Below are 144,179 nucleotides of genomic sequence, written 5' to 3' on the forward strand. Positions count from 1 at the left end.
CCCAAAACTGTGCTGAGGACACTAGCATTATCAATGATGTTTATGACAAAGAAAACAAAGTCAGTGAAGGAAAATCCATTGTTCCATGCCCTCTGAGAAAAAAAGGAAAAAAAAAAAATCAATTATTTGCCAGAGAGAAAAAAGGAGGAGAGATGCAGGAACCAGAGCATCTTTCTTTAAGAGACCAACCAAAAAAAACCCCGAACAATTTTACACTGTGAGATTGAGATTTATTTTTATAGCAGTAGGATGTTAAACAGTCTTGAGTACATTTTTTTTTTCATTAACTCTGCACCAGATTTGCTGAGGTTCTCCTATGTGAAATGAGTGAAATCACGACTCTAGTGAAGTCAACAGGACTTTCTTTAGTGACTGCAATTGAACTCAGGTTTCACTTGCACTCTTAACCCCCATTGAAGAGCTTGCACAAGAGCCAAAAAAGGGATGTAGCTGGCTAACGTGATTTTCAGACAAAATAAAGCTCTTGGATTAAAAACAATACCCCCAAAAATCAGATGTATTTTTGAGATTTGGAAATAGCAACCCCTTAGTTTTGCTGTGCTATGCATAGGAAAGCCTAAATTTCCATTAAAGACACGAAATTCTGACTTGTAGGTGGAAGGGCTCACTGCTGAAATACCTCTGGTATTCTCTATCTACACATATTACATCCTTGCCCATTTTAGAATTTGCCCGAATTCAGCCACCGATGACCACTGTCTGGTGCTTTTAAATGCAAAGCAGGACAGGCGTGTCTGTAATGCATCAGTTCCTAGGATAAGAGAAGCTGTGATCAGCATGATTTGCCTTTTATCAGCAGTTCACATTTGCATCAGCACTGTTAAATATTTCTGTGGACTGACAGCTGTATCCCAAGCACAAGCAAACCTTTAGTCCCTGTCCCTTGTGGTACGAAGAAGAATCTTTTCCGAACGGTAGAATAAACTAACGCAGTGATGCTCCGAGAGCAAGAAAATTTGAAGTAAGAATTGCAGTCACTTTCAAGTTCCTGACTACAATCTAATTTTTAATACTTTGCAGTATTTTGCCGACAATTTGCGCTTGCTCAAAGCACGGAAGGAAAAAGAGGGGCTGCTCACGCCACTCCCGTGGAAAGAGGGTGGCTGGTTTCGAAGCATAAAACTGGCTCTAGGCTGAGCACCCCTTTCTGCCTCTTCTCTCGCCAGGGCTGCCTACCATCCAAGGCACTTGTTGCACGGCCCAGAGTGCCTTCCCTCCAGACGCTGGAAAGCACTGCGCCTGCAAGGCTGCACACGGAGCACGCTGGCTGCCTTGGGCCGTAGGAGACAGCACGGTGAAGATGAATCACTTCCCCCGCCCCAAGACAGACGAGATCATAAGATGTCCTCTCCCACTCGGGCTGCAAAGCCCTGCAATACGCATTTACCTTGAAGCGACGCGAGCGCCGGTTCCAAAATTCCCATTTTCCCCCCCCCTCTCCAGAGAGGACACTCGGTCTCACCGTCCTGACCAGCGCGCTCGGCCTTTCCCTGCAGGAACGACTGGAAGGAAACAAGGAGACACGCTAAGGAGGAAGCTAACCGACCGGTGATAACCCCCACGCCTCAGGCAGCCGGCGCCCACGGCCCCCTTTCCGCCTCATTTAGCGCCATTTCCCCGCCTGAGGTACGGCGGCGGACCCGCGCGGCGCTCCCCTGCGGTGGTGCAGCCCGGCTGGCAGGCCCCCGCCTCAGGGACAAGGGACGGCCGTGAGGGCCACCGCCTGCCCCGGGAGCCGTTAGCGCAGGGCACGGGCAGCCGCCACCGCCCCCGGCACGGCTCGGCTCGGCTCCGCCAGGGGAGGGGCGCGGAGGGCGGCGCGTCCCATCCCGTCCCCCCGCCGCCGCCGCCTGCTACTCCACCTGCTTGCCGCTGCGCCAGTGGCCGGCTGGGGGGAGCCGCCCGCCTCATCCCCGCGGGGCCCCTTTGTGCTGCTGCTCCAGAGCTGCCCTCAGCCAGGCGGCGGCTGTCTCACGGCCCAGGCGCTCCGGCAGCCCACAGCTACCCCGCGGAGGGAGAGCCGCCGCCTCGCCCCCCGCTCCGCCATTGCTGCGCGGGCCGCGGCGGAACGACGTCTCGCCGCCCCCCCGAGGAAGGGCCGGGAGCCGCGGCGGTGAGTGGCGGGGCAGCTGCCTCACACCTCGCCGTCCCTTGCGGAAGGGCCGGGAGCCGCGGCGGTGAGTGGTGGCGGCCGCCCGCCGCGGGGGGCGATTGCCCCGGCCGCTGTGAGGGGAGGCGGGGGAGCGCCATGGCGGGGCGCGGCGGGAGAGGGGCGCGGGGCTGCGGGGGGCAGGCAGCGAGGGCAGCCGGGGCTGGGCGGGCGGGGAGGTGCGGCGCCGGGGCGGGGGCCAGCGCCGGAGCCCGCCCGATCCGCGGGCTGAGGGGCGATGTCGCACCGGGGCCGTGCGGGAAGGCATCGCTTGGAGCGGGCTAACGTGTCGGGGGTTTTGGGGTGCTTCGGGGTTTGTGTTTTTGTGTTTTTTTTCTTTGGCATTAAAAGCGCTGGCCATCGTTCGGACTTCCCAAAACGACAAAATGTAACCGAGTCACAGCGACCAACGCGTAGTTTGGGGTTTTTGGGTTTTTTTTGGTGTGTTTTGTTTTTCCGTAAGATATTTCGGGTTCTCCGGGGGCTGGGGAAGGGTCCGGTGCATCCCGAGTTTCTGACATTTTGCATTTCTCTGCGTGTGTGTCTGTGTGTGCCAGCAGAAAATCCCTCTATCCTGGAAGAATGGTGAAACTGGGGAATAATTTCAGCGAGAAGAGCACAAAGCAGCCCCTTTTGGAGGATGGATTTGACACCATCCCCCTGATCACACCCCTGGATGTCAATCAGCTCCAGTTCCCACCTCCTGATAAGGTACAGTAGGCTTTAGTTTCCACCCTGGAGAATCACACCCAAATCTCAGGCAAACAACAAAAGAATAGGTTATGTGTAACGAGCAGCTTAGAAATGCGAAGAAAAACAGAGTGTTTTAAGGCATGCTTGTTCCCTCTGGGGAAAAAAACCTAACAGTTAAGCTAATGAAAATCTAGTAGTAATGATTTGCATTAAAAAGCAATGGGAATTGTTAGCAATAAGCATATATAGATTTCAGTGCTGCTGTATGAAATATATAAGCATACCAATGCAAGCTTCTCTATGCTGTATTGTCTTAGCCCTTCCAATTCTCTATCTTTTTTGTATCTGGAAGGTACTGTGTATTCTTTGTGAATGACATGAATTTTCTCTGTCCAGAAAAAGCTCCCCTAATGAGGGGATAATGCACAGCTCTATGTCTCTGCAAAATGTACATGGGCAGACTGGCCACAGAGAGAAAGAACTTCCATGGTTCCTTCTGTGCTTCTGTAGAAAATTAATGCTAGCCCCAGACAAGCTGAAATAACAAGTTGAGAACCGACAACTGAGTTTCCTCCTTGGCAACTTACTTGGTTCAAAACCCTTCAAATAAGCGATTCAGATGCTCCATAGATGGAAGGGAACAGTCCAACCTGCTGCTCACCAGTTGGAAAGGAAGCGTGTGTGCTGCATTCCTCATTATGTGGCCTGATTAATAAGGATTTAATTTTAAGGATTTAGGAAAGTGATGTGATAGCCTGTAAATACATTTATTCTTCTCACAATAAAGAATTCAGTGTTACTGTAGATGAGGCATACAGTAGTAAGATACTTTTTCAGATATTTCATTGTCCTGTTTTTCAGTATTCTGTTTTAGTAGTATACTTTCACATTTCTTACGTAAGTATCTGGCAAAAAAGCTTTATGGTCTTTGAAAAATACAAAATTTAACCGGGAAATGGTCAGTAATATGTTCATGCTGATTTTTATTTTTGGCATTGTGTCTTCCATGAGCTCAATTCTACTTCTAGATAAACTGATAGCTATATGTTCCTCATAGCTCAAAAAAATTGACATCCTCTCATCTTGGGGTAAAGAACTTTACCTTGTGAAATTTGCCTCTGTAGAGTGTTCCTTGTAGGCAATACAAATAAATTTGTGACCTCCATTTTAATTACTATCAACATCATTCTCTGTTGTGTATGGTGACCAGTTGGCAGGCATAAATGCAATAAGCCCTAACAGCTGTTAGAGAGCCTGAGGGTCCATTTTCTGCCCTCAGTTACATGGGTGTAAATCTTGTAACTGAGGACAAAATTGCACCCTAAGGCTTTAAAACAAGTTAAGTCTTACTGTGTCTGATACGCCTGCCAACTGGTGACTGGATATAACTGATTACTAAGGACCAACGTCCAAGTGAATTTCTTATATTACCACACTGCTAAGCAAAAGTCTGAACTAGGGACCTGTATGGTAATAGGTTTAACCTGAGTGCAGCCTCTGTAATGAACCCAGGAGGTTCTGTGCCAGCCTGATTGCTCCTTCTAGAACGGTGTGGAACTGCTCCCACCTTCACAGCGTTTGCCTTGAACAGAAGCGAACATAAAACTAAGCTAGAAGCTTAAATAAAGGAATATTTGATTGGCTCTTTTGCTCTTTCCACTGTCTATTTTTGTATTAGCTTTCCTTTCCTTTTGCAAGCCTTTTGCAAGGGGGAAGAAATGAAAACATGTATTTATTGGTCCTACTGGCTTCTTTCTGTAGCTGCCTGGTGAGTCATGTCATGTGTCTTTACTGGTTCCTACAGACTAAAAGGCGGTAGTAGAGCAACTGATGTGAAAAAAAACCCACAGTATTAAGTCAAGATTGATGCACAGATCAAATTCTGAAGTATGAAGACACTCATGTATAATGAATAGGTAGTACACACTTCATATATCTATGCTTATTATTCACTTATAAAGCTCCAGTATGGCAGTGAAGCATAACTTCTTGAACAGAAGTGACTACAGTGCTAAGAATTTGATGATTTTGACAGCTTCTAAATGAAAGGGATGAACTGATTTAAATTCATATTTAGGTATGTTAAACAAAAGAAGACATTACATAACCAAGCAAATAGAACTGTACGTTCAGTGTCAGCTGAATGTGACTTGAGTTGCCTGGGATTGTGCAATATAAAGGGGGAGGAAGGGAAGTAAAATGTTAAAAAACATTCCAAAAATCTTGAGGTGGTTTACTTCATGATGCTGTGAGCAATCGTAAAGTTATATAGTTATAATATATAACTATATAGTTATAGTTATATATATAACTATATATAATAATTTATAGTTATATAACTATATATAAAATGTATATAGTACAATTATTAATATATTTATTATATATTTTATATATAATTATATAATAATTAATAATCTTATTAATTATAGCTGAAATAGGTTTAAAGCCACCTATGTCCTGCACATATATGTATAATGCTGTAGAACTGTCTAATAAGCTTTGTGGTACTGAGTCTAGGTACAGTTATGCATTCTAGATACCATTTCAGGGAAGTGAGGAGAGGGGAACCCAAAGCTGACATCTCAGTGCCTGGCTACCTGTAAGTGTCACAGTCTTAATTTCAGGATAATGTAGCTGCTATTGATACTACGGGGGGCTGCTCTAAAGATAGAATCTGGTTCTAAAAATCTAAAGAGTCTAGTTAGTTATTCTTTGGAACAACAGAGAAAATTGAACAAATCTTAGTATCACTGTCATTATGATAAACTGCACCCTATCTTGAGAGTGATACTTTGAAAAAGATTGAGAAAAATTGAAGAATACAAAAATGAGGCAAATAGGTTAGGTATGTGAAAATTCTGTACAATTAAAATGCCTAGGAGAGCACTAGAGATATGACTGATGTAATGAATGTTTTAGGAATGTACGTAAAGTGCTAAACTGTAGCTTAGGGCAACAGCTCATAGCAAGGAATAAACTGAACTTAAAGAGCCTTGGGTGTTTCAAGAAATCTCATTAATGCAAGGGTTTGTGTGCATCTTGCTGCATGCAGCTGATAATTCAAAAGTCAGATGTTAAAAATAAGAGTGTGAAGAGCTGTAGTCTAGCACATAGTGAATAGCAACAAGATGGGTCATCTCACTTCTTTTAAACTCAACATCTTGCCTTCAGAGAACATGGCTACTGGCGGCATCGTAGTCTGCTAGATTTCTATGGGCGCTCTTCAATAATCGTGTCATCCTACTTTTCTCCATTTTGAAATGCCATTAATGAGATCTCCTGAAGCAAATGGAGGTGGCTGTTTTCAAACTATACAAAGTGGCAAGTTCATGATTTGGATTTGTACTAAGTAGATGCTTGCCTGGTGTAGCAGCACAGTACCACTGCAGCTGAAAAAAAATGGAACACTTTGTGAAGCTATTGCATAACAAGTCTTTGTGTAGGTCCATCAAAACCACTGAGAGAGATAATTCTGTTGATGATTGCTATGACAGGAAAAATAACTAACAGCATAGAGCTTCCAAAGAAGAATTACACAAAGTATGTGTGGGGAAGCTCTGCTAGATGCACTTGTTAGCAGGTAAAACATGAGTTAATGAATAAATAAGATTCCTGTGGCTAGTTGCAGCTGACAGCTTTTTGATTTTTTTTTTTTTTTTAAAGGTTGTGGTCAAAACGAAAACAGAATATGAACCTGACCGCAAGAAGGGAAAATTCCGTACTCCTAAAATAGCTGAATTCACAATCAGCATCACTGAAGGGGTTTCAGAAAGATTTAAGGTAAGCAGTGGTATCTGAAGATGTTGATGACTCAGTTGTGCTCACGGAAGTGCTTAAAATCAATTGCTGATCAAAACTGGCTATAACTAACAGAGTGGCTGTTGTAGGTATAGCTGGACATGAGAAAAATAAATTCCATGTTGTAATAGTTCAGTATTTAGCAATTGGAAGCAAAAAAATCTTGCAGCATTATTGCTTGTAATCCCTCTCTAGCAGATGAATTCAGAAGGCGCTTCTGTCAGCATGTGGGTTTCAGAACGTGACTGGCCAAGGTGTATGTGGGCTGCATGCAGGTAGCTCTCGTGGCATGGATAAAGCTCCTGTTAGTGTTGAAGGACAAGAACCACAAGAATATTTGTTTTCCTTTTGGCTTATTATTTTTCACTGTGGCCAAACCATTCTCTTAAAAGCACTGTCATAGTTCATTATGCATTTTTTTTTTATAGCTAAATGTATGACTTGGCAGCTCAGGGATGTATACCAGAGCTCTTTGCTATCGGTTTTCCTAGTCCAATTGTATCTTACAGCTTGGTGACGGCTGTTTCTGGCAGATGTCAGTTCAGCAAGAGTCTGACCCTGATTTACTCTTTAGTGTCCACACCCCTTGTACTCCCTTTAGTACTCCCAGAGGAAAGCTGAGAGCTTAACTGGTGCAAGGATTGAATTAACTTTCCCCCTTCTCACTGTGAGATAGGTTTGCTTGCTCTGTGTAAGTAAAGAATAGCAGGGAAGTTGGCACTTGAGCTCATGCTTTCCTACCTGTTCTCTTAACGAATAAGGATTACAGCTTTTCAGTGCTGTTAATTTGGCATCTTACCCAAGGATGCCAAAGCATTTTTAAACAGTAGGCAACCACACTGTTCAGTGCACAAATACAAACACATTTGGAAAGCCTAACATTTTAGTATGAGGGAAAAATACAGAGTTTCAGTGAAGATGTGAATTCTCTGTATATTGCACGCTTCTAGCCTCTGTTTGCATGATAGGAGTTTTAGGGTGCACCCAAAGATTTTAGTTTGGTAATTTGAAGAATAAAACACAGGAGCTGTGCCTGACCAGTGGTTCTATAAGCTGCCCAGGCCCAAGCCTGCCTTCAGAAGTGTATACAGAGTGCTCTCTGGAATTGGTGCATGCTGAACAAAGTGAAGGCTCAAGGAGAGGTGGGATGCTTTAGGCTACATTTGCAAAGGAACATTGCAGAGTGTTGCCAGGAGAAATGTTTAAGTGCAGATCACCTGGTGGAGTCTTCAGCCGTACAGGGAAGCATGTAGGTTCCCAGTAAACTGTGTGGGGAACCACCCCAGATAGCTAACGAGATGTTACAGGGTGTGGCAGGGATTTACTAAGGAGATAAGAAACCTAGTTCCAGTTTTTCTAATCCCTGATTTGGATCAAGGACATCCCATCCCTCAGGGAAAATGCGACATTCTGACTAATGTTCTCTCTTTATCCTCCTGGCATCATAGTGGCACCAGTAATCCCCTTCCTCTCAGGTGAGGGTTGTGCACACTATATTGTTGGGTAAAATACAGTTGGATGGCTTGGAACAAGGAGGATGTATGACTGTCTGTCTTGTGTGTGTATGTCCTGGTCATACTAAGGTGATCTGAAAATGCTTACTACATTGTAGAAAAGAAAGGGAAGAAAGTATTTAGTTTGAGTATCCTGCTAGGACTTCGGTTCCAAGCAACTGAGCAGAACCTATACCTGAGGAGTTTTGCACTTATCCACTAGCTGTAGGGACTAAAGGATTTCATCCCTTGAACGTTAAATTGTAGATAAGGAAGGGGTTTGAATATCTTAAGTCGCATCTAAATGTTTTGTGCATGTCTCTGTAGATCTGGGTTCTTTCTGTCTTTGTTGGGAGAGCTGAGCAAATGAGACCTCGCTGAACAACAAATAAATAGCTTGTCTTGCTGTTGAGTACTCTTTTCTAATTTGTGTAGCTGAACAGTTAGAAGCCTGAGCATTTTTGCATTGCATTTTTATATACCTTTGGATGGCGTACTTAAATAAAATGTCTTTTAGATATTACTTTATGATGATCACTCTGGGATTAATCTCATACTACAGGGTTGCTAGGTTTTGCTGCTAGGTAACTACTGCATCAGAGAGAGGTTTCAGTAAGATTTGGTATCTTGGGAATTGCAGAGTGATTCACACTGTGGCTGTAAGTCTGGGCTTCTAAAGAAGAGTGCGGGGGTTGATCAATTAGGAAAATTGTGGTTCAGTTAATTGAAAACAATAGTTTCATGCAGAACATTCAGGTTCTAAAAATGTCCCTTAATCTCTATGTAGCAGTTTTAGAATTGAATTATGCTGCTTGCAACATTTTAAAGAGAACTGACTGGTTCTCCAGCAGGAATGATTGTCGTATTCACCACTCCCAGTAGTAAATATTACATGAATAATTGAAATTTCTCAAATATGTAGATGAAAAGTACCAATTGTGTGAGGTTTTCTCCTGAGTCCTTATTAATTGTGAACCATCATGTTAACTGCTGCTGTTGATTCTGAGAGAGCAAAAGGATATTTGTTTGAAAATTAAATATTTGCTATAATTATTAAATGCATTATTTAACTGGTAGGATATTGACTTTGGCTTGTGTTCATGAAAAAAGCTTCAGATGCTGTTTTAATGACTTTAATATTGTACATCACTGATGCATAAGCTTGCCACAAGACACAGCCCAAATTTTGTGCTAAAAATAAAAGTCAGTCAGTCATATTTACAAATAATTCACATGTGTGTTCTAAGATGTACTTCTTAAATAAGGATGGAGCAGATTGCATTTTTGGGATTCAGCAGTGCAGATCATCTAAAGCTGTTCTTCTTGAGAAATTATACATTACAACAAATGAAGCAACTCCAGCATGTGGATATGTCATGTAGATCATTTGGTGTTTTAGCAGCTGGGTGAATAAGAAATTACAAAACACATTTTCTGCATTCAATCCACATTACCACAGTTATTACAACAGAGCTGAGAATGTTTACAAAGAAAACTGCAAGTATAATTTTCCTGTATGAAGCCACATTCTGAATTCAAATCAGAACCTGTCAGAAGAATGTGAAGACTTCCTGATTCTGAGAACCCTTTTGTCTTAATTTAGTTCTATGGCACTAGCCACACCAAGGATGATGCGATTTTTCACTGAAGATTATTTTTCATTGAGAAATAGAAGACTTCCTTTTGTTCTTTGAACAGTGTAGGCTGATGTGGGGAGTTGGTCCTTCACATCTGGAAAGCTACTTTGAATGAGGCAGATTTTTCTCCCCTGTAAGTTGTCCACTGTACAAAATAACACAACATGTCTGGAAATGTCATTTCAAAGGAGTCTTATGAGTCGGGACATAGGAGGAACCTACTGCAGGAGAAGATTGATGGTACCAGTTACCCAAGGTCAAACCTTTGCCTCCACCATTGACAGAGCAGCGTTTTATAAACTCCGATTGGATTTTGTAGTAGGCTGTCTTTCTGGTACCCACTGAATTGGGCTACAATTGTCAGTTGTGCAGAAACACACCAATTTTTAAAAAAATGTTTGTTGTATCAAAGCGTGAGATTTTTTTTCTGTCTTTGGGGAAACCTGAATAAAGAACATTCAGAAGTATTTTGAAAGCAAACACTTATGTTTCCCAATAAATTTCAAGCCCTTAAATAAACCCAAGCTGTGGTATGCCTTAAACCATTTGGTTCTATTCAAAGGCAATACTATTCTTCAGACTTATCCTTGACATCTCTACATACATCTAACTGCAGAGCCAAAGCCTCAAGCTTTTTTCTGTGGTAAGACCATATGGTGCAAGCCATGTACTATCAAGTAGCAAGCAGTTGCTGAAATGTCTGCATGAGGTTGTGGAAGAGGAACTGAGACTTCCTTTCAAAATCAGTTCCTGCAGTTTTGCCTGGTGACTGAAAAATGTATGTAACATATTTAAATATTCCACTTTTGATCTGTCTTAAGGGGGCGTCCTTTAAAACATGTTCCTCAAGATGACTTTACCTGTTATTCTTAGTAATACCGATGATGATTATTGCTGCAAAAATAATCACAGACAGGAGAAATATTTCTCTGTTGATTTCTGTGTGATTACTCTTGTGTGTTGAGTAGCTCTTTGTTCGCACTTAAAAGGTCTGTTTAGGTGCATGAAATGGCAGCTGATTCCTGTACAGCATATCACTTCCTTTAAGTATATTCTGTGTCTGTTACTTAGTGCTAGGAGAGTGACGGGTACTTGCTGCCATGAGTAGTTCTGTTTTCTTCAGTACATTTACTCACAGGATTGAAGTTGCTCACAAGTATAAGCGTTTGGCAGGCTTTGCATTTTTCCTTTATTACTTCAAGCAAGAAAAATAAAGGAGATTCTTCCTTCAGTGTAACTGCTATTTTAAAACCATTTATATAAGTAAAGGCACTACATGGCAACCGTAACTTTTCCATTTTTTTAAATGTTTGATAATTCCCTGATATGACATTGACAATCCTTCTGCTAAATTTTTGGCTAAGAGGAATTTTTTTATAGTCAGAGCTGGAAGATTTAAGTAAAGTGGATGACTAACAGCAGCTCCCCTGCTCTAAGTCAGGTGTCTTCTGCTATTGTATCCATTAGAAATTCTTTTCTTGGAGCAGAGCCAGAGGCATTGGTGACACAGAAGATGTTTGGGGTCTCTTCAGATGTAACACATTGCCTTTTCTGTAGTAACCTTTTCTAGCCTTTCTCCTGGCCTCAGCAATATCTTCTGGGTTTGTATGGGAAGGTAACAAGGTTCTTATCTCAGGGCCACAGGGTTTCTTGAACTGCTTCCTCAGGTGTCTGTAACTAATACACGGTGCCCTGTGATGGAAGATAATGAGAACACTGTCATGAACAGCTGTGTTAAGCCAGAGTGCTAGACTTTCAAGGCCACTGCCTTGTTCACCTGTTTTTGTCTAACAGTATCTCCCTCAGGTTTCATTAATCGACTCCCTTGCAGACTGGTTCTGTTGTCTTGCGCTGTTGCTGTTAATAAGCACGGGGTCTGTAGGTTCTTTTCAGTTACTGTCCTTCATGAATCTGTCTGCCTTTCTTGCTTGCTGCTCCCAGTCATCCCCAGGTAAGCGTCCAAGCCAATTCTCTCTTCCTCTTTGCCATCCCTGTTTGAGAAGGGCGGTCTTTTGATTTCTCCTGCTTTTTCTGTACAGTCTACCGCAAGACTATCATCCTGTTTGAGCACAAAGGTTTGATGGGAATGTTCTGGTGAAGAAGTTGAGTTTAATAGATAGATACCAGTCATATAGGTAAACATGACACATGATGTTAGAAATACTCTGCTGCTTGTCTTTTGAGTCACTGGTCATCTTGTATATATGTATGTATATTCCCACAGCAAGTATGGGAAATTGTACCATGTTGTTTGTATAATTTGGATTGCTCTCTAAATGAATATGAGTCAAATGTTGCATGTGTAGATGTGAATGTTCCTTTTTTTTTTCTTTCATGTTGCCATTTACTTCAAATTGAACATTTCTTATTCCTTAAGTGCATCGTTTCAGATGCATCTTTCATGTAAACTTCTAGGGACAGGCCCAGGTAATAGCAAACAAGAAAATAATTTTGGAAAAGCAGGAATGTTAGGGGAAGTGGAGAGATGATTTCAGTGTTCTTTAACATGCTGGTAGAGGGCATTGTGCAGCCGGAGGAGCAGGATTTTAGTGGAGAGAGGTGAAATGGAGGTCACGGCCATTTGCAGGGAAGTCAATGTGATGTTTTATGAATTCAAGTCTGTGGGATGCAGCCAGATGCAATCTATTGTAATTACAGTCTGCCTGCCTAAAATTCTCTTGTAGTTTAAATTGGATAGCAATAATCTTAATTTCCTGCCCTAAATGGTTGTGCAGAGTTGCTGTATTTCATCCCAGAAGGGCTTTGCATTTCCCTGGTGAGCAAAGCATAAATTGGTTGTAAATCACCTCAGATGAAAGGTGCTTTATAAATGTATGTCTTCGCTCTTTGTTTGGTGCTAGCACCAAGTCTCTGCCTAGCACTTTGCAGACAAATGAAAGTTGTGGTCCCAAGAGGCTGCAATTGAAATAGGTAATGCATAGATGTAGAGCAGAGATGAGATGTGACCAAGTGCCAGTGATTGAGCAGTGAAAATTACTGCATGTTCCGGTAGTTCCACTTCAGTTGCTCTTCTCGTAATAACAGGAATGCTTCTAGGTGGGTTTGCATGCGGCAAGGTGCATGACAGAAGGAAAAGGATGAGGAAGGCAATGCAAACCAGCACAGTAAGAGCAGGTTAATGAAAGAGCTTCAGGCAGGAGGAGGAGGCATGACGAGAAAGGTGGAGGTAAAGACAGAGGGAAAACAAATGGCACACAGGCTTTAAAGGGACTGTGGGATACAGGCAAAATAGAAGGAGATTTTGGGGAAGATTATGGAGAGGTTCATCTTGAGGGTGCTCACAGGGCATATGCAGGACAACCAAGGGATCAGGCCCAGCTAGCACGGGTTCATGAAAGGCAGGTCCTGCTTGACCAACCTGATCTCCTTCTATGATCAAGTGACCTGTCTAGTGGATGAGGGAAAGACTGTGGATGTTGTCTACCTGGGCTTGAGTAAAGCCTTTGACACTGCCTCCCACAGCATTCTCCTGGAGAAACTGCTGGCTCATGGCTTAGACAGGTGTACTCTTCACTGAGTAAAGAACTGGCTGGATGGCTGAGCTGAGAGAGCAGTGGTGAACAGAGCTAAGTCCAGTTGGTGGCAAGTTACAAGCGGTGTTCCGCAGGGTTCAGTTTTGGGGCTGATCTTGTTTAATACCTTTATTGATGATCTGGATGAGGGGATTGAGTGCTCCCTCAGTAAGTTTGCAGATGACACCACGTTGGGCGGGAATGTCGATCTGCTCGAGGGCAGGAAGGTTCTGCAGAGGGATCTGGACAGGCTGGATTGATGGGCTGAGGTCAATTGGATGAGGTTTAATAAGGCCAAGTGCAGGGTCCTGCACTTGGGTCACAACAACCCCATGCAACCCTACAGGCTTGGGGAGGAGTGGCTGGAGAGCTGCCCAGCAGAAAAGGAGCTGGGGGTGCTGGTTGACAGGCGGGTGAACATGAGCTGGCAGTGTGCCCAGGTGGCCAAGAAGGCCAACAGCGTCCTGGCCTGTATCAGCAATAGTGTGGCCAGCAGGAGTAGGGAAGTGATTGTACCGCTGTACTCGGCACTGGTGAGGCCACATCTTGACTACTGTGTTCAGTTTTGGGCCCCTCACTACAAGAAGGACATTGAGTTGCTAGAGCTTGTCCAAAGAAGGGAAATGAAGCTGGTGAGGGATCTGGAGCCCAAGTCTTACGAGGAGCAGCTGAGGGAGCTGGGGTTGTTCAGTCTGGAGGAGGCTGAGGGGAGACCTCATCAGTCTCTACAACTACCTGAAAGGGGGTTGTGGTGAGGTGGGTGTTGGTCTCTTCTCCCAAGTAACTAGTGATAGGACGAGAGGAAATGGCCTCAAGTTGCACCAGGGGAGGTGTAGACTGGGTATCATGAAAAATTTCTTTACGGAGAGAGTGGTCAAGCATTGGAACAGGCTGCCCTGTGGAGTCACCATCACTGGAAGTGTTCAAAAAACATGTGGATGTGGCACTTCGGGACATGGTTTAGTGGGCATGGTAGTTGTTGGGTTGATGGTTGGACTTGATGATCTTAAAGGTCTTTTCCAACCTTAATGATTCTGTGAGAGAGAGCTAAGAGGAGCAAAAGGGGCAGACTTGTGCATGCCTTGAAACATGGCTTGTAATTTCTTCAGAAAGGGACAGGAGCCAGGAAGGGGTATGAAGAGAAGCAGGCACAGTTGGTGCAATTGATGAATTTTGCTGTAATATTCTGGCTTGATTAAAATGGAGTGCAATATATGTTAGCAAAAGGAGGAGACTCCAGTAGGCAGGCAAAGAAATACAGCTTGCAGTGTTGTGCAGCTGTAGCAAAGTAGGATGGACTGATGGGAAGATCTAGCAGATCTTGATGGTAAAGCCTTACCGTGAGCTGTTTACATGTTAGTGTAGTCGTCAGATGTGGTGAGTTTCATTTGTTCATCTCAATGCTCACAGAGATGGAAGACAGGTTTTTTTGCTGTGGGTACACTTAGTTCATTCATTAGTCATCCCTCATTTCTGTTACTATAATGGCTTTTGGCTAGACATTGTCCTTCTGCTCTTCACTTACAGTCTATTCGAAGATCTGCCACATGCATACCTTGTCATCTTTTCTGTTCATTTAGTTTTGCTGACAGATCACCTTAAAACCAACTTTAAAGGGCGCTCTCAAGATGAAGAGAGAGCTTTGAGTTCCTAGTTAAAAGAAATGGTTGTTTGTGCTATCTTGTAGTTATTTCATAAAAAGTATTTTAAAAGCCCATCACTTGTGAGGTGCGACAGGCACCTTGGAGTTCTGCAGGATGTACATGGCAGTGAATGATTATAGTAATTCAACAGACTTCTGCTCCCACTGTGTGGGGTCCTGTGCTCAGGCAGCTGGGTACCACAAGGAGAAGAGGTTCAAGATTCTAGAAGAGAGGGGGGTGGTGCTTGCGCATGCATTGCATCCTCTCCTACTAGGAGGGCAAGTTGCTGCTAGTGCCCCGGTAGGAAGAAGAGAATAACTTTCCTTTCGTTTATAGCAAGTGTGCAAAGTTGCTGCAGAAGAAAGCAATAAAATGACAGCTTTGGTAGCGCTTGTGGAAGGAAGAGAAGGATTTTCAGTTTATAAGGGAGAAGTGGATTGGATTAACAGGTGATTGGGATTGCCTTGGAATCTAGTGATGGATTTCTTTCCATCTGTGGTGGTTGCATGTGCAACTGTCCTCTACTTACATGGAAGTTACTCTTGCCCTGAAGGATGGCAAAAGAAGGGAGCATCTCTCCTGATAGGAAGGAGACAAGAGCTTACTTGATTAGGGATTTGCAAATGGCATGTGATTGCAAATTATTGGAGACAATGAGAGTAAAAATTTACGTGTTAATACCAAAATTAATAAGATTAGGAGATACAGTAAGTGCGAGAGAAAGATTTGCCAAGAATTATGAACCAAGAGCCCTGAGAGCTCTTCCCGGTGGCTTACTGTGTGGCGATGGAAGAACCATGCTGGGCCTGACTTGTACAAGTGGTGAGAACTCACAGATCCACGTAGGTCAGTGAAACAGGTAGATGCTCCATGTCTCAGCAAATCAGCCCTGAGGCGGTGGCTCTACAACCTGCCACGCTCCACCAATCCAACACAACACTGAGCTTTTAACCTCTTTCAAAAACCGTAAGTACTTTCCAAAACAGTTTCAGAGCCTTGGAGAAAGATTCTGTGGTAATTGTAGAACTACAAATATTTTTCCATTGTCCAGTATTTGGTCTCAACTACAAAATAGCCCGTTTAGCTTTCCTGAGGCCTCATCTGTATATCGAAATGGTTAAGACTGGGAAATAATGTTACAATTCTACTCTTCCTGGCCAGTAGGGTAGCCAGGGAATATTGTTAAAATGCTTTGAGATTTGAGAATATTTTTCAAAGCATTTTAACCTGTTTACACCTGTCTGTGGAGGAGACAAATGTGAGTGGATTTGATCCGTACCATAGCAGTTGTTCTGCTTGGTGTCCGTGTCCCATGTCACAGGCCTGTACTCCTAGAGAGAGCAGCCGTTTGTGAAGGCTGTGTGGAACATATCTTGTAGGGCATGGGAAGCCTCAGCAATAATCCCAACTGGATTTTCTGTCCCCACTTTCTAGTCTCTCTTTTCTGTTTCTTCTCTAAGGGAAAGATCAGGGACTGTCAGAGCAAAAGGAATGGGTCAGTGGGAAGTGAATGACCCAAAACCTGCAACTTGGACCAGGCCAGGTGTGTGTTGCAGAGCTGCTGGGCTGGGTGAGGAGTGCTCCCTCCTTTCTGGTTCCTCATCTTCCCATGCTGCCCAGCAGCAGCTGGAGCTCAGCGGGGACAGAAGGCCTTGGGCCCATGGCCTTGCAGGCGCACAGGGCTGCAGACATGCTTTGGGGCCCAGGCATGGTTAGGGCTCCGTGGCCTGGCAGGGCTGGTGGACCCTGGGCATCTGCAGATGGGTATAGCATGACACAAGTAGTTTGTGGGACTTAGAGATACCAGCAAGGCGTTGGGGAGGTGGGACAAGGGAGTCCCAAGTGGGAACTGCAAGCTTAGGGGAGAAAGGTCATTTTTTTTTCTGGAGTGCAAGGAGGATTTGGGGGGAAGAATAGAGAATATGGCTTGTTACAGTTGTGGGGAGGGGAAAACACTGGAAGATGGGATGCAAGGTTTGGGCCAAACCAGAAGGTGAAGGGTCTTGTACATGTGTGTGGGTGGGATGGCTCAGGAAACACAGGAAGAGGCCCCAAACAACTGTAGAAGAAGAAAGGGAGAGGCCTGATTAAAAACACATGAGAGGGCTGAGCTAGAGCATGGCTTGGCCAGGAATGGAGAGGGGGCGGGGGTTTGTTGTTTGTTGTTAAACTGGGCCACAGAGAATGACCAGAAAGGAAAATGTGCTTTGTCTCTTGGATTCATGCAGGACATACAGAGACGTGGGACATGTAAGCAGAAAATAGGAGGTCGGCAAGATAGTGATCTATCCATGTTAACTTTTGTGTATGCAAACGAGTAATAAACTTGGGGAAGGACTAACTGGATTTGAAAATCGATGTCAGTGTGAGGCTTTTGGAGAGTGATTTAAGAATATGGTTTTTTTGTTTTTTGGTTTTTTTTTTTTTTTTGTAATCCAGTGACTGTTCTGAGAAACTGAAGATGTTGCTGTTAACCAGAAAGGTCCTTTGCTCCATGTGTCATTTTGATTGGCATTGTTACATTAATATCTACATTTGTTCTGCTAAATTGCTTTCTGATCTGCAGTTTTCCCTGTCTCTCCTCCAGCCTTCCTTTTTTTTTGCTTATTTTCTATCAAAATTCCTTATAAAGTCCTTGGCTTGAGCAGCACACGATACTCCCCAACCTCTTCTCAGCCAGGAAATTTAACACTCATTGTTGTCTGCCCATGGTGAAGTTTGCTTCCCTAGCATGAGAAGTCCCTAAAGGTAATCTCAGACCTTCAGTGTACCAGTCTCACTTCCACATGCAGTTTGCAGTGTTGCAAATCCTGTTAGTTCTGGGGTTTATCATAAAGGGAGTGTGTGGTGGCTTTTTTTACCAAGAGGCAAAGCTACAATTTTTTTGGTTGCTTTCTCAAATACCACATTATTCTTGTTTGTATAATTGACCCTGATGTGCCTAAGTTCTCTTTTTAGGGAGTGTATGTAGCTGGCTTATTTGTCTTCCTTTAAAATTTAGATCATATTATACTTCGTTTTATATAATCTTGTTTCTTTTTATTACTGTTTTTTATGCTGTAGCACATGCTGGCTTCTTTCTAACTTGCCAAAAAAACCAAGCTCAACCACTCTTATTCTGTAATCTCCTCGAGCCACTCATCTGTCTATCAGTAGAGGCTTCAGAATAATAAACACACACACACCTGGGACACTCTCCCAGGTAATGAAGGCTATTTGCTCAGCTCATACCTTCCACAAAAACAGGTCTGAATCAGGGACCTTTGTGGTGTAACTGCTAGGCCAAAGTCTTGTGCTTTATCTTGTCAGTGGGTGAGGTAATTGTAGAGGTAGTTCTGTCTCCCAGCTCACCTGAAAGGCTGCTGGTCTTGAGCTGCTCAGAGTTTATTCCTGGGAAAGGTTAGCTTGATACTGACACTGATTTCAGACTCAACTTAAGGTGTGTCTTGGATTTTCCTCTAGCTCAAATTCAGGACCGGAAAGGTACTTAAGGACCTGGTGAAAAGTCAGTGCCATGTAATGCAGTCTGTAATGGCTTCTCTGTGAGCACTGTGGAGAGGTGCAACGGAATGTCTCAAGGCTAGCCCTGTGTTGAACGTGGTGTGTTCTCTTATGTATCTGGCAGTGAGCTACTCCTGTACGGTCTCTGTGTGATGAAGTACTGTTTCAACCTATAAATTAAGGAGCAGAGTAACCAAGCATGCAGGCTACTGGTGTAACTACCCACACATTCCTAGCAGGTGCAACAAACTCTCATCCTAAGAAGAGGGGGCAGATGTTACTTTCTCCTTGCCCTGCTAGAGTCAAATTTGTATTATCTGGATGACACCTATGCTAACTTACTGTCACCTGACTCCATTCTTGGACAGGCACAGGGAAAACAAACGTGCTTATCAGCTGACATAAACTAGACTTACACTTGCATCATCCAAACACTGAAAAAGCAGCAGACGGAAGCTACCTCAGTTGTCCTTCTGGCCTCATCTGTGCACTGAACAGAAATGCAACCAAAAAAGCCTTGCAGTACAGGGACAATGGGCCACTGACCAGATCATCCACTTTCTTCTCCGAAAATGGGGAGGTAGAAGCACTTACATGCTGTTTCCCTGTTCTCCCTCAATAATTCAGTAGCTGTTTTTATCCTTTGATTTTACTGTAAAGTGCATTCACAGCTGGCTTCTCTTGTCTGTAGTAACAAACAGCAACATAATAAGCAGTGCATTACTAACATGAGCATGTTTTATTTTTCTTTACAGGTAACTGTGCTGGTCCTTTTTGCCCTTGCGTTCTTAACGTGTGTTGTATTTCTGGTAGTCTACAAGGTTTACAAGTATGATCATACCTGTCCAGAAGGATTTGTTTTCAAGGTAAATGGTGTACACGTTCTAGAAGAATAGGAGAGCATGTAATATTCTTTGTACTGTTTTCTGCATAACCTTGATTAAGTCATGCTGTATTGCATTGAAAATTGTGTTTGTTTTCATAGGTTAGTGTGTTTCCTGCTATGTCTCTTTCTGCTTAATTTATAATTAAGGTTGAACTATTGCACAATTTTCATAATGTTGTTGTTTTGCTAATGCTTTAAACACTGAAACTATAGCAAAAGTCCCAACACCAGTGCCCTTCAAACCTACTTCATCTGCAGTTGCCTAGACAAAGCCCTCATTCATTGGGTCATACGGTTTAATGTTGCGTGTTCCTCCAAATTAATGTGTCTTGGGACAGAAGAGCATGATAAAACCTGGAGGAAAAAAAATACCCTGGAATATGTGTCAAAGAAACAGTAGAGTGATGTTCTCATTAAGAGTAGCAGAGTTACCTTAGGGTTATTTTTGTAGAAAGAACTTACTGTTCTAGAACAGTGACCTCTGAGCCCTACTGCCACAGGCCAAAAGTGATGCCAAAAAAGGGAAAACACATTTATTGGAAAAAATACTGGTGCTAGCTGAAAGGGAGGCTGGGGCTCACTTCATTCTTGTGAGATGGTACTGCTGGCCCCTCAGCTATGACCTGGGCTGAAAGTCATAAAGGTAACATTGATTTCCTGGTTGTAAATTTAGCAGGGTTGAACTTGGCTGTAATTAGATTAGAAAAGTAGCAGTGGCAATGGCATTCTTCCCTGTAATTTTTTTAAGACTATTTAGTCATGTAATGAATCAAATGGGTACCTAGTATGATCTTCAAAAGAATTTAAGAAGGAATGGCTGCCTCAGTGCTCCTCGATGATCCTGTTCAGACTTTTGATTCTGTCACTTGAGGCACATAAGTATCTTACAAGAATCTGTTCCAAAGTTACAATCAGTCATGCCCTGCTGGATTAACTTGGCTCCAAGCTTTGAGTTTTAGGTTACTGCTTTGCTTTGGTTCAAGAGCAGAGGATACTGTGGCTAGAATATTTGGTGGTAACTCAAGAGATCTAGCTTTTGGTTCTGCTGATGGTTTTGTGTTGTCTCAGACAAGCACTGAAACCCCTCTGCACTTATGCCTCATGGGATGATAGCCTTTTTTTCCTAAGTTTTCTTGTGGCTTTGAGCAATTTGGAGTAGGGATCGTATGTTCCTACGGAGCCTATCTTGATGTGATCCTGACTTGACAGGAATGGCCAGTTACGTGCTCCTGTCATAAGTCTAGTAACAGTCTGTTGCTTCTGCTTCCTTTCATACCATGTTGTCCCTTTGAGTTGCAGCCTTCTGTCTTCTTTCGTCTTTTCTTCCTAGTGTCGCAAACATTTAAGGAGAGGACAGTTTCTTAGCCATGTTTCAGTGGCACTGTGAACAGACTTTGGCTGGGTTTCTCTCCCTGGGGCCCTGTGTTTGAAACAGAAGCTACAACAGAATGTCCCATAGCTCATGCTTTGTTTTTAAGGTCCAGCACATACACAGGGCTGTGTTACTGTTACTCTTCCAGTGTTGGGTTTTGTGGAGGCTGTTTCCTAGCTGCTTGACGGCATAATGCCAGGAGACACAGCATCTTCGGTCACTTAACTCTTAAGAGTTTTACAGGATAAACATGTTAGCGAATGACACAAGGCCTGAGACTGGCAGTGTTGACATGAATTTGTATTATTTGTTGCCTTTGCATCTTTTTTCGGGCGAGTCCATAATACGTCACGGCATAGCTTGGCACAGGTGTCCTAAGAGAGATGAAATCGTCTGTCGCCTTGCGACCAGTGTCTCTGTGGACTTGCTTTGTACTTCAGGTGGACTCAACAACATTCTCTGGCCTGGATGTCCCCAGGCTTTGGATGCTGATGTGATTTTCTGGTTAAGGGCAAAGGTGTCCCCAGGAAGCCTGGTACTATAGGAATCTGTGTGTAAAGACTGAGCTACCACTGCTGCGAGTCAGACTGGCTCTTCTCTGCTTTGATGCTCTCGTGGGTGGAGCAGTTCCAAAGGTTTCAGTGTCTTCAGCTTTTCTGCTGTCCTACACATCCAGGGCTTTGAAGGTGTGCTTAGAAAGGTGCTTATTTTCCTTTGTATAGCAATCTTAAAGTGCTTGAGCCTTGCTTTTGTGCTTGCTCAAACTTTCTGCTGTTGTGTAGATTGCTGTCTGAAGCACTCTTTCCTGGCTGTTGGTGAGACTAGCTGGAGTTTTCCTCAAAGATCTGAGTGCACTTACATCCTCGAGGAATTCCTCCAGGGCTTCAGTATGCTCCACACTGCATCTCTTACCCTTCAGCTTTTCTTGCCAAGGCACCTGTGTTCTGTCAGACTCATGGACAGTACAACAATTTCAGTGCATTAAAGACAACATCATCATCTATTAAGTTTGGAGTTAATGTGACAGAAGATGCTCTTTGTAAGTGAATACCACTGGGGTCTTTATGCCAAAGGAACAAAAGGAGTCATCTTAATACAGCCAGATACAGACTGGCAACCAGAATTTCTCTGGCATCAAAGGCCTTAACCCATAACTGATTTCTGAACTAGAAGGGTTGTGAAAGAAGCAAGAGACTGGCAACTCACTCTGGACCATCCCAGTTTCTCCCCATGGCCTTCCTTATTACTTCTCTCACCTGGGAACCATGGAAACAAATAAAAAGGTGGAGAGGAATGTTCTCCATAAGCTGAAGGTCTCAGGCAAGCAGCAGGAGAATCGGCACCAGTATGGCTTGCCTCGACTAGGAGCTAAGCAAAGGGGGCTGTCCTTGGCCAGTACACAAGGAGCAGTGAGTAGAAGGGGAGGTTTTTCCTGTCTTTTCTGGAAGCTTGAAATCCCAGGAGCAAAACTGCAGTCAAGATGGAAACTCTGCTGGGTGTTTCTTTAGGCTCTTCTGTCAGATGTTATACATGTTTGTGACTACAAAAAATAACATTACTGAGCTATTTTTCCTGTTACAAAGCAATTTGCTTCTAAAAGCAATGGAAGATTCTGTGGCATTTGTTTTTAGACTGGCAGTCATCTTGGCTTGTCTTCAGCACTAATAATTATATTTGCTTGAATTTTCTTGGCAGATTTCATTAGATGAATGGATTGTATTCCTTCCCCCATTTTTAAATATTTAGAATTGTGACTATGTCCCATGATTGGGTGAAATAATCACTACAAAGATGGCTGTGTCTATGTACTTAGTCATTTTACCACATCAGTAGTAGTGACAATTATCCTGGATAAAGCATGGATAATACTTCTAGAAGATGGCATGGTTGATGGAGGTAAACATGCATATCAAACAGCTGTATTCCAGAGTTGTCCTGGATTTTTTAATTCTTTTTTTAAATCTTGGTCCCAGTCTTGCAGCTCGCACATGCAATGATTATCACCATGGGGAAACCTCTGTGGACTGAAGTGGTGCTGAATAGGCACAAGTGTCTGCTTAGCTGGGCTCAAATCCCACCTGCTTTGTAGTGCTGCTTCAAACAAAACTGTGAGGGAAGATCTGCCCTGGCTGCTACCTTAACAGGAGGTAACAAATAAACAGCCTGGGTGGATGTGGTAACTTGTGAGCGCTATTGTGAGTCTGACACACATGGACCTTCTGTCACACAAGCAGCTTAGTACCGATGAGGCGCTAACTCCGAGGGAGGGCTGCTAGTCTTGTGACAGTTGTCTTTCAGCCATCCAGTTTGCCACGAGACTATTCATCGGTGGCAGGGAGGTTCATAAGACTACCTCTGTAGGCCTGTTGTTTTGGCAAGTCTTGCTTTTTTCTTTCATACCTTTTGATGGTTTTTTTCACTCTTAACATTTTTAGGATGCAAAATTTATATTAAGCCAAGACTGCCTGCTGGATCTTTCCCCCAGTCATTTTGTGTTTTATGATTTAAACCATTATAAACTCTCTCTTTTGCCCGTGGGGGGGTGTGTGTGTGTCAACCAAAAAGTAAATGTGGACACATTTGAGATAGCATCTGGTCCTAAAAACCAGGACATTTTTGCGTGTGTTTTTGTGCTCAGAAATGTCTAGTATTGTTTCATTTGCCACGTTCTGTGAGAACAGAAGCTGTTCATTTCTGTGCTGTAGTATTACAAATCTTAGTCTTCTGGTGCTGGAAGCAGGAAGACCAAGCAGCCTATTTCTTTTTAAAACACTCAGAAATGATTAAACTTCTTTTTCCTCAAGCTGCAGCTACTCATAGCTTATATTTTAGAGGGTCAACTCAGTTGCCCAGATGACTGCCTGTGCCTGACAACAGTCTGAGGTATCAGGCAAGACTGCCTGGGCTGGCAGGTATGGCAGAGGAGCTGCAGAGAGACCCTTCTGGAGCAAAATCTGGGGGTTCACAGGATATGTCTAAGTCATTTTTCCTGCAGTGCAGCTAGCTGCTTCATAGGCTTGCACTGCATCATCACTGGAACGGGCACTAGGCAATACCTGCTGACTAATGCACTGCACGTGCACATTCGCTTTGGTGTTCAAGACAACAGCAAAGTTTGGATTCTACTCAGTATGTAACTCTAAATGGAGTATTTTGCTATCAATCAAGAGCTCTGAGCATCGAGCAGCTTCTGTGCAGTGCTCTTACACTCCTGGGAAGTTAAATAATGTAGTCCTACAGCTAAAGATGGCTTTTTAAAAGCCTGTTGGCTGCATCTCTCTGACAATCTCAAGAGTGACGTATTTTGTAGGTGTGTATACACTTGCACATAAGCTTGGCCACCCACAATGTTTTTCCTGTGTGTCTTATTTACTGGGCTATAAAACCCTTCATACGTTGGCACCAATATATCTGTATTAATTTCTTCTGTCCCTCAGACTGAAAACAACCGTATTAAAGTGCCTGAAGCTAATGGTAGGATGGAGACACCTGCAATTGTAGACCAAACAGCTGGCACTAGGTGGGGACAAAAAAACCCCAGGAAAATATGTCTGGAACAAGAGATTGAATACTTTTAAAAATGATTTGAGGCAAGCATGTTTCTTGTGTGTTAATTATTCTGGGATGTAAACCCAGATTGGGCTTCCTGGCAAATGCAGGAGTAGTTTAAGGATTGCAGGGAAGAACGTTTTGAACACAGCAGGACAACACTGTAGTTAATTAATTGCTCTATGTTGTGTCTTGCCTCACAGAAAGGGAATGTTGGTTTAGACTAAAAGGAAAAGAAATGAAACTACCCTACCTCTGGAGTGTTTGGGACTGTACCTGCAATCTAAGTGATGGATTTTTCTTTTCAGAATAATCAATGCATTCCAGCTGGGTTGGAAAACTACTACTCTGAACAAGACTCCAGTGCTCGAGGGAAATTTTACACAGTCATAAACCACTACAATCTGGCCAAACAAACCATCACGCGCTCAGTGTCCCCGTGGATGACAGTACTGTCGGAAGAGAAACTATCTGAACAGGAGACTGAAGCTGCTGAGAAATCAGCTTAGTATGATAAGCTCATTATTAACACTATGTCATTTGAAGGTAACTAAGGGACTTTAAGGAACTTTTCATTAAATATAATTACGGATAATTTAGAGGTTACTCATGTTTATGGTGCAATTGCTTCTGTTTGCTGATACTGCTTTGCAAAAAACAAAACAACCAAACAAAAAGTTGCTGCAGAACATTCATGGGCATAAACCAAGGTGCATATCAGCATTGCTTTAGAGCTTTGACACCATTTTCAATGTGTAAAAAACAAACATATTAGATATGTTCTTGCAGTTTATTGGATACTGGCAGATTTCTTCACTGGTTTTTCAGGGCTTAGACCTTAGATAAATCATGTGTTCTGTTGTCTGAACTGATACTTTATTTATTACTTTTTCTGTTTGTTCTTTGTCATTTTGCAAACTGAAACACCCCAGCCCATAACTAGAGTGATCTCTTGTTTAGCTGAAAGCTATATTTAATATTTTGTTTTGGCTCAAGCAAGAATGATAGCATTGAAGTCAAGGGCATAATGTAATGACTTGTATGGAGAAAGAAACTGTCAGGTAGCATTTTTCTTACACTTTCTTTACTGTTGATTATTTGTAAGTGATAATGAAGTTCTCTGCAACAAGGCATGCTCAATGTTTTATTATTGCTGTCAACAGGATTTAACTGCATTTCCACTGTGGCTTTAGCAGCTTGGTAAGGATGTGCACTGAACCACAACACTAGACAGACATTATGGAAAAGCAGAGTTTTAGTGATGGATGTTGAGGAGAGTGTGAAAGAGCTACAGTTCAGGATGTTCTAGTGAGAAACGACATCTCTTGATCATACATAAGAGGCAGAAAGCCTACTCGCAGTAGATGTAGTCCATGATGTAATTTGTTGGATGCAACTGAGGGAGTAATGTGTCTAAATTTTCTCTTATTACATCAACATTATCTGTTTTTATTAATTAGAAAGAGCTTCCAGTTTATGTACAGTTTGCAGTTTGCTACTTTTTAAAACACAGAGCATCACAAATGAAACCATAGCATATTAGATAACACAACTGGCTGTTTTGAAGCTACATGTGAAAAAAAGAGTGAAGAATAGAACTGTTTGTGTATGGCTTGGGAGGGGAAAAGATGTAGAAGAACATAGTATTGTGGATGCACGTTAAAAGTTCCATTGTAATTACAAACTTACCTATTCTTTGTGTGAAACCATGTTTTCATTTTTATTATCAATCTTAACTATATATTACAAAAGAGACATCTTAATGACAAAGTAAGCATGTGAAGCATCTGGGCAAGCAAGTCACAGTTTTGTTCATGTAACTTGAACAGGACAAGGTGCAGTGGGCATGTCAAAAGTTCCTTTTCTTTTTTTCGTAGAGACTCCACAAAAATGAAGGGAAAACATCATTGGTGGGCTGATCCATAGTAGAACAAACATGGTCAGCCCTACTTTTATTTCTCTCCAGTAGAATTGCTTTGTCAACAAGCTTTCTTACCAATACAGTAAAAATAACCATTACTACTTAATTGCCTAGGTTTGAGATGAAATATGCATTACACAGATATATACTGTAAGAAGCTTTTTATTAAGTCATAATGGTATGTGGAATGCATAAAAAGCAATAAATTACGTGCCAAATTTTTCTTTGCATTTAAAAATTTCAAGCTTATGTTAAGATACTCAAAACAACCATGTTTGCATTTTCTAGTAGGCCTATGCTTTATTGAATGCAATTACTTCACACATAACTTTTGACATTTTCACTCAGTGCAGAGTAAAGAATGAGGATGCTGCTGCTTGTTGCATACAATGTATAGAAATATACATTTCAGAAGAGAGATAGCTAAACCCACATTTCCATATTTACAGAGGACATGCAGATTTTACAAGATGGAAAGCTCTGTTCCCCAAAACTGTCCTACATAGAAATGATTCATGATACATCTCCTCCCCTTAAATTTAGGACAATAAAAAACTTTAATTAGTAAGTAAATACTGATGAGAAACAACTTATTTCCCTCTCACAAAAATAAACATTAAGAAAAATACTAAGCTTTAGGATCTAGGAGAAAAGAGATTGCTTATGCTTCTCAAAGTCAAAACCATTTTTTCCCCTGATTAACAAGAGTTTATTAATTCTTATCTACAGCTGTTTGAGACTTTCTTTTCAGTTAAACAAATTGCTCCCACTTTGAGTAGTTTGAAGAGTTTGGCTTTGATATTGTCTATCCTTTGGCTTTGTTCTGACATTGCAGAACATCTGTTTCACTGCACAATCTGTCTGTGTTGTATCCTCTCTTTTCACCCAGAAGTAAAGCTCTTTAGTTGACTTCTTTCTTATCATTATTATTACTATTAAATCACCCTGATCTCTGACTTGAGTAGTTTCAAAGGATTAGAAGTAGAGGTCATACATGTGCAAAATGATCACTATGTACCGAAGTGGCATGATGATTAAATAAAAGCCTGAGACAGTGTAGATGCTTTTGCACAGTAATAGTTTTCTCTTGGTCTGGTCTGCACACCGGGAGCTGGGCTTCAACTGTCACAGTATGTGGGTGACTGACAAAACTGTTATCGTTCTTCTTCTGCTGTTAGCTCTGCTCCAGCTCTTTCAAAGGTTTCTGTTCCTTGCAGGATGAAGGGTGATTTTATGTTCGACAAAGGGATTTAAAATGAATGCTAGCAGCTCCCTCTGCACTACTGGATATATACACGTGCTTATTTACTGGAAATTATTTCCACCGTAGCAGTATGAAAAAATGCATAAAATACATTGGTATGCCATATAACCTGCTCCACTGAAAAAAGTTTAAAGTTTTACAAACAAAGCATGTAGACAATATTAGATTTTTGATTAATTATCATACCAGTCCAGGAAAAGCAAGGAGAATGAACACATCACAAGGAAGAACAGGATCCATACTCTAAATCCAGCATTGTTTTTGATGGCCTGTGAGGAAAAGGTCACTCCATTACCATCACCAGTAAACATACTGCAGAATTTTAACAGTGCCACCCCAGGATGACTGTTAGTGGCTTCACTCTTCCCTCCCACAAGAGAAAGAACAAAACTTGCCATTAATTTCATGTGAGTAAGTCAGGTGGGCTATACCTCTTTAGTTGTATCACACTAAAGTTTCTCTCAAAATGCTAAAATGGGTTGGTCACTCACTTAAAAAAACCAAAACACCACAGTAAAAAAAAAAAAAAAAAATCCCGAGTTCCACACAAGGGAAATATACTCAAAACATTAAGAACTACATCAAAACATTCTTGCTTAACGGTTAGTTTTAATTTCCAAAAGTGAAGTTCTGTGATTAGAAGTAATCAGGCTTTTATCACTCTGAGTAAAAAAACCACCCCAAATCCTGACAACTGTTTCTGGAGGTTGATTTAACACTGTCAATCATATATTTCAGGCTCAGAGCAAGAAGAAAGAACAGCAAGGATTTTTTTTTTTTTGGATTCTCCTTCCCAAATTTGAGATCGGCATATAGCAGGAAACCTGTTTCTCATTTGTTAGATTTATGCATGGAATAGATTTTTTTTTTTTTTAATGTAATACAAACATTAACGTGAGTGACCAAGTTCTGTATTTATCACCTTTCTCTACCATTTCTCAGTGGTTTAGGAAACTTGGTTCTACCTACAAATGTGAAAAATAAAGCAAAAATAACTTCAGTTCATGCTGTGTTTGATGCACATCTCGGTAGAGCTGAGTGGTAGATAACTCATCCTTGAGTTACTCATTTTCTGTGCTTTCAGGAGGGAGGAAAAATAAGAACTGAGCCATTTAGTCAGTAGCCTAATTTAGGAACTCTGGTTTTATTGAAATCTCAGTTCCTGAAAGAAAACACCATTTCATTCTAATTAGCACGACGAAGGCAATGGGATAGAGGTTTTTTTACTAGGAGCATGCAAGATGGGTTCAGTGTGATAAAGAGACTCTTCCGCTAACACTCAGCATTTAACGCCAGTTTCAATTATTTCAGCACTGTCTTTTATTCACAGTCTGCAATTTCTCCCTCCCCTCCTTTTTTAAACAAGTTTCACAGGTGCTTAAATGCATGCCAAGTGACCTTCATGTTTAAAAAACAGGTGAAGCCAAGCAGCTTCCTGCAGACCCATATAACTATTCCAAGTCACAGTTAGCGAGACGAGCAACGCCAACGATTGAGAACCTCGGCTAACTTGTAAGATTTTTCCAAAATCATGTCCTGACAGCCCCAGACACGCTGCACCTGCACCGTGGGTGAGCTCACTCGCACTGTTTAAAGCAACACTTGGGCAAAACAAAGCGAAGAGAAACAAGTGAGTTTAAAACCCAACTTAAGGACATTACCTCTCTGATGTCTTCATTGCCTTCTTTGATATTCTCTGTTGCACCCACAACTAGTTGATGGATATTGTCAATATCTGTTTCCTGTCAAAAAAAAAACAACAACTGAGAAACAGTGATGAATGTTAGGGAAAAAAAGCCACTTCCAAGGACTTGGGGAACAAGCAGAACTTGAGAATAAAATAAAATAAAATCTAGTATTATTAACATTTTCATTTCAATGATGCAAAAGTATAGAGGCAATTAAATTATAATTTCTTTACCTGTGAATTTATGAGCCTGAATGGAGACCACCAAGATGAACAGGAAGTCTCCCATTTCTCTAGAATCAAATCTCACCTGTCTTAATTTTTGCCAGCTCTTTTGGAAGAGGTGCCACCATTTCCAGAAAAGATGCTATTAAACAAGACTTTTAAGAGGACACCAATTCTGAGGCAGAGGGATTGTTCTCATGCATATGTTGTGCTTTCCATTCCCAGCACATACTGATAAGTAACAACAGTAAATATCTTGATTTTGCATTTGGAAAACAAAAATCTTTTCCGTCACATTTGCATCAAAGATTCATTAACTGTATGTTTACATCTTGCGTGCAACCAAGACCAAAATATCCCAAATAAAATTTTCAAGCTGTGTTTGCTGCTGTAGTATTAAATTACACTAACCTGTTGCAAGACTTTTTCAGTGAATATCTCTTGTAATCTGGAGATTTCCACCACCTTTCCTTCAATTTGTCTTGGCAAAGAACAGAAATACTCCATTAGAAACCAGTGCAAACATTTCTTGCTCCTGCAGGTTCAGATCCTCCAACCCGGCAAGCAGGCTCTTCAGTCTTGTTGGCTGGCTGTTGCGCAGCAGCAGCCAGCGATGAGCGCTCAACAACCCGTGGCTGGAAGACCAGGGGCCCACAGCGAAGCTCTGGGGAAGGCCCCATCTCTCCCAGGTGGGGAGAGGGCACTGGCAGATAGCAGCCTTCCCTGCGAGAGCTTCACCCTACCGTCCTTCTTTCATCCAATATTAAAAAAAAAATAAAAATCCATGGCAGACCCTAAGCATTTAATTTTGACTTATCTTTTTTATATGCTACTATGAAGTGTGGAGGTCACCTTGCCTAGTACTAACCACCCAAAAGTAAAGCTCTAGCTTGAGTGCAGAACACGCCATTCAGGCGTTCTGCAGAGCAAGCGGAGCGCAAAGGGCCCCCCCGCTGCCCCAGAGGGAGGTCCCTGCACAAGGGTCAGCGACTGCACCTCCCCTGCTGCTGCGTGTACTACGTGCCACGGACAACGTGCTACGAATGGAAAACCTCATCTTTTAAAACTTACTTAAGTGTGCTAGAACGTAAACCTTCCAAGTTTAACCAGCACTGTTTTGGATAGGTTGTATACCACTCGGAACCATTCTTTAGGCTGTGGGACAACACAATGTGTGAACTCACACAGTTCCTTTCCTGGGCGCTGCCACTTCACCCCTCCTCCTACCACACGCTACCCTTCACGCAGCCGGGTGTCCTGCAGTGACGTGGCTGTCACCTGGCTCTGGGACCGGCGTGCACAGCAGTCTGTCAAGTAATGGAAAGTTGTACCTGACTTCATCGAAGAGATTATTCATTTCACCAACAAGTCTCTGGTTCTCCTGCTCAAACTGGAAGAAGGAAATGACAGTGAGTTCGAATGCTTGGACCCAGGGAACCTTCCTCAGCCCCCACACCCCCACCCCTCCTTGCAGTCTGTTTACAATGCGTCTCGACTATAAAGATCTTCAAGAATTACTAATACTGGCCTAAAGGAGCAAGATGAACCTGTTTATTTGTAACCAGTCACTGTAACACTTGTCATTCTCCTCCCATTAATGACAAACCCCAAAATAACTGGAAGATTTTGCTCAAGTTACTTTGCAGTAAGGAAAAATATAGTGGGTGAAATCTGTCCTTTTTTATTATTTTAGAAATTTGAATGGGGAAAGCTTTCATGCTTGTGAAAGCATGCGATTCTTGTCCTGACATCTTTGCACTATCATTCACATTATTCATGTACTGCCCATGGCATGAAGTTAAGAGCTTTTAAAATTTGTTACAATATGAAATATTATGACATCTAGTACTTCATACTTTACAAATGCATTGGCTTTAGTCATTCCAGCAGACCTCTTCCATTTAAAACTCACAAGTAATCAATGAAACATTTAAATACACCTTTAGCACTACGTTTTTCAAAATAAAAGCAAAAATAGAAGACTTCATACAGGAAAATAAGCTTTGACTTTTTAGATGTACTTGACCGTCGGATCGTTTGGATTCATTACAGAACACGTGATCATGCAGCGAGTACAACACCGCCATTTGCTGGAACAAAGTCCGCATAGCCAAAACACAGCTGGGAAAGGTAACCCCCATCGTAGCGGGGTTTGCTGGAAACCGCATTGTAATGGAAACCGCATTGTAAGGACTGTGCTTTACAGAGAAGCCGTCGGGACATGCTGAGCTGGGACTGGCAAGGTGCCGAAGGAGACCGATCCTGCGGTCTGGCACCCGGCTACAGCTGGACAAAAGCCCGAGGGGGGCCCGCAGCGTGCCGCTCCCCATCCCACCGCCGCTCGGATCCAGGCTACGCTCTCTGGGAGCCCTGTGGCCTGCCCCAGCCGAAAGGCTCCTGCCCTCAGGGGCAGGAGAGCACCTTGTATCGCAAGGGTCACAAGTCCCATTTTGGGGGAGGGAGGGGAAGCTTATTCAAGGTATTCCACCCACTAATCCTATGTGGCCAAAGCCTCATAACAGCTGGGCCTTGTGGTATGGACACAACTGCCTCTGTCTTTGCGCTTTTCTCACAAAGCTGGGAAAGACCCGGTCTACGCAGTTGTACAGAAATAACACGCAGGATATGCATTTCTACTGAAAACGTCACCTGCTATGCACCTCTGACAAACCCGAGCGATACGTGCAGCAGTGCAAACACCACAAAACAGGATTCAGAGTCCAAAGACTTTGACACGGGAGCTGTGCAAGACAGCGAGGCCTGTTCCAGTTCAGTTAATCTCCTCATTTTGAATGAGCCTGGGATTTTGGCATAACTCAATCACGTTACGACTGCGTTGGCAGTAAAAGCGCAGCAGTCCTCTCAGCCACCCTGCAAGGTCTCGTTATCCTTTAAGACAGAGCAGTGTGTTGTCAAAGATGAAAACGCCAACAGAGCAGCACTGCTTACAGGTCAGATGGCTTTCAGTCGGTGCAAGAGGAATCGCTCGCTATCTGAGCACATGCCCAACACTTAAGCTTGCAAGGAAAGGAGGTGTTGCGCAGAGGAGACTATAGTTGTTTTCAAATACTATCTTGTGCAAAAAGCAAAAGGAAGGAAGGAGGGGGCAAAAGTCTGAATCACAGAGAATTATGTAACAGTGAGGGTCGTGTTACATCAGTGAAAGGCAGATGGGCATTTTGCTTTTAGAGCAGCGCTACTGAAATGGCTGAAAAAAGAAGCACTTCATATTTCAAAGTAGTTTGAACACCACCACAGTTCTTGATTAAGAGACAACATGAAAATTGGGGGCTGTAATATGTCATACAGCTCATCTGACCCACAACTTCTTTCACAGAGCCAGTCTATAATAGTATGTAAATTTAACATTACTATACTGCTACATTTGGTGACTGATCTTCCACTCACCACTGTGAGCCCCACCCTGCCCCAGCCATGCCACCAGCATCTCTGTCCCAGGTCACAGAATCATAGAGTAGTTCAGATTGGAATGGACCTTTAAAGGCCATCTAGTCATACCCCCCTGCAGTGAGCAGGGACATCTTCAACTAGAGCAGGTTGCTCAGAGACCCATCCAACCTGAGCTGGAATGTTTCCAAGGATGGGGCATCTACCACCTCTCTGGGCAACCTGTGCCAGTGTTTCACCACCCTCGTTGTGAAAAATTCCTTTCTTATGTCTAGTCTAAATCTGCCCTCTTTTAGTTTAAAACCATTACCCCTTGTCCTATCCCAACAGGCCCCTGTCTGTCTGTCCCTACCTTTCTTATAAGCCCCCTTTAAGTACTGGAAGGCTGCAATAAGCTCTCTCCAGAGCCTTCTCTTCTCCAGGCTGAACAACCCCAACTCTCTCAGCCTGTCCTCACAGGAGAGGTGTTCCACCCCTCTGGTTGTTTTTGTAACCTACTCTGGACCCACTCCAACAGGTCCATGTCTTGCTTGTGCTGAGGTCTTTTAAGATCTTCTGTACACAGCTTGTGCAGCTCCTCGTGCGCATTGCTTCAGATGCTGATGTATGCATCCCTTGAAACGTTCCAGAATGTTCTGATTGAAACCTCTGCCACATCAAGTACTTTCATAATACTAACACAGAGAAGAATTAAAGTGTGTATAGTACCCAGGGTGAAATGAAAAAGACCTAGTGCAGCCACGAAGGAATTAGTCCTGCTCCCCTCTCTTCCCACATACAGAGTCCTAAGCAAGCAGTGCTGCTCGTCTGATTTCTCAGTGCGACATTCTCTCAGTAACCACCTTCAAAGTTTTCTGGTAGATTAGTAAACTGAATCCCACCACAGGACCAGATGATAGGGCTGGCTTAAGGGAGAGTGGATGGTAGGAGCTGAGCAAGACTTCTGCACTGACACCAACCAACACAGAAAAGCAAGAAAACAAGAAAATGGCAAGCTACCTTTCATACCCTTCACTCCCTCCTGCTCACACCCCACACCATTGCCACTGTCCCCCAGACTTTGTGCTGTAACATTTTTCATCTTGCCTTAGGCCCATCAGGACCTCAGAGAAGCAGCACCTGACACTCTGCCAACAGCAAATTAAATGTCAACCTGCATGACTTCAGGCAAAATGATTACTGTGTTAAAAATCAGAAATTTGTAGGTTTAATTTGGCAGGAGTGTGAAGTGACAGATATGTTTAAAGAAGGGTAACAGTGAATCTCATAGATAAAAGATTTAGTCTTCTAACATAGGCAATTTATGTCATGAAGAATAATGAAAAATTATTTTTTAATTTCTTTTAAAACACAAATTTCTTTTTGTATTAGAGGTTCACTATCTACCTGATTGGTAAAAAGAGCCTTCTCTCCTTGGTTAAAGGACTCCAGAGAGTCCAAGATCACAGAGGAGGAGGAGGGCCACTGGATACTGTCACCTTCATTGTGGGGTAGAGGCCTCACAGAAGGAACCCAGACCTGTGGGTTGAGGGGAAACAGAGAGGAACCTGAAGTCCCTGAAGTCCCACTGATTTCCACCCTCAAGATCCAATGGTTTTGTTAAATAAAAAAGTATCAGTGTTGCAATATATTCAAATGTCATTGTCACTGCTGTCTGTAGGGTCTCCTCCTACAGAGCAGAGCATTTGTTAAAACGTAATCAACTGATAGAGTGATATTTACTTCACAGCGGCGGATGGTTAAAGGTGTTTCATCACTGCACTCCTTTATGTTCACAACACTGTATGTCTCTGGTTTTAGTGGAGTCACCTCAGAACAAATCCAAGGAACAGAGCAATGAAACAGAGCCACAAGATTTACCACTGAGTCGACTGGTCCGTCCTTAATTGACTAAATGGGGCCAGCAAGCTGTAATTGTTTCTCTGACTTCTGTAAGGATAAGTATTTCTGCACAAAAATTCAACATCAAAAATTCCCTATTTTGCTGCCTTAGGAAAACTGAGATGACTAATTTAGAAGGCAAATTTTCAATAAAGAAACAGTGAATTATTTTAATCCCTTACAAATAATGCAAATCCACTTGAGAAAGTATTCTTTTAAAAGTCCCTTTGATATTTAAAACCCTCCACTGCCTCGGATTGCCTTTTACACCGCTAAATGATCTCTGCAACTTTAAATCATGGCTGATGGACCGTTTGGCACAGACAGCAGTAAGCTATGCTAAAACAGCCAACTGAACAAAAGGTTAGCGCGCAGAACGTATCGTACACCACTGTGTCAAAGGGATTTACATGATGGGAACATAAACCAAACGCTAGTCATCAGTTTAGCTTGGTGATTGATGGTGTATTAAAGTAGCCTCTTTTGTGACAGCAAAATATTCTGTCACCAAAGTATGGCGTAAAGTGACAAACTGCTTAAGATAAGTCTAAAAAATCTAATGCACAGAAGGAATAATCACAGTTCTTTTTTGTTATCCCATGAGATATGTCATTATCTGAATTGAAGACAAAAACAAACAAAAGATAAAGTCAGGAAAAATTAGATGTTTTCACAACTCAAACAGCAGAGCCAGATTTCTTCCCACTCAATGCAACCACAAGACATCTGCTCACAATAACTATAAAAACCATTAATATACCTGTACTCAGGTTATAAACTGAAATTTATTGTGCAAATCATACAATAGCCTGCAACCATTTTGAACAATGTAAGGCTCTCTCCTGTGGGTAAAATACTGATAGAAATTGCTCCTGTAGCAATATGATAGGGCTTTAATTCATTATTTTACCCACAAGAAGGATCATGGAACCATGATTGAGAATTGTTAAGTATGATTTGACACAACACATTCTAGTTTAAAACCAACACAGCAGTTTCTACACTGTAATGTACCCTCTTCTGAGAGCTGCTGGATTTTCTGAGTAACTTAAACACAGCTGGTCCACGCTTCACAAATCAAATGTTCAAAAAGTAGAAAGTAACTTCTCTGTAACAGCAAACATAGTGCAGAGAAGTAATTAACTGTCCTTTGAGTGAATAAATTAACTGAACCTGTGAGGGTTTGTTACGCGTTTGTAATGACCCTTTGATTCCTGCATTAAAAGCTCAATGAAGTCACTAAGTATTGCCAAGTTAGTATGAAGGATTTATGTGAGCAATGAAAAAAGCAATGCACATTCAAATACACAAGTTGTCTCCTAGTTATACCTATATTTACACCTTGGACCTATATTTACCTGAAAATCAGAATAATGGATCCAGTGACTTTAAAGTCTGTTAAAAGTGAAATTACACAGTACCCCACTTTTACTAATAAAGGCCAACTTTTTAGTTGTGAGTTTCCTTCAAAATGCACTGAAAGAGCACGTTTGCTGTGGAATAGTCCCCATGTACGTCCCTAGCCTTTGTAAGTTAGATAATTAGAGTGTTCATAAAACAACAAAAAAACCCCAAACCCTAAAAAAGATCACGTTGGGTCCACAGGACGGAGCGATGGCTTGCTCAGCTCTGAGCATCAACAATACTAGTGTCAAGGTTTACATTCGAAATCCTGCTGTGCACATATACATATCACACAAATATAAACTCTGTTTACAGTTTGACAACTTCAATAACATGCAACCCAATCCAACAGCAAAAAAGTTACCTGACAAGAAATGACCCTCATTGTGGGGCATTAACTCTAACTAGAAACAAATAAGCTCGCTTTCTACTTGGCAACTGGCGGAGAAAGAAAAAAACATCTCTATTAACACTGCCATGAATGCTGACTCACTTTTCTTTTAAATCATAATAAATGTAGACTCCTTCCAAGGCATAACGTGGAAGTAACTGATGCTTGCTAATTTTTAGGAGAGGTAGAAAGCAAGCCTGTATTTCTTCACAACAGTGCCAGAAGCACAGACTCATAGTCAGTGTGAGAAGAAGCTGAGATACCGACAGCCCTGACTACCGGCGGTCATATTGTCAGCCTGCAGTGAGGTACAACAGGAGAGAACAGCTCTGGGTGAGAGCAGAATCACAGCAAGATTCAACAGGAGATTCACACATCCAGCTCAGAACCAGCTTTCTGCAAAGCTTAGAATAAATTATACAGAGAGGAAGCTGTTCTCGTAGTAACTTCCCTTTGTATGCTTTTTTCAATTCTAGGTTGCTACTATCAGTACTAAAACACAGGTACTGAGACTACATTAAAAAAAAGTAAATTTACACACAGAAATTCAAGAATAAACTATGGCATAACAGCAGTAATAATATTTCAGTGTATTAAAATATATATAGGACTTCAAAGTATGTTATTTTTATTTTGGTAGCATTTTGATCTTCCGCTTCTCTAAACAGACTAGTAAATTTGCCTCTCTCTTCCCACTGAGCAGACTGATAAAGCTGACATCTGAAGTTTCCACACAAGTCATTTTTCATAGAATAGTTTGGGTTGGAAGGGACCTTTAAAGGCCATCTAGTCCAACCCCCCTGCAGTGAGCAGGGACATCTTCAACTACAGCAGGTTGCTCCGAGCCCTGTCCAACCTGACCTGGAATGTTTTGAGTTTTTCAAGCCTTAATCACAGCACTGACATCAAGGCTCTGTTATATACTATAAATTTTCTTGCAAACTATTGGCAGAACTGTGTAAGCTAAAAGTAAGGACGTATTATAGTCTGTCTGAGCTAAAAGCTTATTTAAATTGGAGCCTCAGTGTTATTTTTATACCCCTTTTCATAGGAAGTGCAACTCCTGAAAGCACAACAGAAGTAAATCAATGTAAAACAACCAGTAAAAGTTTAGAAAGTATATAATAATAAAAAAAGCATAGCACAGGAGAGCTCTGAATGGGTAAAGAATAAGAATGAATTAAAAAAAAAAAAAAGTCTGTTGGTTCTCCCCTAGGAAGAGCTGTGCAAATGCCTAATAAGAAGTAATTTAGGACTGGAGATTTAGGAGTCTAGCAATCCTTCAAAGCCTTGAACTATGAACATAGGATTTTTCTCTTATGTTGGCCTGGAGTCACTCCCCCTCACAAGTCAATAAAGAGAACTCATTCCAGGAAAAAATTGAGGTCCTCAGTGGGCAAAAATCAGCATTTTAAGATGTTTATCTCTCTTAACTCTTGATAACAGAAACAGAACAAAACTTACAGACTTCAGTAACTCAGATGAGTTGTGAAGTATCTGGGGCCTTACTCTAAAGTGTATAAAAGGATTTAATGAAAAAGAAATGTATTTATTCCCAAAGTACCATGGCAAGGGATGTAACATGTTTAAAACAATTACAGTGTGAGGCCTACAAAAAGCAATCCAACATTTAGTGGACAGTTATTAATAAGCCCTGTCAGAGCAATCACCTCTGATGCTTGTTTCCTCCTGCAAGCTTACAGCAAGGAGGCTGATAATATTGTGCCTAAACACAGAAGGATAAAAATATGCAAAGAATTCTCTTTAAAAAGAGAATAGAAAGCAGCAGTAAGCCTTTAGATTTCAGACTTGCACTCGAAAACATATGAGATCATCAAGAGCAGCCTCTGAAAAACCTTTTCTCTTTGACAAGCCATACCATAATAAAGTGCAACTTACTCATTGCTGATGGGAAAAGTGATGCACATTGTGTTTGGGAACATCTCTAATCACTGCCAAGGAAGCTTCACATCTTCATACTGCAGCAACCCTTTGCCTTAGTAAAGCTCACCAGTTTGAAAACGGCACATCTACTGGCTAGTTATAAATCTGTTTTTCTTTCTTTATATAAAACAAGGCAATATGTGCTAATGTAGAGAGGTTTTCTAAGAATTCTGAGCCAAAGAATTTTGATTCTAAGAATTTCCAAAATTCTGAAATATTTTATTCTTAAAATAAATTTTAGGAATATCAAAAAGTCTAACAGACAGCTTGTCAGCAGTCATGCCTATGTCAGAAATTTTGTAGTGTATCAGCTCAACTGTAAGGAGAACTGGATCAAACGATATATAAACAAGATGATAATGGGGAAATGCAGAAAAGGCAAAATTAATGAGATTCTGTTGTGATGGAAAGTGTGTAGCTATTCCTTCTAGTAAACCAATCTGAGTTTGATAATCAAAAAAAATAAGGAATAAAATGAAGTATAACTTCATAGTTATACTTCAATAGTATAACTAAGTCCAAGTAAAAAATGGCCAATGCTTTATTCTTTCAGAAGTTTCATAATGCTTTTTCTGATGTTGCCTTGAGTTCTATTGTTTCCTGACTAAAAAGCCATTCATAATTGTAATTTTAAAAGCAATTTTAATTTCAATTGTTGAAAAATAGTTGTTACTAATTTCATGGCTACATCTAGGTATTTTGTAGCAATTTTAAATATTAGCTGCTACCAGAAGAACCAGAAAGCCATGTGCAAAAGGTGTATCACATTATGGCATTATTCTGAGTAAAATGAAAGTTGGGTTAATCTGTACTTTCTTAACACATATGAATACAGCAGAAAATACAATAAAATGGACAATCAGACACAAAATATACTTACCATTTGTATTTCTTCAGGTGACAGTTCATCTTCACCTTTGCCATCCCCCCATAATCCAAGGTTACTTTGGGCATCAGGCAGATTCCTGTCTGTAAAAGAACCACCAAACACTTGAGACAATGCAGGACACCGAGTAGTGAAGTGAAAATAATTTTTCATCCAATTCAGAACCCTGATGAATGTTATATCTCATCGGTCACTAAACTGACACTCACCCTATAGTTACAGCACAACATTTAATTTCTAAACTGGGTCAAACATCTACACATATGTTTAATTTTGTGACTACAAGGAGTTGCACTAATATATTGACAGTGAAGGATGTAAAACTCTCAATGCCCTAAGACTTGTTAGGGCACAAAATACTGTAGCATTTCTCTTTTAACAGAAGAAAACACACAATTTTCAAAATGACAGTCTATATGCAAAGCTATTATCTTCCAATGAGACTTGACAGAACCACCAGCTCCTCAATCCAAAAGGTAAGAAAAGATCTCAAAGACATTTTAAGCAAAAGTTCACAGGACAAACTCTATTTCCTCATGCTGTTCAAACTGCGTATTATAATGCCAATCCTACAGCATGCTGTGCAAGGGGTCCTCCTGCGTGTAACGGGAATCAGATCTGATCCCACAAACTAACTCTTACACATTATAGCTGCTTCATTAATTTCAGTAGTACTTCCTCTTTGATTAAAGCTAATCATCTGCATAAATCTTAGGAGTTGAGCACAAAAGATCTTGAATGGCTATTTCTGGGATATTGCCTTCTGGAAGATTTATTTTTAGGCTTAATTATATAGCTCTGATTATAGATGAAGAAGTTAAAATGGGAGAGAAAAGAAAATATGCTACAGGAACCAACTGTTCTGAAGCTGTTGTAGCATCAGTGTTTAAAATCCTAACGAAAAGATTGCACTCTTGAGAAGGCCTCTCTTCTCCCCACTGGCTCAGACATTTTTGGCAAAACCTAAAAGAGAAATTTGCACCACAGCGTAATGGATCAAAGCTGAACCTACTTTGACTTATCAGATGCAGGTTGCAAATTATAACACAGAAAGATTTAGTTTTCACTTTTTCATAGATTTCAAACTTCCTGTTCATCCCAGGTAATTTTTTCAGGCATTTGTAAGTATTTTCATTTGTTTTGTAATAACCTTCTAAATCTAATTTTTCTCATTTGCTTAAGCAGCACTGATGCATCATCATCCAGATAGTGACTTCTCTTAGGAAGCCTCTGAAAGGAGTAATCTTATTTATAAACAAATATATGAAATAGATTCATAAGGAAAAAATTTCCCCTTTATCTTTCATTACAATATTTGTGAAAACTCTTGAAAAGTAAATATTATAAAAGAGTATTGTTGTGTATGTCTCTTTCATAAATGTATATTTTGCTTCCCAACAACCAAACCAGGATGTACAAACAATGACAACATTACAAATTACGGATGTGGATACGGAATATAGTAAATTTAATTAAAAAAAAACCCAACCAACCATACAAAAAATAGATCTGTTCTTTCTTACAAGTAATAAGAAATAAAAACAAGAATATCTTTAAACATTATTTAGAAAGGATTCAACACTCTTTTCCATGGGGTATCCTCAGTATTTCAAGTCTATTTCACAGAAACACAAAACTTATTTGTTTAGGTAATCAATGTATTTATATCAAAAACATGATGAATTATTTACTGGATTCAAAGAAAAGAAGATAATTAGCTTGTGGAGCCAAGAAAAAGAAAAGATATATTCCTATTTTATCCCAGAGGAACCAATTACTTTCAGGCATTGTCAGCACTGTTAAAAACACAGCACCTGTATCCATCGTGATTGCTAATAAGCAAATATACTTATGGTAAGAGGTAAGTGAGAAACACGTATCTCCCCAGGGTTCCTCCTGTCACTGCGGTACATTTCTGGCTACTGGGAAAGTTGTTCTGCAGCTTTTATGGAGCTGACACTAATGCTTTTCTGCAATTCATCTAGCAAAAGTCAAACTATATTTCTTTTGCAGAAAGAAGTAGTTAATGCATGACAGAAATACAAAATAATGATCAAATCCTCTGAACCCTTTTCCATGCTGAAAGGAGACAGCTGCTAAGCTTGTGGATGAGTTCAAAAGCTACTCATTATTTACATTTATTTCCATAAACTAAATGTCAAATTTGTAATATGCAAATAAATACTGTCAGCATATAAAAGCAATCTCCAGAGAGACTATTTTCCTACCATGAGGCATGTCCAGTATAATTCTAATGTAAACAGGTGCTTTGCCTCAAAACAAATAGAATCACATTTTGCTTTGGTTTCTGCCAAAAAACAGACAAAACCCAAGCTGGGCTTCAGCACATCAAGGAGGATGTTTAGCTGTTCATCATAATGTTCAAAGTAAGGACAGGACCACAAGCTGCTCTTCACAGTTGAGATGCTTATGCAAGGAACCCAGGCACGCTGGTGATGGCTAATTCATAAATACAAGTGATCACCATTTTCTAAACCACTCACACCCTGAGGATGAAATAGTTTATTTATAAACACAATAATTTCTCCAATTGCTTAAAGATTTGAAAAGTTACTTGTAAAAAAATTAAAAAAAAAAAATCAAAAGTTTGTAAGATTTAAACTGAGCTTCTGGTTTCCTAGTCACCTTGTCCATGCTATTTCCATGCTTCAACAACCACCTACCAGTGAAGTCACAAGGCTGATTTCTATAAGCAGCAGCAACCAACACTTACAGTTGTGTGAGGAATCACAGGCTGTGTGCATTTACAAACTGTTTCAGACAGATTTATTTTGATATACAAGTTTCACAGTTTTCTCAAAGACTAGTCAGCAATCCCTCATAAGTCCTGCATCAGCATCACTTACATGATGAGGCCCCTACTTTCTTATGGGAAATTAAAGCATATAACCAATAAAAGTGAAAACTGGCATAATCAAAATTAATGTGCAAGAAACAAAGTTTGATTTCTGTTTATTGCAGTGGTTTGCTGTGTCCAAGGCAACCAAAGAACAGTGTTTTCCGTGGTGTGGCACAGATTTTTGGACCTAAAAATTTTACGGACACTATGTGGTAGAAGAACACACTTCCAGAGATTGTGGAGACGTTCAGTAACAAGGAAAGAGCATAGGGCAATGCAGATGCTACTATGCTGATGTTTCTCTGCTGGCACTAGCTCACAGCTGCAAAACACTGATAACGTATTAAGGTGAAACTCATCTATGTGGCCTGTGTGCTGCACCACTTAAGACACACTATAAAAACGTAGTAAGCACTAGAAATGACACATAATCAAAACCTTTACTTCTTACAATAAATTCAGTGTCAGGGGGAGGGAGGTGAAAGCATACTGAGAGGACTGCAGAAGTACAGACTGGTTAGAAAGATAAGCAGTGCCGTATCAGAAAATGAAACTGTCAGCACACTGGGAGGTAATTCAGTATAAGGGTCTTCATCCAGAAATGGAGTACCCACTTCACATGAGTCTACCCTTTGTATGGCCCTAAAGTCACCAACCAGAGGAACTTTACTCTTTTAATAAAAATCACCAAAGAAACAATAACTTATGACAGGAACAATATGGCCACTGAGTGCATTTCATCTATCTTGATACAAGTATTATCCTAATGTAACATCACATTTCAGACAGTTTCTATTTCTCTTCAAAAATATTTTTCACACTGTAAATCACAGGGTACCTTGGACTCCTCTAAACAGCAAAAGCAGGACTACTCAAGCCAGGGAAGGCAACTCCAAGGATCACAGAAACAAGATTTCTCTTTAGGTATGAAACCCAAAATTATCTGCATAGTAGTGGTACTCAGAAAGGCACTCCACAATGAAGTTCTGCCAGTGTACACATCCCAGGGCAGACCAAAATGGCTAAGAGAAGGGACTCCTATCCCCTGGCCTCAGAAGCAGGACACCAAAGAATCAGAAGCAATGTTGACAAGTCCTGTCAAGAACAGCACCAGCTGAAATGACCCTGGGGTCAGAGATACTGCTTTGGTCTTCTGGCTATCTCCTGCCCACTAATCCTTCCAGCAGGGAAACTCAATTCTGTGGAAAAGAACATCCCCATGACTACTGGAACTGGCCAGCCAGTGACCTCCCCTCTACGAGCATATTCTGCCTTCGAGTTCTGACTGTAGAGTTGTCCAACTCAAGGTCTCTGTGCTTAAAAACTAGAAAATGTTCCCAGAAAGTCACTGAGCTACCTTCCAATTCCTTGCCATCAGTGAAAGGAATGGGGAAAAAAATCAGATCTCAGAAGATAATATAAGTAGATGGATATTGATAAAAAGAAATAAAAACAAAAGACTTCACACATATCTTGAGAGGATGAGGAATCCAACAAGGCATAAGTCTTTTTTAGCTGGTTGGAAAAAGCATGTAAAAAAGTTTAAGATTTTGCTTCCTCAGTCTCACAATGAGCTTCACAAAAGCCTGATGAACTCAGGGAAGATGAAAATAGAAAAGGTGCAAGTCACACGAACAGGCCCTTGTAATGGGAAGAAAGTAATACTGAACATACAAGCCTTGCCACAAAAAATGAAATACAACTACATTTTTTTCCTCACCTTTGCTTTCCTCAGCAGAAAGTTTTTCTTCAGAATCATCTAAAGGATTCTGTGAAGATTTTTCAGGGGAAAAAGGTGATTTGGACACGTTACTCTGCTCAGGTTCAAGTCTGGACCTAGAAGCACAAGAACCTATAATTTAACTGATATTACACAGTTGAATTTCCTTAAAACGAGAACAATCACAGGTTATTAAATTTGACACTTTAACTCTTGCAAACTTCACATTAAAGATTTCCCACTCAGGATACAAAATGTACTTAGCAACTTCCACTGAAATATTATTACAAAAGCAAAGAAAGCGCAGAAGTATTCCTGAACAAAACATATTACATGTTCAGAGTTGAGAAGAATTTTGAAGGCTATAGCATAAAAACACAGATGTTTTATTAAACTTCCTTTCAAAAAATCCAGTGTATTAAAATATATATTTCTTTTATAAAACAACCAAACAACATTTTGGTCATACTGAAAATTGGGTTAGTAGCAATAGCCAACACTAGTACTTTATTTTCTTTCAAGTAATAATTACAATTTGACTTAATATTGTAACTTATCATAAAAGATAAGTAAGAAAATACGACAGAATTAGCTTTTCCTGAAACAAGCACTTTTATTTAACTAGCTTTAAAGACTAGTTTATCCAGGATCAATAGTGATCCTTACCTTGTCTGCCAAAAGACACAACAGACCACTGAGAAGCAAGGCAAAGAAAAACCGTATGTAGTGGACAGATATATACTACACCTCAGTCCCTGCTATGTAATTTTAATACAAAGGCAATGCAAAAAATGAGAAGCATATTCAACGATTATATATTAAGTACTTGTCAAGTACATTTTACTGTGGCACCAAAAAGAAAGTTTAAAATTAGTGGCAAAATATTTTTCCCAGTAAACTTCTATGGTTTATTGTTGTCTACAACGAATTCTAACTGCTATGTAGTAGACAGTTAAATGCTTAGTAGTTATGCTGTTAGAGAAGCTACAGAACAAAAAACCAAAAAGCAATGGGCTGAACCACCTGCTGTGCCTCCTTCATCACTTCTTCCCCTTTCAAATATAACCTACAGTTAATCTCATTATGATCTGCAATCTTCCCCTGCTGCTTAACAGAAGGTGTTGCATTTTGTGTTCCTTTCTTTCTTTGTATTGTGTCTAAATTCTAACCCATAATTAGAAAATTCTGAGAAAAACAGAATATAATGCATTAGTCATCACTGAGTGACTACGTTATTTAAACAAGAAAAAAAAAACCACTAACAGGGAACCTTTCATAGTTCTAAAAACTCTGCAAGTACTGGGGTTTTGGTAATTTTACAAAAAAGAACTATTCTTCTTTCATCTCCTCCCTCTCAAGTCCCAAATTGCCCTAATACTAAGGAAAAAAAGGCTTATCTGGATGTCCCTGCAGTTCAAATACTAGTTCCGATACCAATAAAACACCAATTCCCCAGGTAATTAAAAAAAAAAAAAAATCTTGATTTGAATAACTGCATACATAATTCACAAGATATTCTATGGAAAAAGAGGTTTAAAATGGAAATTATATTTAATCTTGAATACCAATAAAAACTGAAAATCACAACCAAGCACCTTGACAGAAAAAGATGCTTGTGTTTCTATTTCTCAACTTTTAATTTTGGGGAACTAGTCCTATGTAATTGGCAGAACTTTCTAATCAAAAAATACGAGTTAACACATAAAGGCAACTTATGTAAGAAAATTGAAACATTCAGGCAATTTATTGAAGAGCTTACAATGGTTATCAATATAAAAGGAAATACGATGAAGTATATTTCTACTGGAAACCTTTCAGTATTGTCTGATATGCACATATTTTAAGTTGACTAAATTGCACGAAAGAAGATCTGTACTAGGATTAATTTACTTTTAGAGAAATGCATTCCTTTACTGTTTGTTGCCCTTACTTTGCACAGCATGCTAATGTACAAAGTTTTCAATTAAAACTGAACAAAATGCCTGGGATGCACTAAAGAATGCCTAGTTCTTTTAAGTGATGGAACATGTTCTTATCACATAAAATGTCTGCTGAAATCCTTGGGGAAATTACGAATCAGCTAGCTGAAGGCATATGAAAAAAAAGACAATTTTTTCTTCAAGTCATCAGAAAGATTGGTTTATGATCTGTGATTTATTTAAAATTAATTTTAATTGAAATCACAGTTTAGCCATCACATCTGCAATGCATACAGATTCCACCTGGTCAACATCTGTTTTCTAGTTTTTACATCTGTAAAAAGAGGCAAAGAGGTATCCTCCAATATTACACGTGCATCTTCTGTGCTATTTTTTAATGCCGTATTGCTCTTTACTTAAGAGGTATTCTAACTTCCAAAATAGCTCTTTCTTTGCTCTATGTTTAGCATACATCAAATTGAGTTGTTTTCTCTGTTTAGTTATCCAAGAAATATTGAACCTGGGATTTCACATGGAAACAATAATATATGAGTACAAACAACAGAAGAGCTGGTATTTGTCAGCCAGTTCTTTAACTGCAAAAACCATGCTATCTTGCTTTGAAATTCTTTAGTGTGAAGAATACCAATAAGGTTATGTATTTTTACACGCTAAAAATATCACACAGTTTGTTTCTGTGTGTTTTTTCTGAAAAGTTATGGGAATTGCAAAAATACCCGCCTTTTCTCACATTACTTCTTGCCAAATTTCAGAACTGGCTTGAGGTATTTTGTTTACTTGGTTTTGGCTTGTATTTATATTCGGTATTGTATTTATTGTATATTTATTTATATAGTACTACGAACATACTATTTATGTCTCAAGAGGATACATTTGAGTGAATTCAATTGTGCTTAATCATGCTGAATCACTCTGAATAAAATGTACTTATGGACTTTTGAAAATATCTCTCTAGTTTCAGTGTAAATAGCTGATCAACCCAAACATCAAGCTGATAAAGCAGCATTAAGACTTGGAAAAACACTCAAGAATTTATTTATTGATGTGTATGTTCTAGAATTTGTTATTTTTAAATTAAAATGTACATAAGGGAACTTAAGGTTAGGATTCAAATAATGCAGATTGAGAAGACATGGAAAGCCTTTCAGTTATTAAATAAATTGCAAACTTGCTCATTCTCCCTGTCATTCTTACATCTGGGAATGTGCAGAAAAAGAAACTGAAAAAGTATGGTTTTTTTCATACTTGACTGAAAAAAAAACCAAACAACCCAGACCAAAAAGCCAGCAAGCATATCATCTTTAACTTCTCCTAGACATTTTCACCTCTACAGCAGCCTGAACATATGCCACAATAGGAAGCAGAAACTGTTCTGTTTCGATTAAGAAGTTACATGCAAGTTTTTTATTTAAATCATGTTTCTACTTGCTATGAAGACCTGCCATCTCAAGTAGCATTTATTCACAACATAATCACTTGCCACTTGCTTTAGCAGAAAGCTACTGGCTTTAAAAAAAAAAAAAAAAGCAAAAATAAAGAGAACAGGAGAGAGAAGTAAACATCTCTTATAACTAAACAGACAGTATCCTAAATAGCATCTTTGAGACCTATTACCAACATGCAGGATTTCATTCTAAATTATTTTATGCAGAACATTACTTAATGGGACACACAAAAATATTTTGTTGCATTTGTAGAAGTCCAATAGGTTTACTAACCCACATTTTACTGATTTGGTGCTTTAATCATTTACATCAATGAAAAGTACAACACTATATTGGCACTCTGCCAGTTACAGCCTTAACTTCACAGGCCAGAAGTGTAAGAGCGCCCTGGAATGCATCTGCTAACCGCAGAAGTTGCTCATCCAACTACAGATATCCATTAAAACAATCTCTTTAGAATCTAAACAATAATTTTGTTGAATGTCCTACAAATGAAAGGCACAGTTAAACTACTCACAGTCTCTTCTTATCTATCACTCGCTTAACTCGGATGGCTCTTTGTTCAGAATACAGTTTACACACTCCTGTTCAAGAGAGGTGTAAACAAAACTTTAGGTTAGAAGAGCATGATTTCTTTCTTGGAAAACACAATCATTCATTTTTAACCATTCGACAGTATAAATACTAAGTACTTTTTAAGTAATCTTCAATGAAGTCCAAGACAGCTGTTCTGTGGTCCTTTACCTGAGCAGACTGGACACCCTTGTGTGCTGAAATAAAAAAGACAGACATAAAACAATCTTTTAACTTTTTACTGAATTCCACAAAAGCTTTCTTTTTCAGTTGATACGCAAGTTATATTCAAAAGCCTATTACCATTTTATATGTTATATATTTGTATTTATTTTAAACATACACATACTTATATTTAATATAGGTTCTATAAAACAGCAGATCATTACAACAAAGCAAAAGCTGAAAACATCTAGTGTCTTACAATATTTATGTTATTCATTTGTTACATATGCCACCAAGTCATATTATGTCAACTAAATTTCTAAACAAGAATAGACGTCACCAAGACAAGCATAGCAAAACAGATCTAGAGATTTAACTTGCTTAAAATATTGAACTTCTAACATTTTAAATTCTCTAGTGTATAGACTATGTGGAAACCTTTGGGATTTATTGTGTCAAGCATCCTTTTAATTCACATATATTAATATTTCTTCTTTTGATACTAAGTAATTCTCATGCATGACTGACTTTCAATGACTCTGAATAATGCTACAGCTATGTTTAGTTGGCATTTCAAAGCTGATGAAAATACTGATAAAACATACACATGCAGCAAGTCAACTTGAAAAACATAAGTTCTCTCCACAGCTTCCGTAAGATAGTGTTGTAAAGGTACAATCGCATACTCAAGTTGTCAAAAAGGCTGTTACTTTACCAGGACTCTGCTAAAGTTAATTAATTATCTCAAACTTGGGGAGATTATACTGGTAATGTCTTACAGGTGGACAAGCTAGAAAGAGACAACCATTGAATCTGGTGAGCTTTGGTTCACACCTAAACTACTATTTAAGTAGAAAATATTTAAGACTATCTTTTTTACATTTGCTAATTAGTGTATTTGAATCAAAGAAATAAAATTCTGTGACCTGGCTTCTCCTTCCACTAACATTAAAGAAAATTAAGTACAGTGCTCATCCGTCAATGGGATTACAGAGGTGCAAACAAAAGGCAATGAGACTTCACCAATCTCCTTCCAAAAGTATTTCAGATTCACCATCTAATATTCAGCATTATATTAGCCTTTATCAATAGCTAAGAAAAAATATTTAAGAGTTTCTCAGTTTACCTTCTGTTCTCAGCTGATGAATGGCGTCGGCACACGTCCTCATAAATATCTGAGCATCTTGATCTATCTGATCACGCTCTGTATCTGTCATCCTCACATACTCAGACATAATATGGCTGAGAAACAAGACAAATTGTCACTTAAGAAATCCCCAACATAAAATCTACAAGTACAGATTTCAGACCTTCTTGCCACTCACTGTCTCCACAGAAGCTTTTTGGCAACACTGATTTTCTCAGAAAAATAAGTAAAAAGTAATTCTATAAAGCCAAGAGGTTTTTTTATAAAAAAGCATTTTTTGACTAGTAGAAGATGTAGAAAAAACAATCTATCCTATCATCTCATACATAATGAAATACTGAGCAGATAAGGAGAAAATACAACTAGAAAATATATCACTGCCCTCAGTACTTATTCCAGTGAAGCATTTTTCAATTCTGAAAACATGAAAACAAGTAGGAAAAAGGAATCCCTCAAATGTCGAAAGTAGTACAAAAAATTGGAACTTACTTTACTTAAAAGTATGTTTTCATTATCCTAAATACTAAGCTTAATTTTTAAAGTTGCTGTACTATGAAATCTGTGAATTCAAACCAGTGTAAAGAATAATATTGGAAAATAATGCACATTTTAAATATGAAGTTCATAATAAGGTTTATTAAAACCTGCTCCCATTGTTTATTTCTATTTTAAATGACACATTAGGTATTTAATATTTTCTGATAGGATTTATGTATCTTTTTGTTACTAAATTAGAGACCCCACCTGGATTCCTGCGTCCAGCTCTGGAGCCCTCAGCACAGGAAAGACATGGACCTCTTGGAGCGGGTCCAGAGGAGGCCACAAAACTGATCAGAGGGATGGAACACCTCTCCTCTGAGGACAGGCTGAGAGAGTTGGGGTTGTTCAGCCTGGAGAAGAGAAGGCTCCAGGGAGATCTTATTGCAGCCTTCCAGTACTTAAAGGGGGCTTATGAGAAAGATGGGGACAGACTTTTTAGCAGGGCCTGAAGCAACAGGACAGGTTTTAAACTAAAAGAGGGCAGACTTAGACTGGATATAAGGAAGAATGTTTTCACACTGAGGGTGGTGAAACCCTGGCCCAGGTTGCCCAGAGAGGTGGTAGATGTCCCATCCCTGGAAACATTCAAGGTCAGGTTGGATGGGTCTCTGAGCAACCTGCTCTAGTTGAAAATGTCCCTGCTCCTTGCAGGGGGGTTGGACTAGATGGCCTTTAAAGGTCCCTTCCAACCCAAAGATTCTGTGACAATAAAAATGGAGGCCCATCAATAAAATATTAACATGCTGTAGATAACCACCAGAAAAGCATACTCTATAAAGGTAATTAACAGTGTTTCCACAGACATAGATGACAGGACTTTGCTACAGCAGCTTACCCTATGTCCATATTGTGTTTCCTGATGATACAGTCATCACAGGCTATTATATTTGCCTTTATAAACAGGAAAGAAAACCTTAACTCTTACCCTTATTTTAATTTATATTTTTATTTATGTGTGAAAATTTCCCCATTTGTTCAAGGTATGGATAATACAACTACATTAATGCAATAATACAAGTAAAAAGAAGGGATCTTCAATTTGCAAAGCTAGCCTGATATCCTTAGATATCTCTTACACACTTCGCTGCAATAATGCCAAATTTTCCCTGTGTCTGCTGCAATCCCTGCCATGGGAGTGCCTACAACCAATTCACATCACCCCGTCCCATCATCTCTCATCACATGCAAAACCACCAGCTCCTTCCTGCATCTTCAATGTACCATCAGTTTGAGTCTCCCAGATGTCCTCCACAAAGTTTTAAGCATACTCTAAATGTCCCTGAGTATTATATCAAAATGTCTTCATTCTCATCCCATGTGACTGGCTGCACATGAAAAAAGCAGCGCATGGTTCATCTGGCTTGAAAATTAGTTTCTGCTTACTGGCCAGCTATTATACAAGCACAGACTAGCCAGCAAACAGTAAGGCACACTAGTAACAAGTAATATTCTGTAATTCACTTGTTTGTTTACAACACGGTCATGTATTTGACATCTAAATATAAGTGCTTTTTTCCTCTCTTGTTCAAACTATTCTAAATATTATAAAATTAATTTTTACAACTTGCAGAAAAGCAGCCATATATAGTGTTTCCATTTACATTTTACAAGCTGAATTGCTCTCCTTTGGCCAGGACAGATGGGTTTCATAAATTTGTGGCAAAATCCCTATCGCAACTGTAATCTGTGGTCTTCTAAGCTGTAACTCGAATTTACACTCTCCGAGAAAGCAGTTTCTGAATGATGAAAGATTTGAAGTAGTCTGATTTTAGAGACATCTGATGGAAAAGCTTTCCACAGCTTGGTTAAGATGACATATTCATAGTTCCATATGCAATATAAGATAACTCATATTGTTAAATATATTAGGACAGACCTCTCCCTGACTCCCTTTGCACAGCTTATATAGATGGTGCTTTTTATTACTAGTCTGTGGCATAAGCAAGTTCTCAGCATACATAAAGCCAGAAAACCCATTCTTACATCCATCTCTGCACAGGCCCAGACAGAAGGGGACCCTTAAGATCATCTAACATGGGATAATGCATGATGTCGTTCAGTGACCCATGCCTAGAGAGTTACTTGAGCATGTTAGGGCACAGATTCAGATGGAAAATAAGGATGGAGTAATAATAGCTTCTTGATGGTCCCTTGTATTCATACGTTCAGATTCTTTTACCCTGCCCAGCTTTGTGGTATTTGCAGAGTTCTATGCTTTCCATGCACTTCTTAACATTACAGGGTAAAATAAAGATTACAAAATGCAAACCAGAATTTTCTTTTAAATCAGACTTAGAAATACATATGAAAAAACCTGTCTCAGGCATGCTTTATTTTTTACTAACAGTAAACTCGTAGTAGTATAGTGATACACCGAGGATAACTGTAACAATTTAACATTGGGAAACAGGTTGTTCAGTTACTTTTCATAGCTGCTAATACAAAAATATGGTAGATAAAATTCTCAGATAGGAGTTTCACAGCTTCAAAGGTAGCAAAATGCAGCTTAATCCAGTAAAAAAGAAATAGAATACTTTTCCTTTTATAACTACTTACAGTTTACAGTGTCTGGTACCAGCACTTTTGAACAAGAGATGAGGATACCTGAAACCCAACCTCCTTGGGAAGGCAAGAATGGAGTCATACAATCACATCCCATTATGTCAAAACACATATGGCACCCACTAGTACACTAACAGGGTAGCGAAGTCCCCACTGCACTCCCCAGTAAATCTGCACATGAAGAATATACTGAAAACCCATCTAATCACCATTATCCTTACTGTGAAAAGAACCATTCATTTAAAAAGAACAGGCCAAGGAAAAGCAAAAAAACACACACACAAAAAACCCCAATTGAACAACAACAACAAAAAATTTCCAGCTCTCCTGTACGTCAGAGATACAAATATTTACTCAAAAGTGCAGTGGCAGTATCACAGCAATGGGCTGATATCATATATCACTAAATCAAGAAAGGTCAAATGAACCAGGTTTTTCAGAAGCAATCAGAAGAATTAGCCAAGACAGACATTGGCTAATGCATGCAGATAAAGAAGGCAGAAAGAAGGCAAATAAATTCTTCTAGATTTTTATCCTAATCAATAGGAGAAAGATTCATGAGAAACTTGGGCTGGAAGGCAACTGGGGTTATTCGTGGTTTTTAAGAAGAGGGGCAAAGAGTAAGATAAGGACAGTGACCATCAAGTAGGCAGACTTCAATAGTCTCAAAAAATTAGTAGGTTAAATTGCATAGAAATGGGAAACCTGAAAATGAACAAAAATAATTCAGGTGAACTAGTAGTTTTCATACAGAAATTACATTATGATAATTTGCAGTTCTGCCCTTGATGAAAGGGAAGACTAGGCAATGCAGTAAAGAGATCACCTTAGCTACTTCATAAGCTCTTCATTGAGCTCAAACACAAAATGCAGAACACAGAAAGTACAAATTAGGTCTGATTGCTACTGGCAAGCCTAAAGGAACACAGCATGTAGGGACACAATCAGAAAAGGGTCAAGTGCAGGATGAGACACAACTGGCAAGGGATGCCACTGATAACAAGAGATTACTCTGCAAATATTACTAAGAGAAACACCTAAAATAGGAAATGCATCAAATGAAAGGATGCATCCTCATTGTCAAGAACTAGGGGAGAATAATTAGTGCTAGGTTGATAAAAAGATGGAAGTGTAGCAACTACCTTTAAAAAATAGGGTTAAGGAAAAAAACCCAAAAGCAGAAGACTTACAGACCACTCAGCCTAGGAAAATACAGGAACAAATAATCAATTTTTAAGTGCTTAAGAAAAGAACAAAAAAGATAACCAGTGCCCAAGATGTAACAAGAATAAGTAATACGCAGTATAATTTACTTCTGGGGTGCAGTAAGAGGTCTTACGGATGGATGAAAAGCAAGCATTGCTATATATCTTCTCTTTAGTGTGGCTTTTGTTACCATCTTACATGACATTCTCATAAGCTACCAGCAAATAAATGAGTTAGAAGAAACAAGCACCACAGGGATTTAAAACTGTTTGAAAAGCTGAACTTGGAGTAGTTACATACCAAAACAGAAGGACACACTGAGTTATGTTCCACAAGGGTTTGTCCTGAATCTGATGCTGTTTAATACTTTCATTAACAACTCAGGCAGTAGAATGGGGTATATGCTTATTAAATTTGCAGAGGCACACAGCTAAGTGAATTAAAACTGTATCAAGAGAACAAGACTTCAATTCAAAACAATACTGCCAAGTTGGAGAAATGACATGAAGAATTTGAATAAGGGATGGTCAGACGCTCTTTGTTGCTGCAGGAACAATTATCTGAACCCACAGAATATGGGGAACAACTGATAAGGGAACAGTTCCTCAGAGAGTCATCTGGGATCGGATCATATCATATCATAAACCGAACATAACAACATGCTGTTGCATAAAAAGTCATCATTACAATGGGATGCATAAATGCAGTATAATCCATTACAAATGAAAGGTAATCTTTGTGCTATCCTTGGCTTTGGGCAAGGTCTCAGCTGGAGTTCTGTTTCATTTCTGCAACACTAACTGGGATGGTGTCCAAAGGAGAGGAAAAAGTATGATCAAAGGTCAAAGAGAACACTTACAAGAAATCCAAATATACTGTAATTTTTGTTTCTAGAAGAGACTAAAGAGAAACCAAAGTAAGTTAGTGTAAAAAAAAAAAAAATCTAGTAGCATGGATAAGAAAACAGGAAAAAGCAGAGGGAGGATATGGAATCTCCACTGAAGGAAACATTTAAAAGCAAGCAAAACACAGTGGTAGAATTCTCTTTTTGCTCCTTTCAGCCTATCATTTCTATGCTCCTATTTTGCTGGCAAAGCATGAGGAACCAGAGCTGATGGAAGCACTACACCAGCGTTTGGAATTAGTAACTCTTTCTGCTGGTGCATAAAATATTTTCTGCTTACTGATTCAATAAAGATACCAAATCAAGCAGAAAAACTTAAGGGAAGCAATAAGCTGAAATAAAGCAGTTACAAAATACTGATATGTACTGTTTTAGCAGACATATGCCCAATTTACCACCTGCAGATATTGCCTTACAAATATATACATAAATATATAACATATGTAAAGGAGCTCTCTCTCTAAGTCTGTGGGGAAGCTTCAGCTACTAGAACAGGCAGTACAGGCATACCTCAATTAGTATTTTCAGTTTTGTAAAATATTGCTGAGAAATTCCAGAATGCTGCTACAAAGAATTACTATTTCTAAAATGTGATATATGAACTTAGTAAAATCAAAAAAGAAGATAAATAATTTGAAAATAATTCCCTGGACAACAGGAAAATACTATATATTCCTCCATGAAGAAAGTCCTTACAGATCATCTACATGTTTTACTATCTTAGTATAACAAACAAAGCCTCGCTTCTTGCAAAAATGCAATTAAGTCAAGACAAGAAAGCACTCTGGCATTGTACAGGAGCCAGTAAGGCACTATTTTTAGAGTCCTTTAATGGTTATTTTTCTTTTATTGGTTAAGGCAAGAGAACACACTCCACAAAACATAAGGTATGCATTCAACGATTTTCTATTAAGTGGCAAACATAACTGATTTACTGCTGCTTTCCCCCTCGCCCCACCCCAGCTTTACTAGGTAGATAAATGCTAGGGCAAGAGGCATATTTACTGGGCACCAACATTATTTTTTTAAGAAAGAAAGATAATTTGTTAATAATTTCTTCAAAGTATATTATTTGCAATAAACAACACATAAAATGTTCACTTAACTGTACAAAAGGACCACAGAAGCATGTAATGAAGACACATCAGAAGCCACCCATCCAGTCTTTCTCGTGGAAAAAGCATAATTTCTCCTCAGAACCAATCTAAGCTATACTAATGAACTACATAAGTATCCCCACAGTTGCAAAAGACAATAAATTAGATGTCTAGTAATCACAGATAGAAAGCTCTTCTCTCAAAAATTTTCCTTTTAAGTATGAGGTGTTCTGTGGTCAAAATTTAGAATTCTCTGAATTCCATTCCAATGTCTGATTAAAACAGTAGGAATAACTACTCATCTTTAAACTGTCCAAATCTTGAAAGATCCTTCAGAGAAAAACTGGAGGCTGTGGAGGAACCCCAAGAGGGCCACTTCAAATTTCCAAGTGTTAAAGCACTATCGCTAGTTCCTCAAAACTATTCTTAACCTAAACGTGCAAACTGTCTTGGTGGTTCAATGGTCAAAACCAGGAAGTAGCCGATGACAAAAAGCAAAGGTGTAATCTGTTCACAGATGAAACATTAGACAACTTACCAAAGACTGAAGATAGGGTCTCACACAGCACAGCGTAGAAAGCAATGTAGGAATGCATTACAGCAAATGGACTAAGAGGGAGAATATAAAGAATGTACAGCAGTCATACACTAAAAATGGGAAGGTAAGTGTCCTGGTTTCAGCCAGGGTAGAGTTAATTTTCTTCACAGAAGCTAGTGTGAGGCTGTGTTTTGGATTTGGGATGGGAAATGTTGATAATGTGCTGACGTTTTGAGTTGTTGCTAAGCAGTCAAGGACAGGGCAGCTTCTCATGCTGGCCTGCTAACAAGAAGGCTGAGGGTGCACAGGGAGCTGGGAGGGGACGCAGCCAGGACAGCTGACCCAGGTTGGCCAAGGAGATATTCCATGCCATATGATGTCATGCTCAGTATATAAAGCTGGGATGAAGAAGGAAGGGGTGGAGGGACGTTTGGAGTGATGGTGTCTGTCTTCCCAAGAGACCATTACACATGATGCAGCCCTGCTTCCCTGGAGATGGCTGAACACCCGCCTGCCCGTGGGGAGTGGGGAATGAATTCCTTGTTTTGCTTTGCTTGTGTGTACGGCTTTTGCTTCACCTATTAAACTGTCTATCTCAAACCATGAATCTCCTCACTTTTACTCTTCCGATTCTCTCCCCCGTCCCACCGGCTTGGTTGCCGGCTGGGTCTAAAGCACGACAGTAAGTAACAATCCTCATCTGAAAGGAATGAACACAGTTTGCTTAACAAACACAAATTTAAAAAAGCACCCACATCTTGTTAACATCTTCAGGAATGAAGAGTCCCTTCCTTCTCCTTTCCAGGAAGGATGATCGACTTGTTCTGCTGGAAACAGTTTATGACCAAAGGGAGACAAATAAATAGCCACCTACCCTTACAGCTAATTCTCTACAGAAATTAAAAAAGGAAATGTACTATTCATTTTTCTATTATAGTAGCATAAATGAGAAATTATTCCACTACAGTCAATAAAGTCTCATCAGCATATCACAGAAGCTGATATTCAGACTTTACAGAGTCAGGAAGGGACCTTTTTTTTTTTAAGGTACTATTCATCACTAACTCACTAAAGATACATATTAGCAAATCATTATCAAAATGCAACATTGCTGGGAAAGTCCTTAAAGATCACAATTTAGCAGGGATAATTTTTTAATATATTAATGTCTAGTGTTTACCATATTTACTCATCAATTGAAAATTACGTTTGTGATTATCAAATAAACTTAAAAAAAGAGTTAATCAGTTCTGTTTTAAGGAAAAGTCCTTGGTTATTTTTCTTACACATTTCCTCAAGGACTATACCCCATATGTGCTTTCTAAACACCACTTTAAGCTTAATAAGCCTATTTCAAAAAGCTGGTGAAGAAGTCCTTGAGACAAACCATAATCCAGATATGAACAAACAGCCAAATACTGTTTACCATTGCTGGTTTTAAGTATTGTCAGAGCATTTTCCAATAGAAACTAATTAATTTTCAAATACTCTGAGATGTCCTAAAGCATTTCTTGATTGTTGAGTTTCACTTCTTTCCCAAGATTCTTGGAGTGAGACTGCAGTTAACAACATCACAAGTGACAGCACAGAAACAGCTATTATTAGCAGGAACAGCAATGATGCAATATGATTTAGCTACATATTTCTTATAAAACACCCTGCCACTGACTGTGTTCACTGATCATGAGTATGATACCCGACCGGCTTCATTAGGTTTGAAATATGTAATGAAGCCAGCAAGAAAATAATTACAATTATTTAAGTTATTTTTATTTAAGACAAGGCTCTAATGTTATATAAAAGCAATGGTACATATAGTTATTGGTCCTTCCCTTAATAGGTGTAACCAATAACAACATGAGTCACTCATAGTCTTTGCTACTCAGTGTTTTCATTAATTACTTTTCCTTAAAATGAAAATCACCATTACTGCCACAGATTTTAGGATAAATACAACTCCCAATTTTTAAGCCAAATGACAGGAAATAACCACAAATTTGGAGAGAAGTTTGAAGCAGGAGCTTCTATATGTGCCCTTCTGTAAGTGAGAGTTTTCTAACAGGCCACTTTGAAGTTTCTTTTCATCGTAACTCATGCTGTCATGGAAGATGATCCACATCTCTGGTACAGCCAAAGCTCTCAGAAGTTCTGTCCAGAGGAGAGGAATCACAGTAGACAGGATAAAAAAGGCAAGAAGAAAAAACAAAAAAGTTCCTTATGACAGAAAGCCAAAAAACAAGGTCTAAGAGAAAGCAAATGAATCCTGATAAGCAGGAGAGGATAAAGGTGCAATGGCTTGTAAGTCAGTAAGCTTAGATCACTGCATCACTAGTTTCATGTGTTTTGCCATTCACATATTTTATAGCTAACGGTCAAACCAAGAAGGAAGGTGAATAAGCAATTACTAATTCTTGAGCTTTTTGGACTCAATTCAGGTATTTCAGTTAAATATTTAAAGTTTGATAAAATGGGTCAGGGCTTTAGATTCAATTAACCCTTCTTCCAGTTGTCTTTCACATTGCTAAAGATCTTCCTCTAAAGATGAATTAAAGACATCGCCTCTACAGGAGGATATTTGATGTATGCCAAAAATAAAAACTCTATTAATAAAGAATTTATAGTCCGCAAAAGCAAGGTCAAAGAAGCAATCAAGGACCTCAATGTAATACATTATGAAGAAGTTTTACACAGCACTCAATTTGGTAACTCAAAAGCAGAATTTCACCAACACACCATGCTACAGTTGAAAAACAAATAGCAGGATTGACAAAATACAGAGTAGTCAAATTTAATTAACAAAATTAAAACTTCCTACATAAATTCCAGCACGGTATTACAGTTTTTGAAAATTTTTCCCCATAGCTTAAGTACTGAAAAGTTGTTAAAACTGCCATCTAGAATGAGTGAGGCATTTGCTAAAACTGCAAGACTATCAGCATGGATGTTATGATCCATCTTCTTTGCATCCCACAGAGTAGAACAGCATAAGCAATGTAGTACAGAATTTGACAGTAGTATCTATTTTAAGTTTGACCATTAAGGACAGGATCAACTGCAATTACAGGTGAGATTTGGAGGAAATGACACTTCTTTCTTCCTCTCCTCAGTTAATACCTGAGGTGTGGGGGGGGTGAAAAATCACTGAAGGAGTTTACAAGAACAATAAAAAACTTTTAGGAAACCAAAATAGCTTATGACTTCAATTTTAGGCACGCTACTATTAATAAAACACAAATAGTACCCAAAAATTTAACCACTACTGACTGTTTGCTCTTACTGCAATTATTTGCAGTCTCTCACCTTATGCATTCAACATGAAGTTTTCACATAGTAAAAACAGTTATTTCAGTATTAAATTGGTAGCTCCACCTAGTGTTGTTCATGACCTATTCAAACAGGAATTGAACAGCAGAGAGGGAGTCATAACATGTAGCTGTATGCTACTCCTCCTTCCTGCTTGGGAAGGCAGTTCCTGCTACACCTTGCGCATCAGACTTGACACCCACACCCCTGAGCTTCATTTTCGCCAGCACTGATTACAAATAGGTCTCATGGCCTTACGCTTATAAAACATGCCAAAATAATTTTTTTTTTTTTTTGCTTTGCTTCATTTTTGAAACAAAAAATTACTGCTTTTAAAATCTCCAGGAAACAAAAAAAAAGGTGCCAGAAATCTTCTGGCAACTTACTTAGGGACACATTTTGATACCACTATAGATATATATGAGAGATATATATATACACACACCATTGTATAGTATTTCTATTTCAGGCCTAGAAGTTGTTTCTCAGAAAGACTGTTCCTCCAGTATGCACCAAGCCTAAGGAATAGCAGACAGCTCATCTGTTCTATTGTCTTGTCCCGGGGGATGGATGGCTGGATAATGCTCCTATTTGGTACCTGTGAAGCCTTTTGGAGAAAGGCATTAAATTGACTTGGGACTCAGTGTCTTCAACCCAAGATGACTTTAGACTGCATTTTTTCTACCTTCGTTGCAGCAAGAATTTAGTTTTAGTCAGGGTTGCGGCAGAATCAGAATGCAGACAGGGCTGACACCCCATGCAACACTGCAGTTATGTTGAGGGACTGGAGAAATACAACACAGGAAATTGTGAAATTTCAGAAGATCCTTTAAAAAGGAAAGCTTACCTACAGTGTTTCATTTGGATATATGTCCCACCCCCACCTCCCCCCCCCCGGCAAAACCCCAACCAAATGGGTTTTGTGCTGTGTGGGATGATGGGGGGGGGAAAGACAGACATTTAGTTGTCTTAAGTGATAACTACCAGAACTGAAGCCTACAGTTTTTGTCACAGAAAAGCAAATCCTGTGCTGCCCCTGACACTGTGTTCTCAATGGTGTCCCTCATCTGGAATTCGAGAGTCTGAAGCCTGAAGAGTTTGCATCATTCTCCTCCAGGACCGGCTGATGCTACTGACCATATACTTACTGATAACAGGTCGGGTTAGTGTCACAGCGTGAAAGGGAAAACCTGGATCATTGAACCCAGTATTCTGCTGTCTCGGGAATCACTTCAGAAACCTACTCTACAGGTCCTTTAAAGGTGTCGGACTTGGACTGCCAGGTTGTTTTGTTTCAGAACTCACTCCTAAGAGCCAGAAATCTTCTTCAAATCCTGAGTCTCATTTTATTTAGGACCACTTTCTTCTTGTGACAGCACTATTCTTCATCTTAAGTAGCTTGCAGTAAGCCAATTAATAAGCAATCTACACTTTGTTTTTAGTTATTAAGCCTAAAGATTTTTAAGACGTTCACTTTATAAATCTGAAAATAAATAATTCTATTTAAACACAATGCACACTTACCTGTAAGCATTAATGTAATCCTTTCTGTGTTGCAGAAGAAAATCTTTCAGCTTTCCAATGTGAGAAATCTAAATAGAAAATAATAATTAAAACTTCAGTCAGATAACTGATTACTTTTATGTTTAAAGGTCAGTATTTCACACTTCCAACATGAATTTGTAAAATCACTTATTCTGTAATTAAACAGAATCACAAAATGTACTCTCTTATAACAGAATTTTTACATTTTGCAAACAGTTAATATATCAAAACAATCTAAAAAAAGATCTGTTGTATGCAAGGACATCTCAGAGAAAAGTAGCAAAAATACATGTCTTCTATCCAAAAAGCATAAACTAAACACTAAGTACAAGAATAATATTAAACATTTAAAATATTAAACATGATAATAACAGCACAAAACATTATCTAAACTGGCAATCCAGAACCTAATTTATATTTGTGAAAATAAATTCATTTTAGAAGAGCACATAAGAAAGTTTTAAACATTTTACTGATGAGACATGATATAAATATTCAAGTCCAGTTATTAGAACTTGTAGATCAAGGTGCTATCCCTCTCCTTTCTATTTTTGCCATAATAGAGCGACAAGTTTGTGCCCAAACTAAAGCAGTTTCTCTATCATCTGATAATCATTAGTAAGTTTTGCCAGAGTATACATCCTTATCAAATTTCTATTTCTGGATTTCTACTTCACTCTGGATTTCTACTTCACTGTGAATTTTTCTATAAATCCTCTTGATGTTATTTATTAAAAGTCTTTAGAAAGATCCTTTGAAAAGATGAAAAAACTCCTAAAAATCTGAAAGAACTTTTGCAAACTGTAGTCTGATTTAAAAGATTTGCTGTAGCATAAGATGCTTCTTATCCTGGAGAATGGAGGAACTACAGAAATCTAATTAGCCACAGAATGAGATGACTACCAATATGACTTCCTTTGCAGGTCTTGAAGGAGACATGATGGGGGAGAGGAGGAGAGGGAAGAATTATATACATTAGTGGTACATATTTTTGAGGGTGAGGCAGGGGGAACGTTTTTAATCAAATAGCATTTTAACTATGAAATATTCATTAATAATTCAGTGTAAAAAAGCATGCAAGGAATTTTACAAAACAATAGTTGTTTTAGTTTACAAATACAATAAATACAGTTGACTCCATGTATCTGGGAAAACGCATCAGAAGCTGTTCAAGTCTTAAAATCCTATTTTCATGCAAATTCCTTGTAATTAAACAAACAAAAAACCCACAAAGAACACAGAATAGTTTGGATAAATAGAAGATTAATTCCCCCAATTATTTTTTTCAAAAGATCAGCAGCTCTTTGAAAAAAGTAAGAGAAAAAAATGTACTTAGTAAGACCATAGTGATTTGTACAACTAAAAATGTTTCCTTGTGGAAATAAATACGCATACATTTCCCTATTATTATTTGCTCTTTTTCATTTTTACTACAACTCATTGTATTAGATAAGAATTTTCCCAGTTTTCACATTTAAAGTTTTCCATGTGATTAACAGGACAGGAAATTTCATCCCATCCGTAGCAAAGTGAGTTCTATTAGTACCTCCAGTAGATCCAAAGTTGCCTTAAGTGTTAGCACTGTCATAAGCAGTAAGAAAAGAAATACTGAAAACACTACAAGATCAACGAGGCACAGAGAATAAGCTAAGTCATTCTACAGATGTTCCTTCTCATCATCACTGGAACTTATTTTTTGTATAGTAATCTCCTTCTCAGTTCAGACTTGGCATGTCATGAAATTTGCTGAATAGGTAAATTAAGCTTGACTTATGAAAGCAAAACATTTAAAACAGTTATAGTGTTTCAGTAGAACAATAATACTTAATAGGCAGAAAGTACTACAGACAACAAAGAGTAGAAATGTAAAATAAGAAACATATTTCAAAACATTTACATTAATATGTGAACAAACACTAAACTAGAAAAGAGATTAGCAAAACTTCATAAGTAATAAATCTTAATATTACTGCAATAGCTACAATTTAGGAGTGATTAACAAGCAGAAAGAATCAGAATGACAAGTAAGAACACTGTCTTACAGTAATTAATTCATCTAGCCACAAAGAGCATTCTATTTAGGCTAAAATTGTCATCGTGTGTTTGAATTGCACTGACCCCACTTTGCCTCTCCTTCATTTGTAAAGCTATTTTCATGAATTTAGAATGACACCATTATGCCCACGCTCACATCAAGCTCTTAGTTCCCAAGATTTGCATCAGAAGTGAGACTTCTTGTTCTACTTTCCCTCAAATTCTAACAGCATCTTCTGCAATCCTGCAACTGCTGCTGTTTCTCTTTTGCCTTTTCTTACCATGTACTAGGGGCACAGTTTGGAATTCAATTTGTCATTACCATATCAACAAAATTAAACAATTTTTAGAAAAAGAAGGTCTCACTAGCGTAACAGGGAATATAAATTTTATTTTATTTTTAATTTTGGTACAATGCTTCATGTTCTACAGACACGAAATACTCCTGATGATACAAATATATATCTTCAAGATATCTCCAGTGTCTTCAACCTGCCATTATTCTAGGGTTATCAGAGGCAGACCATACACTCTTTACAAAGTTATCAAGCTCCAGCCTAAAGGTAATGAAGGATATCCCTATTGCAACAGAATGGCTTTATTAGAATCCTACTGCTCTTATTATGAATAAGAACCATCAAATTTCCAGGCTTACGGATTTCGAACTTCTATCCATCTGTTCTTGCTTCAAAACAGTCCTTTACCTTAAAAGCTCTGTTTCCCTGCATGTGTTTAAGTTTACCATCAATAATCCTATCTCCCTCTAACTTCTGTAGCCCCAGACAAACAACCCCAAGCTTTTCGTTTCTTCTCACAAGATAGTTCAGAAGTTGCCGAACCTGTAACTTTCCTTTGCATTTGCCGCAGTTTGTATCCATCCTTTTCCAAAGCAGGTGGCTAGAAGGGCATTCACTGGTGTTAGTTACTTTGTAACTCAGCTGGAAATATAATTTTCATTGATTAGTTTTGAGCTTACTCTTTGTTTTGGTCTCTAAGTACATATTCTACTGCTGAATTTCTTCTCCCCACAACTCCAGGCCCCAGAGTCACGCAGCACTTGCTGTAACCTATCGTGCTCCTCCCTCTCCTTCCTCAGGATTCCCTCATCAGTGAATTTAACCGATCCATCTTAATCTGGGATTGATTTTAAAACTCATCTTGTTTAGTACTGCTCTTAAGTTTGGGGAATGCAAAAAGTAATTCCACTATTAACCTCTCTTCAGCCCAACACTTCTTTCAACACAGAAGCATTGCTTCTGCTTATTCATCTTATTCTGTTAATATTTTCTCTGCTAATCTCCTCTAGACTTTGTATTAGCACTTCATCAGTCACTTTACCATCAGATACCAGGTCATCTTAGCAAAGGAAAAGCAGATTTTCTTAAAGCATCAAATTGGTTGGGCACATCCTATTTTTAGTAAGATAGCAAATTACACTGCATTGCATCTTGTTTTCTATTTGTCTTTTTCCCTTAAAATCTTTTCTGAATCCTTGACCACTTCTGGGTCAGGCCCTGCTGATGCCATTATCAGTTTCCCTCTGCTGACTTAGTTATAGGCACAAAATTTGCCCCAGATCCTACCATCTTCAATTCAATGTATTTTCATTAAAAATAGCTGCCATCATAATTTGGGATTTCTCAAATCCACTACGTCTGAACTCAACACAGACATTATCTGACAACCACAATTTGACTGCATTAAAGTTCTGAAATTTTCTATTTCCAATTCCATGCTCTGGTTCCCAGTACATATCTAGGTTTTACCCTGCTGGTCCATGGCTTTTTCCTTATTAATTTGGTCTGGAGACCATGTCTAAATTATTCTTAGTCTGTACTCCAGCTGCATGACAAACCCACTTTTTTGCTAATTGTCTTTTTATTTACATAGCTAAAGAATTTTTAAGGGGCTTAATACCATTAGTTAACCCATTGTGAATTTTGCCAAACCTGACTTTATCTCTACAAAGTCTTCCCTTCTGCAACAGTTTTCTTGGCCAGCCAGTCTCTCTCTCCTCCCCTGCTTTTTACTGCCTCTGGGCTAATTTTTTTTGTATCTTCCATAATTAATTTTTCAAGTAGACCTAGAAGAATTTTAAATCCCCCTTGCATTTCAGCATATCCATTTTTTCCACTCCATTTACCCATTCATCATAACTGCAACTTCCTATTTGCTGTATATGCCTGTTTTCAAAACAATTATACCACCAGTTGATACAGCCATCAAAAGGATACATGAAAGTAAGTTGAAGACGAAGCACAAACACATCTGAATACTGGCCCCTTGTCAGTGTTCCCATTCTCTGCCCCTGGTAATTAGCTTTTTTCTTCTCCGAAAGTCTGGAGCAGAGAAATAAGCCTCTCCTTCAACCTTGAAATAATGAAATTATTTCCTTTTTTCCCTGAAGGGATAGAAGAGCTTAGAGGAATGCCCTTCATAGTTGTAGAGGAATGCCCTTCATAGTTGCAGCATTCTTGCACTATATTAAAACTAAACTTATCTTATGGGGAAGAACACTACTGAATTTCCAGATATAATTGACATTTTTATGAGAATCGTGGGAAAAAAATACCTTTCCTCACAATATTGCCAACATCAGTTATATCGTTATACTAACAGCATGTTCTCGAGCTTCTGTTCACTACCAGAATACGGAGCGTTATGTTCTTTCTGATGACAACAACAACCGCTTACGAGACTCCAGGCTCTCCCTCCTCCCATTCCCACTGGCACTCCCTTGAGGGTCAATACCACACACCAAAACACTGAAACAAATTGCTTTTTAAATTATTCCCCTGGAAATGTGAGTTACTAACACTTAAGACCAAATATAAAGAATCAGTTTTTTCATTTCAGCTCTACAAATACCTGTGTCAGCACAAGGGAGAGCAGAAGCTGGACAGCACCAGCAGGGAACTTCCTAAAAGATGCATCTGCCATGAAAGGATGTATATTTAGTAACAACTTAAGAAACTTATAACCTCCTAAGCTGACGTACTGGAGCTGGAGGCTCCAGGTGTTATTTAAAAACTCCCAACTGTAGCTCTGATCATGAAAAACCAATTGATTCTCTACAGTGAAGCAGCAGCAGTTTTCCACTGGGTGGCAACAAAAGCGTCAGCACCACGCAAGTAAGAAACACTAAGTTCACATTAAAGCCTGTAATGTAACTTTTTTTAAGTTACTTTAGGTTTCAGTTTGCACTTTAAATAGTTTATCATCATTGTAAGGTACCTTTTTAATGCATATATCCGTCTCATTCCACTGCAGATTTTTTAAACAACTCTTATTAAAACATAAAAGCAAATATTGCATATAATGCAGGTCCAACACAAAAGGAAGCTGTGAATGGCTGCCATCTGCTACCACAGGTGGCATGCACAGCTCTATTTACACTTGGGGCCTTCACTAGAAATGGTAGTCCTCTATTTAGAGATTTTTCTTATGATTTTAGAGCAGGCTTTATTTTTAAATAAGAGAAACAGCAAAGCATTCCCTCCAAAGCAGCATCTTCAAAAGATGCATGTGCTTTAGAACAAAGACGCTGACTATGCTTCCTACAGTATCTTAGCAATACATACAACATTTCTTTCCACTCCCAACAAAGAATTGATCACTCATGAAACAGTAGGTTCCAATTTGCATACGTTTAACCCACTGCAAGAAGCAGCAGCATTGTTTACGATTAAAATGATTGGAGTAGGTTCCCGTGACATATTGTAGAGAGAATTCGACAGCGCTGAATAGTCATTTTAATTGAACATGGCGTTTTATCGTTTACTCTTCCACCAGAATAATAAGTAACTATTTATTACCATATAAAATTGACTGTTACACTTGGCACTATATTGCTGCTCTGAATTTTTAAAAGACGTACTTTGTTAAAGGAAGCTTTAAAAATACTTAAAACCAAAACATAATAAAAAGGCTCTTGCAAAAGTCGTAAGAGACACAGCATTTACTGTCAATCCAGCAGCATTTACAAGCACTGCTGATGGAAGTGTCTTATTAACCATAAAAAAAAAAAAGTTTTACATTTGATTCCTCAGTATGTCCAAAAGCACCTGATCTTCAAATGTCTTACCCAAATAGATTCCATCTACAGATACATGAAAAGGTGACTACATTCTACAATCTCCTCTGCAAAGAGCAGAAAATTTAAGATTGTTATAATACTAATATCTAGACACCTATCATGTTTTCGATTCCAAATATACAGTCAACCCAAACATACCCACTGCCCATTTCAGAAGAAATGGAAGAATTTCAGTAAGACATTAGGTGATGTACAGGGACTGCACATCAGTTTCTGTCCAAAAAAAGTACAGTCTCAGTACTAGGAGAAGATACAGTCATTGGCGTAAGAACATAAACTTGTTTTTAGTACAGAAAAAACTGTTTCCAATGTCTAAACCATAGCAACCATAAAAAAAAAAAAAAGAGGACATTCTCCACGGTTAGTACATGTAATGAAGGCAAGCATTTTCAAAAATCTGTAATAAAACCCAAACTGAATAGATACTATAAGCAGAAACCAAATTCATATTAAATAAATTGTAAAATTATGAGCTTGGGCTCTTACCTGAACTATTAACTAGTGTTGGGAAACACTAATTAAAAAAATTTTGATGCAGAAATGACTCCTATGGAGAAGTTTTCCACTACAAACTACCTTTGAGTAGATAGGGTTACGAACTTTTTAAAAATACAGCTCATGAAAGAGCTTTGGCTCTGAATGTAATAGTGTGAAACCTGCTATATAAAGGGGTTTGGATGGTGACTTAGTAGGAGGCCATGAGGTGGTGCTGTCCTACCAGAATTCATTGCAGAGGAGCACTGGCTGCCTCCAAATGTCAACTGGCCAGTCTTCAGCTGATTTGTCTCTTGAGGGGATACATTTGGTTTAAGTTTCCCCAGCAAATGTGAAAGTTTCTAAAATAGGTCACGCAGATCAATTGCTCTCGTAATCTGAAACCCAAAAAAGCAAATAATATCTAAACTGTGGCATGGGGGTGGCCCAACGCTGGAAGCGGGTAGCAGCGGGCAAGGAGACAGCCAGCCTGGCTACTTCTAATCTCAGGAAAACTGTGACTTTGTTCAGTTTCTGCTTTACATCAGCATATATGTTACAGCAGCAGCAACGGGCAGGGAAACATTTTAGTAATCTGGCATTCAGAGCAAAGGAATTAACCTAACCAAGAATGAGGGTGTCGTATTAATAGATGTGTGGTACATGGGATAAGAACATTCAAAATTGAATTTAAAAGCCATGAAAATAAAAACTGAGGCATTTTGACTCACCAAGGTAAAGATGGTCCAAAACTTTAAAAAGATTTAAAAAATAAAATTCTTAATATTATCAATAATTTAAAAGAACACAGTATTTTTTTGAAAAACCAAAGTAAAATTTTAAGGAGTCGCTGCAAAAATTTGTATTAGCCATTGTGGGATACTGGAGGATAAAACCCGTTTGCAGAATACCACAGGCAGTATTCAGTGGTCATTAGCAAACCGATTAAGAAACCTCTAAACTGTAGTAAGAAGCAAAGCCAATTTCCTAACACCTGGTCTGGAGCGGAAAATGCTTCCTTTTGCTTAATATCAAACTAGCAAAAAGGAGAAAGTAAAAAAAGCACTGTCTTGCACAGTGAGGAAAAAAAACAGTTTGCTTTTAAAGGACATATTTTGGTTTTTAATTTCCGCTTTACTTAGCATATATTTATAAATATTGTCTATATTTAAAAAATTGTCTCTTATTGATTTTTGCTGCTGGCAGTTCACATTTGAACCACTCAGCCTCTAAAGTGCACTCTAGATCCACACTTGGTTATTTTTATTTTTTATTCACTGTTTGTTTGTGGAAAATTTGGTAGTAAATAACTCACTATCAGCCTAAAAACGTCACATTTCATCTTATCATGCTTTCCTTAAAAATAATCCAGAGCTGGTATAAGATTCGGTCAAGTGCATGATGAAGAAATTATTTTTGGAATTTTGTGACACAATTGCAAACCATTTGTGTGGTTCAAGACTCTTCTAATAGGAGTCAAGCAAAATTAAGAACTAAGAGTTCGAAAGCTCCAGTTCCCCACTGACCACAATGAAGACTGAAAGTACCCAGTATTATAACTGGATGAAGGTTTTACTGGGGTGTTATTTGGAGGTGGGTTGCAGCATGTTTTAAAAATGTGTATGGTACCTACAGCAAACTCGAACTGTAAAGAAAAGTTATTTTGAAGCCACTGTATTTTTTTTAAAGTACACGGTATATTCTTAAAACCATTTTAATGCTTTGTATTTCAGGCACTTATAAATACAGAAAAAAATAATCTTATTTTGTAGGATAACTACTTATAAACACTGAATTTCAATTCTGAACCAGAATACTGCAATACATCTAGAATTTTAGATAAAGAGGCTTGTGTTAATTGTCACTGTTTTTCTTAGGTCTTGCAGGAACACACTGGTTTGATATGTGCACATACAGAATCTAAATACACACCTAAATATTCCAAAAATGGTCTGTATAAAGTCAAGAGGAACATGAGGTGCCGTCAGAAAAAATTAACCATAGGCTTTCTACAATGTAATGTCACGCTAAATGTTTTCAGTAACCAGTCTTCATTTATTCTGTAGCAACAAATACTTCAATAAAAAAAGGCAACATCTGATTTTAATAAAACTTACTATTTCCCTTTTTCTTGTTTATTGTCCAACTCTAATCATAACTTTCTTTAACGTTTATACTTTTACACAATCATCCAAAACCTCATTGACTAAAATATAAACCCCACAACAATTGTGGGGAATGTTTTGGTTGAGAGATAAAAGTAAACTGGTCAAAACACATATTTGCAATAATTGGCCTTTACCATTGCTGTTCAAAACGCTCTATTTACAACCATTCAGTAACTGCATTCAGCTTTGCTTGTGTCTTTCTGTAAGAGATATTTTTCTTGTCCCTTTTTCTCACAGTCTGAACTCATTTAGTACTATGTTTTCATGACTCAAAGATGTTTTACGATATAAAGAGATTTCCAGTCTCATTTAACAGATACACAGTAATAAAAGGTTACTCTGTCTGACCATCACTATGAAATTCAGAATCCAAGTTTCTGCAGTACAATTCAGAGTTACGTGTGCTTTGCTTCGGGACGAAACTGAAGCTGCTTCAGCAGAAGCCATCACAGGGCACCAGGGTAGTTAAGCCTGTGGCATCAGCTGTGCCGACGTGCTCTCTACTGAAGCCGCAGCCGGACCGCAGCCTCCCTTGCGCACGCCACAGTCCCACGCTCCTCTGCCAGGCCCTTTTCATTCAGAGTTCAACATTTTTGAGGTATTTACACTAATACACCTATACACTGCTGCAGCACGAACTGACACAGCACTTACTCTGTCTCAAAATCCTACCACTTTGTCAAATACAATCCAGGGGGACAAGCATCATTGTTTCAGTGTTCAAGTATTTTTCTGGATTTTCATCAGCGGTACAATAGTGCTCTTAGTGCAAAAATCCTTTCATTATCTTCCAACACCTTCATTGGTGTTGCACAGATGAAACATAACTTTAATGGTTTCCCTAGCATTTATACTAAGTTTCTCCCCCACTAAAACAACGGGCTGGACCAAGAAAATGCCAAGTCAAAAATGAGAAGTTTACAATTCCTTATCTAAAGAACACATATAGATCAGGCACAAAAGCAAATAAATAAATATGCTGGAAAGAAGCTCATTCTGTACACATGAAGATTTTCATCCAAGTGCTTTAAGGTATTGGCAGAAAAATGAAGACAAAGGGCCCTTTCCCCCCTACCCCTCATGTAACAGGAAACCCCAAGACCTGGATCATCTGCCCTAAATCTTAGGAACTCACTGGGCCACCTGGTCACTGTAAGCCCTTATGTGGCTGATGCGGAGTGGCACACTGAGAGAGGCTATTCACATCTTCGGTAAATCTAGACAAAGTTTCTCAATCAGGCACACAGATCTCTTCAGTGCCGCCCCACTTCAAATGGACTGCTTTGCTGCACTTTCTGAGCAAGCTACTGTTCTTCTGTTATAGCATCTAGGAAGCGGAACCAGAGAAATCCTTCCTCCATCCCTGGGGAAAATAACTCTTTTCCACTAGTCCTTATAACAGTAAAAATTTTGGCTAAAACAAGGAGAGGAAAACAACAGTAGGAAAAAAAAAATAATAATCCTTTTAATAAATCTTGGACTAGACAGGGATACTAACAGAGTCAGTCTGAAATCCAGTCTGCTAATATTATCCCATTCCCTCCACCCTGCCCCTTTCTAAGCAATAGAAGTGTCTTATAAAATGATAATTAAGGCAAACCATGACAGGTTCTAAATTCTATAGCAAGGGCTAGAAGTTTACCAGAGCACAAGCTGGCCTAAAAGTATCACTGAGAACGAAGGCACCTTTGTGCACACTTCAAGAATCTTCTGACATGACCAGAGTCCAGCCATAATGCCTGAGAAAAATCCCGTCCTTTGGAGTACATCGCTCTGTCGTATTTCTATTAAGTTAACTGCCAAATGACCATTAGCTTCCCAAGGTAACATATGATGTAGCATGAAAAGGTGTCTCTGGACTTTGTTCACCACAAAATGCTATTCATGTTGGTTTCAATCTACCCAAGGGTATTTGCCAACTGGTTTGGCCTATGAAAAAAGTGCTCCCCTCAAATCATGGGGGAGAATAACTTCTACTTGAAAAAATTCCAGTAGACAGTCACGTAGAAATTTCTCCCAAGAAAGTGCTTGCAGAATTTCTAAGCAGTAAGCTTTAGCCGTAAATAAAAGGGAAATCAGTGGTATTCTTTTACATCTAAGTAATGCTGACAATTCAAAAGTATATTTTTAATCACTGAAAGCATAAACTTCTGACAAGAGTTTAAGTTGTGAAGTAAGGCACTTTTCCTTTCTCACTTTTTCTCAGCAATGAATCTCAGTAAGATTTTTTGAAATGTCCATTTCCTGTAATTTTGGTAATTTCAGAGTATAATTATTTTTACATTTTTATGATGCCTTTGAGGTATCATTACAAATATTTTTAAGCATTTAAACTTACAAAAATAAAATTAAATAATAGTTTCTCTTAAGGAGAGACTCAGCCCTCTCCTGAATAAACAATCCCTTTTAAAAGCAATCTAGAGATTTATATCCCCTGTAACCATAGAAATTAATCTTGTGTTTAAACAAAGTAGAATAAAACATAATTTATTTAATGAAAATCAGAACACTGCTATTACAAATGAAAGTTAGGTTTCTAGTTTTTTAATTCAAGAGAAAGCTTTGTATGCAGTCATAAGATTTTACTTGATGGGCTACTTCGTACAACTTAATCATACTCACTTAACCAATTTGAACAAAGCATTCAGATTTCTCAGTATTTTCATTTTACTCGAGATAGATATCAATCAGTAAGAAAAAAGCTAAAGACTTTTCAGATTAAAGAAGCTGAAGTTAAATGTAATGATATTTAATGATAAAAGCAATCATGAGAAACTGCTATGACATTGTGAGGCCAACAAGAAGACAGCACAACTTTTTTTAATGAGTTTTTCATAAAAAAGGTTTGGGAACAGCAGAGAAGAAAAAAAGTACAAACTGGGAAACATTTTTATACGTCAGCACAGCTTAAAAAGCAAATGACATTATGTTCAGATAAAAACCCTGTTTCCTATAGACTAAGAGTATTTACAAGGTTGCATGAAACATTCCAGCAAGCAGACCCTCAAAAACAATAATAATGCCTAAAGAACTTCAAGGTTAAAATAATTAAATATTTATAGTTCAGTTAAGTAAGAGCTAAAAGAGCATCAGCATTTGTTGTGTTTTCAAAAAGCAAGGAAAAGAACTTGAAGTTCACATGAGGAAACACTGATATGCTTCACAATATAACATCAAAACAAGAAATCATCGTCCAAAACCTACAAAATTTTTCACATCACAGTAAATTGAAATAGTTTCCTGCGGGAATACCCATAACAGCCACATAAATCTAACAGAAGTTGTGAAAAATATACAAGTATACAGTAGAAGGAATCTTTATCAAAAGAAATACAACCTAACAGATCATTTATTTAATTGCCGTATGTATTATAATAAACTATTATGTGCCACTTCTAGCTGTTACATTACCTGTATATAAGGCCTTCTTCTAAAGCCTCCATCAGTCATATCAATAGGAAATTATCAGACCATATCAAAAAAATAATAAAATTCTGCCTTATTTACAACTACAAACCTAACCTCTAAACTCTATACTCTAAATTATTATTATTATAACCCCAATTCTATCTATGATACCATGACAGATATATATATAACTGAAGAGAAAGAAAGAAAATTAAGCTGTTTAAGAGCCAGAAGTTTCTAGAATGACAGTAACTGTTCATAAACCACAAGTAACAACTCTGAAGCCCTCAGAAAGCCCGTCTACATGGGGTGACTCACTGTCTAGCTTTGCTATTTGAAAACCAGCAAGCTGCTATGATACTTGCAGCAGAAAAACATAGTATTTCCCATAATTTAGAACATTATTCCAACTTTACTTTTTTCTCACTGCCTGTGATAGAGATGAGTTTCCAGAATGGCATTGCCCTTACCTCCTTGACTGTCTTTTAAAGAGCGAAGTGAACAGATGAACGTGAAAGGGCAACCCTTACAAAAGCACTGATTTCAAAGAACAGTTTTTTGTTGTCAATAAATAAAATAATGACATTCTCTACCCCAGTGTATGAACAGTTCCAGAATGCCCCTATCAATCCAACCAGATGACAATCTGCAATGTTACTTTTTTACTCTAACTACTTTTGTCTGTAGATTCCTCTGTAAAACCTCATCCGAGCAAAACCTGAACCTGGCTCTTCATTCACAACCACAAGCCAAAGTGTTACTCACAACAGCTTTTAGCTTGTACCATCAAGAAAACAAAGGTAATGAAATGGCACACTGACAATGTTTTACATGAGTTCCCTCCAAAGTCAACTCTCTCAAACAGAATGTAGATGACTTTTCCCAGCAAAGTAACCTTTTCGTCTTGCAGAAAAGGTAAATCGTGTGGTCTCATTATCTTCCCCCCACTCCCAAACACACATGCACCCTCCTGGGAAAAATTTCTATTTCTTCCAGCTGCACCCAAAGCTCAATGACATTGAATGTACTATAGGTTCCTCTCACCAGCACCTCAAGGAGAGATCTACAAAAAACTCTGTATCTAGCAACGCTCCTTAGCAGCAATGGCAAAAATGTCAAAATCGCACACATTTAGGGCCTGAAGCATACTGGCCCAAATCGATGCTTGCTCTTGCAATGTCACTATTATTAGTCAGCAAAAAAGAAACTTGGATATGATTGGGGCAACCTAAGCAACTGTGCAATAACACACATGAATACGCATCATCTTAACCAAAGCTAATATAGAATGCATCATAGAATAATTTGGGTTGGAAGGGACCTTTAAAGGCCATCTAGTCCAACCCCTCTGCAAGAAGCATGGACATCTTCAACTATAGCAGGTTGCTCAGAGCCCCATCCAGCCTGACCTTGAATGTTTCCAGGGATACCACCTCTCTAACATGGGAGTTACAAGCTTCTGGTCTCCTTCTCTTACTCCAGTCCATAATGGAGAATGATCTAGGAGACTCGGACAAACTCAAGGCTCACATGGACATACAAACACTTGGACTGTAACACAAAGGGGAAAGAAGACAGAAGTGAACATTGCAAGGCCATGTAAGACACCTGATAATAAAAAAGTCCATTCCTGTCTCCTAGCTAACTCACCTGTTTACTCTAATAGGCTACCTCTCCCTGCAATGTATTACTCAAGTCTGAAAGCATTATGTCTATGTCTGCAAAGCCTCAAACTCATAGGAAGCCACAACTTAACACAGGAGGTAGCTTTTTGATGGTATGCATCCACAGAAAAGAAAATACACAATGTGCAAATAGGGAGAGAACACAGAAACAAGCTAAAAAACCTAAGTCAAAAACTTTGCAGAGACATACAAGAGGAAAAAAAAGGCTTGGCTGAAATAAAAGGAAACAGCATCTGCACTGAGACATACCACCACTGTCTACTGCTGTATCAAGTCTTAGGTTTCAGCCAGTAGTCAACTCCAAAGGGCCTCCAAGAAAGGGCTGTAAACTACAGTTATTTTCATGGGTGCTCAGGAAGGCAACACTGTCTCCATTCTGAAATTACTATGTGACTATAAATATAACTGATCACCCAGCCAGCTGTGAGACAATCTTAGGAAGCAAGATGGTGAAACACACACTGACACATCTTACGTTTATTGACAGATTTATGTTCACAAGCACTTTGCAGTGCACTTCAGTTATCCAGCACCTAAGTTCACTGAGATAAGTTCATGTTAACTAGCAGGGGACAAAAGAGATTGTGCTTATTCTGTAAACTGATGCACCAGAAGAGCTTCAGAAGACAAAATCTATTAAAACACTACTTTGAAAAATGAATTTGAGTTCTGATTTTACTTGAAACAATCTTCTAGAAAGAATAAAACAGGGATTGCTTCCCCCTAGCCCCGATTTTTAAAGATCTATTTTATAAGCAATAGTGCAGTTTTTCAACACCTTGTGGCCCATGAACATTTCAAAGATGTTACAGTTTCCGTAGAGGCCTTACTTTTCACAACTTTCTGCTAATCTACATATGGGCATCGCTGTAGCATGTAGAGCAAGAAGGAACAATCAAGTAACTAAAACACCACTATGTCAACAAGTAAACACTTACAAACTTGTCTATGCCTTTACAGATTAAGCCGTAAGAGTCACTAAGAAGCTCTGTATTAAGATTCAGTGTCCATCGAGCAGTTTCATTGTGTTTCGCCAACGTGTACACGGTGAAGAAATCAATGTTACCTCTCTGTCTTTTGCCATGACAACTAGATTGCCCAGGTTGGGCTGCAGTAGCTAAATGCTGCTACATTGCGGGGGAAATAAGAAAACAACTGAACAGAAAATGCTTGTGTTTCAGCAGGTGTGCATATGCAGAAAGAGGAGTATCTATTGTAAGATGGATACTGGTTTGTATACTATTTTCACTCAAGGTTAGAGTAAAATGCTACAGCAATTTGCCACACCAATGTTTCACAGCTCTTATATGAACTCTGTGAACAGTCCCTCATGTCAAGGACAGAGGTGATACCACATTTTCCAGGTTTTATTTGGGTTACAAACATCTGATTTACAGATGTCATACCACCGCTCCACAGTTCTGCTCTGCATTACAGATGAGTCCGCATTACTGAAATACATTTCATCAGTATTTCAGTACTCTGTCCATGCACTGGCATGATGTATTTAGGAAGAGAGACAGATAAATATGATTTACCTCCCCACTGAGGAACTATCTCACTAGTAACTTTCAGATGAAGATTTTAAGGCTATGAGTCACCATTAAAACATGAAAAATTAATACCAGGAAGAGAATTTACCACAAGGAGACTGGTCAAGATTACTTGGTAAATATCAAGCAGATATCTGACTGTATGAGTAGATAGAACAGGAGTTCGTAAAGGTCACTGCGGCATAGAGGTAAAAAAATAAGAGCAACACTGAAAAGTGAAAGAAGGGAAGTAGTGAAGGTGGAAGAGAGAATAAAAATGGCAGCAGAAGGGGATGGTCTGGTAGAGAATGAAGAAAACCAAAACACAAGATACATCCTGGCTAAAGCAATAATTATATTTTCAATGCAAATGTGAGACAGATACCAGAGACACAAGAGCTAGCATGTACTTGGAAGAATGGTATCCTTATTTAGAATAATAAAACGTAAAAATCCACTTAATAGGGGGAAGAAACAACCCCCCCCAATACATAATTAAATCTATTAGGATGTAAAATATTCTCCTTGAAAGTGTTTAAAATAGCCTGAACAAAACACTATATGCTATATATATGCTAGCAAAGAGAGGGTTTATGGGACCTCATGTTTTTAATAGCATGTTTTACTCCTTAGCACATCAGCATTAGAACCAGAGCATCCCAAAATCATAATTTTTCCCCACAGAAACACACAAATGCAAATGCCTGCAGCTCTAATATTATACGAAAGAAAAAGCGTATTATTGCATGTACTGTAGAGCTGTGTAACTGTATAGCAGCAGTGCAGATACTGAAAGACACGGTATCTAAACCAGTTTGAAGGTATTTTTTTCTTTTTTGACCTGAATGTTCTTCAGTCCCCTTCATAATGATTCAAACACTGTTTCTGCAATAAGCAACTCCAGTGTCTGTCTGACATGACTAGAGCATCAATAAACATGGAAGAGACAGACAAAAATGGCTAATGATAGAAAAGCAGAGAAGGAAAATAAAAACTGTTGTCTAAATAAAAAGTTTTACTAACACAGCTTTGTTTAGTTACATTTAGTTGCACTGTTTCAAATTAGCTGAACTGTAACTTTTTATCAAGTAACTCAACATTATTTTTCTTTTATTTAAACTGATTTCAGGAATTTGCTCTTTAGAAAAAAGCATAGCTTCAACGATTGCATGCATCTTTTTATTGCTTAAGTAGTAGCCATTATTAATACTAATTAATTATATGAATGGAGTCAAGAAAAGGAAAAAGTCCAAAAAGCAACAGCTGGACAAGAGAAGAAAAAAAGACAAAGGAAAAATTAATTATATAGATTAGAGTTTCACATGGACTGCCCTTTTCCTTTTAATTTCTTGGTCTTACATGACAAATTAGAGAGCAACAGAAAGAATAAGCCTGCCTTCTGCTGCAGAAAAAGTAAAACAACTAACTAGATATCTATGGGCAACCAATTTATCCTTCCTGCAGTTAAAGTTTTCTTACCATTTAAATAAACAAGCAACTATTAATCCTGCAATATGTGCTGGTAGAAAATGAGGAAACAAATACACTAACAAAGGAATCAAATGGAATGCAAATGAAGAAGAAAATACCAACAATAAGAAATCAATGACAAAAATTGTGAGAGAGATTTCAACAGAGCTGTGATGAAATACAACACTCAGAGCCAGAAATAAAAGTATAAAAAAAAAAAGAGTTGGAAGTAACAAATGAAGGCAAAAGCAAGCTACTCCTTTGAAATTAGTGAAACAGGAGAAAATGGGGTGACTCCTGAAGAACCACCATTTTTTACCAAAGTCAAGTCCAGGGATTATAATATAGTTAATATTGCCTTTAGATTTAAAAGTGATCCTACAAGGAAAATTAAATACATTTACTTGGACAGAGGCAGTTAAAAGATGCGTGCTCTCCTCCGCCTGGTTCGCAGCATGTGCTCCAAGGCAGAGAACGTATGATCAATCATAAGAGCTGATTTCACTAATCTGGTTTGAAAAATTAACACAAAAATATCCCCTGAAGCACAAAGGACAAATACTTTCACTTTTAAAATTTCCCTTTCCATTAAACTAAAAACACAGTAGTTTTTTTAAAAATAATAGTACTGACCGTTTTTCTCTTACATTACAAATATAAAGCATGTGCAACATACACGGCAGAAAATCTTTTAGGCAGTGTTAGTTGAATGCGACTTCCTAACTCAAGTTTAGTAGTTTCATGGAACAGACACAAACCAAAATCCTTTTGCTAATGAGCAAAGGGGTGGAACCATACCAACCAACCCTTACTTGGGACAAGCAGAGAGTTAACAGGTCATGAAAAATCTTGAGGGAGATATGAAACAGTAATTTTTCCATTTTTACTGTTAACACCATTTTTGTCTATTGTAGCAGGCATTACTCTTAACGATTACTGTTAGCAGCCTTAGCATTTGAGGTGAGAGGAGGAGTGCCACTACACCTCAGAAATAAATTTAGCCATATCAGACTAAACACCATGCAAAATCTAGACTTCTCATTTCAGGTAACCTACAGACTAAAGGCATTGCCTTAGTTTACTCACAGAACACACTCATTTTAGCTGTTGGTCTAAAATGCTTTCATTTCTGAAATTCTGTGCAACCCTGAAGCCCTAGAAAATGAAATGGAGCACAAGTAACAGATTCAGCATCCTGCATGTAGCAGCCTTCTCCTGCGAAGCTATAACAAAATTCTTTTACATAAATTAAAAATTCAGAAGTTTCTATCAACCGTCTTTACTTTCGATTACAAAGCCAGGTGGTATGTTGAATGGCAGCATAAACTTTACCAGAATTTCCAGGTGAATTGTTTCTTTCTACTGGCCATTATGGTAAAGAGGAGAAAAAATAAGTGCTAGGGGCCTTATTGGAAGCACTCAGTGTTTTTAGACAGAATATAGTCCTATCTTCTATGATAAATCTACTAATACAAATATGATTGTACAATAGATTATGACATTCACCATTAGCAACAGCTGAAAGGTCTTCTCAACTCCACATCAGGAGCCAAAGCAGAGAGGAAACAAGATGTTCTCAGTGCTTTTGTAAATAGGATTTTGATGAAGGACTGAAACTGAAGACTGGATTTCCTGACTTCTGAGTGCATGACAGTCCTTTTAAAAAAAGAAAAAAAAACCCAAAAAAACAGACTGATGTTATATACCAAAACCTACCACATTTCCTCATCATATACTATTACAAATTTTGCTTTAAAATTACAATTATGAAAATATGATATATTTCCATATTAACTTTTCAGAACACTGTCATCCATCCAGAAAACTACTATACACTACAAAAAAAAACCCCAGAAGACTAATATTGGAGAACTTGACCCATGCTTACAGAATATAGAGAAAAAATACATTCAGAATAATCAATGCAATCTCTTGGGCCTCTCGGCTTTACAGTTACGCAACGTTTTGTAAGATCAGTTTTTCTTCAAGCGCTACAAGAAACACCAATTAAACATCAAAAGATTCCTGCTTGTCACATCAAATTTACTACTTATTGGAACAGTATGCCTTATTTGCTAAATATGTGTTGACTTGGAAGTCATCATGAACCACATTCTTAACTAATTACACCAACTGCTAAAAAATACTGATTACTATTAAGAATCAGCAAGTTAAACTAAAACGCACCAATTATCATAGCCTTCACTTGCCAAGAAATGCCATTCCATCAAAAACACACCGCACAATTAAAAGTTAAAAATATAGTGTTTATTCTGTCCTTAATTACTGTTCCTCCACTGCTACCCAAGAGATAGGAAGTGTACTACTGTAACAACAGAATTCTTGCATGCTGCGGCTGGTTTCTGCAAACTACACACAACTTGTATTGCAAAAAACACCTTTCAAGTGAAGGTTGCACATAAACCATCGTATAAGGAATAAGAACATCATGTTGGCAATGTTATTATATCAGACATTGAATGCAGTGCAAGATACTTCTCAGCAAGATGTATATTATGTTGTTTGTTTAGCTTGTGGGATATATCAAAAGATGCCTGGGCTTCAACTTGGTGGTCAAAGGGATACCCTACACTCAGCTGCTACAACTTGTAGCTGTGTATGTATTCTTTAACACTGTCTGTATGGTCAATGGATAGTCTGTTTGCTCTAACTGAAATAAATTAATAAAATACTCAAAAAATCTATTTTCAGCATAGTTTCTAATCTGTGTCAACTACTGGCGATACTGCAGTCAGGCAGGTTTGGGGTTCATTTTTCTAAAACAGCAAAAAACAAAGTTGTTTTTTTTTTTTAATCTGAACATTAAATATATGAATACAAACACAGAGAATGAGTTACGTAATTTTGTTCAGATTCTTTCATAATTTCATTGTAGCAATATTAAAGATTCAAAAGAGTTGGTTAACCCGCTTTTGTTACCTTTAAAATTTTTTACCCAATAAACTCTTAGGACTTGGTGTCATTTTATTAACTTCACTGGAATAAAAATGTAGCCGTAAACACTACTAGGTCAAGAACTAAAAACTTGCATAATCTAGCAGCCAGGTAGCAAAATAAATCCTTTAAAAACGATCAAACAAAGCTAAAAATAAAATTACATATAAATTCAAGTTTTAGACTGTGGTCAATTGAGGTCTAGACAAAACCCTATGTTTGTTCACTGCCTAGTCTCCAGTCTGCTCCAAGTTTGAAAAGGTAATTGAACTCAGTCTATAATTACTGGATTAGATACAGATGGGTTCTGTACATTTCAGGGGAGGAAAGAACTGTTTTGATTCATTTTATGATTGCCTGTAAGGTCAAACTTTTCAAAATGTACTTTCATCTCTTAAATGGTTTCTCAAAGTCCCAGGGGGACATCTTCAATAACTGATGTTTTAAGCAATTTGGGTCTATCAGATCCAGTCTTTGAATGTAATACGCTGTCCATTTTCTAGCATTACAAATGTGCATGTAGGTTAATTGCTACAACTCGTACATATTTTCAAAACTACACTTTTTTGAAAAATTGCAAGTTTTACCCAACAACTGTTATGCATAAATATTTGTAGAATTATTTTGGTTTAGAATACAGAATGTCTTTGGAAATACGAATAAATAACACAAATTAGAAATGTCCTTATTCATCATTCCTTCACATCTGTCAGAATATTCTGAGAATGCTCTCAACGTATGAATAGTCCCAACAAATTCAATTCGCTTCCTACAAACAAAGAAATGAGGAACATACCTTAATAAAAAAATACTAAAAACCACTAGAGAAGACTTATCTTTTTTGTACTCTCTTATTTGAGCCTTCATCCTCTCCCTCACTCACAATATCAAACGTGGAACAAACAACGAGCATTAAACTTTCACTCTGCCAAGAATTTTTTGCAAAATCTTTTCTTCAATTAAATCAACCATAACTCTGCAGCCTGTTTCAGTACAACCAGGATTTCATGTTGCATCTTGAAGTATCTTCCTTAGTTAAAAGTTCAAATGCTCCACAAAGGATATCTAGCTCTGCTCTCAGGGACTCTCAGAGCTACCATAATAGCAATTTAAAGCAGAAAACACATCATGCAATCAGAAAGCAACATAATAGTTCAGTTCATAGTCTTAAAAGAGGCAGGAAACTTAATTCTGAACAAGTTACTATTCAAAAGTTTCAGTTTATTTACATCACAACAATCTTCTTTCTTATAAAATTCCAATATGAAAGTATTTTTTGTTACAACATACATTTGTGTTTAATCAACAACATCTCACTTGCAACAGCCTCAGTCAAACAATTATCTTTGTAGGATCAGACACCTATAGAGTTTTCTGCCAGAGATTTGATATTTAAGCACTGGTAATAAGGATAATAGGAAATATGTTAATATAATTCCCCTCTGTCTCCAAGTGTGCTAATCAAAGAGGCTTAAGAGCACAGCAAGTTATCTCATATAATTTCCATTATTAACATTTTATTAATATTCTTTCAAAGTCCTCCACGTAAGGGACAAAACCTGAAGTCAGAACCAACCACCACAAAGCCCCAGCAGAAAGATGCATGATAATAACAGTTACTCTGCAGGTTGTGCAGAATTCCCACTACAACTAACAAGTCTCACTGAAAGAAGAAACTTCTTGCACTATATTTTCAGAACTGACACAAACCAGTTTGTTCAAAACAGTTCAATCCATAAAATGCCTGCAAACAAACGGTGGGTTTTTGTAATACTGGCTTTTTTTAAACATAAAAGCATCAGTAACAACCACATATAAACAAATTAAAAAAAAAGGTCTTTGAAGTAAACTTCTGATCCTTATTAGTGTCAAAAACAAGCATGCAAATTTACTCAAAAGATAAAAGCCATGTAACATTTGCGTTATCTTTTTTCCCATATCTCTAAGGGATGCTTTTAAATGTATTTCTTAAAAATTGGAATAATATTCAGATTAGAATTTACATAGGGTGCATATGCTTAATTCAATAAAATAAGAATCAATCTTTAAGAGCTATATAGAAAAGGCTTCTTTTCATTCATTATAAGCAAAAAAAAAAGTTTCCTTCAAAAAAATGTACATGTCTTATTTCCCCTACAAAATAAAATTTTAGTAAGTATTCCAAGTGTATGGTGTGAACCCACAAACCACTCCTGAAACTACTGTAATTTTTAAGGCAATAAATTGTGAAGACATGCTAAAGGAATAGCCAGACCACAGCACCGTGCCTTCCGTGTGCCATAATGCAGAAGAAAATAAATACGATCTAAGAAGTTATACTAGGTCACATTTTAGACCAACTAATTAACCCTCTGCTATTTTTTTTCCTTTTTTCTCCTCCACATTTTGAGCATCTCTAAGAAATATTTTTCTGTATTTGCTGTATGCTCCTTTATATCATATTCAAAAACATAAGAAACAGTATCTGAGCTCTCATAAGTATTCCCCATCTATACTTCAATGTATTCCACAGTGAGCTAAAAATCTTAGTAACATCATCATTAAGAGAAATAAAGTGTATTCTTATAACAAGCTAGTCTTGCTCTCATTATGGTATACCATTGTGTCTTTATGCAAATCTTTAAAAAACGAAGAAAGGAGATAGCCAATTCATATATATGAACCTGAATCAGTGTGCAAACTACAGCAATATACTATCATTTAATCAATGAATACCTCACATTGGTTAATGACTTGAGTCTTAAAAAAAAAAAAAAAATCATTTAAGTGTACACCCATTCATCTTCTGAAACTTGTGAGGAAGAAATCAAGAAAAAAAAAATCCATTAAAAAGTGGTTGCTTACTTTGTGGTAATTTTTGTGGTAGATAACTAGATTAAGCACCCTGTTAAGTCTAATATGGCTATTTTATTTTAGAAATACTTTAACACGTTGCTTCCTGTAAGTTCATTTATTATTAAAAATGAAGACAGAACATTCATACATTTGCACAGTCTAAGGTCAGACTGATCAGAGTCATAGGTCACTGGAGCAATAGTCTGGGATTTGGAAAACCAGTATGAAATTCTTTGCTTTGGTATGAATCAGTGTCCCATATGTAAAAAGGAATTCCTGAGCCATCCCTATGCATTAACTCCTGCATTACTTGTTAAGTACCACATGTATTTTGGAGTATATGCACTTGACTTAGAGATTAAGTGATGCAGAATCTACCAAATCAAGGATCAGCTGAATCGCACCACAAATAATGTGTACTTTTTTCAGCACTGTATCTTATTTTTGCTTTTTCATAAGATCCAAGAACAAATTGGAGACTTTTTTCTTGTCATCATGTCTCCTAACAAAATAGGATGAAAAAATTTCTCACCACTATGTAGATTTTTCAGACTTTATTTTTGTAGCTCTTTTCTACAAAACAACGAAGCAAAACAACCTCCCACCACCATTTTTCTGAAAAAAGCTGATACCAGAACAGGACACAACATTTTGTCATTTTAGTAGTATTATATGCTTTTCCTTTAATTGGTAATTCCCTCTATGCTTCATTAAACTTCCATCTTTTAAAAGCTTAAATTTCTTTATTTTGGTATCGACTGCTATGTACAGTATTTATTAGGAGCCAAGGAGACCACATTATGCCCTACCATATCCACAATCAGCATTGATAAATGCCCTACTGACACGTGCAAAGGTAATATCGTGCCCAAGAATCTTTGCATGTACGTAATAATTCTTCTATATAGTTGAATGAGCCATGCCTCAATTTAAGCCTACATAAAGGAACACTTTCCCTTGAATATCACAGCAGAAACTACAGTATGCATCACACTGCCCAGCTGAAACGAGCGGAAGAAAATAATATGTAACAAAGAAAACTGAAGAAAGGAGAATTTTAAATTAATCAAAAATTTGTAGCTGTCACTTGAAAACAGGTATGCAACAAGGTTCTGAAAGAAGAATATCCCAAGAACATGCACATCTGTTTAATATTACAAGCCAACCGTCAACATCCTAAGTGAAGTTTTAATTTAATATTTTTTCTTTCTGGATGTTTTACCTTTAGTCAATGCCTCGTGAGAGTATCAGCTTTCTATAAGAAACTGTTAAATATAAAGAAATGTTATTGTAGTATGTTTATAAAATCATAGTTCGAGAACTTTTTATTTTTCTAAAGCCTGACCACAACTTAATTATCTGCAGGACATTCCAAGCTCACAATTGCAAGCTCCAGTTCCCAAGCAATTTTAAATAGTATCTACTGTACAGGACATACGGTATTGCAAATACCACAACATGGTAGTGTTTCCAAAAGTCAGCATTACAGCCTTTAGACATGGTTTTTATTTTCAATAAATATTTGTTTCCCTATTAATCATTAAATGGTTTTCATCACCATTAAATGTTTGTCTTTCACATGTCAGTTTGCTATTACCATTTATTTTTAATATAAGTGAACTAGGTATAAAAAAAGACAGATATAATGTATAACATGCCTTATGTTATACATAAAGCGTCAGCAGAGTAAGCAGTACGTTCCTCTGCAGTTCACACAATGTTTTGCTTCTTTTCCAGGAAAGAGCAAGAGTAAAAGCAAGAAAAAAAACTTGTTAAACTGAAGATAAGGTAGGGGGGAAAAAATTAGACCATTAGCTCAGCCACAAATTCTCGAAGAAAAGCTGGAATTTCTTTAAGAAAGAGAAATCTCAAAAAGCCTGGGAATTCAAAATTGTTTCTACTTTGTAAGAATGTCCAAACCACCTGGAAATAGACAAGACAAAAAAAATGCATGATGCAATTACGTCTGTATTCTATACCTGTCAATCTTTAAACCAGCAGATAATACAACATTTCTAAAACAACTCAGAACTCCAAAAGTATATTTTCCTCCCCAAACTATCAGTACTCTGTAGAATACCTTGGTTTCAACACATTGCTGATAAACTCCCCTCTCTTCCTGCCCTTTAATCAACTTTCCCCTCCTCTGGAGACTGTTTGAGGACTCCGGCTACTTTACACTCCCCAGCACGCTGCCGCCACGGAGCCAGCGTGAGTCCCCACCGCACTCGTGGTGGGCTGCCATACAACCCGGTGCTCCGTTCTCAGCTCCTCTTTTACCTGCCAGGCCTCAGGTGTGTATTTTACTCCAGAAACCCCCACAAGTCCTGCAGCAAGATTATTTCTGGTTTTCTAAATGTAGTGATATTTTACTTTCACCTCTGCTAAACATTTGACAACCTTTTTCCCATTTAAAAAAAAAAAAAAAACAACTCATTGAATGACCATATTAAAATTCTAATTAGAATATAAGAATATCATGCCATGTTAGAGCTCTAATAAACTTATGAGTCAAACCAAGACCCCCTACTCTTATTTTCAACTACAGACGAACTTAATGTTTAAGAGCTTCTGAATATCCTCAGAGAACCTCCACTGACATTCACTGGAACCCCATTTCACACTTGCTATCCAACTGAGGTGTGGAGAGCTGGGAAACACCAGTTGGTTGCATCTTGTATGGCAGAAATGAAATAATTACATCCACATTCAAAACCGTTTAAAAGTCAATCAAAAAAGGCGATATCCAGCGGGAAACCTCAAGCAATTTATTAATAGTGGGAAAACAAAGACTGACAGGAAGCCAGATTACATTTACCTGTATCTGCTTTTTGTTTTGTTTTTGCATTTTTCAAGTGCTGGACAATACTTATGGAAATGGAAAAGATTTAAATTTGAGCAGATGCAGTACATCCACTTTTCTATTGCTCTCACCACCATCCATCACAAGGGAAGGAAGAGTCAGAATGAAAGAGTAACATGGGACAACAAACACCTCAAGGTTGGTACCTTATCACTATAAAATGTCATTTTTTGGCAGACAGAAAGCTTTGACACACCACCTACAGTCAGCAACTTGTATTTTCAAGAAAATATCCATCATTTAAAATTCTGTGCAATTATATCACATTGTACTACTTTCAACACTAAAGAACATTTTCCCCAAATTGCTGGAAACTATTCATACCTCAAATTTTCACCGTTTAATTGCTTTCACTGCTGAAGCTATCATACCAGGTTTTAGTATTTGCCAGTCTGGAAAATATTTTCAAGCATAGCGGTCTGAAGTTTCAAAGATAGAGCATATAATTACATAATCTGTCACTGAAAAATTATATCCTTTTGTCTATGGCAAAACACACAAAAACTTAATCCACTCATTACCAAAAATCATAAGGAATCAGCTCAGCATTACAGCAATAACTAACCCTGATGACCAAAACCATTTGCCCAGAAAGCTGGTAGATGCCCCATCCCTGGAAACGTTCCAGGCCAGGTTGAACAGGGCCCTGAGCAACCTGCTCTAGTTGAAGATGTCCCTGCTCATTGCAGGGGGGTTGGACTAGGTGGCCTTTAAAGGTCCCTTCCAACTCAAACTACTCTATGATTCTAAAACCAGACCCAATTAGCAAAAACACAAGTGTTAGTACTACTCATTGAAAGCAGTGACTTGTAAACCGATTTTTATGAGAAGTTGCAAAATCTTTATTCTTTGAAATAGCTGTCCTGTTCCCTGAGATTGAGAGATTAAACTATTTTTGCTGATAACACTTGTGAAGCATAGCTAGCATCCCCAATTACAATATCTCCCATTTATATTTCAATACACTTCAGAGTTCAAAGCAATTAACACCTGTGTTAACTCAGAAATTCTGTCCGCTAATTGTCACAGAGAAGAAAACTCATTAGTCCAAGCCTAGATAAAAGTAGTACTTTTCAAACACCCCTCTCTACCTAACTTAACAAGCAGGATATACCATGCACACATAACATGAGAACTGCAGGATGCTGGGAAGAGTCACAGGTAAGTTCTTCTCTGGGCTACTATCCACCAAACTTGTCCTACCTTCAAAAGGGAGGAGGAGGAGAATCAGAACCTTAAAGTTACTAACTTCCAGAGAAATTAGCTTTATTTTGTCCTCACTGTTAATACCTGACTCTGAGCAACCTGATGTAGTTGAAGATGTTCCTGATCCTTGCAGGGGATCAGACTAGATGACCTTTAAAGGTCCCTTCCAACCCAAAGACTCTATGATTATGTTTAAAAAAATAGAAATATAGAGCCCAAAGCTTCTAGTGATGACAGTGTATCAAAGTACTCAAAATAATGAGCTGCTCTTGCTCCAAAGTCTTTCATAAAGAACTCAGAGAAACAGTAAAAAGCATAAATGCATCAATTAAATTCACTAACCTGTAAACATTGTTTCATTCTTGCTCTTCCTTCTTCCATTTCCCCTCCTTTCTTTCCTATTTAGATGTATTCTATCATAACCTCCACATTATTCCCTGGTATTCATTGTTTTTCCTTCCCCCTCCACCCCCCATATTTCTACCTCTCATGTTAAACTGTCTCTTCTCCAACCTACATCATTCTATTTTCTTCCAGTTAAACCTGCTCACTCTCTGTTGTCTTTCTCTTCCATCTTATCTCCCCAGCTTTTCAGATGCCATAGGAGCCACCACCCCACCCCAAGCCCGCATTTCTCCTTCTTCAGATGTCACACTAATGTAACCTATGTTTGAGTAAAAGGAGGCAGCTACATATGATAAACTTCAGCTTTCTTCCACTTCCATATGCACTACAAACTTCCATAAATTTTATCCTTATTTGTGGCAAGATGACAAATCAAGACTCACAGGAAGTATCAGTTTAATGGGCAGTCATAGTTGGGAAAGAGTTTGTAGTGATCAGCCACATGATATAACAATTTCTCCAACACCTAACTGTAAATCAGAAGAGAACCACCCACGATCAACCTGGAAGCAGGTGAGGACAAAGACAACATCCTCAGAATGGGAACTGGAGCCTTAGATACTTTTGGACTCCTCAGCACCTCATGAGGTCCAGTTAGTCAAAACAAAACTAATAGGCAACTCAGGAAAGTTGTCTTCCAAGCCAACTTTCAATCCTGCTGTTGAGTTATATTCAGAAAATAATTCCCATGGAGTTAAGAATGTACTTAAAAACAAACAAAGCGGGGGGTGAGGGGGACAAGGACAGACATTTGCACAGACATTTCCAAAAATATGAGTTCATATCTCTTCCCCCAAGGCCAACCTACACCCTCACCACTGTTACTGATGTGAGTTTTGCTAAAATCAGAAGCATCACATGGGGAACATTAGTGATTTGGCATTTAATCTTATTGCATTAAACAAGGTCAGCATTTCATTCCTCTCCAAAAATCTTAAAAAAAAACACCCCAATGCTTTCCTCTGCTATTTCCTTAACCAGCTTTTTATGTGTTTCTCCTCTACTAATTACAATGATCAAGTTCTTTCCCTTTCATCTCTCAGGCTAAATTTCTTCTCTAACAAGGATGAAGGAAGTGAGATGTAAAAACAATAAATGATCATAATAAAAAAATAACATTAACCATAATTTCCAGAGGGGAAGAGATAAATCTGAAATATTAAAGAGCAGTACACTGTAACTCCTCATTTAAAAAAAGTATAATTCAGAATTGTATCTTCTGCCTAGTAAATGGGGGAAGGAAACCCATGTGCATGTAAACAAGCACAAAATGCAGCATCAACAGTGAACTTTGAGGAAAAAAGTAACTGTACAAGGGAGAAGTCAGAATTCATTCTAATGACCTCAGCTATAGGCCAAATTTATTAGAACTTACCTCTCATTACATATTAAGAGGTAAACTGAAATATCACTTGCTGTCCAAAATTTGGCACAGTCATTAATTTCTAATAAAAACTATAATTGGCTATACCATAAGCAGTATATATTTCCCTTGCATCCAAATATTCTCTCATGGGAGTTATTCTTATGTAATCATTAGAGTCAAAACGATCATATAAACTAACTTTAGTAAATCAGGTTAGAATTTTTTTGAGTATAAAAACAACAAAAAAAAAATAAAGCACACCACTGTAAGCATTTTTGGCCATTTTCCTCATAGCACTGGTTAGTATCAGCCATCCAACTACAACACAAGTAGTTCACTATGAGGCAATGCAGTTTTTGATGCACTGCCTGTGCTCTGCCATGGACTTTAATAGTACCAGTCTCAGATATGGAAGTTTTCAGGATTAAACTCCACTCAGGTCTATTCTAGATCTGACAAATACAAGTCCCATCCTATAAAAAAGGTAATATGACAAGCTGTTTATTTCATTATTTTGGATATTTCTCAGTCTTTCAAAAACTTAGATGTAATTTCATACGTTCTGCAGACACCAACCTGAACTTGACTCAGAACCAGCAGCATAGTAATTATTGTCATATTCCAATAAAACATTTAATACTTGGCATTTTTATTTTCATATACCTTTTACTTTTAGAACAGGGATGCTGTTGCTCCCTGCATCAGCAGATTGGTACCTGCCTACCACCAAAGCTACTGTACATCCAAAAGTAGGCAGTGGAAAAGCCTGTGGACCTGCAAGCCAACTCTTTTTCTTACGATCCTAAAATGTTATTAAGCACAATGAACCCTTTGTTTGAAATCTAGATCTAATCATCTCCTAACATTTTTCAAACTTTTTTTTATTTGTAAACCCCTAGAAATTTTCCAGTGAGGGTGCAGACTTGCCTTTCTCTATTAGCGCCGTGTACTGGCTACTGATTATATACTGTAACCACACCCATTACACAATTTTGATGGCTGAATTTTATTCTTGGTACCTTTTCAAACAATCCTGAATAGTCTGAAAGGGATCAGAAAGTATGTACGTTTAAAACTACTCACTTTTAATTGTGCTATGTCAATAGTTATGTCATGCTATCCAAGGTGGTCCTATATGGTCAATTTGGGGGACTAGCTACTGCTTTGGGCATTCCCCAAGTAATTTTTTAGGCTTTATTAATGCAGTGACAGTGGCAAAGATTAAGCCATTGTAAACACCATATACAAACACCCCTACCCCTTTTTTCTCCTACGAGAATGCTCTAAATACCAAAGTGTGCCAAGATGCGCAGGAAGATCCCATGTTTGGGACCAAGGACAAAACATGAGCTCTCCATCTCCTCTAATAGTGATGCTATTTTGAATTATCCTGTGGGCTGCATCCAAACAATGAGATATGTTGGACTTATGCGGGTACACATGAAAAGGCTGGTTTACTCACAGTATGTAAAATTAAAAAAAAAAAAAAAACAAAAAAACCCAAAAAAACCCCCAAAAAACAGCTATCGCTAACTTATGTGTAGGCAGAGTAGTATACTAAGTATACTATGAAAATCAGGTGGCCTTTTAATTAAAAAGTTTGCTCAAAATTTATATTCAACATCATTTGCTCTAGCTTTCACAAGAACTAGTTTTGGAGGCAAGTTTTATCTGGGGATTTTTCCTCCTCATTACATTTGTACAGAGCAGCCAAACATATTCTTGATGTGAATACTGGCCTATCATACCAGTGTTTTGAAGAATCAGTTAATCATCCTACAGAATCCATACACAGAAGTTATATGAGTAACAGATGTTGTACTCTCATGAATCTGGCATCCGTATGCATTCAACAGCTTCAAACACAGACATTTGATCATTCTGAAATTTTGTATTTAAAGACTTAGAAACATTTAACCTTTCAAATTTTCCATTCTCAAGGATATGTTTTCAGATATGTCCGGTATTGCTTTTGAAGAATTCATGCTCCAGCACTTCATTTTTTAGCTTTTTGTAAAACCTTGAAGAAGAGAACCTCCCTAGCAAAACATAGGATTTCACTCACAGCTGAAATCAAGCCCATGGTGAAATTCTGCTTAACAATTAATTTATTTTTATTTCTCTTAATAGGTTTTATCAGCCGTGACTCCATTTCTCCCATATTGAACAGCCAGCAATGATAAAAAGTTCTCATTCCTTCAATATTTTCAAATAACTAAGAAAAAAAGCATATTTGACAGATGATATTCCCAAAGGCTCATAATTGCCATAAATAAAAGTAATATGACAGGCTTAAATACTGAGACGTTCTGAGACTGAAGTTCAAGTACCAAACACTTTCCAAAGCTGACAATCTTGTAAAATATCCAAAACCGCAGGTTTAAGACCACAGTAAAACTGTGAACAAGTGTCACATAAACTGGGCCTACGCTATATCTGAACTGGTTATGTTTGTCCCTGAGCATTTACTTCAAGCCCAGTTTTTTTGGTTTAAATACTTTTGCTCTAACCCTTAAAATTCTTCAATCACTTCGCATATTAACTCATCTTAATCTCAAATCTGATGCCATACCAAGGAACTACATAAACCTATAAAAGTATGACCAAACACACAAACTTTAATATCCCTGCATACTACATTTTAAATAGCCATATCACTGTAATAGTTTAAGGAAAAAAGAAAAATTTGCTTTTGTTTTAGTTGATCAAAAAGCACTAACATATACATAATGAATTCTAAGTCTTTTATAAATTACAAGCAATGGAAAGTCTGTCACTGTTATTGTAGCTTTCTTGTAGGGAATCCCTCAATAATCATTTCTTACCTGGTCCTAGTCAATATGTAACTGGCGAACAGGTGGAGAACTGCCAGAAACATTCACCATACACACAGCATTAGTCATCTTTCATTACGTATCAGACAATCCAATGGTTCTACAATGCAGCTGACAGACCAAAAAACCCCAAACCAAATAAACAGTGATGGGTCAATGCTGGGGCAAAGAAAATCCTTTCAGAAGTTCATGGCCATCACAGTCGTCTTTGATTTAGAAGAGCTTCCACAGGCAAATGGATCAGTTTTGTCACAGTTTAACAATATCACCAGCAACAGCCATCTCTGCAACTAACATTACACTGGCTTTGGATAACCTCGCAACATCCTTGTGCTATCAAATTAGTCCCAAACACAAAAAGCCTTCCTCAGCTTCCCACAGACTGCAGCAATTCAGCATACCTGCCTTTCTGGCAGCAGTCTGTTTTTAGATCAAATTAAATCACTTCTGTGCTGCTTTTGGCTGGGATAGAGTTCATTTTCTTCAGAGTAGCTAGTATGTGGCTAAGTTTTGGATTTGTGCTGAAAACAGCGTTGATAATACAGGGATGTTTTAGCTATTGCTGAGCGGTGCTTACACAGAGTCAAGGCCTTTTCTGCTCCTCACCCCACCAGCGAGGAGCCTGGAGGTACACAAGAAGTTGGGACACAGCTGGGACAGCTGACCCCAACCAACCAAAGGGATATTCCATGCCATATGACATCATGCTCAGTATATAAAGCTGGGGGAAGAAGAAGGAAGGGGGGATGTTTGGAATGATGGCATTTGTCTTCCCAAGTAACCATTACACATGATGGAGCCCTGCTTTCCTGGAGATGGCTGAACACCTGTCTGCCGATGGGAAGTGGTGAATAAATTCCTAGTTTTCCTTTGCTTGTGTGAGTGGCTTTTGCTTTACCTATTAAACTGTCTTTATCTCAATGCAAAAGTTTTCTCAGTTTTACCCTTTCGACTCTCTCCCTCATCCCATCAGGGGGGAACGAATGAGTGGCTGCATGGTGCTTGGTTTCCAGCTTAAACCATGGGGTTAAACCATGGCACACTCCCACTCGCTGATCAGCATGCTGATAGAAATCATGTTGAGACATGCTTCAGCAACACATTTTTAGCCTTGGCTTCTTCTCCAAAGTCATTGTTTATGTAAGTATCATTAATTAAACCCACTCTCCCCCTCAGACTGTTCAGCTCATCCACATTGGCATTAGCTGTTTACTTCACTTGAAGCTCTTCTAATTAAACAAGATACTTTTATCCACTTCTTTGCCCTTCTTTCTGTTGCCTAGACAGTGCCTCAAGAAAACTCAGAAAGGACGAAGGGCTCACAGAAAAGACTGGGGCCAGCAGAAAACAGTAGATGTGAAACAAAGGACTAAGACAGGAGGAAAAAACATAGCTATAGCACACCATCACTGCACAGGACTATGGCTGGACAATGAGAAGAAGATGAAGGTGAGACTAGACTTGAGTACGAACAGAACTTAAGAAAGAAAACCAAAACTGGGAGGAAGCAAAAGCAAGGAAGCATTGGTGTTGGGAAGGAAAGAGAGAAAAGACTAGAAAGGAAGATGATGTGGGTGTGAGCCTAGTGTGAGGCTATAAATTATTTGGAATATAGACACTGAAACTGAGGAGTAAACGAAGTGCACAGACAGTACTGGAGGCAATGGAGTAGAAGGTAAAAAGCTTCAGAGGGAATGAACAGAAGTCTGTGGCTATAAGAGTATCTAGAATGGAACCTAAAAACCTCAGATTTCCTCTTGCTTCCTCTGCTACTGCAAATAACTGTGAAACACTCTGGCAAAGTATCCAAACACCATCTAGTGCTAAACCCTTATAGGGTAACAACCTGCCCTCAGCATCAGCCCAAGTGCTGGAGTTCTGCATAGCAGTTTTAAAAGTTGTACCTGTGTTGATGACACAGATAAATGTCAACATGATGCCATGACAAAATTTCAATCCTATTTAGAATCTAGGAATTTACACACACACAACTTGTGTTAAAAAATTAAAAAGGCTGCCCTGCTCTGGAGTAAGACTGAAGAAGCCTGTTCTCTCTAATACTGCAGGATGTGGAATATCTTTAGTTAAAATCAGAAGATGCAGTGGAGGGGAAAAAAGGTAGATCTCATGGACAAAGACCTTGAATGTAGTTTTATGGAGTGGTCTGATCACTGCAGTTCAATCCCTACCATAGAACCATTGTCATACCAGTTGACAAATCACTAAAATCAACTTTTTGTAATGGTTAATAGTTGTATGTTCATTTAACAGGTACCCAATTTGACACTCTCTGCTTAGGCCTCAAAGCATTCACTGAGCTACTGAACATCAAACATCAAGTGTTATAAAACACAGTTGGTTTTAAGTACTCTCTCTCAGAACTGGGAAAGTACAATGAGCACAGAAATGTGACATTAATATCTGTGCTTGAAAACTAAATGATTCTAAGTTAGAAAATGACAGAACAAGGTTACTTGTGCATTCTTTGTTTAGTCCTCAGCTTGCATATGCGTTCCGTAAGCCTGTCTCCTCAGAGAGTGGTACTGAGGAGTATTTTTCTTGTAGTTTTTCAAAAATATGGTGCAGTACCTTATTAAATGTGTGTTATTCAAACCCTGGTTTGGTATCAGACTTTTTTCCCTGCCTTTTACTCAGTATGGAGGAAAATAATCTTCAATAAATGCGTTTTTACAGCATGACAGTGGATTGAGGACTGTATTAATGCTGGTCAGCCTTCAGCCCTGTAATTCCTTAACTTCTCTGTGCTTGCCTTTTCAAGTCTTAAAATGTTCTGATTCCCTTTTTACATGCAATTTGCATACATTGGCACTTTACAGCCACACTGTGGGACAGAAAAAAAAATTAATAATACCAGAGACAGCATATACGATGCAACATTACAAACGCTTACACTCGTATTTGCTATGGAAGCGTTCTCTTATGTGGCAACTGGCGTGAGGAAATACTCGTCTGAACGCGTGCACGACCGCGGCAGGGACTGAAGAAGAGCCGGTTTTGCACGATTAGAAGCGTCAGCCCTCGCAGGAAGGGGACGCGGCCAGCGGAGCCCCCCGGGACCGCCCTGCGGGCCCCTGCCGCGGAGCGGGCCCCCGCCCGAGCGGAGCCGCGCCGGGGGGAACGCAGGCGGCAGGCGGGCGCGGGGCCCTCCCCAGCCGCCACAGCAGCCGCCGGGCTCCCGGCTCTCACGCTGCGCTCCCGCCCTGCCAGCCCACATCCGTGTGGGAAAGAGCTGCCCCAGGGTTGTTTGCGGGCGACTCCGGGGCCCGCTCGCTCGCCCCGGGCCCCTGGGGAGGGCTGGACGCGGCGGCCCGCTCCGAGGCGGAGGCGAGGAGGCCGGGCTGCCCGCGGCGGCGCCCAGGCGGGGCCGCTGACGGGGCACCGTCAAGCGCAGGCCGCCGGCGGGCCCGGCCGCCGCTCGTCCTCCCCACCCCCAACCCGGGGCCCGTGTACCCGCCGCCACACTCACCACCTCCCGGGCCCGGCTGGTGAAGTCGCTCTTGGAGCGGGCAGCGCTCCGCTTGAGCAGATCGTCCCTGGCGCTGTCGCCCGCCGCCACCCCCAGCGCCTTGTTGCGGGTCTTCACCGTCTTCACGCTGGCCTTGAAGAGCAGGGTGATGTCCACCGCCATGGCAGCCCGCCCCTCCGCCGCCGGCCGGTGCCGCCGCGCACTCTTCCCCGCGCAACGCGGCCCCGCGCGGCGCGTTCCGCCCTGCGTGGGGGGTGCGGAAGGCGGGCAAAGGAGGCCTCGTCCCCACGCTGCCTTCTCCGCACTCCCGGTTTAATTCACTGCCGCGCCGTCCGGCGGCGGGGCCAAGCTCCTCGTTAGCCTCCGCGGAGCCCGCCTGGGCCGCGGCGCGGTGTGCAACGCCGAGCCCGGGCAGCCGGTGCTGGGGTTTGGGAGAGGCGCTGCCTCCTGCCCTGGCAGCTCGCCGCCCGCCCGCCGACACCCGCGCCTGGCTGCGCGCCGGGGCAGCGCTGTCCGCGGCTGCGCTGCGCCGGGCGGCGGCCGCCTCCTGTCGAGCAGCAGCTGCGCGGAACCACGGTCACAGGCCAGCAACAGTTTGACGTCTAGCCACCCCGCTATGGCGTCGTGGCAGGTGTCGCCAGGTGGTGCTGTTATACGCAGTCTCCTAAGTTTTTAGCTTGGCAACTTGGTCATGGAAAGGCAGGTTAATTAGAGTTGATCAATAGACGTTAGCAGATCTGCACTGGCATCTGGGGTGGGCGCTGCTGTGAGAATCCCCTAGGAAATGATCAGACGTGTATGTCCTCTGATTACGTTTCCCTGCGCTGTAATAGATGGAGCAACCTTGTTACACCTGGCACGTGCCGCCATCCTTTCTTCTCCACCGGGAAGCTGAGCGGCAAGGTCCTCCAACCTGCTGCTGTCCAACGCTGGGACGGGGTCGCACCGGTGCCTGGAAGGGGTATCACACAGTCAGACACAGTACAGCCCTGTTTGTAATCTAAGGGATTCTTAGAGCTTTGTGGAATAACTTTTCTTAGGCTAATAGGCAACTTTATTACCATGTTCTGTGCAGTAGACTAGCTATGTGAAATTGCGTGACATAAAGTGGAAAACTTTTGACCAAATAGCCAGTGGTAGTGGGCTTTTTAGAGAGAGGGAGAGAGAGATGTGTATCTGTGTGCCATATAATGCTGTGGGATCCAGCAGATACCACATAGTTTTTAACTGTGCTCTCACTGACCAGAAGCACATTCCCCGAGACAGTCTCCAAAGAACACAATTTCAAAATCCTGCCTCTCCCCAGCAGACTGGAACTGAAGCAACCACAACTATTTTTCCTATCTACCCTGGAGTATCGTACAGGCTTTCTTCCCTTGTTGATTTCTGCTCTGCTTTCAGTTCAATTCTCATCAATTCAGCCTGAGCTATGGATTAGTGGTTCCCTCATAGTTGAATTGTGATTAGACATCATTCATACTTTGTCATTATTGTTCTATTTTGAATTGTGGTTTTATTGTGGCACAGATACATATTTCTAATTAAAGGAATAGACCCTTTTAAGTCCCTGTCCTCGGTGCTGGATTTACCGTGAAAATCTATTTAAGGTACTAAAAAAGTGGACAACGAAGGAGATTAAACTTTTCATTCCAGAAATGCCAGCAGTATTTGATTGAAACTCAAGCCAAATGCCTTTGCTCTTTCAAAATTAAGAAATGCAGTATAAAGATACTTTAGCAAAGGATGTATTTAATAAAGCTGTGTGTGGAATTTACACAGTTTCCTAAAATGTGTTTTTATGTTTCCTAACAAAAATTGTTTTCCTTTTCTTTGCATTACCAAAACCAAAGTGAGCACACAATAAAATTCCGGGAATGTCTTGATCACACTGACACCCTCAGTCTGAAACTCCTTGAAGACACTTCTGAGACATGTTCACCAATGCTACGTGTTAGGGTCGTTTTCACATGCTGTGGTTCTGCCATCCTTCTGGTAACTAGTGCCTCACCTTACAAATACATTATTTCACAGGCACTTGCACAGGTAACTTCTTGGCAATAGAAATAAGAAATTCACAGCTTGGCCTACGGTATTATGCTCCCGAAAATGTACGTGATAGCATTAACCTCTGGTTTTGTGCATATTCAGTTATACAGCTTGTTCCAACATTTAATAAAGCTAACATTTACACTCCCTTGAAGTATTCCCATTTAAGTGGGCATTGGTTAAGAATCTATAGATTTTTTCTATGAGAGTGCTGCTTTTTTACATTTAAACTGTAGGAATATGAAAGTTATTTTGAAATTTTGAACTTTACCCTCCATTCCTGCTTTTAGAAAAAAACAACTTATTGGTGCCTATGTGATGTTATAGTTTACTCATTTTCTAATGAAATTTTGGTACTTTAAAATATCTGGAATACTCTGTACATTTTTGGATGAAAAAAAACCCCTACAGTTCATTAAAGCAAAATAATTTTTAACAGACATACTATAGTTTACCTCCTAACTTTGCAAAGATTTATACACATACTAAACTGCTGTGAATACTCCCACTGAGATCAACAGAACCATACACGGCACATACAGTTAAGCACATAACCCTTTTACCAGCTCAGGACCTTAGCTGGAAATTCTTTGGGAACAAGTTCGTGTCTTTATTTCTACTTTTACTTATTTATTTGTGCCTTATGTGTGTGACCAGTAGTTACTAAAAACCACCCCAAAACAGTAATGGGACTATTACACAACCAGTTTTGAACCTTAAAACTTCCATTCGGGCACAAGGAAATAGACACAGACACATTTTAAAAGAAACACAGTGTTAAAATTCCATATAGCTGATCTCATCTGTCAGAAATGAACAGTTAATGTGGCAAAGGAAAAAGTTAAAGTACCTTTTTAATGTGAAAGAAGGTTGCTCAAATGATCTAACTCATTAGGTATATAATACCCAGGGCCTCTGCGGTAGAGATAGATAGCTTTGAAGATTACAACAGCTTTAAAATCAGTTGCTAAGAACTGGTGCCCAGAGCTTTTATTTGAACTTGATCCTAGCTTCCTGTATACAGTAACTGCATCTACTCAGTAGTTATTTGCACTTCCACAGCCACCTTGTTTTGAAAGTTTAAAGCTTACTTTGGAGCAGATAGGTTTCAATAGTACATGCTGGAGCTTCCTGTAATTGCTAAAAAGACTAACCTTGAAATTTAAGATTTTAAGGTCAGAGTAAAATTCCAAAACACACACAAAGGACTACAGTCCCACCACAAGCAATGCAGACAAATCTGTAAGAATGCATGCACTGTACGCTCAGTCGTGCCCCAGCAGGAGCATGTCTGCAAAAGGAGGAATTAGGAGTTTCCAAACTACAGCAGGTTCGTGTGCAGTGTGAGGACAGCATGCTGATCATCAGGTCCTGGTGTGCCTGCTTAACAGGCATGTCCAGTAAAATGTCTTGGGTGAGCCTGCCAGTGAAAAGGAGTGAATGTTTCCCTGTGGTTATCAGTCAATGTGCCCATTAAAGAGGGGCTGGTGGGGTTCATCTCTGCTCAGAGACAGGTAACTCCTCAAATTGTAATTTCCTTTTGTGTGAGAAGTAAGCAAAAGGGATAAAGCTCCTGAACATCTTCCTTTCCAATGCACTCCAGCTACTGGAGTACTCCTGCTACTCCAGGTCCTAGTTTGGCACGGACAATAGAAAACTACATGCGGTCCATTTTATACATTTTATGTTTTTTCTGGCATAAAAGCAGTAACTTTCTTCATGTGATGGCAGTGTTGCAAACTGAACAAAATATCAAAAGGAAGGCAATTTGCTTACAGTGCATGTTTGTAATCAAGACAAATGGAAAGGGAAAAAGCTGTATTTAATGACTGTTTAAACTTCTAAGCCACTAGCATGCATGTTTATTGGTTTAAACTCAAAGTAAATACAATAACTTTGTGGATGTGTAAAGAAATCTTCTTTGGTGTTTAAAAGCGGGATTGGAAGACAGTACAACCTGTACAAAGGAAGTATGGTCACTGTGTACAATGAAAAGAAGTTTTGTGGAAAGAATGGATATGATCTGCATAGCTATAAGCAACTTGTATTGTCTGTAGCAACAAATATTGACGGCTAGAAATCAGTTCAATTGGCAGTAGCATCAAGGTTCTGCTTTCCCTCTTGAAACTAGACCATCACACCAAAATTTACATCAAAAATAATTTAAAAAAATAGAAACCCCTCATGTAAAATATATTTTTGCCTTGAAATATATGTGTATATATGATGTCTAACAATAGAAATTTAGGGGAAAAATGATAACTTGATTCCAGTTATTCAGAAGCGTATTTAATTCTTAGAGACGTTATGTATAAAACCAATCTTTAGTTGTAATGTAAATCCTAACATGACATATGCTATCCAAACTACAACATGAAAGAAGTGTGTGTGTTCAATGCAATTAAGCTTGAACTATGGAAATGTTAAAGAGCTGGCTACTGCATGCAAGAATAATTCTCAGGAGTACTGGTTCTTCCTCATGTAAATGGAAACACTGTTCCTGCCTTTGGACATAGTATGTAAAAAGCAGATGAAATTCCAGATGAGGAAGAAAATTGTAGGTCTGCATCAGAAAAAAATTACTTTATAGACAAGATTTTATAAAAAAGAATTATTGGGGTTTTATACTTAACTAAACTAAATGTTTATTTTAGACCTAAATAAATGTTATTTTACAAAACAGCAGACTTCAGAGGGTAAAATCTTCAGTTCTTTGCTCACAAATCAAATTGTAAACCTGCAGATCTGTGCTTATCCTACAAAGCATTGAATCTTATAGTACAGTGTATATCAGGGTTTTTTTGCCTTATTATCACTACCACCTTTTGACTGATCCAACAGCAGGAGTAGTTAGAGCAAATGTATTTGTGCAACTAATAACTCTGCTGCTAGTGTTTTAAAGACTCACAAAGTTCTTTCTCAGAGTTCTTTCTCAGTTCTTCAACAACATCTGTCAATACTTGTCTAAGAAGTTGAAGAAGAAAGTTGGCCTCTACATATATGAACTGCCATGTGTTGTCTACCAGGCAAAAAGAGCAAGCAACAGAAGTGGAGATATGTTTTCCACAACAAAAATATACACACAATAACAACAGACATTGTTTCCCATGTGCTTGGATAATCTTAGTAGGCAGTTGATGAAACAGCTGGATTACCGTCTAATTTTCATCAGTGAAGTCATTCTTGAGAACAGCCACTAAAGTGTTAGCAAGGTAATACAGGAAGGCTTGCACTGTTACTACCCTGTTGCTGTTACTTTTCATGTGCCTTGGAAATGTTATATTTTGGTTTCCAGGGGCAGCGTGCATTTTTAAGAAAAACATTTGATGAATGAAAAATGTGTTCAGACCTTTCAAACCCACTGATTTTGGAAATTATGAAAAAAACAGTTGAGCATATACTCAGACCAATTCCATGTTGCATATACAAGAATCCCACGTCTCTTTGCTGCTAGACCTGCAACATTTGCAGGCCTGCATGTTCTGTCGTTTAACGTACTGCTATCTGAAGAGCTTTTTCATTGGATGAATGATGGCACTTAGGAGAATGGGAATTTAAGAATGAGAAAACAAATATAATGACCTTAGAGGAAAGATAACAAGTGGAAGAAGAGATGCAGATAAGGCCTATAGCAATTAAAATCTTACAATAAATTCAAGCTGGGAGCAAAATGTAATGCAAAAAAAATTAAGAGCTTGTAAAACAAATACAAGACTGCAAGGTCTTGGGGCAGGGCACAGACAACTCCATTTAGCTGAATTTTTAAGAACTGTGAAAATATACATGGCAATATCCCATTCAAGACAAAGCGAACCCTTTGGACACTCTCTAAGTGGCACTGATGGCTGTTAAGAGGCAGGTTTGGTTAAGCACAGGAATGTCCAGATGTTTTAGGTAGAGCTTGGTTTAGTGCCTAGTACATTCACAATCTAGTTTGGTGCTTACAAGCTTCCCTGAGTAGACAAACCCTTATAAATTGAGCAGCAGCCAACACAAAGGAATCTCAACACAGAGTTCTTACAAGTATAATTTAATATAGGTAGTAAAGAGAATGAATATCCCTAACAACTACATATGTGGCTGTCAGCCTGTGGGGCCTTAGAAATGGGATACAATGAGCACAAACCAGACAGGCCTGGATTTTGCACACCACTGCCCACTGTATTGGATGCAAGAGAATTTGGCTTGAAAATATATGTGCAATAAGTATTGTATATGTGGGATGCTCACATTGTCCCGCAGGCTCTGAGTTACTGGCAGTGAGCAGAGCTAAAAGTATATATGCAAGATATCCTTTAGAAGTTCCCCAAGAAAAATAATGTTGATATGCCCACTGTGACAAGAGTAGGAGAGAGGTTGAAAACAAACACTTTTCAGGAACCATCCCACTATGAAGACTGAAAAGCAGCACAGACACAGCAGTTCCCCATAACATAGTACAGATTCAGTTTATTTTTCAAGATTCATGGGTTTAGGAGTGCAATCAATTTAGCTATTCTCTAAAATCCCAATCCCTTAATAAAAATAGAGAAGAAAAAAATCTCTTATAAAATATTAAGGTGACGTTTAGTCATGGAACACAGTACAGAGCATGCTGATGTCTTGCATTAAAGAGGAACTGTATTTAAATGTGATCTTCCATTGATTCCATGTTAACAACATGCAGAAGTGATGGTGAGGTGGCCCTTACAAGAGGATGGGTAGAACAGAAATGCAAAAAGGGTAGAAAAATTAAAATGTAAAAAGAATCTATGTAAAGAATTATTTTAAAGGAGAAGGAGAGGAATAAGGAAAGAGCTTCTTGGAAGTTATTTACATATAAAGGTATAAGAAAAAGAATCATGAAATATGGACCATTTTTGTTCAGTTTTCTCATAAGAAACTCAAATCCTGGTGTGTACATAACAAACCATGATGGTTGGATGTGCACTGAATTTATGTTATTATGAGTGCTTTACAAGTAAAAGAGGAAAAATCAAAGTGGGATTTTCATTCTCTTTTGTTTGATGTTAACTACAATGACCAACTGATATGTCAGAGAAACAATATCCTTCTTTATGCTTGAGTGCTCCCCACATTTATAGGGTCAGAAATAACAATAAGCCAAATGAAAGACATTTCCGTTGTTGGGATTTGAATCAGGCCCAGCATACGTCACTAGAGATCCTACAAAGTCTTTGCCAAACCCACAAAGGACTGGAGTAGTTCCATAGCTCCATTCTGACATTTCTGAGGTTAGGCCATGGCTCACTATCTGCTGAATATCATGCAGATTAGCAGTACAGTGGCTTGTCATAGTGGCTTTCACAATAAAGCACCAATAAAGACACCAAATTAATTGACATTACAGTACTCAAAATTAAGTTCTCTTCAGTTCTATTGCTTATGATTTTAAGCTTATGTCTGTTCTCACAATATTTGCCTAGCTTTATTACAGCTAAATTCCCTGAACTTTTTCATGGACCAGTTGCACAAAGCACCAGTGTGGGTACACGGGAAGGGGTGGGAACAAACAGCTTGGGGAAGAAAGGGTGGAAAAGGACTGCAACAGCCCCAGCTTATATTGGTTTATTCTGTCAGTGAACAGACCCAAAAAACAAACCAGCAGAAATAAAACAGGCAGACTAGCCTTATAGAGAATAATTTTATTCTCATTTGTATCAGCTCAGTTTAGTAACTCCACAAAGCCAGTTGACAGGGCATAGAAAATGTAGTGTCTGACTCTATTCTTGCTTAACTTGGTAGAAGCAGGAGTTAAACTTGATGTAAATAGGTGTTAGAGCACTTACGGCATATTCACAGCCTGCATAGCAGCATTGTATAGAGATCCCTGAGCTGGCTCCAAGCAGGCTAGCATGTCCACAGTGCACTGGATTCAGTGCCCGCAGTGCTTTCTGCCAGGGTGTAATCATATCCCCTTAGCCTTTCAGCTTAGGCTTGTACAAAGGCATTATTATTGCTATACAGAAGGTACCTGACCTGATAGGGTCTTAGAGCCAACTTGTTCTTTTCATGTTGATGACTGAGAATCAGCGTCTGGGCTTTCCTGGACATCTGTCTTTTCCAACTGATGAACCTCCAGTTTAAGAGCAGAAATTCTTCTTGTTAGTCCCTAAGTGGAAAAGAAGAATTGATACTCCGTAACTCTAATAATCTCAAAATTGGTACATGGTCTCAACTCATTCTCTAGCCACCTCTACAGCCAGTAGTCCTTTTGGCAACATGTGCCATTCATTCTAAGGGACATCTGCAGTGGGTGAGATGCCCCTTCTTCTTGCAGTGCCTATTTTCACAATCTAGTTTAGACCAGACTTTCAGCTTAGACTGGGCATCCAGTTTTGAGGCAGATCATTTTAGGTTAGATGAATGCAGTCCTTCTTATCATGGTACTTCCTGTGATAAAAATGGAATATGTAAAAATGAAATGATTCAATACTTCCTTGAGAACACTGGAGGGAGCTCACAGAAAGAGACAGGACAAAAAAAGAGAAAAGGTGGCAAGAAAGAGAAGTTGTTCGAATTATGTGAAAAGTTATGAGAATATTTGCACTTCTGGTTTCTATTTCATTTCAATCCATGTACAAATGTAGAGAAGAGGTATTTTTGTTTATATTAAATTCTGGTAGGTTTTTTTTTTTATTTGTATTCTGGCATCATTGTAACTTTCTATTTTGAACACGTATATTTAGAAAACATACATAACAGGCCTTTTCTTTTTCATTTAAATGGATGTTTATTTGAGTTCTCTTGTTTCTGTTCACTTGGCTTCATGCTCTGCAGTCTGATATTTAATCTAAAATGAGGGAGAGGGACTTTGGCAAACTGTAGTTATACATCCCCTAGGAAAATACCATCATCTTCAGTGAACACAGTGTAATGAGGAGGTGTCCTATTACATAATTGAGGAGGCATTGTCTTTTATATGCATTCTGGTTCACTTTTCACACTAAATTAATCTTAATAAGCATCTGCTTTGAGTAAAGAGAGTTTTGTGATATTTCAACCATGACCTCTCTGGAAGTCCAAATGATTTCACTTTACGTTTCAGACTGGAGTATTCTTTTGAAACATTTCCCTTTACTATATGATAATCAGTGTGTTAACATGAGCTGATTAATCCCATCAGTCTAACACTGATACCATGGCTCTCATGCCCTTTCCCCAATAACCTCATGGCTGCAAAATCACTGGCTTCTTAAATGAATTCAGGGCAATCCTACAGATTATGTTATACAGGAGGTCAAACTTGATGATCACAGTGGTCCCCTCTGCGTATAATTAATGAATCTGTAACTCAAACTGGAAGAAATACAAATAATTGTACAAGAGCAGTAACTGAAGAAATAATACTAGCTGCTTTTAAGACAGAGCTTGATATATTTCTGAAAAAGATTATATGAGCTGGTTGCCTGCAATAGCTGGAGCATGGACTTGGTGGCCCTGCAGTCACTTTCAGACCTGTTCTACTGTGTTTCAATTGCTCATCAGCTTGCTCTCATTTTTAATACTTCTTTTAAAACAGTTTTTGATACAGTTACTAGGATAACAAATTAAAGATGGATTTTAGCTTTTTAAAGAAAGGCTCTCTTTCATTTCAGATGACAGACTGAATTGAGGCCTATGAATAATGCTTGTGTTGACCTGCCAGAATATGTCTTAGCAGCGATGAATTCTCAAATACCCAGGCTGAGCTTATTCATTTTGAAGTCAATGGGAGGGAAGGCAATACAGCCCAGTGCTGAATCAGGCTGCATTTTAACATAACAGCGATCATATACTGTGGGGGTTTTTTTAAATAAAAAAAATACCGTGCAAAATCCACATTTGATTTTGTGGGTGTGACTTTTGCTATATAGTTTATCTGCTTAAAATTAAACTACCATACGGCATGTGTTAAAGAAAATGTTCAAAATTTGCTGCAGAGTTCCACAGTTACAGTTCTCTCCTGCCCTAGAAGTTTGTGGGACTTGATAGAGTTGCAGTTCAGGGAGGAGCTGGGCTGGATGAATATGGGAAATGGAGACATTTCCAAGAAAAGTAGGAAGTTGGTTTGGTAATTTATTCAGTAACACACTAAGGATCTGGTCCAATTAAAATTGTTGGTAAAATTTACACTGGCTCAGAGGGAATAAATACAGGTCTAACCTGTATTTATTTTAAAAGCAAGCTTCTGACTAACTCTGGAGATACATCTCAGGTGAGATAAAAGGAGATTCCCATTCCTGTTTGTCATTACTGGTTTCATGGCAGTTTTTAATAGGATTGAGATTGGGAAAAGGATTGTACACCATCATGCCTTGGCCAAATTTAATCTCCAGTAACTATTTTTAACCACCTTGATTTCTTCCTGTGGTTTGCATTATTTGTAGTGTTGCTAGGTTTTGCTACCCTTGCTGTGTTTTCCTCAAGATGTACTTGCCTTCCACTGGCAAATGACTAGCTCCTGGTATACTTTGCTGCCTCATGGAAAGATTTATGGATTTTTGTAGATATTTGTGAAACACTTAGAGCTACTTGTTTGAAAAAGAGCTTGGAGGTGCTGGTTTAAACTCATAATTGCTGTAAACCTCAATATGTAAACCAAAAGCCTAAAACAAGGTCATACTTAGTTTACATTCCTTTGTAAGCTTTCCAGTCCTTTTCTCCCTCTGCTCTTCTCCCACTCTAACATGCAATCAAAGTATTTCTTTTATTAGTGGTTAATATTTGTTGTATTGTTTGTATTTCTTTCACTGCTTATTGGCAAAGCACCAGCAGGTTGCTTACATAGTACAAGAAGCAAATGCACACAGACTCAGGGTGCAGTTACATCGTCCCTTACGGTAATGTAAGTTCAGGCTGGTGCTGAAAGACCTGTCCTGCCTGTTGCCGGCCCTGGCAGCCTGTGCCCATGTGCTGTGATTACCGCTTGTGTGGCTGCCCAGTCAACCAGATCACCTTGCATTTTCTGTAGGCTTATATTTCCATCAGATTGGCTTGCTCATGACCATGAGTGCCAGCATATTTAATGCAGTGAGAGTGCATAACCAGAGGCAACTGGGAGGTTAGCATTCCCTTTTTCAGCAATGACCCCATGGAAGACTGACATAAACTGCTGGAGAAACCACACATGTGATTTTTAAAGATCACTAGTGATTATGGCTGCCTCTATTTCTGGTTATCTAATTTAACATATTTTTAAAATGTGTGAAATTCAAAATCATTTGAGAAGCACATCCCTTTAAGGTGCTCAAATTGACCTCATCCAAAAAATTAAATAATTTCTGAAAATCATAGCTATAATTCTCTTTCTTAGGGCTTTATATCTAGGAAGATCTTTCAGGCATGGATTATTTTGTTGTTACCTTTACAGAGCTGAGTACCAAAAAACCCTTCTCTATGACTATTAGATGCAATAATACAAATAGGAGATATCAAAATAATAGTAAATGTTAGTATCAACTGAATGGATTTCAAATATAATGTACTCAAAGATATGTCCTGTTTGTTTTATTAAAAAAAAAAAAAGCTAGTAAATTCCTTGCAGTGTATCATGTCACGTGGATTTTAACGTCTCTACCTACAATCCAAATTTTGAATGAAGATTACTTGAGTGGGTATCATGCGTCACCAAAACCATTTATTCAATTCATTGTCCCCTTTCATTTCCAACCCATAGTTGCCTGAAACATACATACTTAAACTTGCAACCGTAATTCATATGTCAACACATTTTCATTAACTAATCACAAATTATCAACTTCAGTTCTATAGATCTGACCACAAGTAAGTTTTCCCTTTGTCCAACACACTTTAGAGCTCAACTGGAGATTTTGAATGTGATTATAAGTGATAAGATATGTAATGATAGCAATATCTTGTGCTTGAAAGGGCATTTTTAGACTTGCATGCTTGTGAATACATTTGTGTTTAACTAAATTAGCATGAATCTATGGTGTGCATGTAGTCCAATGCATGTGGGGTTATTCAATGATCTTAAAAAAAATGTTTAGTAACTTTATAACTTAAAAATTAACTTGAATTATACAAACTATAAATGTGTAGGTTAAGAAGCTTTTAAAGAAATATTATATGCAGGAGAAATATAACTGTGGGTTAGAATTTGCCTTGGAGAAAAATATTGCTTATTATGGCCAGGGCGGTCTTTCCCAGCCGATTCCTCAGGTAAGAAGGAGGTGAAATGCCTCCACAACTCCAAACCGCTTCCCAAAAGTTCTGTGGTAGCATTGTTGGAGAAGTCCAGTTCTCTGCAGTGCTTTGTGGGCAGAAGTGAAGGGGCAGTTGGTCTGTAGGGAGCAAGCCTACAGCCTCAACACGTGGAAAACTCCTGTGTCACTCACAGCTGCCACTGAGGGAACTCAGCAGAGCTGAGCTAGCTTGGCTACCACAAGACTGACTGAAAGCACAGGGCTGGCAGACAGTCATATGTTTTCAGCTTTGTGAATTCAGGAGCCTTAGGTATCCCGTGTGGTCACTGGCAGTCTGTGACCACTGGTGGACATGTGTCTCTGGAGCCCACTTAGGAATTCAGTAAACTATTTCCTTTCTCGTGTTCTTTTCCAAAACAACTAAACTAACTCCTTATTGTGAACTTGGTTTCAGATAGTGTTAGGTGGGGCTAATTACTGATATTAATTATAGCAGAGAGCTTGAAGACACAGGTTTCCATATGAACATACAGCAAGTATTACCAGGCGTCACTTGTTAGAGAACACTGCCTCAAAACTAAAACTCCATTACAATCAGACAGCTCTAAAACCTTTCTGTGGTACTTCTGTTATATTCATACATGAACTACAAAAAATAAATACAAAAAAATAAATGTTTTCTGTCCATTCCTATCCTAAGGATTGCACTTTTCTCACTGGCTTGAAGTCACAAAGCAAGGCAGGTGTAAAGCTGGTAAAAATATGTAAATGTGATTGGTTTTATCTGAAAGAGGCCTCATCCTGTAGTTTTCTAACTTTTTTTCCCCCTTCTTACATCCAAATTGCTAAACATGTTAACCAATCCATTTATACACACACTCATATATTTCTTTTATACTTTGGAATCAAATTGGTGTAATTCTACAGATTCTCAGTCTTTGTGTGAGATGAGTTTGAAGCCATGTCCACAGTCAGCTCTTGTAAAAATGTAGCTAAGTTGGTAAAGGATTGTTAAATCAAAACAACCGTTTTATATTGAGACAGTCATATTAGCACAAACATGGTCATAGCCTATTTGTTCACACTTGACTGAATTTATGACAGCTTAACTATCTTGAAAAGAAAATGTCTTTATGATAATATAACTGCATCCAGACTAAAGGATTATAAGAATTTAATTTGTCTTTTTGTTTGTTTGTTGCTGAGGTTTTTTTTTCAAATTATTGATTTGGTCAAATTGTTGGGTGCAAAAATTGCGTGTAGATCAGGCCTCAGATCATGCTCTTATTAGCAAACCAAACACTGGTTTTGTTTTTGTTGCTGACGTTGTTTGTTTTCATTGCTGTCTGAATGAGCCTTTTATGGTCTCTGCCTTTGCCTGGCTGACTGCACCCGATTGTATTTAATTACATTTACTCGGTAGTTCTAGCCGGGATCCCCGGCCATTACCTATCAAGTCCAATCACTATTATTTAAATCCAATGACTCAGAATCAGAGAATTTATCTTTTACACAGTTATTGCCTAAACATCCAGCATAAACATGCAGGGATCTGGAGGACTTGTTCCGACTGTGCTGATTAAAGGCAAAGAGCAAGATGGATGGAGTCAGTTGTGATCAGCAGGCTGCAGCGTCCCGCTGTGCTCCAGTCTCTGCCATTGTGCTGGGCTCTGGGTACCAGACTTGCCATGGTCCTCTCAGCTCTAAAAGGAAAGCTGGCTTTGTTTGCCTGTAAGCATCTGCAAACTGTTCTGACACATGATCTACCCTCTCAGCAAGGCCACTCATTAGCCTGATTATCACTTCAAAGTTTGTATTATCATCCATCTCTAAAGGCAATTAGGAATGGGTGGCTTTGAGTATCAGACACTGGGTGACACTAAGTGACTCATCTTTATTGATTCTTTTGTGAGCAGAGACAGTGATTGAGATGATAGGATTGCAGCCTACCTGCCCCTTTGACTGGTAAATACTGAAGAAAAACGGTGTGTAATTAACTGACAGTTAATATAGGTTCTGTTTAGTGTTCAGAAAGCACAATAGTGGAAGCTGCCCAAAAGGAACAAAGTAATGAAACTCCTTTGACAAGTTAAACTCTAAAGCCAACTGTGTAATTATCTGACAGTTCAAGGGGGGAGGGGAGGACTTGGGTTAGTGTTTATGAGACCAAAGGAATTCCTGCGCCTGAACAATGGGGACAGTTACTGACAGTAATCATAACAGCTACACAATATATTTGTTTGTGCAAGTCTGGCTCTCGGGTGGGTAACGGTCGGTTCCAGGGCCAGGCGAGCCTTGCCGTTCCGCGCGGCGGCGCGGCTGCCCGCGCCCGCGGGGCCGTTACGCGGGCTGGCGCTGCGGGCGTCAGACTCGCGTCAAAGGGCTGGGCTGCGGGAGGAAACAAAAGTCTTGGCAGAGCTTGACCCACCCCGGCCGGTCGCGGCTGCAGCGCCCGTGTGGCTGTTGCTTTCCACGCAGCGCCGGAGCGGGCGGGCGGCGGCGAGGCGGCTCGCAGGCGCGCTCACCGGTCCTCCGCCGCGGCACCCGCGGCTCTTCTCCACGTACGCGCTCTCCCACGGGGCAAATTCCCCGTGGGAATAGCCTGCCTGGCAGCATTTTGAAATCTTCTGCGTGAGCGTCGCAGTAAACAAGGAAGAAAAAGTTAAATTCACGCTCGAATGCGAACCGTACTGTTTTGGAAAAGGATATATACTCTGTCGTTTTCTCCTGGAAGGTGCTAAGGAGAGAGCTACCGACTTTTAAAGTTCACAAAGAAGGAGTCTTATTACTGAAATGAGACTTCTGGTAGGTGCTGAAGTCCGAAAGAGACGATCAGGGTGTGCTGTTGGCAACGTCAGGCTACTAGCTATCACGGGGTTTCAGAGGAGGTCCTGTCAGAGCTTTCAGGCTGGCGTTTTGTGGACTGAAGGCTGTTTAATATTACTTGTGATTTCATCACCCTGGGAGTGCGGGGGCTGCTTTTGCCATTTTGTATAAATTGCCAACGAGTAAGTAATGCTTGAAGTTTCTCTGTGAACTGAGGATCTCAAAGTGCAGGGCAGGCTAAATAACCCTGGGAATGTCTCCATGAGATGGGCAAGGAAAGGGAAGCATGTCAGCCGTGCAAGTTTTTAAAAGTATATGTATATACAGCCTATGAATGTAGACTAGGTAGCTTGTTGAAAGAACACTGCTACTTCTGTTCTGTTAACTTCCCATTGACCTCTTCCATACAACAGAGAAAGACTTCGGGGACACATAGAAATGATGGCCAGGACTTTTCATTTTGAGCTGTCTCTGACGTAAGTAATTTCCCTACTGCTAGCGCAGATCACCTCTTTGTTGGACATGCTCACAACAGGGATGAAAAATGATCTGTGGAGTTTGTGGGGCTCAGTGAAGGCCCAAGCAAGGAAAGAATCAGGATGACGTAGGGAGCAGTGAGGTTAGGCATGGGAGGGAAGGGAATTCGATGAAGGAGGGGATTCAGTTAAATGGGGGGCTTGAATCATCAAGCAATATCAGTATCTTGTGGCAGTGGGAGACCAAGTAAGTCTGTGTGGACAGAGGTCTGAGGCATGTACAGGTTATCTACTTTTAGTCACCATGGTAAATAATGAACTGAATATGGTATGGCTGGAAGATCTCTGATGTGTCAGCAGAGGACTAGCCAAACACAAGGGAAATATTGCAACCGTACATGGTCTTTCTGAAACTGCTGCAGAGCTGCAGAGCACACCAAGTTTGGATACTCATTCTCCCGAAAGAAAATACTGGCAAGGTAGACAGAAGTACAGAAAAGAGCTATAAAGATCCGTGTGAAAGACTAAAAATCCTAATCTATTTAATGTATCTGAAAAAAGCTTAAGACCATTCAAAACTATCCATTTAGTTGGGAGATTTTAATTTACCAGACAAATACTTAACAAGGATCAACATCTGGAAATTGAAACCTGACAAACTCAAAATAAAAATAAATCATACATTTTAGAAAATGTACCATTGGAAGATGTTACACAAGGGTGCAAGGTTACATAGGGGTGCTGTGGATTTCTTTCTGGTTTTAAATTGACAAATCTATCTTAATTAGGAAATAGTCCAGAAAGACAGGAAGAAGGACACCATAACAAAATTGTCCAGCTTGTAGAATGAAGGGGCATTGACTAGAAAACTGTGTCTTTTCCTCTGGATTTGTATCTGTGAGAGGGTGAAGAGGAGCTGAGGAGTGAGAAGTGGGAAAGATGCATATAATAGCAGCTTGCAGATGCTGCTGAAGCACAACAGATCTCCAGAATCCTGGCCCTGCTGCTGTTGGCCTGCTGTGCCTTTGGCAAGTCATGATGTTCTGCAAGGTTTTTAATTCCCCAGGCATCCTTTGATTACCTTATCTACTTGAAATAAAGTCATAAGATAGTGCTGCTTCTGAACAAAACAGAGGCCAAATCTTAGATACAGGTATTATTGCAATACAAAAACAGATCAACAACAAAGGACTTTAAAATGGTTAGCTTCTCCCTTCCAAATCACATCCCAGTCAGGCTTCTGAGACTTCTTGTGAGAAATGTAGGATCAATTTCAAAGACTTGCACTGACACAACAGTTAAAATGAATCGGTATGAGAAATGCCTAGTACAACAGAAAGTAATAGCAGCCACTGGAAGAATTGTCAGCAGGCAACAGTGTGACAAAGGGAGCTAACTATGTTAACTTTAATTGTGTTAGATTCTTTTATTCTTCCCAAGACGTTACAATAATAAGAGACATTTTAAATTCACGTGATCTAAAGAATTTCCTTTGGACATGCTGTTATAGCTATCCCCTTCCAGAAAGTACACAGAAAAGTCAGGCAAGAGGAAGAGAAAACTTCAAGCATAATGCTTGCTAATTCATTTTGACCTCAGCTACTCATTTGTAAGGTCCATTCTACTTTCTCTGTCTCTCACTTTTGCCTTCTTTCCAATTTAATCTGATCCAAACAAATTATACATGAACAGTCATTTTCATTTGGGTCTTGTTCACTGAGATACTTAGCAAACAATCAACTGACGAACAAGATAAGGACAGCAAAAGAAAGATAAGCTTTTGTTTAGATAGTGGTACCACAGATAAAGACCTAAGCAGGCCTGCACAGACTCAAGAACCGGTGATATTATCTTTTAAGCTATGGCACTGTGGTTGCTTCCATTGTATTTATTTGCTATACAAATACATACATACTCATGCATACTTTGCTATACATAGTCACAAAGCCTAATTTACAAAAAATTTTAAACGTACATAATCCAAACATTTTGGGTTTTTTTTTTTTCTCCTTTTGGTTAAAATTGAGAGAGGTAGTCTGGGAAGTATATTATTTGAACATTTGTGTTCTTAGTCTGGGAAAATGCGAAGCAAAAAAAAAAATTTAAAAATAATCACCTGAACTGACAGGAAAAGAGGAAACAGAAGAAAAGAAATGTGGAAGTTACAATCTGGGAGCCACTCTTCTCATCAGGACTTTGTTTGATTAGCCGTGCTGGAGACTACCAGAAGTGGTACTACCATGTAGTAATAGTTCTATGGATAAAAACACCACTACAAGAGATATGCTTTGCTTTGAAGCCAAATATTTCAAAGCACTTTATGAACATCAGCAAAATAAGCCTCATAGCTTTTCTGCAGAGTGGGCAAGAAAGATTAAGCCCTCCTCATGGATAGGCAAATGGAGCGACAAAACTATCAGGTGAGTGGCCTGAGGTGAAGCAGCAGGTCCAGCAGGGTGGGGAATGGAAACCTGACCTCTTGACACATGTCCCTGTTCACTAACCACAGGACCTATACCTCTTCTGTAATAGTCAATGTAAAGTAATAGTCTCTAGGTGAAACCCAGAGAAAATTCAGTCTCTGAAGCTATTTATTTGGCACCTTTCACTAGCACTGCAGCCACACCATTATTTTTTAAAATCATGCTCCCATTGAAAATACACTGAAAAACATAGCAATTCATTTATTCTGTGAGAAAATACATGTGTACAATTAGAATACAACCAAATATTTAACTTGATGAATGTGAACTTTACTAGCAAGTTTTGCTGAGAAGATATATTTAAATGTTGTTCTGCTGAACATACATACAATATATTTGCATAAAATGTTGCTGGAATATCTGTATTTTTATAAATATGGCCTCAAATGATATTTAAATATGGACCTAATGATTTTTTTAAATATAAGGAACTTAGAACTTGAGTGTACAATTTCTCCATGTCAGAGAAAGAGGTTTTTTGTGAATTTTTGTTAGGAGGGCTTTGTGTGTCTGAGGAGATGTTTCTTTCCTTTAGTTTGTGTCGTACAGAAGCTTTAAACCACCACTTACACAGTTATCACTGTGCGATTAGAAAATGGAAATTTCCTACAGACACTCGAGAGTGGATATACAGGCCAAGCACTGTACTGACTGAAGCCTTACGCTGACTGCAAACTCTTAGACAATTACTGGGACACTCCTAGCCAAGGTACTGTCTGTGGACACAGGTGTTAGCATGTTTTTAAAGAACTGTGAAAAGAGGTGTTGTGCTTGTCTGCTCTTATACCTGTTCAGAAGATCAAAGCAGAAGCAGACATAAAAATTTCCCAATGTCTTGTGCAACAAAATTCAAGGATGGTAATGTAAAATGTGGCTGCTGGGAAGCAGATTGGTGTAACCAATCCATATAGCCTTAAGAACAGAGAAACAAAGGAAAGGAGAGGTTCAAGGCATCCTGAGGGGAAAAAGGTGTGAATCTGATGCAGTGGAATGAGAGTAACTAATTAAAGGATTCAAGGTGCCTGTGATGGATACCATGGTCAATACAGTGGATGATGACCATAGCAGCGGTGTTTTGAATGGGCAGATGGTATGTAGAACAGACTGGCACAGCTGGGGAGAGGAAAGGAGGAGAAGGAGAAGCAACTGGGTGAATGTTAGAAAAGCCAAACATCAAGCAAGGAGGTGAAGGGAAATGTGAGCCATCAGAAAAATTCATGCCATGGAAACATTAGGGAGAAAGCAGTAATAAAATTTAGCTGTAGTTTGGATGTTTGGAATGAAGGACAGGGCTGAGCTGAGGAAGAAATGAAATTAATTAAGAAAATAATTCTTAAATTAGTTCTAGATCTGGCTCCAGGTTTCAAACATCATGTAGCCTGGAGTTTTGGCTCAGCTCACAAAAGGAAGAGCCATTCAAGACTGGGTTCAGATTTTAGTCGTACTAAAGATGCAAGGTTTTGGTTTGACACCATCTTAAAAGAAAACTCTATATAAACCAGCTTAGAGTTAGGTCTATATGGAGCCCAAAATATAGAGTATTATGGTGATTGATATTTGTTTGGGAGTCAAATTTGTTCTGCATGAAAAAGCCAGGGAAAGGGTTCCTCTTCTCTGATTCACTGAACAGAAGGTAATTGAAAGATCTCTTTATGGCAGGATTTACGACCCCTGAGCCTAAGTCGTTTTGAGCTAAATAATAATGCATTTGCATCGTAAGTGTATCTAATTTGAATTTCACTTCCTGCCTAAACACTTTGAAAAAATGCATGCCTTGAGGTGTCTGCCTGAATAAAATTCCTGTGGAATTGAGGCTAACAAATAAAGTATGTCGTGGTGCGTTAGAATCTGCTCTGCCCTGGAGAATAGCTCCCCTGATAAACTGTCTGATTTATAATGACAACTGCTCCCACTGTTGTATACAAGTATACCTTACAGTAATGGGGAATTAAAGAGGCTTTCATGTGAACCAAATATCTAGCTTTGAAGTCAGTGGGTGCTGAGAGAGCCCAGCACCTCACAAGATTAGTCCCTTGGGAATTAACCTTTTCACCTTACTATAGAGGAAGGATGAAATTTTAAGAAGGGATTTTAATGGTGTGAGTCTATTGAGTAATAGGAAGGATGAGAATTCAAGTTAGCTTCTACTTCCATGAACATTGGGATCATTCTGTAAGACTACGTGACTTTCTCAGCACCTTGTCCCCACTAAGACTTACACAAAATTAGTTTTCATAGGGAACGTAGCCTGTAGTCTTTTGTCATAAGCTTGATCATAGAATATAAGATCCTCAGGAAGAGAGGCTTAATGTTTTAAGTTGCTGTGTTAGCTAACCCATCAGCACCACATCACTTGTACAAAACCAATACCAGCTTTTATATTTTCCTGTGAGAGATTTTCTATCTGCTTTTTGCTTTCTGTTCACTGTTTGAATTAACAAAAGTGACCCTGGAAATCCAACTCATTCTGCAATTTCTTGGTCAAAAGTGAGAGCATTTTTTCCAGGTATTCTTTTGTTGATGATGATATTAAAAGTGACTTTTAAATTGACTGTTGTGAAACAAACAGAATCTGCCATTGAGGGAAAAGACAAACTGCTTATAATTAGTTCTGGCAGCTGGAGGATGGCACTCCTGCTGTTTCTGCTGCTGGCACTGTAAAGTACATCATGTCACAATGCATGAATTATCTGAGGTCAGCTCTTCCACACACCCAAATTGCTACCAATTATTAATTAATTAGTATCCTTATGGGACTGCCTTAAGGGCCCTATCAGTCCCCTTGAAACAAATAAAGTGACTAAGAATGAAAAGGAAGTAGAAGTGATTAGTGATGAGTAAAAAATGTAATTCTAAGCACAACTTCATATGGGTCTAACTTTGCAAGATACCTAATGTTTCCCAACTGATCTCAAATGCTCTCCTCATGATCTCCAAATGCATTTGAGTTGCATGGAAATATAAATCACCTGTTGCATGTTAATGTATTTTTCATTACTAAAATTTTGCTATTTAAACATTACTGTCCAATTTTATTGTTTTTATTATATCTTTCTTCACCTACTCTTCCTCCAAAGGCTTCATCTACAATACTTTAGGAGCTGTCCTGCAGAAGATGTGTAGTTATAATTCTAAATAGTGCTATAGCTAACATTTTGTCATCTGTCCTCTGAAATGAACTGAAGAACTTAATACTGCAAAGCTTCCCATGGAATTCAAAAGTTAAATTACCTAGAGTGGGGTTTAAAAGAAAAAAATGCAATGAGAGGGGAAGAAAGATGCAGTTTATTAACTGGTGATTACAGGTTAAGAATGAGTGAGAGAGAAAGTGTCTAATTCTACCTAAGGGCCACTTCAGGACCCTAAGTCCTTATTTATGGAAGAACAACACCATCAGCATATATGGCACTCATTGTAAACATGCACCAATAAATACATATCTAACACACATGCCTACTGCAGTGACATCGGGCCGTGCAGAATAAAGGATGTGAAAGTCTGTCAGCTTGTGATAGCTTAATACCATCCAAGTTTTCCAGAAGTCTCTAGTCATTGTAAAGTGCCAATTATAAAATGTCTAAAAATATGAGATGATGATGTTTAAAAATAGAGTAGGTCAAGTGATACAGGACCATAGAAAAAGCAGGGACTCTGTGGCTATATACTGATTGTATGCTCCCTCTATACAGAAAAGTATGCCTGATAAAAGCATCCATCAATTGATGTAGAATGAAGAAGAGGAAAACAGCCTTTATTGATAGACATTTATAAGGAGTCAGTAGATAGTCCTTTAGCTCAAGTAAGAGGCAAGTGTATTTTTAGGGGATAAACACCTGGTTTTTGTCCTGAAAGTATTTTGTAGCCTAAGCTCCAAGAAACAGACATTTGTAACTTACATTTTTCTAGAGCATTCATTCTTGGAATATCAGAGGACCAGAGTTTCAGAAAAGCTCAGCACCCACCTAGACAGGTAAGTGAGATTTACATTTCAAAAGTGCTTAGCATACAGCAGATCCCAGGGTAGAGCTTATGGGGAGGGATTTGCTTCTGTCAAGTGGTGTGGAAGTCTTGAAGATCAACCACTTTTTTTGGCACAAAAAGAGCTCATGTCTTCCTAAAACACTTCCTAAGGACCTCAATGCCACATGTGGGAATAAGTAATTAGGAAACTGGAACAATTCAGTAGGTGTCTGTAATCTCTGTTTTTAAATCTGCTTCTTGCATGTTTTGCCACAAAACTTCAATGGCAAGTCTATGCTGTTCTGCCTTAAATATCTTCCAGAAATGTTTCTCAGAAATAGGGGAACATAAATAAGACAAAAGAGGTAATCTCAGTCATAAGTGATTTAAACCATGGATATTCATTATTGTTTCAAAACAGCTGTCTCAGGGAGGCTTTTTAAAATATATTGCCACTATTAGACATGATTGCTGTAATTGTACTTTGGGTCTGTAACCAAGTGAGGAGGTTTATCAACACATTCTCCAAACACATTGCAATCATGATGGGTATAGTCGTAAGCAAAGAAGGCCAAAAGAAGAAAGGAGGAAGGAATTCTGGAGAGACTAAGCAAAAAAAGGAATTTCCCAAGTGTGAAAAGAGCATTGCCTGTGTGGATTCCACTTCCCTGAAAATTGCATTGCTTTGTGACAAAATGTAGCTATTCTCATGCATCCAATACTGAAAATTTCAGCCTTAGCATAATTTATTCTCCCCATCCCCAATCCACCTCTGATGTTGATTTATCATTGAATATTACTTTTTAACTTTAATGATGTTTTTGCTGAGAAAGTATACGAAGAATTGAATAAGGACTCTAGGATATGGCCTGCTAAAGAGAGCAAATGAAAGGTCCTAATATATAATTTTGCCATTCTTCTATCCAGTATGCTGGTTTTGCTTTTCCAGTTTTCAATTTAAATTGCAGTTTAGTTGTGGTTGTGTTCTAGGATGCCCTTCCAGGGAGCAGTTAGACTTGCAAATGTGTAGTTTGACCTGACTATGAAGAATTATGTCACTTGAGACATTTCATTACAATGAAATGTCCTAGTGGCTGTGGCTACAGTCTTAAGAAACAACATACTTTTTTTAAGGAATTAATTAATTACTCTGAAAAGCGTATATTTTCTGTGCTTGATTTCGACTTTATCTGAAATATATGTGTGAACAGTTCAGAAGCAGTGTCTTCCATCAGCAAAGTTGCACTGGAATTGTTTCTATGCACATATTAGACAAAAAAGAGTAGATGTCTGATGAATGGTGACATCACTTGGCCCCTCACTACAAGAAGGACATTGAGTTGCTGGAGTGTGTCCAAAGAAAGGCAATGGAGCTGGTGAAGGGTCTAGAGAACAAGTCTTATGAGGAGCGGCTGAGGGAACTGGGGTTGTTCAGTCTGGAGAAGAGGCAGCTGAGGAGAGACCTTATCGCTCTCTACAACTACCTGAAAGGGGGTTGTGGTGAGGTGGGTGTTGGTGTCTTCTCCCAAGTAACCAGCGATAGGACGAGAGGAAATGGCCTCAAGTTGTGCCAGGGAGGTTTAGACTGGATATTAGGAAAACTTTCTTTACGGAGAGCGTGGTCAAGCGTTGGAACAGGCTGCCTAGGGAGGTGGTGGAGTCACCATCCCTGGAGGTGTTTAAAAAACGTGTAGACATGTCACTTCAGGACATGGTTTAGTGGGCATGGTGGTGTTGCGTTGATAGTTGGACTTGATGATCTTGAAGGTCTTTTCCAACCTTAACGATTCTGATTTCAGGCCTGAAACTGTAATGTCAGCACAGTCTTCACAAATGACCTCCACAAACTGGCAAGATTTTCCACCCATGAGCTATACCTGATCTCCAGTATGCTGGTGTGAATCCAAAGCTACTTTTTCCAATACTCTCTAAATTAAATGGAAGAATACATTCTCCTGGGAGATTACCCATAACACAAAGTAGTTTTCTATAAGCATGTTGTCCAAAACAGTCTGAAAGAGAGCTTCATTATGTTGTGACAAACATCACTGGGGAATTTGTTGTGATTTCTGTAGAATTTGGATGTTCATAATAAATTGTTCTGAATAGGATTATCATCTGTGCCTTATGTTCTAATGATTTGTACTTAGTCATTAGAGTGCAAACAACTTGGAGTGCAGACAACTCCATTGGTCATTTCTGTGGATTATGCTTCCTTTATCTGAGGTCCCCATTGTTCAGCTCTCTGAAGAAACCATTTAATCTTTATGCCCACTTTTGGGAGATGTTTCCTGAACAGCCTTTGGACACCGGTGTGATGCAGTATCTGCCAAACTGCACCTCACAGTGATTGTGTTTGGATAGGCACTGGGATTTATGGCCAATTCCTTCAGACAAATTCCTTCAGACTAAGGAAAAAGCCTTATAACATTCCTGTGGTTTTGACATGGCACGTCAGGCATGCTTTGTCTTCTCAAGCACTGTGTATATTGTACCACAAGCAACAGATCTAGGCATGAGGGGTAACCTGCTACTGATAAGACCAATATTAGATTACTTTCAGAGGAAACAAAGGAAGAGTTACAGAAGGAAACATTTCAAGTCCTGATTTTTTTTCTGTATGGGATACAGTGAAGTTGACACATTGGCTCTTAGCAGAACCAATATAAGGTCTGTGTTTTTCCTCAAGAGAACAGCTTTCACCACAACCACCCTCAAACTGAGTGGAAATTAAAAATATGTGACACCTTTCAGGAATAGTAACTAAGTAGGTAAAAGAACATTTTGTTTCAGATGGGGTTTTTACCACTAGAAGGGCTGTGCCGTGTGGTTTAGGGCCTCAAATTGGGTTTTATGAAGTTGGTTTCTGAAAGACAGTAGGAATGGAAATATTGCCATGATCTGTGCTCATTATAAAGTGAAATGTTTTGCATTTGAACATTCCCTTTCAGTGTTGTGAAGCCAGCTAACAGTCTAGGAGTGCCTGAGAACCAGACCATGAACCTAGCCAGAAAACAGCTATAAAAACAAGTAATATGGACTACTCTGTTTTCCATTTGCATTTAACTCAAGTGGAAGGTAATAATAAGAAAACTGGATGAGAAAAGATTTCGGACCCAGTTCTGTCTAGCTTTTGTACCTCCTTGTACAGGCATACACTGAAGTGTACCTTCCCCAAATTCTTCAGAGAGACCACAGTCACTCTGCAGAAGCTTATGAAACAATTTTCATGCTGCATACTAAGGGCCAGAAATACGTACTTTAGGGTGTGTATGGTCTTGTTTGTCACAGCTCTATGTAGCTTTTTATATTAGAGTGACTTGTGCTCCTGCAGAAGGAGCCTGTGCATGGCCGCAGTAGGTAGATAGTTATCCCTACAGCTGCTCGTCAGCTGTGCCTGATGAGCTCAGTGCTCTGATAGAGATGGCCTAAAATGGCACCACCACATTGGGAGCTGTGGCTTCACTTCCCCAAACTTTTTGTACTCTTGTTTGGGTGTCTAGGGACCAGGAGATTAATAAAAAGGGTCTGCAACTGTGCCCTAAGTACTGCACAGAGACTGAAACCTCTGTGTTCTTGTCTCCCTTTCACATTAATGAGGTTAATTTGGAAGGAAAACCATGGAGTTCAGAAATATCTCCCAAGTTGTTATGAAGATCCAAGGAGTTATTAATAGAACTGGCTCATTTTCTTACCAAAAAGTTTCTTCCTATCAGAAAGTTGTTGATTTTGTTGATCAGAGCCTGTTTTTTCAGGAGAAAATGGTTGATTGGAAGTTTTTTATAGGAAAAATATGAGGAAAATATATTTAATTCCAACATAAATTCTGTTTTTTACATTTCAATTAGTAATGCTTTACATTCTTAATTAGAAAAAAAATTAAAACTTAACCTTGTTCCTTGAAAAAAAAAATTATTTCTAGTTACTAGAGATGTAGAGACTTCCCCCCCCCATAAATACATGAATGCTGTGTTGACAGCCTTCCCATAAACACATATCCTTTTCTTATTTACACTGTCACACAAAAGTATTGGGACTGACAGCTCTTAAATCTGAAAAAGGCTCAACAATGCAGTCTCAGATACATTTCTAAAATGCCAAGAAGACGAAATGTAACCGCATCCTGTTGAATATCTCCCGGTAGTAATGACGCTGTGCAAAACTTTGAGAGGATGTGTCCCAATTAATTAACCTCTTTGACCAGCTTCCTTTTGTTTGGTGCCAGTTGCCATATGGAACCCCTAAACTCTTCCCTGAGCATGGGTGGAGAATTTGCTATGTATGCTGCCATTATTTAACACAAAGGTAAATGTGAATGTTTTTCAAAAAGATACTTTCAGGTCCTACTCATTTACAAAATGAATCTTTCAGTCATCAAGTTCAAAATAATTATCTATTGACAATGAAATATAATGCATTTTACTGATGCAGGTGAACCAGAATGGTCAAAATAGAATAAATTTGTGGGTTTTTTTCCACAAGACCCAAACTGAATCAACTATTTTCTTAAGAAAATAAATACCTAATAATGGTGTGCCACCAGAGACTTTCTCAGAGGGTTTTTAAAGTCCTTGGCATTCCCACTTGTTCCATTTCTCCCTGACTGGAAATTTATTGTCAGACTAGTGTTCTGTCAGTCTTGTCCCCATCTCAGACAAAATACAAAAAAATCGGTAAGTCATACAAGAGCAAACCTGTTTGATCCCTAGCACTGATGTCCTCTCTGCTGAAGTCAGTGAGAGTCTGTTAATTGATTTCAAAGGGAGCTGGATGAAGTCCCAGTATCACATATAACTGTTTTGAGAGTTTTTGAGGGATAGGGTCCGGATAAGCAGCTAAACATTTGATTCATTATCTGAACCCAATTGAATTGCCAGTGAAGAAGGTTCATCCATCATTTCTTTCTGCTTTCAAAGTTCAGAGCTCAGGGATTTATCTGCTCTTCTTTCATCAGTGAATCACATTACTAACATGATTATTTAAAGCAATGCAGACGCAGAGCTCTCCCCAGTGCTTTTAGTGAAGTCCCTTGCAGTACAGTAGATAGAGGATACTGTTGAAGGAATACTGAGCACATCTGACATAAAAGGATCCACTGACTCTTTTCCTCTGGTTTAGCTGAACAGAGTCTGTGCTGTCTAATATCACCTTGGCAACCTTGGCTGAGTATTTAAGCAAGGGACTTCAGACAATCCCTAGCCCCAATCCCTCAGAGTATGGAAAAGTTCAGACCAGTAACTCCTAAGTTTTTACTCCAAGTTTCAGCATTTATGCACAAGAGCTTTTCTAACAGAGGAAATTCCGAACTCTATTGCCCCATTTTTGGTAGATGGAGGAAGGAAGGCCTATGTTTAAAAGACACACCTTAAACTGCATTTTCAGTGAAGTATTTGTAATTTCTGATTGTACATGTATGTTCTGCTAGTGATCTAACATTTTAAGGAGCTTTGTGTGTTTAAAGCACCTTAGGTCACCTTTAACCACAAATGTATAACACACAAGGATGCTGTTTCAACTTCAGAGCTCAAGGGTCTTCAAACACTCAGGACCCTGGGGTCTACTGAGTTGGACAAACCAACGATCAAGTGAGGCCACAGTCCCCAGCCGCTGCCACCCTACCTTCAAAGCATCCGTGGTTGCTCTCACACTGCAATTTCCTCCTCCGTAATCCGACAATGACAGCGTAGCCATGGGACTTTTTTTCTCTCTCTTTTCTTTGCCTGTTCTTGATGCCTCTTTCAGCTTTAAGGCCGCTACACAGTTGTCAAAAGTCTGGCTTCAATGGTCTGAAGGGAGACAGATACTGATAAATTTTCTTTTGATCTCTGCTCTGCAAAACCACTCAGTCAGAAAAAAATAGAGGGGTCTGTGTGTGTAGGGGTTGGAGGATGTGAAAGGCAAAAAGCACCCTCTCATGCCAGAGCGAGTATAACTCCCACTTCACATTAGATCTGAAAGAGGAATATAAAGAGTTTTGTATACATTTTGCAAATCAAGACAATGCACTGTAAGAAAATGAAGCCAATGAGTAAAATGGGGGTAATGATACTGATCTCCTTTCTAAAGTGCTCTGAGATCAGTTGATGAAAAGGACTGTACAAGAGCTAGGTATTATTATAGTTAGATCATTGCAATTGCTTTTCTCAAAAACTTTATCTTTTTGTTGCATATTCATCAGGATCAGTGTTGAAAGGTTACGTTTTATAACAACTACTTTGTTATATTATAAATGAGACTGAAAAAGAACTGTTGTTTTCATGGGGCTCCAGAAATTTGCACGTACCATTTGAGGATGCATATATACAGCTGTAGCAGGTGTCTTCCACTCTACTTTCTGTATCTGCCCTGATCTAAGGCTAAATGAAGACAATGCACCAGTGATCTGAACGCCGTCAAGTGAAGAACACAATATTTAAAATACAAAATGTTAACCTTGATTATGCATAGACAGGCATAAGCTTGGTAGGCACAAGTCCTGAAAAATGCAGGAGACATACAACTGTGTTAAGAAGCACTGTTCCCAAAACACTATACCTGCCTCTCACCAAATTTGACTGGCTGAGATACCATGTTGCACTAACACAGATAACCAGCTTTCTTACTAGAGCAGGTTCATAAGCAGTCATCTCAAAAGCAGGGCAGGGCATACTCATGTCTGTTGTGTCTGTGAAGGCATATTCATATGTTGCTTTACTCAATGAATCTCAATGCTAGTAGAACGGACTCTAATTTGTCAGAACTAGCAAAGGTGGAAAACTTATGGGGGAATAAAAAACCCAAACTGATAATGCTCTAATAGGATTACAAAAGCAGCAAAGGGCATTTCAACATGAACTAAGGAAAATGACCCAAAGTATTCATATAAAATCCCAAATTAGCTTTTTCCCCCACAGTAGCAATACTGCCACTGGGAGACAGGTTATTGCATATGGGGTGTGTACAGCATAATATGCAAACAAATTTAGAATTGGAAGTGCAAAGAAAAAAATAAGGCAAGTGAAAAGTATTTTTCCCGATAGAAATATATTATGCATTCTTTAATGTATTATTATATACTACATTTGTAAAATAGCTGGTAGTTATAATGTGCTAATAAAAAGTGACAGCAAAATACTAACTATGGAGTGTGTGGGTAAAACTAATATGGCGCTTACACATAGAATCACAGAATCATTTAGGTTGGAAAGGACCTTTAAGATCATTGAGTCCAACTGTAACCCTAACACTGCCAAGTCCGCCACTAAACCATGTCCCTAAATGCCATGTCTACATGTCTTTTAAATACCCCCAGGGCTGGTGACATAACCACGTCCCTGGGCAGCCTGTTCCAGTGCAGGACAACCCTTTCAGTGAAGAAATTTTTCCCAATATCCAATCTAAACTTTCCCTGGCGCAACTTGAGGCTGTTTCCTCTTGTCTTACTGCTTGATACTCCTTTCAGGTTGTTGTAGAGAGCGATAAGGTCTCCTCTCAGCCTCCTCTTCTCCAGACTAAACAATCCCAGTTCCCTCAGCTGCTCCTCGTAAGACTTGTTCTCTAGACCCTTCACCCTTCACCAGCTTAATTGCTCTTCTTTGGGCACACTTCAGCATTTCAATGTCTTTCATGTCATGAGTGGCCCAAAACTGAACACAGTATTTGAGGTGCGGCCCCACCAGTGCTGAGTACAGGGGCACGGTCACTTCCCTACTCCTGCTGGCCACACTATTGCTGATACAGGCCAGGACGCTGTTGGCCTTCTTGGCCACCTGGGCACACTGCCGGCTCATGTTCAGCCGGCTGTCGACCAGCACCCCCAGGTTCTTTTCCACCAGACATCTTTCCAGCCACTCTTCTCCAAGCCTATAGCATTGCATGGTGTTGTTGTGAACCAAGTGGAGGACATGGCACAACTGGTTTAGCAAGGCCTGTACTAGATTATTTACAGTTTATAATAAAGTCTTCAGTGTGCCTTTTGTTTGTTTCACCACAAAATCAACACAAAGTAACCATATAGCCACAACTGAGTCTTCCAAATGCATAAAAACAGCAAAGCCTACAGGTACATGCAAAGGCTCTGGCTGGTTTTATGGCAGGTTCTGAAACAGGGCACAGTGAGAGGTAGTAAAGGACTTCCTACAAAATTTCTCTATCTTACTGTATGAAAAAAATGTTTTTCTTGCAGCTTTAATATTGAGATTTTACAATTGAGATTTTTACAATGACTCAATCAAATGTTGCACTTGTGATGCATGAAAAATCCTTGATGTTTTTGAGCGAAACAGTTTTTCCAGAGGTTTACAAAGCCAAAATACAAAAGTAGTTTTATTATCTGTCAGGAATTTACAGATCATGTCACAAAAATTCATAGCAAATACATCTGCACACAGTTCTTAAAAGAAACCTCAGTTTAATAGCTGCATTACTGGGACAGGGATGAACTTGTTGTTTGTTTATAGTAGTTGTAAGAGGTCATTCAACCCCTCCATATAGGCAAGCAGCAGTCTCCAGACTCAAAATGCAAATCCAAATAAAAATAGTGAAGCAGTTGTTTTGCACATACAAAGCTCAGAAATAGACTGAAGACATAAAAAGAACCAATGCTAGTATATGCCCTAGGAGAAGTCTATAGAGTATATTACTGGTTGGTTACTGACTGGAGTATGTATTGTTTCTGGTAGCTTGAATCCTGATGGTTTCAAAAAAGCAGGACTTACTTTCTTGGAAATAAACCTTCTCAGAAATAACCAGAAATAAATATCGAAGAAAATTTACCCCATTAATTTCTCCATCCAATGGGAATAACCTATGAGATCTCAAAATATGGCTAGTTCAGATCAAAAAGGGCAACCATATGTTTCTCACTATCTTTAATTACAAAGAAGAGTAAGTTACTGAAAAAGGCCTTAAATTCAAACAATTACAATAAAAATAGGAGTCTGGTTTATTAACAATTATGTGCATTTAGATACAGCTCTAATTCAGTTAAGCCTTTAAGGTATGGCTGTTATTACTGAAATGAAGTAGTGCCTTCGTCATGGACTGAGACCCCACTGTGGGAAGAGTTCTATGAAGAATGGGATAAAAACCACAGCCTTGCCTCAAAAGTCATCTAAAGATAAGACAAAGGAACAGATTCAGACAAATGAGTAGAAGGAAACTAGGCAATATTTGACTAATTTAGTAAAAGTAGTGATAAAGGTCTCTGTAGGCCAGTAATCTAGCAATTGTCTTACTATCCACAGACATCAAGGAAAGAGAAGACTGTGAAGAAGCCATGTTCGGTTGATGTTTGTGGATAGTTCCTCCCAAGCATAATAGACAAAGCAGGCAAAGGAATGAAGGTACTTGTTTTAAAATTTATTATGTGAGTATCAACTGCTGAGAGTGCCATTATGTTCCTGTTAATATTTGTGAGACAATATTTGAAAATGAATGAGAGATACTAAGCAGGATAAGGATATGTGTTATAAAAATTTGAAAAGACTTTGGCAATCATTGATTTGGCAGAATACAAAAAGTGTTGGCTGGAAGGTGTTCTATGATGGAACCAGAGGAGAGAAAATCAAATTTTCTTTCAGTGAATTTATAAAGTAAAAAGTAAATAGGGCAATTGCTGAAGAGACAAGGGTGGAGATGTGACTGGGGGATAGACTGAAGCAAGATTCTACTGAAAGGGGCAAGTGACAAAAGCTATAGAAAGAGTAATGGATAAAATGGAAGAGGGTCATCAAATGATGGGATGGGACTGCTGCAGAAAAGAGAGATCTGAGAGGAAGAGAGCCACGTCATGATCACCTCAGAACATCTCTGCCTCAAGGGAAAAGGAGAGAAAGTTGGGGAGGAGAAGAGAAAGCAAGACAAAGCAGAAGCCTTTGCTGATTTCCTCTCCAAATATGTCAGAGAGATGCCATCTGAGGAGAGAGAAAAATGGATACAGGAGGATGGAAAGCTTAAGAAGTGAGTCAGAGATGTGGAAAATGTTACTGGCATTAAATAGAATTATTCTGAAGAACATTACTTAAGGAAATGTCAAAACTGGAGGAGAAAACACATCTATGGTGCAGGAAGACATCTAGGCCACCAAGTCACACTGTGCTGTGCAAGATCAGGAAGAGAGGAAAGGAGTCAAGGGACTAAGTTAGAGTTCTGCTGTCAGAGAAGGGATAAAACCAAAATCATAAAAAACAAAAATGAAGAGTGGAGGACAGTGAATCACAGAGGCAGGAATTATCAGATCAGCAAGAGAAGGGAACAGAGCGTGAGGCAGAAAGCCGGTTTCCTGCAGGCTTACAGATTGTTCTGGCCTCAGCTCAAGAAGTGGTTCATTTCTGTGAACAGAGTAACCACAGAGTCCTATCAAGCAATCAGTTGGACCTTTAATTATTTTTCCCTGAACACCAGCTCTCTGGCATGATTTCTGTAACACCTTTAAGAGGTCAAAGTTAAAGAACAATAGTTTGGTAAATGGCCATTTGTCACCGTTTGCCTGGTCCAAAAAAGTCTCAAATAATACAGTTAAGCTTAAATTTGGAAGCAAAATTCTTTCTTACATCAAAACTTTATAGAAACACAGCAGAGAAAACACACTTTAATAATAAAGAGATAATTAAAACCACTTGAAACACATGCATGTGTTTTATTAGTGACTAAAATCAATGGTATGTTGCAATTTAGTTATGCAGGCTGATTTAGTATCATGTTATGTACCAGTTACATAGACATGTGCTACGGGCTTAGTCATAAAAGTGTGGAATGCACCACTAACAAATTCAATTTTTTGCCCTTAACTACTCACAAAACTCCTCTTCTTCTAAAGGAAAACCACACATCATCTCTTATAAAGAGCTCAGTCAAAAGGAAAGCCAAAATAAAGACAGTCCTTAACGGCCCACTGGACCCTCACTAAAGCTATATATTTGGAGGGAAAAACAAAGAAAAGAAAAAATCGGAGAATTCACACCCATGCTTAGAAGAAACTGCTGTTCTTAACAGAGTTCAAATATTGCAATGAGATATCCATGTCACTTGGAAAAGCTGAATGTGTTAAGTATCTAAGAAAATGCTGACATATACTTTTTTTGTCATTCTGGTTAAAGAGGCAAAGTACATGACTGGCTCAACAGTACATTAAGGATTTCCCCCTTTAGCTTTGTATTGGAAATTATATTTTCAAGTAACTCACTTATTAGGGCAGACACCTGATAAGAAATAGGCCTTACTTTGGAATGCAATGTCACTAATGGCAAGAAAATTAAAGCATAGACATTTTCACAGATATGTGCCCAAATGCCGGGTCTTGGCCTGCAGCCATGTCTATCTTCCAACCGCCATGCTGCCTCATGGGAATTGTAGCTTGAGTGACTTGAGCCTGATTCGCCTGCCCTGGCTGAACTTCCAATATAAATGGCCTTGAATGCCCCGTGTCAGACAGTTCCTGTGATACCTTGCCCAGTAAGTCAGAAGGGAGATGTGATCTTGCTACATCAGGGGACCCTGACTTTAGAGGAGAATAAGGCCTCTGAATTTTAACTCTAATGAAGCATTATGGCAAACGTATGCTAACATCAAACTAATCCCAAAACAAAATGTATGGCTAGAAGAGACCTCTGAGGTGTCTGAACACTGTCCCAGCAGCATTTCATATACAGGCACTGCATAGGTTATCACACTTCAATTATGATCAAATACTTAGATTAAAACAGACCCTTAATTCTACAGTGACAGCACACTGGTCATGGGCCCTATCTTTCCCCATAGACCAACTTTCTCCATGGGAGAAACCAAGCTGTAAGTTTATGGGCAGTGTGTGAAAGAAGAATGACTTTTATTTTGCTTTGAAATGTATTTGTAAGTTAGAAATCTAATGGCTATGAAAATAAATTTCACAGGAAGGGATCACCATGGAAACTGGTCATCTAACTGCTTCTTGACTTTTGGTGGAAACTAAGCAATTCAGAGCTACCCCTGAATTTGAAAATCTGTGATGTCATCAGTTATTACAAGTTTACACTGAGATTGGCCTATACACTTCAGCTAATTGAGAACCTCACTGTGCAAAAATCTGGACTGAACCAAGAAATGTCAGACCTCTCTCCTAACTTATTTATGAAAACTAAGCTTGTTTTAACAAAGGTTTCCACCAACACAACTATATAAATTGCAAATATTTTAAATATATTTAGTAGATTTCTCATGTGGGCAAGGTATTATACTTACTCAAATTCACTTACATTCATATTTCCTCAAATACATATGGGTGGTGTGTCTGAAGATGTTTATAAGTCATGCTTACTCTGATGTGGACAATACGGACACCTTTCCTGTGAGTATATAGCCTCTGTTGACACACAGTAGCATGAATTAGACCACAAGGAGAGTCAAAACTTAAAATATTTAGACTCAATGTATGCTAGTGTGTTGGATGTGCTAACAGGACAGAGTGTAAATAAAGCATATTTAGCTTTTCCCTAGGCAAAATGTATGAACTTAATCTCACAGGAAGGTTGTGAGGAAGCTCACGACCTGCAGCATCCATGGGGAAAAGAAATAACACAGGTTGTTAAAATTGCATTATAAACTTTGTATTGCTGGTTTATTGCTTACTTAGGTTAAGGACTGAATCCCCCCTAAACACTAAAAAGATTTGGCAATCCCTTGTGAAGAAGTTGGAGTGTAACCTGTGTGGCATTGGGTCCTTTCAAAATGCCAGTATTACTACTCTATTTTTGATGGGTTAGGTTTCGGTTTGGGTTTTGTCCTTGAAATAATCATGTTTCAGGGAATGCCATCAGTAATATAACAACAACTACTGAAAGAAAACAACAACAACTGTTATAAGGAAACACAGGTCATGCTCTTCTTGAGGTGCAACAGACTTGGATCTAAATCAGTGGAGACAGTGTCCTCCAGCTTGAGCAACACCTACTGTGCACAATCTCCCTTCTCTCTGCCAGCAGGAAGGTGGAGGAAAAATTACAAAAGCACTCTTTAGCCTGTATCAGACAATATCAAAACAGCTACACTAACAATTTAATTTAACTTAACTGGCTTTTTCTAAGGCAGCATGAACATGATTCCTCCAGCAGAGTTCTGGGGCAACAGTCCACAGCCAAAAAGGAATACTAGCATTTCATGTCCTACTATAGCCATGCCCTACCTCAGTCTTCAAAATCCCCTGTGAACGACTCCACCCTCTGCTTCTTTTGAGGTGGATCTGCTCAGTCTTTTTTATAGGAGCTGTTTAAATCTGTTTAAATTAAAAAAAAAAAAAAAAATTGATCCTTATTCTCTGATATCCCAGATACTGACTAGTCTAATGTGGGTTACTCTCCTTCTCTTATTTTGGACAAGAATTGAACCTTCATTAGAACTGGTGCAAACATCCCACTGAGAAATTTTGATTTTGACTAACTGACATTGATTGAAAATGACACAACGGGAAATCCCTGATGAACTCTAGGTGTCATGTTTGCTTCACAGGCACTGAGGATTCATAATGATTCAAAAGCAGATGAGCTCACAGGCTGCCTCCAGGAATTGCCAGATGATCATTTTTCAAATAATTTTTCTAACAACAAAAGGAACTGAACCCCACACTTATTGTCAGTGCACCTTTTACTAAACGAACCCAGTGGTAAACAAGTAACATTGAATTAATAAGACATAAAACTCCCAAATTATCTTAAATGGAATTTTTACTGCCAAAATGAGGTGCACTATGGATCCTATAAAATCCATGCAATAATTAGGGCTTACTTTTATGTAAACAACCTTATGAACCTAAGGTGATGAACAGCAGTATGAACTAGAGTGAGTTTGGGAATCAAAACACTGAAGCTGGAACAGTTTTACACTAGCAATGTAGGAGAAGAATCAAGCACTGCAAGGCTTTCTAAAGCTAAAATGGTCGTTTCTGGACTTTGAACTAATTTATATTGCTACTGGAGTACATATAGCAAAGGAGTATTAAAAACAGTTTTCACTGTGCAAAATGGAGTAATATGCTCCCAAATCAGGGTGTTAATGCACCTGTGCAAGACAGGAGGCTAATATATCACACAATCTGCACATACATGAATTATTTTGCCAAAAACGAGGCAGCTAGATTATGCCCCTACTCTTTTCTATGGCCTCTTTCTTTTAGTTTTATTTTAACAACTGTTTAGTATGACTTGGAAAGAAATTTGTAGGGTTAACTCAAGTGTTAAAAGTTGGATTGATTTGAAAAAGACTCTTTGTAATTATGATCTCTACTAGTAGTTTTTGAAAAAACAGTAATTCCCCCAATACTGTGGCATAGAAATGAAAATACAGAAAATCCCTTCAATGGAAAAAATAATAGAGAGTATCACATTAAACTGAAATCGACTTTATGACTTCTGATACTGTTCTGGGAAATTGAACACATGGGTATCTAACTTTCAAAGATCCACCATACTAGTTAGACTAACACCTTCTGATATTTGAATCAAAGTACATTTTAGTAATAATGTACATGTATATAACCATCATAGTAAAATAAGGGGTTTTTTTTAGAACACTGATTAACAGTTCGACATCTGAAGTGCTACAGTGGTTGATATGGTTTTGTTTATGTTTCACGCCAAAGAAAATTTGTTAGACTAAGTTGCCATGTTTTTTGCATCTGGATTTTATGATATTTGGCTTTGTAATGGTTGTATATAGAACTGATTCCAGTACTTGAGATTCTGGCTAAATGTAATTAGCTTAAGTGCCTAGAAGATGAAAGTTTATTTGCTTTATACTGGATTAAAGTGTAAGTAGCAAAGGTAGCATGAACAGACTAAGTTACCTCCAGCTATTCAAGTTTCAAGGATCTACATACCAGTAAAGGACAGTGGTGGCCAGGAAGTCTAGGGATGTTTGAATTTATTAAATTTGCTGTAAGAAAACATCAAATATGTTCACGGACTAAAAAGGTTAAGTGAAACCACAACTTGCATAATGATTTGTCTGATCATATTTCTTCTCCGAAATTTTATCACATATGCATATCATACGTCAGTGCTTGCAGCTTGAACAACATTATAGGTACATAACCATGCTGCCAGGTTTTTCTCACCTTCTGCACTGAAGAAGACAGCAGTGCTAAAGTATAAGAGGAGGGAAATGTACAGGTGATTATTAGCATTAAATTCCACTGTCTCAGCAATGATTTATTTGAACCTTTAGTGCACGGAAAGCAGATATCGCAAAACTCTTTATTAAGACCCAGACCCTGGCAACCTAATTTTGCTTTTTATGAATCGTAGCTAACTAAAAAGAAGATTAAAATGAAGTCAGAATGCCAAAGCAGTTCCACATGGGAAAGATCACTGTTGATTACTAGATATGGAAAATATACAATAAGATAAAAACCCAACCTTGTAGGCAGAGGCCAGTGGCAGAAGGAACACTTATCTTTTCGAAAGCAATAAACATGGATGCTTAGATGTTATTCTTTATTCTTTATCCTCTTTATCCTCGCAGCAGATGGGGTGCAGCTGACACCAAGGGGCAAAAGGATTCTTGCTCATGAGCTGGCAGGCCTCATTGAGAGGGCTTTAAACTAGATTTGGAGGGGGGAGAGGATAAAACCGGGCTCAGTAGAGTTGAACCTAGGGGTAGGTTCAACGTGCCAGAGTTGAAATTGATAGCCCAGCTCAGGTGCATCTACACCAATGCACGTAGCATGGGCACCAAACAGGAGGAGCTGGAAGCCATTGTGCAGCGCGACAGCTATGATGTAGTTGCCATCACAGAAACATGGTGGGATGCTTCTCATGACTGGAGTGCTGCAGTGGATGGCTATAAGCTCTTCCGAAAGGATAGGCAGGGAAGGAGAGGTGGTGGGGTGGCTCTGTATGTTAGGGAGTGTTTCGATTGCATAGAAATCGAAGATTGTGAAGACCAAGTAGAGTGCTTGTGAGTAAGGATGAGGGGGAAGGCCAATGAGGCAGATATCCTGCTGGGAGTCTGTTACAGACCACCCAACCAGGATGAAGACACAGATGAGACATTCTATAAGCAACTGGCGGAGGTCTCGCATTCGCTGGCCCTTGTTCTTGTGGGGGACTTCAACCTACTGGACATCTGCTGGAAGTATAACACAGCAGAGAGGAAACAGTCTAGGAGGTTCCTGGAGCGTGTGGAGGATAACTTCCTGACACAGCTGGTGAGTGAGCCCACCAGGGGAGGTGCCTTACTGGACCTGCTGTTTACAAACAGAGAAGGACTGGTGAGAGATGTGGTGGTCGGAGGCCCTCTCGGGCTTAGCGACCACGACATGATAGAATTCTCAGTTGTGAGCGAAGTAAGGAGAGGGGTCAGCAAAACTGCTATCATGGACTTCCGGAAAGGCAGACTTTGGCCTGTTCAGGTCACTGGTTGAGAGAGTCCCTTGGGAGACAGTCCTGAAGGACAAAGGGGTCCAGGAAGGCTGGACAGTCTTCAAGAAGGAAATCTTAACGGTGCAGGAGCAGGCGGTCCCCATGTGCCGTAAGAAGAGCTGGCGGGGAAGGCGACCGGCCTGGCTGAACAGGGAGATTTTGCTGGGACTCAGGGAAAAGAGGAGAGTTTATCACCTCTGGAAGAAGGGGCAGGCAACTCACGAAGAGTACAAGGATCTTGTTAGGTCAAGCAGGGACAAAATTAGAAAGGCAAAAGCCCAGCTAGAGCTCAGTCTGGCCACAGTCGTAAAGGATAATAAAAAATGTTTTTACAAATATATTAACAACAAAAGAGAGGCAAGGAGAATCTCCATCCCCTACTGGATATGGCGGGGAACATTGTCTCCAAGGACGAGGACAAGGCTGAGGTACTTAATGCCTTCTTTGCCTCAGTCTTTAATAGCCAGTCCAGGTATCCGCAGGGTATTCAGCCCCCTGAGCTGGAAGACGGGGATGGAGAGCACAATGTACTCCTCATAATCCAGGAGGAAGCAGTCAAGGACATGCTAAACCACCTGGACACCCACAAGTCTATGGGGCCTGATGGGATCCACCCGAGAGTGCTGAGAGAGCTGGCGGAGGAGCTTGCCAAGCCACTCTCCATCATTTATCAGCAGTCCTGGTTAACAGGGGAGGTCCCAGAAGACTGGAGGCTTGCCAATGTGACGCCCATCTACAAGAAAGGCTGGAAGGACGATCCTGGGAACTACAGGCCTGTCAGCCTGACCTCTGTACCGGGGAAGATTATGGAGCGGTTGGTCTTGAGAGTGCTCACAGGGCACCTGCAGGACAACCAAGGGATCAGCCCCAACCAGCATGGATTCATGAAAGGCAGGTCCTGCTTGACCAACCTGATCTCCTTCTATGACCAGGTGACCCGCCTAGTGGATGAGGGAAAGACTGTGGACGTTGTCTACCTGGACTTTAGTAAAGCCTTTGACAGCATCTCCCACAGCATTCTCCTGGAGAAACTGGCGGCTCGTGGCTTAGACAGGTGTACTCTTCACTGGGTGAGGAGCTGGCTGGATGGCCGAGCCCAGAGAGTTGTGGTGAACGGCGTTAAATCCGGCTGGCGGCCGATCACAAGCGGTGTTCCCCAGGGCTCGGTTCTGGGGCCAGTCTTGTTCAATATCTTTATAGATGATCTGGATGAGGGAATTGAGTGCTCCCTCAGTAAGTTTGCAGATGACACCAAGTTGGGTGGGAGTGTTGATCTGCTGGAGGGTAGGAGGGCTCTGCAGAGGGATCTGGACAGGCTGGATCGATGGGCAGAGGCCAACTGCATGAGGTTTAATAAGGCCAAGTGCAGGGTCCTGCACTTCGGCCACAACAACCCCATGCAATGCTACAGGCTTGGGGAGGAGTGGCTGGAGAGCTGCCTGGCGGAAAGAGACCTGGGGGTGCTGGTTGACAGCCGGCTGAACATGAGCCGGCAGTGTGCCCAGGTGGCCAAGAAGGCCAACAGCGTCCTGGCCTGTATCAGGAATAGTGTGGCCAGCAGGAGTAGGGAAGTGATTGTGCCCCTGTAGTCGGCACTGGTGAGGCTGCACCTTGAATCCTGTGTTCAGTGTTGGGCCCCTCACTACAAGAAGGATGTTGAGGTGCTGGAGCGTGTCCAGAGAAGGGCAACGAAGCTGGTGAGGGGTCTGAAGCACAAGTCTTATGAGGAGCGGCTGAGGGAACTGGGGTTGTTTAGTCTGGAGAAGAGGAGGCTGAGGGGAGACCTTATCGTTCTCTACAACTACCTGAAAGGGGGTTGTGGCGACGAGGGTATTGGTCTCTTCTCCCAAGTAACTAGTGATAGGACAAGAGGAAATGGCCTCAAGTTGCGCCAGGGGAGGTTTAGATTGGATATTAGGAAAAATTTCTTCACCGAGAGAGTGGTCAGGCATTGGAACAGGCTGCCCAGGGAGGTGGTGGAGTCGCCATCTCTGGAAGTGTTCAAAAAACGTGTGGATGTGGCGCTTCAGGACATGGTTTAGGGGACATGGTGGCGCTGGATTAATGGTTGGACTTGATGATCTTGAAGGTCCTTTCCAACCTAGAGATTCTGTGATTCTGTGATTCTGTGATTCTGTGTGATTCTGTGTGATTCTGTGATTTACAAAAGCAATTTAAATCAGTTTTAACACCCCTATATTCATGTAAAACACATGTTATCTGGTAATTGCTTTCAGTTCTCTTTAGTGCTATTAAACATTGGTTTATTTATAGCTTTTGAGTCTTTTCTCCCCACTTTGATATTGGAATATTTGATATTTGCACCATACCCAATGGTAAGTGATGTGACTGCCAGAAAACCCTGGTTTGATCTCTTTCTGAACCTCTGTGGAGACTTCTTTTTCCCATTGAGCTAGGAAGCTGATATTGCTCAATAGCAGGACTTTGCTGCTTTTGACTCAGTTCTGATGCTTTTTTACCTGGAATTGGAGGCATGTAAAAATGCATAGAGACAGATAAAGAAGTTTTAAAGTCCAGCTTTCCTGATCACAAACATTTTTACAAATTCCAAATTTCAATTTTTGAGGAATGTGATGGGAAAAAACTAAGCAATGTTATGTTTATGATGCAAGTCAGAAGGTAAACTTTTCATCTTTTAAACCAGAATAAATCACTCGACTATATTTTTACCAAAACCAATGATATTCTGAGTAAGATTCTAACAAAGCCATGCTTAAGAATGTGAAAGCATCAGTCCTTTTGGCTTCTTATATTGCATCAGAAAATATCTTTCCTCTTCTTTGACACTCTTAGAATATATCTAACACCAGTAAATAAAACAGCCCGCAAACTGTTTTCTGGCCCCGTGGTTAAGTGGTATGACAAGGCTCACATTTTTATGGTTGAGTTCTCCTGTTGGAATCAGGAGGCCAAATTCAAACTATCTGTTAATAATGGTTATTGCCTCAGATGCAGTTTGGGAGACTGTTTTTTTGGCACAGGCCAAAACTGTCCTAAGGATTATACTAATAATTTAACATCGTAGTTGATCACATGTCTGCATCCTGGGCCTGTGTTTGATTCACAAACACAGATATAGTTCTGTAGTTTTCATTGCAAAAAGAATGGATATGCACATACAGTCCTCTGTACCTGGTGAATTCAGCAGTCAGTTGACAATAGCTTATTTAACTATTTAAAAATTAAGAAATATAATCTTAAGTCTCTGGGTGTTACATTGCACTGCAGATCAAGAGTTATGGATACCTGCTTTGCTTGTAATTTTTCTCCACTGTTCATATTTTAGAGTCATTTTAGCATGTGTTCTCAGGAGATGAAAGAGGCTGAGTAGTGTCTTGCATACTTTCTGTGGTTACTATGGATAGTCATCTTCCGTGCTTCTCCATGAAATTAATGGCAGCATGGCAGCCTCACTAACCACTTTCAAGTTCCAGGTTTCCCCAGAACTGTGTCGCAATGAACACCATGAAAGCTCATAAAGATGAAAGGTCCCACAACATTATTGTTTCATATGTAAAAAATAGGAAGGAGCTCAGATGCTTGGAGCTAAAAGTAGCTCATTGCATCAAGTACCGTTGCCATAGAGATTATAAGGAACAACTTGAGAGCAAGCATTTTTCCAAATGTGACCACATCACTTCCAAGATGCTGACCTCTGGCTCGGAAGCTGCTGAAATCTATAGGAGTGAATGCTGTGCATCCCTGTATTTCTCCAAGAAGGAAAAGAGAAAATGAAAGTTTACTGTCATATGGTGAGGGTGAAGGAGTTAATAGTAAGTATAATTAGCATAAACGCTAGAAATAAAATCTGGGTCTCATAGGAATCAACGGGAAATTAACTCTTAGAGAATCAGGATTTCATCTTAGATGGTTTTTTCCCCAAGACTTTTCTATGCCTTAGTTTTTTGTTCACAACAGTTACCGATTTCCTACTCTATTTTCTGAACAATTATATAATGAGAGAGCTACTGTATTTAGTGCCTATATGCTTTGAAAGCATTATTTATATTTTTTTAAAATGCAGTTATTTTTTTCCATACTAACATATGCCTATTTTCCACAATACGTTGTCACAGGAAGCAAAAGGTAAGAAGTATTTAAAGAACTGCACACAAGGATCACCCTTTAAAATGCCTGAGGATGATCATTATATTTGGTAGATGGACTTAATTTTCAGGTTTTGCAAAGCAGAAGTTTTGCTGAAAATTAAAGACCTGTTTTTGCTGCAAGCGACAACCAGAAGCAAAGACAGTGTAGCCAAGTGGAAGATGAAGCCTCCCATGAAGAGATTGAAGTTGCAAGAAATATCAAAGATGACTAGAAGGAAGGTTCTGAGGAGGTGTGAAATAAGAGAAATAAAACTTTTACACTAACTGGATTACATACATGTGCCTCACGTTTAATGGAAAGAAGTAAGAAATACATGGTGTAAAAACTGGTAATACATCTTAAAAAAATATATCATGAAGCTGCCAGCCTCTAATCCACACTTTGTGTACAGCTGAGTCCCTTGACTATTTATGTTATACTTTGGATTTATGCACAGCCTATTCTTTTAGCAGAACAGAATCTCTCTAGGATTGAAAAAAAATAACACTTTTTTTACCCAGCACATATATTTCCTTTCAGAAGGTAATTAGAGACATATTTTATTTGAATCAACAGATCAAAAGCAGAAATTATCTTCACAATGTATTATTTATAGATATTCAGAATAATGACTATAGCAGTGTAGAAAGAGAAAACTTGCTGAAAATGAGCTTAGTAAAATAGCTGTTGTAATTATTTCTCCACAGACTATAAACCTTAAAAGCATAAAAGAGGTAATGTGCATAAAAACATGTAACAAAATTACAACACAGATGCTATTTTATATTTCTTCTCTGTGTTTTAGATCTAAACCTGATATCCACTGTAGCCTGTGTGGAGTCTTACATCTCACATTTGCTTTAAGATGATTTAGGAATGAACTACAAAAGGGGCTGCACTGAGCCTTTCTTAGTCCCTGCCCGTACCTTGACATTTCTTCCTGTGCCGACTCTAGCAATTAGATAATTACCCAATGATCTAGATCAGAAAACTGACATAGCTGTGTTTTAATTTACCAAAAAGAACTCAGAAAATGCTGCTTTTCTAAAATTCAGTGGTTGGACTTGATACTGCAAAGCAGTTTTGTTCACATAAGGTACCTGGGGCAGCTACAATAAGATGCAATGTCAGCATAGGGGATGATGTGAAAATATATTACCACTAGCATGGGGGTTTCTATAGGGCTGTTGTCAGCTTTTTGTCAGCGGTCGGTTTTTAGATCAAATTAAATCACTTGTGTGCTGGTTTTGGCTGGGATAGAGTTAATTTTCTTCATGGTATCTAGTAGGGGGCTGTGTTTTGGATTTGTGCTGAAAACAGCGTTGATAACACAGGGATGTTTTTATTACTGCTGAGCAGTGCTTACATAGAGTCAAGGTCTTTTCTGCTCCTCACCCCACCCCACCAGCGAGCAGGCTGGGGGTGCACAAGAAGCTGGGAGGGGACACAGCTGGGACAGCTGACGCCAACTGACCAAAGGGATATTCCATGCCATATGACATCATGCTCAGCATATAAAGCTGGGGGAAGAAGAAGGAAGGAGGGGATGTTCAAAGTGATGACAATTGTCTTCCCAAGTAACTGATCTGTGTGATGGAGCCCTGCTTTCCTGGAGATGGCTGAATACTTGCCTGCCCATGGGGAGCAGTGAATGAATTCCTGGTTTTGCTTTGCTTGGGTGCACAGCTTTGCTTTACCTATTAAACTGTCTTTATCTCAACCCATGAATTTTCTCACTTGTACTCTTCCTATTCTCTCCCACATCCCACTGGCAGAGGGGGCAGTGAGCGAGCGGCTGTGTGGTGCTTAGTTGCCAGTCGGGGTTAAACCATGACAACTTGTAAGACCAGGGTCTGAGGTTCATTGTACTCAAAGCTCTGCAGACTTCCTTCAGAATGACTGGTCATATTCCCTTCTCTGACCATATGCTTTTTTTCCCTTCTTTGTGTCAGCACTAGCAGAGGATTGGATGGTTCAGTGAACTGATGCAACAGAAAAATATTCTTTTTATTTTTTCTTTCGGTGGATTACTTTTCCACAAGAACAGAAAACTGTACTAACTCATCCTTAGGTCACTTAGTTGTTAGGTCCAAGGCAAGTGACATGGCAGGGAGCATATGAAAGAAGCAATGCAAGAGCAGGACAACCCCCTTTAAGGGTTACAAGTGCAATTTCATGACATTAGATGTAACACCAAACTACACTAGGGTCATCAAACTTTCTTTCAACTCACAGTGAACAAGTACATGATATTAATATCTTCATCAATGACATAAACAGTGGGGTAGAGTGCACTCTCAGTGAGTTTGCAGATGACACCAAGCTGAGTGGTGCGGTTGACATGCCTGAGGGACAGGACACTTTCCAGAGGGACCTGGACAAGCTTGAGGAACGGGCCAGTGTGAACCTCATGAGGTTCAACAGGGCCAAGTGCAGGGTCCTGCACCTGGGTCAGGTCAACCCAGGTATCAATATAGGCTGGGGGGATGGAGGGATTGAGGGCAGCCCTGCCAAGAAGGACTTGGGGGTACTGGTGGATGAAGAGCTGGACATGAGCTGGCAATGTGTGCTTGCAGCCCAGAAGGCCAACCGTATCCTGGGCTGCCTCAAAAGCAGCGTGCCCAGCAGGTCAAGGGAGGTGATTCTGCCCCTCTACTCCGCTGTGATGAAACGCCACCTGGAGTCCTGCATCCAGCTCTGGAGCCCTCAGCACAGGAAAGACATGGACCTGTTGGAGAGGGTCCAGAGGAGGCCACAAATATGATCATAGGGTGGAGTGGTGGAGGAGTGGAACACCTCTCCTCTGAGGACAGGCTGAGAGAGTTGGGGTTGTTCAGCCTGGAGAAGAGAAGGCTCTGGGGAGACCTTATTGCAGCCTTCCAGTACTTAAAGGGGGCTTATAAGAAATATGGGGACAGACATTTTAGCAGGACCTATAGCAATAGGACAAGGGGTGATGGTTTTAAACTAAAAGAGAATAGATTTACACTAGACATAAGGAAGAAATTTTTGACAATGTGGGTAGTTAAACCCTGGCACAGGTTGCCCAGAGAGGTGGTAGATGCCCCATCCCTGGAAACATTCTGGGTCAAGCTGGATGGGTCTCTGCAGCAGGTTGCTCTAGTTGAAGATGTCCCTGCTCATTGCAGGGGGGCTGGACTAGATGGCCTTTAAAGCTCCCTTCCAACCCAAACTGTTCTATGATTCTGTGATTTAAATTTAGCCATATGTGGTCACTTCCTGGCAAGTGAGACAAACATCTTAGGTTATTTCTTCTTCATCATTTCAAAATACTAGAACACATTCAAATAAATCCCTGATGATTTTACCACCCATTCTTAGCTTTATATTGCAGTGATTGCTCTTAACTTTGAAAGTTGTTAGCAGTGAGAATTCCTAACATTTTTTTCTTCACAGTAGCAGCTAGAAGCTCCAATCAAGGAAACAGGCTACATGGTGTATGGATAGGCAGTTACTGTCCCATGGAGTTAACAATGAAGATATGCTTGAATAAAATAGCAGATTATATGGTCCCTTAAGACTACAATTTTTCAAGTCTCTTCTTCTTCTCAAAAAGTGTTTGCAAAAGCTGTGAATCTTCATTACAGAAGGTATAGAGACTATAAAACCATTTAGTTATCTATAATGAACAGAAGATGGAAATAGCATAGTCTTTCAAAAAAGTTTTCTGTAGAATTTTTCTGCAGAAGAATTTCAGCCTGTCAGGGGGAATGTCTTTATCAAGAGAATGACTGAAGATTTTATCTAATATTAAAAAGCAACTATATTCTAATCCCCAAACTGGATCATGCTAACACGTCATATTGGTTTTCCCATTTGATGTTAGACAAATAAATCCCCATATACATATTTATTGGGTAGCCGGTCTGAGCTGAGAAGTGGTAATTAACTACTGAAAGCAGGAAGGAACAGCTTCTTAAACTGCTTCCTTAACCTGATACTGGTTTAATTTCTAAAAGTAATTCAAGCTTACAGGCTTGAATTTGCTTTGAAAATGCCAGATTCATATGAGAAACGGTTTAAGGAGGTTCTGATTTTCAGATAGTAGCTGCTTAGCTGAGAAATTTAGCAGTCTCTGTGATGGCTCCAAGGCTCCTTAAGGCAAAATCAAACAAACAGGTTAGCTGAAATCACTACTAAGGAGGAAACTTTAAACTTTGTTTGTCTGTTATTTGAAATAGAATATAATTATTCATACAGCAGAGAGATGGATTAGGAAGCTATTGTGTATGGCCTCTCAGCAGTTAGGTCTCTGACCAAACACGAAAATGCAGCTCCCAAATGCCTGGACCATGGCTCTCCACTGTCGCTGCAATCACTGCAGTCTCATGTGCTGCTCAGTCTTCTGACTGCAGCTCTTCCTTGCCCCGCTTAGCCATTTGTGCTTGACTCTAGCTTAATCATCTCATAGACTGTATCTGGTAACAAAGAAAATCAACAGTTTCTTTGAAGTCAGAGCATTTGTTGAAAATAAAAGCTAGGTAGAAAAGGCCATACAGACCTAACCTCACAAACACAGCAGTGCAGGAAGCATCCTGGAGTGAAGTGTTCTGCAGGCTTAGAGGAAGCTGGAAGAAACAGTGCATCCTCCATGACATTTTAGGAAAGCACAGCTATAGATTCATAGCTATGTAGCTGTAGCTGTAATAAAGCATCCGAGGTAGACGGAATTTATTGCATAAGAAGATGACCATAGTTTTTCACTGGCTATATAGGAAGTCAGGGTAAGTGGTACAGACTAGACTCCTAACCTTTACGCAGCTATATTTAGGCAAGATGAATCCCATCTGCAGTTTCTCACTTTCTCCGGTGAGCTGAGTGAGATAGATGAGCTGGGTGTAAACTCCTAGACCTTTTGAAGTGACAAGAAAATCTTCTGAGTATATGAACTTCAACTAAATAAAACAAATACAATTATTCAGTAACTATTCCAGTCCTTCATACAGAGTAACTACAGACTAGTTCTATATGTAGAATAGCTAATAACTATTTAGCCAGTAACTGAAATGAGCCCAGCTACCATTTAAAGATAATTATCATATTACTGTTCTCTTTTTAGGTTAATTTTTATTTTCACATTCTTGCACTCTAGGGATATATTTTATGCTTTACAATCACCCTGAGAGCTTTCCCAGTGTCTAGAAATAAGCGTGAGCTTCATGGAAAACATGTATTTATAAGCAAAGTATTAATTTTAATGCTCTTTTATGAATGCCTGAACAATTGTTGTGAATGGACTAGAAAGTGCCTGAAGGCAGGGACAATCTTGGTCTCAGACAGGGCTTTGTCTCAGCATGGAGTATTGGATAGGTGCAGGTTTTAGATATAATCACTTGCTCAGCCATACTATGTGTTGCTTCCAGCATATTCAACACAAAATGTCCCAGAAAGTGATTCCTAGTGTCCAGTCAAAGGAAGTAATATACACATCATAGAAAACTCTTGCAGAAACTTTAGCCTAGGAGTAGAGTCACACCCTAGCTTAAAGTATCAAAAAAGAAGGGCTTCAAACATTTTTAAGTTAACTCTAAAAGTGCTAAGGTGAACAGAGAATGAGCAGCATGAACAGAGCAAATGGTTATTCACATGGTCATCTCTCTTCCTACTACCCAATCACTCATAAAATAGTTCTGCCAAAACTAGATACTTTACATATAGTTCAGTGAATTGTGTTTCTTTATTTAGAACTTGACTTGTTTTTCCCATCCCCCTATAATCTTGAGATATTTCTTTATTTCCTTTTCTGTTTAGTCCTGATTCAGCAAAACATTAAAGCAAGCATTACAATCAGCTTCAAATCAGGCTTGTAGATTGTACCATTTGTCTAAATTTCACTGGACTGAGACTGAATTTCCCCTTTTGAAGTAATGCGACAACACGAGAGTAAGGTACTATTGTCACGGAGTGGCACAGGCTCGGTCATACTGAATTAACAATTGTTCTGAAAATGGATATGGCAAAAAGGAAGTCTACACAGGGTTATTTCTGAAAGATTCTTGCTAATGGCTGTCACTGCCACCATCATTTTCTTAACTGGGAGGTACTGTTCTATTATATCAACTGCTACCACAGCCTCCAGAGAGCTTG

At 39.3% G+C, this 144,179-nt stretch overlaps 2 protein-coding genes across 3 annotated transcripts; one reads left to right on the plus strand and one right to left on the minus strand.

Annotated features, from left to right (window-relative positions):
* Positions 1 to 1,898: 1,898 nt before the first annotated feature.
* NSG1 (neuronal vesicle trafficking associated 1) lies at positions 1,899 to 24,787 on the plus strand (the record flags this gene model as incomplete). Of its 2 annotated transcripts, XM_081998978.1 has the most annotated exons (4): positions 1,899 to 2,881; positions 6,530 to 6,646; positions 19,227 to 19,337; positions 24,587 to 24,787. In XM_081998978.1, the coding sequence occupies exons 1-4, from the start codon at positions 2,753 to 2,755 to the stop codon at positions 24,785 to 24,787; spliced, it is 558 nt and encodes a 185-aa protein (XP_081855104.1). In that variant the 5' UTR covers positions 1,899 to 2,752. The 2 variants fall into 2 exon arrangements, with proteins under 2 accessions (XP_081855104.1, XP_081855105.1); XM_081998979.1 differs by lacking the exon at positions 6,530 to 6,646.
* A 2,849-nt stretch (positions 24,788 to 27,636) lies between these two features.
* STX18 (syntaxin 18) lies at positions 27,637 to 95,900 on the minus strand (the record flags this gene model as incomplete). The annotated part of the gene is made up of 11 exons (XM_081999739.1): positions 95,653 to 95,900; positions 60,814 to 60,881; positions 49,119 to 49,234; positions 47,947 to 48,024; positions 47,772 to 47,838; positions 43,870 to 43,985; positions 39,284 to 39,372; positions 30,707 to 30,765; positions 29,787 to 29,856; positions 29,125 to 29,205; positions 27,637 to 27,732 (listed from the first exon to the last, which is right to left on the minus strand). Exons 1-11 carry the CDS (start codon positions 95,812 to 95,814, stop codon positions 27,637 to 27,639), a joined length of 1,002 nt encoding a protein of 333 aa, XP_081855865.1. The 5' UTR covers positions 95,815 to 95,900.
* Between the last annotated feature and the right edge of the window lie 48,279 nt (positions 95,901 to 144,179).

Source organism: Phaethon aethereus (assembly GCF_964289735.1).
Source record: "Phaethon aethereus genome assembly, chromosome: 4".
Classification (NCBI taxonomy): Eukaryota; Metazoa; Chordata; class Aves; order Phaethontiformes; family Phaethontidae; genus Phaethon; species Phaethon aethereus.